The 144,179-nt window shown below is 47.6% G+C and overlaps 4 protein-coding genes across 5 annotated transcripts in view; 1 reads left to right on the top strand and 3 right to left on the bottom strand.

The window, feature by feature from the left end:
• LOC143009595 (AT-rich interactive domain-containing protein 1B-like) overlaps window positions 1-37,331 on the bottom strand; it is a 153,221-nt gene extending 115,890 nt beyond the window's left edge. The window contains exons 1-2 of the mRNA XM_076161633.1: window positions 35,762-37,331; window positions 8,840-9,043 (exon numbers count right to left, since the gene is read on the bottom strand). Coding sequence (XP_076017748.1) covers window positions 8,840-9,043; window positions 35,762-37,036 — 1,479 coding nt within the window. The 5' untranslated portion in view covers window positions 37,037-37,331. The remainder of the gene's footprint in view (window positions 1-8,839; window positions 9,044-35,761) is intronic.
• A 34,122-nt stretch (window positions 37,332-71,453) lies between these two features.
• On the top strand, window positions 71,454-97,074 carry tfb1m (transcription factor B1, mitochondrial). 2 transcript variants are annotated; one of them, XM_076161785.1, is made up of 8 exons: window positions 71,454-71,507; window positions 72,588-72,733; window positions 73,280-73,431; window positions 73,605-73,713; window positions 73,796-73,947; window positions 74,045-74,164; window positions 94,301-94,428; window positions 95,930-97,074. In XM_076161785.1, the coding sequence occupies exons 2-8, from the start codon at window positions 72,601-72,603 to the stop codon at window positions 96,204-96,206; spliced, it is 1,071 nt and encodes a 356-aa protein (XP_076017900.1). In that variant the 5' UTR covers window positions 71,454-71,507; window positions 72,588-72,600; the 3' UTR covers window positions 96,207-97,074. The 2 variants fall into 2 exon arrangements, with proteins under 2 accessions (XP_076017900.1, XP_076017901.1); XM_076161786.1 differs by having other exon boundaries at window positions 71,456-71,498.
• On the bottom strand, window positions 84,456-85,689 carry LOC143009521 (claudin-20). The gene has a single exon (XM_076161524.1). The coding sequence runs from the start codon at window positions 85,687-85,689 to the stop codon at window positions 84,955-84,957; it is 735 nt and encodes a 244-aa protein (XP_076017639.1). The 3' UTR covers window positions 84,456-84,954.
• A 1,787-nt stretch (window positions 97,075-98,861) lies between the features above and the next one.
• tiam2a (TIAM Rac1 associated GEF 2a) lies at window positions 98,862-143,080 on the bottom strand. Its single transcript, XM_076161634.1, has 26 exons — window positions 143,004-143,080; window positions 141,086-142,261; window positions 137,003-137,474; window positions 136,601-136,773; window positions 135,104-135,328; window positions 131,957-132,142; window positions 131,560-131,703; window positions 127,880-127,936; window positions 123,663-123,827; window positions 122,278-122,382; window positions 122,108-122,186; window positions 121,833-121,922; window positions 121,535-121,738; window positions 119,593-119,687; window positions 109,439-109,675; window positions 109,000-109,068; window positions 107,597-107,722; window positions 106,931-107,039; window positions 104,316-104,495; window positions 103,967-104,085; window positions 103,224-103,332; window positions 102,695-102,762; window positions 102,444-102,546; window positions 102,092-102,185; window positions 101,424-101,569; window positions 98,862-101,075 (listed from the first exon to the last, which is right to left on the bottom strand). Exons 2-26 carry the CDS (start codon window positions 142,253-142,255, stop codon window positions 100,375-100,377), a joined length of 5,226 nt encoding a protein of 1,741 aa, XP_076017749.1. The 5' UTR covers window positions 142,256-142,261; window positions 143,004-143,080; the 3' UTR covers window positions 98,862-100,374.
• Window positions 143,081-144,179: the final 1,099 nt, after the last annotated feature.

Genomic DNA, 144,179 nt, shown 5'->3' with positions numbered 1-144,179 from the left:
GGCACACCGTACTCTCATTGTAACATGTCAGCTACGCACTCTTAAGAAACAAAAGGCAGGGGTTATGAAGCCAAAAGAAAATATAAATACACTGGCACAACATTCACGTTCAGTCAACAAAAACCAGGCTGGGGATGAATTTCCGGCTGCTTTCTGCCTGAAACACGTCGCTTCATCTGGTGATCCCAATTCTTTTTTCATAACTGGGTGTTTTTATTACACGATGAACACGCCAGCCTGCCTATGGCTGACTTATCGACCCCGCGATAACATCAACATCTCTCTTATGGCGCAAATGGCGTGTGAAAGCGGGCAGATAGCACCGCTGTCAATTGACGAGACACGGCGCCGCAGCTCCTCTGTATTTTCATCTCGGCGTTCCTCTCTGAAGGCTGTCAGACGTGGCTCTCTGCCCCCTCGCTGTCTCTCTTTAGTTTTCCCTTTTTTCCAATTCTCCGTTTCTGCTCTCGCATCAATCGAAGGAGGGAGAAAAAAAAAAAAGAACAAAACAAAGGGACGGCATGTTGCAGTCGTTTTATTGCCGGGCTGGCACTGCAACTAGCGGAGTGTGTGTGTTGTTCCAGGCAGGGGCCGTAATGGAGACATTTGGAGAGGCAGTGCGGGGCAGGTTAATGCTCTCTGTAATGTGTGTGTGAGAACAGTGATTTATTTTTTATTTTTTTGGTGCGAGGCTCCGGGCCCCGTGCCACTGACTCCAAATGTTTTCCCCCACTAAACTCCTGACCCCAATCTGAGGCCAAGAAAGACAGAACGAAAGGGGAAATTGAGAAAGAGAGAGAGAAAGAGAAAGAAAAGCAAGTGTGATTCATGAAGGGACGGGGGTCAAAAATGGACTGAATAAATGAGCGAGGGAGAGGGCGGGGGGGTTTAGCCTGTGGGCTTTCCCAAAGGGAGGGAAATCTACCTCTGAATAGACTCACTCTTGGCAAGTAGGAACGATTAATAAACTGCATTACAGAGCTTCTCAGGTGTCTAAACTGCACCGTTTCAGCACAAAATACCCCTGAAACATCTCAGGGATCAATCATTTCGCCGCAGGTTCATCTTTCACCACGCACACAGCCACTACAGGCTCCAACTCGCACGGGAGCCGGGCCAATTACGCCCTGAACGAGGGGAGGATTCCAGTCAGAACACGCCCGCCCGCCCGCCTGCCATCGATGGATGAACGTCAAGAGGGAAGGAAGGAGGAAGGTTGAGGTTCTGTCGTACTGTCCCCGCTGAGGCGCCGGACGCTGGAGATCTCGGACGGCGCTGTGTTAAGTGACATTGATAGGATGAATTGACAGGTTCCTTCACCTCCAATGTGGATAGCGGGCGGCATGTTGGAAAGACGGATTATGTGAGGATTATTTGTCTAACTGCCTGTTGGAGTGAATCCTTCATGTCTCTTCTAACAATGGTGATCGCTGTCACATTTGTCGACTCATCTTCTTCTTCTTGAGTCCTCAAAACTGCCCCAAAACCCGACACAGCCAGACAGACAGAGAAACAGACAGATAGACACTTTATTTTATCTGAGTATCACATCATACATTTTTTGTCTACATGTAACTGGGCCAAATCCAGCTTTAAAAACTTGTATTAATCTAAACAAATGCCGCCGAAACCTGGCAACACCTCAATCAGGCCAATTTGTGCCTTCTCAGATCCGCTTCCAAATGTCGACGGCGTTGTCACGTTTTTTCTTCACTTCCCTCCTCCACAAATTAAGTCCCAACGCGGAGACATTGGAACAGACATGACCTGTCTCCAAATCTACCTCTAATCTGGAGGAAAACTAAGATGAATTCTCGGCAAGCCAATTAGAGCAGCGACTAATCCCTGCGTACCTCGGCGAAGAAGTGCAGCATCCTTTTCTCTCTCTCTCTCTCTCTCGCTCCACTTTCATCTCCCTGCTCTTTTATCTCATCAATAGACACATATAGGACGGCGCAGACAAAGAGCGCCGGGCACGGATCTTTCAAAAACACGCCGCCTGTGACGTTTTTACACCGCTTCCTTGCATCCGACACTAAATTGCACTAAATTCCCAACATCGCTTTACCTGCCTGAGTAATAATGATGGAGGTTGCAGATCATAAACCTCACACGAATGCAAGAAATAAGACGCAGAGGAGGAAGAGGAAGAGGAGGCAGTAGCTGGGTTTGCGGTTGAAGCAATCACGACTCAGAGGAGAGAGTGAGTTTGTTACGTTATGTTAAATCTTCTGTATGGACGCCATACATTGATATAATTGATGGCATCAGTTCAACTTGTCAGTGGAGGGGGAGGGGTTTTCTCCCCTTTCAAGTTAATGGCCGTGCAGCATGGTCTCGGCGTGGCGTCTTGATTGGCTGAGAGCCACTCCACAGCAGAGGGGTAATAAAAGTTACAAATGAGAGCAGGCTATTAGAGCCATTGACGTGCGTAGGCCAGCGCGCTAATTAATTGATCCTGAAACTTCATCTATTCTGGAGCCAGAGAGGAACCCTTAATTAATCAGCCTTTCCATATCGTTGTCCTCCTTTTTCCGTCTCGCAACTCTCTCTCTCGCTCTGTTAATGTGGTCTTTAATCGCGAGGTGGAAACACCCGACGTCCAGTGGGTTTGCCGTGCATCTCGGGTCTGGAGATTATGTGTGTGTGTGTGTGTGTGTGTGTGTGTGTGTGTCTGTGTGTGTATCTGCATGTTTGAGACGTCTGCGCTGTTTTAATAGGGGGGGGTAAGGCGAGGCTGGAGTGGTCCCCCATTATAACCCCCTTCCCTCCCTCCCTCCGTCCTCCCCCTCGTCTTCCTCCATCTTTCCTGGCAGAGGGTCTGATTTATTGGGGCTTCCCAGTCATCCGTCAGACCCAACAGCGCTGGCTGCATTAACCCCAAAGACAACCCCAGCACCCGGGGCCCCTAAGTGCTTCCAAGTGGCCCTCACACACCCCCCCATCCACACCCCCACCACTGAGGAGCCCCCCACCCCCACACCCCCTCCCCTCCAGCCCGAGCTCAATCGATGCCGTAAATTACCCATCTAACTCCCTAAAGTCGATGGCCCAGAAGCTGATGTCTGGACAGGCAAGGGGTTTTTACAGCTCTGTTTCAGCGGAGGCTTAAAGGTCCAGTCCGTGCGTTTGAAGCGTATACATTACAGGCAGGAGACGTCTGACACATCAGAAGTGCGATGATGAGTGTTTCTCCGCTGCTAATGGGAAATATGAGCCATTTGCGCCAATCCGTACAATGATTGCCCACGTCAACAAACCATTTACAGCATTAGAGAAACGGCACGATCGCAGCGACAGAAAAGACGCAGAAGAAGAAGATTGTTCCTTTATTCTTTCACTTCCTTGTTTTAGTCGATTCATCTTTTCTTGGAAACACTCCAACCTGCCAAGCCTGAGCAATGATGAAGGCCCGCGTCTCTCACCCGAGTGATCAAGGAATAAACTAATCCGGGTTCCAAATTTAGTTCTGAACTTTTGAACTTTAAACACACACATTCTTCACTTATTCATCAGTTTACGATGTTAACATTCAATTTGTTGTTTGTGGAGCTTTTGAGTGGCAGAGTAAATATGAATCCCGGCATAATTAATCCTGGTGCTTGTGTTTGGCTGCTTGTTTGTTTCTTTTATATTTAGATGATTATTTTCTTTATTTAAAAAAAAAAAGCACTTGACACTTTACAGGCACTGAGGAAACATCTCAGCAGAGTCGCATGAAAATGTGACGCACAAAGTGAACGGAACAAAGCCAAACAGCGACACACACACGCACACACACACACACACAGAAGTGCGCGTCTTGATGCGTCTCGCTTATTAACAGCGAGATTTAACACAGCTGTCGCCCAGATGACCGCGTGTTTTTCTTCCTCTACAAAACGCCGGCGTGTTCTATTCTTCTCACGGCTATATAGACGACGATAAAGATGATGAAGCTGAAGAGGAGAGAGGACCTTGATAGGAGCTAGAAGAGGCGACGTGGGACAAAGGGCTTTTCTGTGTTTGGAGGGGTGTGTGTGTGTGTGTGTGTGTATGGGGGGGTGTATGGAGTGAACAGGCAGCGAGTCAGCCACATTTCCACTTGACTTTAAATGCTTTGGCTTCTATTAAGTTGGCCCAGTGTGTAAGGAACAAACAGCCAACACTAGTAATGGTTTCTGCCTGGCTCGTTGACACATTCACCCCCCCCCCCCCCCCCCTTCCTCCTCCTCCCCCTCTCCTCTCCCCACCACACACACACACACACACACGCTCTCAATCACACACACACTCTTTTCCCTCTCTCCCTTTCATTTCCCAGGAAATCATTTTTTCTCTCCCTCTCTCTCCCTCTCCCGCTCTCTCTCTCTCACCCCCTCCCCTCTTTTCACATCAAACACTAATGTTTCCTTCAAATTCCTTTTCCTCTCTGTCTGCCAACTTTGACATCACAGGAAATTACGCTCTGAATTGGCGGCCTGGTTTTTTTCTCCTTCTTCTTCTTCTTCTTCGCTTTCAACTTCATTCCGCTTCCCTAACAGACGGCTCTCTCGTATGACCCATCGTCCCCGAGACGCCCACCTCCTCTCTGCTTCATCCTCCTCCTCCTCCTCTTTTTGTTTTTGTGTCTTCCGCTGAGATGTTTCATCCGTTACAGACACAGACGTCTCTTTCTCTCTAACACACACGAACTGCATGCAGGCACACACACACATTATAACGTGACACTAAATACATCATGCAACCTCCAGATTCATTTGCTGGAGGAGTGTGTGTGTGTGTGTGTGTGTGTGTTTCCAGACATTAACCTCAGGGTCCTCCAGAGGTGACTCAGCCTGGGTTAAAGGGTCAGTCAGCAGCATATTTAGCCCAGATCTCCACGCTCTACTCCCACTTCTCTCCTCTTCTTCCTCTCTCCTCTTTATGTGGCACAAATCTGATTCACCGTTTTCTGACCCAGTTCTGACCTCAAACGACCCACAAAGCGTTTGGTTGCTGAGATGCTAGTAAACTAACCGCTGTCGCCTTGTTTACATGCACACAGTAGCGCTGGCTGAGGTCTGTTGTTATATGTGACACTAAACCCAAACCCAGAGTTGTTTACATGAGCTGTGTTCATAAGTAGTTCATTTATAATCACGTTTACATGTAGGCTACTCAAGCGTGTCCAATACGCTCGGCTAGCTCCTTCCTCATGCATGTAGCAGCTCAAATCCCTCCATCTGCATTCTGTCCAAACAAAAAAAAACATGTCTACGTTTGAGCGTTGGGGTCCATGTTAATGTTTCATGGTCTCTGTTTCTTCTCAGATCTTTATCAGGAGGAAGGTTTACTCCTCCTGTCTGACGGGTTTAGCTGCTACTGCTGCTACTACAGCTTTGGCTAACTGCTAGCTACCTCACCGGGCAGCTGAAAATAACATTACATTTGGTATTCACACAAAGTCAGAGTTTAATGTTCACGCTGGGAATTGACAAACATCTGGCATCAGAAAAAGCAGCAGCATCAAGTGACAACAGCCATTGTGAGCGTTTATGCCTTTATATGTCCATTTACAGCCTTTTAGCTTTAGAGCTCTGAGCTTAGACTGATTCAGGCCTCAGTCAGGACCACAGCGTGTGTTTACATGATCATATATCGATCAAATGGTCTTGATCGGATCATTGCAGTCAGTATAAACGGAAGAAATTGATGGTATTGATGGAATTTAATGCAGGGGGGAGGGTTTGGAGCGCTTGTTGTTATTGTTGGAGCTTGGATGGCTGCTCACACACACACACAGCAGAACAATGTTCATTTACTGATTTATAATAAATAATCTTACAGGTTTCATAGCTCTATGTATCAAGAAATCCTGACTATCCTTATCATAATTACTGATAATGAAAACCTAGTTACTGTAAGATAATTGGAGTCCTGCCTTAATCATGTTTTAATCTAATTATTAGAGTTAATTTAGACGTTTATCTCGTCCCAATAAATGTATATCAAAGCCGCTGCTATGGTGATACAACACAGCCTCTGTACATATACATCAGGTCTGCACTGCTAAATTTGGAAGGTTGTATTTAATAGGAGGGTAGGGTTTAATTTTAGTCGCATGTAATCATTATGCATAATGTATGTACACCCCCCTCACACACACACACACACTCGCGTTTAGTCCATGGGAAAATCAGAGAGGCAGTTAGACACACACATCTTTGTTGACGTCACGTTGCCTGGCAACATCCCAGCATGCTTGACTGTGACAAGCTGAGGTCTCAGCCCCGGAGCGCAATGCATCATGGGGGATCATGTGTGCCGTTGTTTTACATCACCCAAAATCCCCCCCAACCGCCCCCCCGCCGATGCAGCCACAGCCGAGAGGATGAGCGCGTTCTGTCTGCGCGGCGAGGACAACACACACACCCCCATCCATCTTTGATAACTTATTTATAATCTCACGTTCGGTGGCTGAGGATGATTGAATGTTGTTCCAATGGGATGTAAGAGTCCATTTGTTTCTGGAAAAATGATGTAGAATAGGCCAAACCTTTTTACTCCATTTATGAAAAAGCTGTTAAATTACGGCTCAACACTTGAATAAATTAGGGGTTATGGTGGATATTTTTCGCCGCACACATCTGGAGCACTCAGGGTTTGTTTTCTTTTCACCCCCTCCCCGCTCACACCCGCACAGACCCCTGACCGCTTTTCTGTAGGTGAGACTCATTACGCTCATGTGAGAGTGTGGAATTAAACCTCCTCCTCCGAACTCATTACTGTGAGCTAGATTTCGCCGGCTGCAGACAGGCAGCGCGGTGGTGCTGCGTTTAAAGCCAGAGCCAGATAATTAGAAACTTTAGAAGCGCAGCTCCCATGGCTATAGCCAGAGTGAACAACTAATTCTATTTGAACTAATTACGTTCCATAGCACTACGCTGTGATTGCTACCCCGACAGTGTTCCTCCCCTATGTAATACGCCCGAGGATCTCATCACAAAACACTACCAAGAATATTTTTTTGTGCGTGCATCTGTGTGTCATCATGCATTGGCTTTACGGCCGATGCGTGCCACGTCTTTGCATTTAACTCCCACGCAAAAGCTCCCGACTGTGCGCTTTTTATTATGCAAGAATCCCCCAGCAGTGTCTGGATTTGGGAGCGCGTCGACATCATCAGAGTGCGTCAGAGGCGGTTTGGAGCTGCAGCCTGGGTAATGAAGTCTAAAATTAAGCCTGAGTGTGTTGGGACTGAGACAGAATACATGTTATGGGAAGAAGGTTAGATTACATGTGTGATGTGTGGATGTGTGTGTGTGTGTATGTGTGTGTGTGTGTGTGTGTGTGTGTGTATAAGTGTACATACGCATGAATCCTCACTGCTAGTAGATGTAAACACTTTTGCACTTTATTTTTAGACAGTCTGGGACAGTTTGTCTATCAGTCCATCTGTGCCTCCATTTCTCTCTCTCTCTCTCTTTCTCTCTCTCCCCCTCACCCCATGTGAGAGGTGTCTAAGTCCAGACTGGCGGACCAACGTGCCTAAATATAGCAGGCATTGACAGCAGGGGACACTGTGCCCCCTCCTCCTCTCTCTCTCTCTCCCTCTCCCTCTCTCTCTCTCTCTCTCTCTCTCTCTCTGCACACTGTACTTCACACGTAGAATGAGAGATGAAGTCCACTTCATACCAAAAATATGGGGCACAAATGTCAAATTTGTTCACAAAATTGTGATTGCTGAAATGTGTATTATGATTCTGATTTCAAATGCAATTATTTTACAGCAGTATGTTGGTCGGCCTCGTCAACAAATGATTTAAAACGTATCCAATATTAGGATACTATAACATTTAGGTCAGCGGTGTTAAGGACTGCACGTTCACAACGGCCCCTAACTGCCGACTGTTATTCTTTATGCATAAATATAATGTGAAAAATGTGAAAATGTGTCAATTAAAGCTTGTTCCATGTAGGCAGAGATGTAAACATGTCAACAGTGATTAAACTGATCCTACTACTGTCAAACAATTCATCACCGCAGTGTGTCTCTAATTGGTGTTTACACTGTGAGACACATCTACGACCTTACTCAAGACAAATTCTGGAGCTGATGAGCGTAATGAGCCCAGTATAGCTCGCACCATACCATCATCTGGACCTCCTCACAACGTTACATCACAGCTTCTTCACAAATACTGCAGTATCTCTGTCTTAAACATACACTCCCTTCCAGCTCAAATGGGATTTACTTAAGTCTCAATAAAGCAGACAGAAGCACCATTGTCTCTTACATTGTCTCTAACACAGGCCTATTGTGTTGCACAGCGACTCTGTGACGTGGGTTGGCCGCTCTGTGCCTATATTTGCTACGCAGGGAGCATTCCACTACACACTCATGGACGACACAAAGAGACACACTCACGGAATCACACGAGCAAGTTGGACGAGCGCGCACACACTCGACACAACCAATCAGGCGTACGAGCGCATCATCATCAAACTCACACGCCACACACACACACACACACACACACACGCCACATACAGAGCATCAGAAACGATCAGGGCTCCAGTGGGAGTCTAAGGGGAAGCGGCGTGATGAACGGGAGTGACATCGCCACATGCCAGGGTGTGAGATGTGCTGCCTGGTATTTTAGGCTCTGTCTCAAATTGAACATGCCAAGCCTTCAGGGGGAAATCACTGGAGAATGTTCACCACGAGAAGCAAATGTCCCACCGCAATATCGCTTATGATAGCAGCTACAATATCTGGAACGGCACCACAGAGGGGCCTGACTCATTCGCTGAAGCTCACACACACACACACACGCACATGCAGGGATGTCATAGTCAGTTTGGCGTGTTGACGTACCTGCTGCTGAGGATACTGCATCCCGCCCATTCCCATTTGGCTCCTCCCCTGCATGCTCATTGGGTATCGGTGCGGAGCGGGCGACGTGTATGGCTGGTTGGGCGGGTAAGGTCCGCCCCCTGGCTGCTGCGGGGCGGAGTACGGGTTGTTGGCCATGCCATACAGCTGCGAGCGTTTCATAGCCATGAAGTCCATGGAGCCGACCTGGAGAGGAAACAACACAGGTAGGTTACAGCCAACCTTTACAGCTCAACTCCAAAGGTTATGAACCAATATTCACGAAACTTAGAGGGGATGTCAGTTATGATCCAGGGAAGAACCCATTCAAATGTGGTACTGGTCGGCCTAATGCTGGGGCTGTAAATGGGGTTCAATGAGTCTAAATTCCTCCATAAAGGCCACGCCCATCTGCACCAAAACAGCTTTTGTGCCATTAAGACTTTTATGTATCTCTGCCTACAATTTTTGGTCAGTTGTCCTGTCAGTTCACAAGTAGAAAAAGGTGTTATTTTTGTTTTTTGACATTTCTTACAGTTCGACTATGATTGGCTGCCATATTAGAGGAGGCATGGCTCATTCAACAAAAAGCGCTATAACTCATGAATGAATCAGTCTACTGTAATCAAACTCGGTGGATGTGCGACCTCAATATTTATACCTAAAATGACACATCAATGGATCTGATGTTGGTGGTGTAACAGTTAATTTGAGTAACAGTGGGGCCTCGAGTCAATAACCTGTTAAATATCATCAATGAGAGACAATGTCATAATTAGAGGACTGTTGGGCCTTGGCGGAGGTATACGCTCTAACGAGTGCCCCTCTAGTATTGTTTGTGCATTGTGCCTGTGGTTACAAGGCGTTCCAAATAAATCATCTACCTTGTTGACACCGTATTCCCCCACCATCTGCCTGGCTGGGACTCCTGACAGGAGTCCACTTTGCACAGAAACTCATTTATTTTGCAATTGCACAGCGAGCGGAAGCTTTAAATAAATGTTTACAGGTCATAAATGAAGTACAAATGGAATGAACCACACAATGATGTTTATTGCAAAGCTATCAGGCGCTGGAGAATGGCCAAAATAAAATTATTTAATTAAGGCCTAAAGCTTGTATCATTGTTTTAATGTGTGAAACCATTTCTTAAGTGTTGTAAATGCTGTATAAAAGCAATAGGAAGCAATTGCAATAAAAATAATATGGCCTTGTTCCCGCAACCACAGCCAACCAGTGCCAATAATCACCACAGTGCATCGCTTTCGCTTCCCCGTGTTGTTGCTTCAAGCTGACTGGCAAAGATCAGGTTTAGTTTATTGGATTTCATCTTATTTAGCACAAATTAAAAAACGGGCAGGAACCAAGAGTCTAACTGAGACCTGCGGTGAGAACCAACCACCAGGCATGTTTATGTGGATCAATCACAAAGGGTCTACAGGCCCAAACATCAGGGGTTCCCGACCCAGCCCGAGGAAAAACTCCACAAACATGTGAGGGTGGAATCTCCTCCAAAAGGGTGCAATAAGAAAAGAGAGAAGAACATAGAACTCTGTGTTTGAGTCCCGACCCACTAACAGGATCTCAAGTGCACAAACAAGCCGTCAGTCTCAGCTTATAAAAGTCAGCAGCTGTCAGTCGGTGGCGGTGTTTGATGGATCTTTACACTGATTTGCTGTTATGGGATTCAACCTAAGTACGTACATAAGTTTTCCCAGACCACACCCGGATCATGGTGCTTTTAAAGGATTCCAGTAATATTGACATTGTAACGTTTCCAGGTTTGGAGTTCTATGATGTGCAGTAAACATCTCATAAACGGCTTTTACATCCTTTCATGGCGTCCTACTTTTATTGTTTACTCCCAATCTCATCACATGGACTGTTTATTTTACGTCCCCTTCAATGGCCGCCAGGCGATATTCCTCCTGAAACTCTGCAAAGGTTGCAAGTTTGAATCCCTGGTAAATGGCGCAGGGAGGCGGGGGGGGGGGGGCAGGTAGCTACTTTCCCCGCTGTCACAGAGGGGATCTCATTCCAACAGCACAAGGAGCGTTTATGCCACTCTAAGCATTTCAGAGCCTTTTTAGGGGCTCTTTAAGTTCTCGGTGAGACGGCGGGAAAATTCCGCTACAGTGCGCCGGGCTAATGCTAATCCGTCACCCATAGCAGCGTGTTTGCCTGTCTGGCAGGCAGATAATGTGGACTCCTTCCATCTTCTCTCTCTCTCTCTCTCTCTCTGCCGCTTTCTCCCCTTTTGTCTCCGCCGTGTAGGATCATGTGTGATTTATGACATTTTGCTCCCGCCGTTCTTTACGCGCACATACACACTCTTTCACTTCTTGTCTCTCACCGCAGCCGACGACCCCCAGCTCCACCGCCTCCTCCCCCCCCTTCCCCTCCACCTCCCTCCTCAGTTCCCTCTCCTCTCCCCAACTCAATATCACCTCGTCTAGCGTGGAGGAGAAATTGCCGCTGCCTCATATTGCCGGGCTAATATCCAGAAGACATGTCAGGGGACGGGAGCACTTTATTCAGCGGGTTATGTGCGTGCGGCGACGGCGCCCCAGCCGTAAAGAGGTTTTGTCTGCTGAGGCGTGAGCGAGTGCGGAGTAGTTTGGACTTCTTTCCGCAGAGATCAGAGCATAAGTGTCAAGTGTGTTTGGGTGTGGATGGAGAACGAGAGAGATGAGAGAGAGAGAGAGAGAGAGAGAGAGAGATAGAGAGAGTGCAGAGCGAGAGTCAGTCTATCATCATAGAAGAAAGTTCCCTGGTGAATCTATGTTCAATACTGTGAAAGCCTGGATCCTGGATCTATGCATTGGATCAGGATTCCCAACTAAATTGACTTCCACTATTTGTTTAATCAAATACAAACAAACAAACAAACCAAACAGATGCATGTGTGTCTGTAATTCGATTTTACAATGATATTTATGTCCCAATCTACTGTAATAGCGATCAATATTGGAATACATTTTGATGATTTTGATGTTTTGTTTGCTCTGTCTACAAACTTTTGGCAGGACCACAGTCAATCACAGTCGTGCCAGTGCAAATGAAAGCAGCTCTGAGGGAAAAACAAAATATTAACAAGTTGGACCAAAAGAGTGAAGCATAAATTAAAGCTCTGACTCATCACCAGGCTGTGGTGTAAAGAACGCCTTTTGAAAGAGAAATAATGTGAATTCACGAGCCGCTGACCTGCAGACGATACGCAGCATTTTAGTTTTTTTTGAGAGAAAACCTTGACTCATCGTATAATTCTGATCTTTTTTGTTGCTTCTTATTGCTCAGTAACAAGAACAGGGGAGCCGACAAAGAGGCAGATTGAGAGAGGAAGAGAGCGATCTGATGACTCAATCCAGCACGAGAGCAGGAATAGACCAGGAGCTAAATCTGGACCAGCATCAAAGACGCTCTAGATGTGCTGGAACAGACGGCGACGCGTGACCCCGTTTGGAATGCTCGGACACCCAAACACACACACACACACACACACACACACACACACACACACACAAGCGTGCGCAGGCAAAGCTATGTGACTTCTGATCAAGGCCACTGAACACACACACACACACACACACACACACACACACACACACACACACACACACAGAAGCGTGCAGGTCGACTAATTAGAGCAGCGAAAGGGCGACGACGCGCTCAAGTTTCCCGAAAATCCAGGGCACTGTGCCACCCGTGATGTGGGACACGATCTCCTCTCGCCCCTGGTACTCCTGTTTGCCAAAAAAAAAAATGCTGAGCGTGACACGAGCAATTCCCCTCACACACTCACATACACACACACTCACACACATACAGAGAAATGTCCACTGCCGCACTTTGAAAGGCAGTGGACACAGAAAACGACTTCAGAGTTTTGGGAAATGAAGAGGAGATGGTCGATTAAACACACGCGCACGTGCGCACATACACACACACACACACGTGCACACACACATACACATCTCTCTCCCCCTCTCTCTCTCTCTTACTCTATCACAGGCCGCGTTACCTTTGTGGGGAAATTGTTAAATAAAACTACAGCAGTAAAACATTATACGGAGCGATCAGACGCGCCCGTCCGTCTTCGCCCGTCCGACTTCTCCGTCTCGCCCAAACCGAGCAGCACATCTGCACCTCGTGACACGTACCACTAAATGAGATCTCAGCCACCCGCCCGCCATTTCCCCTCATGCCACCAGGAGAGAAAAACCCCTGACAACAATTCTTGACAAATTGAAACATTCTCTCCCCCACTCTCCTCCCTCCCTCCCCCTCAGAGAAACGGCTGTACTTAAGAAGAAGAAGAAAATTACAACTATGACACGGAGTGAATGACGTTCGTGCCAGCGGGGCCGGTGGATAAAAAACTAGAGGGAATACGCAGAAATTGCTTTTTTTGTGTTTTTCTTCGAATGTGTTTTTCCCACTTTTGTTCATCTGGGCGCCGCTCTATGGAGGAAGGTGGGGGAGGGAGGAAGAGGAGGGAGGGGGAGGGGCCACGGGAGACAATAGTAATTCAACTGCTAAATTTAAAATTCAATTTATGAACTCCTCTCCAGTGCGCCGACTCTCGTGAGCTTCTTCTTCTTCCCTAAAAAAAAAAAAATATTCTTTGCCAAACAAAGCCATTAAAACAGAACATGGATGAAATTACTGTGGGGTGAACGCTGCTAAATTGTTTTATTTTCCGAGCTCAATCGACAACATTTTCATGTGGTGAAAGTGATTTTACTCCTTCTCACTTTAATGTGCCGAGTTGTTAATCAGAATGAGACAAAACGCTCGACACAAAAGGCTCGGAATGCGGATCAGGAGACGCACACTGGGATCAGGCGCACATAAAACAATATTGGTAAATGGTTATTGTTTCAATTCCATTTTGAAAGAGGGAATTATTTTAGAAAATCTTCTGATTTATCAAGCGTGGTGTTTTACACACTCTCACACACACACACAAATACAGGCACAGACACACACACACACACACACACACATCCCTGTTACCGTAGCTACCCCGTCCTTCACACTAGATGGCCAAATCATCACCTGTCTGCTCCAACCCTTCATTCCAGTTATTTACTATCCACACACACACACACTCTCTCTCTCACACACACACAAACGTACCAGTGACAGTTGTGTAACAAGACACACTTTATTGTCAATGGTCCTTTATTTCATCTCTAAGGACCGTTGAGGAGGAACTCTCATTTACTGCGGCGTCGAGTTACTAAAAAAGAAGAACACGAGGAAAAGTTGTGTGGAATCAAACACAACAAAAAATAGAAATCGAACTGCAAATCTTGAAAAACTGCAACATTTATCTACACACTCCTTCTGTATGTGGAGCCCTGCATGTATGTTTGTATGAGCATGTACTGTATGTATAGGATCTGCAGCTAAACATCAGTGTAATATCTGGAGGTCTCTGGAAAAGCCTGGATCATCAGAAACCTTCAGTGTAACACACACACACACACACACACACACACACACACACACACAGATTAGACTGATATTATATTTCAGCAATCACAATGAAATTTAACAAGCTCTGAAATTTGAAACGCTTCAGCAGGAACACGGAGCTCAAATTGAAGGCGTTTTGCTCCACGTGTATGAAACAAGCTCAGCAACCGACGACGGCTTCGGTACGGTTTGAGCTGTAATTGCTTGGAGACGGAGCACGAGTCCGTTCTGCGAGCCTGCACGAAGACGCAGAAGAAGAAGAAATGAAGAGGCGTCGCCGATGGTCACGTCTGGCGGCTGTCTAAAGCATGCGGGGACGCGGCGGCGTGCGTGACGGCCGTGACCTGTGATAAACCTCAGGGGCCGAGCGGGGCACCAGGTGCACCTCCATAATCCATGAAAACACTGATACAGACACAGATTTGACCGTAGTTTTGCCGCTTAAAGCACAGAGGAAGAGGGGTATCCACACACACACACACTCTCTCTGTCTGAGTAGCTGCCAGGCCCTCTCTCTCTCTCTCTCTCTCTCTCTCTCCCTCTATCTCTGCTGAGATCGCCCGGCGTTGCTCTGAGCGGTTGGATGTCTCATATTTCCGCTGAACGCCTTCGGTTGTTCTAACTTGGCAATTTAACAGCACAGTGGTCTTCATACAACCGACGCCATCATAAAAGATGTTCCTTCATATGTTCTTTATGGGCTACAAGGTGCTTTATTGACCGACGGCTACTTCAGAAATTGTTTGAACCCCAAAAGAGCAATTCGGGGAACTATTACACTGCCTTATATCACCTGGTGGTTTAATGCCGGCGACAACAACAGATTTCTCCTATTGGACGGCTAATAGAACCTGCAGAAGCATTTCCAGAGCAATGAAGCAGACGGCGTAAAGTGGCTGTGCGGGCCGGGCGCTCGGCGGCTCAAACGCCTGGATATTAGTTTGATTTAGATCCAATTTATCCCGATGTTTGATCGATACTTTCAGCTTTGCATTGTAATGTGCAAATAAAGGCCAAATTAATATTTCCAGCCCATGGATTTCAGACCCATTTGGCTTCTCAGGTGGTGGGAATTAGCGCCGCGTGAAAATGGAGCGACTTTAAGAAGAAGCATCAGATCTGAAGTGTATGTAAATGAGCCCCGAGACACCTTTTTGGTATTGATTTCCTCCTCTTTTTCCGGAAAGGAGGAGTTCTATCCCTATGTAATGAAACCATTTCAGCCCTGTGTGTGTGTGAGAGTGTGTGTGTGTGTGTTTTGCAGGGAGAAACAAATAAGGATAATTATTGTCAGCAGATCGTCTTTATCCTCCTGTGCTGTGTGCGTCTCTGGAGGAATGACGCGGTGCAGTCGGAGCTCGGCGGTGTGCCGGGACGACGGGGTCGCGTCTCTTTACGTTATTTATACATTACATGGAGGGAACGCGGCATCGAACTGCGGCCCCGGGCCTCCAGAACAAAGCTCCGGGTCCGGGCTTGGAACTGTGAGTGTTTGGGCCTCTACTGTCTCAAACAGGGGACAGAAAAATATATGTATATATATTATAAAAGGATGAAAAGAGAAAAGAGGGGAAAAGAATGAGAGGAGAGCGAGAGGGGGAGGGAGGAAGAGGAGAGCAGAGGAAGAGGAGAGACTGCAGCAGTGGGCGAGTGCAGATCGAGTTCCATATTAATGTGTGCAAATTCCCCCGCTCCTGCTGACTAAGATTAGAAAAATTAATTTCATGGATGCAGAGACAATACTGATGTCATCAAGCGGAGAGGAGAGGAGAGGAGAGGAGGAGGAGGAGAGGAGTTAACTCTTCGCTGCCTGGCTTCCATCATTCCTCATCGCCGCAATCTTTGATGTGTCACTTTGTTTGCATCCTTAAGGAAACGCCGAGCGCCTCACGTTGCTTCAGACGACAAAGAATCCGGCAAATTTGATCTCAAAACTACCATGTGATCCGGCGTCTCAGCGTGCACGTCTTGTTAGCGGAAAAGGTCTCGTGACAAACGACGGCGTGGAGAGTCAAACTGGTGTACGGGGAGCGAGCAGAGCGTCGAGCCAAATTGCCTCTTCGTCCGCCCAGTATGCAGGCCGGCCGGCGCTGAGAGGCGCGAAACGGTTTGAGAGGAGTAAGAAAGAGACGCGAGGACATGACGGCCACAGATGAAGCACACACACACGCGTCTTCACCACACGTGTTTTGGGAATGAAGCTGTGACAGAGGGAAGACAGGTGAGAGGCGGTCGCTACGCCGCCGACTTGTGTTCGGCCCGATGCACATAATTGCTCTCTGCTGCGTCGTTTGCCGGCGTGCCCTCTGCGTTTGACACTTATGTTTACACCACACAACACACACACACACACACAGCGGACAGATCCTCTGTAATACACCCACCCTCCCTTGTGCATCAGCAAAAGTGGGCGAACGCTCGGCTCCTCACGGCAGCACAAAGACGTCATTAAGAAGAGAGAGAGAGAGAGAGAGGGTGGAGAGTGAGAGTGAAGGAGAGAGAGAGAGAGGCTGCTTCATCCGTCTCAAGTGAGATTGGGGTCGTGGGGTCAGCTGAGCCCTTTTCCCTTCGCAGAGACGAGAGAGCCGGAGAAGCGACGGGGACGAAAACAAATCCTCAGCGACAAAAACGAGTCGCGGCCGACACGCCGGAGACACGCCATTAGAGAATGAAAACAAATAAAATGCGAGCGTCTGCGAAACGATGAGGGTGAGTCCAATCTGACTAGAAGACTCTTCTGAGAAACACCAGGATGAAGATTCATGAGACACAACTCATTTGGGCTCAAGAGATGGATCAAAGCAAAGATGATGTTAAAGAAATTCTGGATTCTGAGGAAATTTACATCGGAATTAGGTCACTGATGTCTTAGCATTCTGGAGAGGTTTGGCATTCACTTACCAGGTCCATAGTTCATAGAATGGATCGTTATGGAGGCACCGATTTAGTTAGACAGTGGTCCATTCAAAGGCCTGTGGACCTGTAAGTGCACGCCAAACACCTCCAGAATGGTTGCACTCTATTAAAGAAAACCTTAGCAAGCGGGTTTGAGTGTAAATATCCAGAAAATCGGCACATTCTCGCTTTAAAAGGAGCAGAAAAGCTTCACAAATACCCACAAAAACCCGTTCAGGCTCTGGTTCTAACTAAGAGGTTTATCCTACAGACGTCAATATGGAGTTTTGACTCTTCTTTTCTGGGCCAGAGATCAAAGTTCCTCCTTGGGTTTATCCACACACACACGCCGTTCTGAGTGATTTAATGTTGTTACATGTGTGGAGCACGTGTATTTAAATCAGCAGGCTAACTTTGCTACACACACACACCAGCTCGTGGTTCCCCTTGAAAAACTTCCTCGCTGGGTGGAAAATCCATTGAAAGTCCCTCAGGTAAAGCGTGCGGCGCTACGAATACTCGCTTTGAAACCGATGCAAATTAACCGCTTTCGTGAAAAGCGGAGGCACATCCAGCGCCGCTTGCCTGCCGATTCTTCACAGAAATCTGTTACTGATGTGTGTGTGTGTGTGTGTGTTGGGGGGGGTTGAGACAGGCCTCGCCACATTCCCAGGCTGCTCTTGCATCTGCGTGCGTTCTGTCTGCCGCCGCCTTGCCTGGGACGGAGCAGGGCCGGGCCAAGGGGGAAAAAAAAAAGAGCCCGTTTCATCTCAGGCCCGCGGAGGAACGAGAGGAATGCTGGCGTCTAGAACTTCCCGGAGCTCGCAGACGCCCCATGTAGAGACGCTGTTACGCAACCCAACCAAAGAGAGACGAGGGGCGACAATATCTCCATCAGCCCCCAAAGAGAGAGAGACAGAGACAGAGAGAGAGACAGAGAGACAGAGACAGAGACAGAGAGAGGAAGAGAGAGACCCAGAGTGAGACAGAGTGGCGACAATATCTCCATCAGAAGAGACAGAGAGAAAGACAGACAAAGAGAGAGAGAGAAACAGAGAGAGTGACAGAGAGAGACAGAGAGAGAGAGAGAGCGAGGAAGAGAGACAGAGAGGGAACCGGAGAGAGAGAGAGAGAGAGAGAGAGAGAGAGAGAGAGAGACAGAGACAGAGACAGAGACAGAGAGAGAGAGATCTGGGCGCATTTTCCCCAAATGCCACCATTACACCCCCACTCCCTCCTTCTCCCTCTTCCTCATTGAAGTAAATCAGCACCTTTGCTAATGTGAGGCGGCCGTGGCGGAGAGCCGCCGTCGTAATTACGAGCGAGGTCCCGTATCGCCCAAGTGTGTTTATGAATCAGCGATGGTTATTCATGATATTGTGCTCGGAGTGGGGTGAAAATACATAAGTGAATACTAAGCGAGCAGACCAACAGAAAACGCCGTTAAAGGGTCCTGAGGGGGCTTTCTCTGCCATCCATTAGTCTTCCCTGTAAGGCAAAGCTTAACGAGCTCCTCGGGCTGGGAGGCCGGCCATCGGAAGGCGAGGGAGCGGAGTAAATTACCAAGGCAGAGCGTGGACGGAAGGAAGGAGCCCTCCACCTTTATTTTGTCGGCGCTACAATGAGAGGAATATGTTTTTCATCGAGGAGACGATAAACGGTAAAATGTAGCGTATCTATAAAAAGACGCTCGTCAATCTAGGTCACACCCGTGGCGCCGTTAAAGAGGTCCGCCCCCCCGCGCTAAAAACAAGCAGGATTTACATTCAGGCTGTTTGTCTTGGATCGCGGCCCAGTCCTCCCCGGGTGATGCATCCATATTTCTCCCACATGCGATCCATCACTTTTATAAAAAAAAATAAAAAACAAGAACAATAAACAAATCAGCAGCAGATATCTTGACCTTCCTTCTGTGGGCGGAAATTAGATCCTCATTAATAGTCACCTGAAACAATCTCAACCAAATTGATTTCATTAACGGACTCGGCACGACGCGTCGGGGCCCCGCGTCTGATCGCTCAGCGGGAAATTTACAAAGTTAATTAGAAAAAAATGGATTTTCATTTAAGTCCCCCCCCCCCTCCCCTCACCCACGGCCCCCATTCTGCTTGCATGTCATATGATGCAATGCATGGTGATGATGATGCTGATGGTGGTGGTCATGGTAGCGGCGGCGGCGACGCTCAGTGTGGATTGGAAAGGCGGGCAGCAGGTTTGAGGCTTGAACCCTCTGAGTGGAGTCAGAAAATTTATAGTGGCTTTCAGTGGTAATAGAATAGTGAAGTGTGTGTGTGTGAGACAGGCTGTGTAATAGCATGATTTCCCCCCACCTGAAAAAAACCCACACAACCAACATCTCTTCACCTTCTCACCTCTGCCCAACACACACACACACGCACATACACACACTCCAACACTCCATCACACCATTTTCTGCCGTAGTGCCTGTGAGCCTTCACTCTCTCTCAACCTGCTGTGACAGCTTCCACACATACGTTGCTTCTCCACCTGGGTTAAGAGGCCCTGGAAATAGGCTCCAAACCCGCCCACCCCCCATTACAGCTCCTGCAGGTCGCCCTCTGGGGGGCCCTGGGCGCTCAGAGACCCCCCCCTCCTCCCGCCCCCCCTCCATCTCCTGGGCTCTGACTGGGAATCAATCAGCTAGGTTGGGAACAAGAGGTAGGGGGGGTCGGAGGGGTGGGGGGTGGGAGCTGGATCGATCAGTGAGAGGCTTCAGGCCCGTGGGAGTCCTGATGCATGGCCTGACTACACACACACACACACACACACACACACACACACACACACACACACACACACACACACACACACACACACACACACACACACACACACACACACACACACACACACACACACACACACACACACACACACACACACACCTCTGACTCTCACTCAACTCCAGCATTCACCCCCATTATTGCCGAGCCCCGGGGCAGCTGTGTTTATAATGGACTGACTGTGTGCGGCTATATGAATAACATATGACTGAGTAAACCGAGAGATATTGGCAATTAAAGAGCCTTAATTAGATTGGGATATGACAATGTTTACATACGTCTTCATGTCCACTACCCAACCCTATAGCGGAGTCTATTTCTATTTCGGTTTCCATCCTTTCAAGCTTTTATTTACATTATACCAGCAGCTGATTCTCTCCTTTATGAACCCAGCAGAGAGTAACAGAGTAACCTTATATATCCTGATGTAATCAACCTATTCCACGGTCAGAATAAGAACCTGGACGGCCGGTTGCTTTCCAGGCTGAAGCCTTGACCGCCACGTCTACAGTGAGTTTTTATTAAAGGTCCAGAGATATTACAGGAACAGACATATTTCCCAGGAGACAACAGATCTTTTGGATGCAACAGAGGCATCAGTTCAGACCCCCAACTGTCTGTATGGAAGAGTGTGTGTGTGTGTGAGAGAGCATGGATAGAGTTCTCATGTCCCAGTATATCATTTTAAACTACTGCTTGTGCAAGTAAAGTGACTTTGAATACAAGGGAGTCCACGTCCGTCTTTGTTAGAGCGATGCGTACACACACAGTATGTATATGTATGTATTTTGTGTTTATTTTGGATATGAAATGTGTTTTTTACTCTCTGGAGGATCCCTGGCGCATTAGGTTCAGCTCATTTGTATTTCCTCTCAATTTTTCTGTTTACTTTCTATTACTGGACGCAGTGCCCGAGCCGTCCTCGCTGCCGGGTGACCTTGTTTTCCCGTAATCTACACCGAACAATCTTATCTATATATCAGCGTGCAGCCAGTTGGTGAATGTCTGCGCGAAAGTAAATGGGTTTTTGTGTGTGTAGGTGTGTGTGTGTGTGAGCGTGCGAGAAGAACAGAGAGAGATCAGTGTGTACCATTCTGTGTCCAGATGTGGTGCGGCGTGGACAGGCAGGCAGGCAGGCAGGCAGGCAGGCAGACGCTTGGCCGGCCTTCTGACGGTGCCTGTGTTTCCTTATTGATAAAGGGATCACAGAGACGGAAAAGTCAGACGTGCTCAGCCGGGCGGCGATATCGTCCTCTGTGCCGCGATTTTGGCCCGGCGGAAAGCCAGAGAAGCTGTGAGCCAAAGTTGAGAGCTGTCAGAGCTCAAACAAACCAGAGCTGAAACGGTTTAGAAAGCAGACAGAAAGGATTGAGTCGTCCGTCATTGTGTTTTGTTTCCGACAAGATTTTGACTACGGATGAAAACTTGACGCTCAAAGGTTAATTTCCTCCTAAACCAGGGGATTCTCTAGGGACGGCATCGTTTTCACTCAGTTTATAGGTACCAATTTGGATGTTAATAAGGATTTCGGTAAATTTTATGTTAATAGGCGAAGGTTTAAGGTTTAATGTCAAATTCTGGATCAACATGTGGATACGAATCTGTCTGCTGATTGATCTTTATGACAAATCCTGAATCTGGAGCCTCGCCAAAACCCCAAAACTTCCCCTTAATGTCTCAGCATTTCGGGAATCGAACATTTTTCAAGTCTAGCGAATTTCTAACCAAGTAATAAAGCAGACATGACATCATCACCTTTCCGTGTAAACAGAGGGGAGGGAAAACTATTGTTCGGGCAGGGCGGTTACACCGGTTTGTGCGGAGGTGAAGAGGGAAGATTTTACGCAATTAAACGGCTGAAGTTTGGCCTGCGATCCATCCCGTCATCTCTGGTGAGGTTATGATGAAGAGCAGCGGCTAGACGAACAGACGTCGGGCTTCATTCCTCAATTTTTTTTGGCATACCTGAAGGCATACGAGCAAAATCTGAAACGTCCACGTCTAGATGAATGATATGTGGAGAACTAAACCACGCCAGAGATGTGGGCTATAAATCTAGGATGCCGACGTTATGGTTAAATCCTGCGATCTTTGAGACTCCGCCGTGCGTTCGGACCTCTCTGATCCGCTCCCTCTTCACATAAACACGAGGTATGAATCATTTCCTCTTAATGAATTGTGGAAATGTCGCAAATTTGTTCGTACTCACGCTTGACCGATGAGGCAAATGGAAGAACTGGATGTGTAGTATCAGCTCAAATACCACATGCACCTTTAAATATGAGGCAAATTCAGGGTGATTGGAGTTAAGTACACACATGGGTCGAATCCCTGACCTCTACGCCGCCGTTTCATCCCAGTTACTCCACTATTTCCCGACCTCGCAGACAGCATCTGTTATCCGACGGCGTGTCGTTTCCATCCCTGACCTCGCACCCCGTGCCATCTTTCTTCCCCCCGGGCTCCTGCTAGAGGTATGACGTTTATGGAGGGCAGACCCCCCCGCCCCCCCTCCCACCGGAGCTTTGATCCAGAACGTTCTGTAGTTTCCGTATGCAGGGGTCATCCAGGCGGGGGTGAGGGGGCGGGGCGGGGTAAAGTAAAAGCACATTGAGCTGACCCCAGGGGGGCTTGTTGAAAGCTCCGGAGCCCTGGTACGAACCGGCCCGCAGGATCTGAGGGGTTGGCGTGACTCTGTGTGTGTGTAAGTGTGTGTGTGTGTGTGTGAGAGAGGGAGTGTGTGTTGTACCTACTTCTGCAGGTGTGGAGGAGAAACGGTGCTAATATGCCAGAATTAAGCGCAAAAAAGTGTCGGAAAATAGTGAATCATGGTAAATGAAAGGCCACCCAAAACTCCACCGGGCTATATCGCCTCCTCTGCTCTTCCTCTCTCCTCCCCTCCCTCTCCTCGCTATTGTCGAACTCCTCTGTCGCCCCTGTGCGAATTATTCACGCCAGCAGCCAAACGTATTCGCGCCGTTCTGTTTACTTTATGACTCCGCTTTTATTCCGCTCTTTTCCTCGCGTTTGTTTACAAGAATAAAAGCCCACTCTGACAGAATTATCCTCCCGCACAACAAAAAATAAATCACAGCATTCGCTCTCTCACACACACACACACACACACGCGCGCGCACACACACACACACGCACACACGCACACACACACGCACTCATCATTCACATTCAAAGAGCACAGCTAAATTATAGATGGCCCCTTTCTCCCCAAATATGCATTTCATTAGCATTTCCTTCGCCTGTTGTCTTTTTTCTCCCCCCCTCCCCTTCTGCTCGCCGCCGTGCACCGGCGGACCGCTGATGTGTGCGGCTGTGTGTGTGTGTGTGTGTGTGTGTGTGTATCTGTGTGTGTGACGGTAGAATGGGAACAGACTTGCAGCAAAGCAGGACGCGTCCCCTTTCCCAAGCCTAATTTAGGATTCAATTACAATACTCTTTAAAAAGCGTCGACTTCGCAATTAATTATTTTAAGATTAGCCTGACAGTAATGGGCCTCCCACCGACGCAAGACCGGCCGCCCGCGCCCCACGACCACTCGCTCTCTCTCTCTCTCCCTCCCACCCTCCTTCTCTCTCTCTCTCTCCCTCCATCCCTTCCTCTCTCTCTTCCTCAGCCCAAACATCACTCTGCTGCCTCTCTCTCTCTCTCTTTTCATCCCCTTTCGTTCTCTCCTTCACACTCCACCCCCCCTCGCTCGCCCCGCCGCCTTCTCTCCATCTTCCTCTCACACGATCTCCTGAGGAAACAAGAGATAAATCTTTCTCACCTTCCTCTCCCTCCCTCTGTCCTTCCTTTCTTTTTTTTCACCTCATCTCATCGTCGCGTTACACACTGTGCCCCCCCTCCCCCCCTTCCTCTCTCCTCCCCACCTCCTCCTCCTCCTTCGTTACTTTGCCTTCGTTCTCTGATCTCCTTGGCGGTTGTTGCCGTGCGATTGATATTGCTTCAGTGCGGCGGGCTGCTTCTTTACGAGCCACGAGGGCCTTCTCCCACGTCCTCCCCGTGTCCCCGGGAAACGCTGACGGATGAGCCCTGCGACGACACACGCACACACACACACACACACACACACAAACACTCACGCACACCCGTCTGTCACCGCCACTGCCAGGCGTAAGCGGGAGAAGAAGGAAAAAAACACGACGCCGTCCTCCCCTGCCCGCATTGATTGGAGCCAAGCGAAGCATTTTCTCTCTCCCTCTCTCTCTCTCTCCCTTTGCCTTCCTCTCTGCTCCCCTCACACACACACACACACACACACACACGACAGCTTTTTTTTTCTCACCCCTCTTTCCTCATTTCGGAAATGAATGTCATCATCCATCCCTTCCCGCCGCCCCCCCAGGGCAAACCTCAGCCGAAGCCCCTGATTCTGTTTATTTAAATATTTGATATGTAAGCAGTCATAAAATAAATGTCAGAAGAGGGAAAGGGAATGGATATGTGCCGAGTGGGGAAAGAGGCCATTATGGGTAATGGATTCTGATGTATGCCGCGGCCTTCACCCCCGACTCCCACCCAGCCAAGACACTCTGAAGCAACAGGGGAATAGCTGGAGGCACGGGGGGGGGGGGGGGGGGGGGGTACAGCATATATGTACATACGTGTGTGTGTAAAGACATGCAACAGCTACGCAGGCAACTAAACACACACACACACACACAGTTACAGTTGTTCAACTAGCGACATGGAAAATAGGCCTCTCCCATGCACAATTGACTTCTAATACACTGTACACACCTCACACCGTCCATTTACCAGGCGCTGCAATTTCAGAGGGCCCCTGAAAGCATCACTGTGAAAAACACCCATCAAATATCTCCTCGCCTTTACCAAACGTCTGTTTAGGCGACTTCATGTTGCTTTATCGACGTGCCATGAGTTGCAATGTAGGACAGAAGGTTTGATAGTCAGACACCCCGACTCGGAATTTCGTCGTAAGAAGCTGTGCTCTGATTGGTCTAAACGGAACTCCAGCTTGCTGACTGATATCAGCCCGTCCAATCAGAGCACCTGATGTTGAATTCAAACAACCACTTATATACATTGTTGCATTCCGACACATCCTGTGAATACGTTTCCAACCCAATTTTCATTCCACATATTACGGTATTTACGGTAAACGTACAGCTGACCTACGAGGAGATCAATCGGTAAGTGAACCAACCTAGCTAAAGGTTAAGTTTGCTTTACATATGACATCACTCCTGTTGTGTTTAAAAGTGTTGTGTGCGTAACAACAATGCAAACTGAACTGGTAACGCTTGGGCCGCCGTTAGGGATCGTCATGAAAGTGCAGTTCTCAAAGGAAACGTATAAAATTCTACATACGTTTCAAAAACTTTGTCACTGTGCCAAATCTGTGTGAAATAATGGGTTTTTTGAACAAATACTGCAGCACACACACACGCACACACAAACACCCACCCACAGCCGTCTCTCCCGGAGCGTGTTCATGTGGGCGTCTCACCTAGTGGCACCCCAAGGATTACGCGGCTGTGACAATTTCACCCAGGAAGTGATAAAAGCAGCAGGTAGGTGGGGTAAATAAATCAAGCACACGCATGGAAAAAGAGGAGAAAGCGATGGAGAGAGAGAGAGAGAGAGGGGGAGAGAGGGAGAGGCGACGTGTCGGCGAGAGAACAACCTTGAGTTTCTCCTTGATGGCGAGATGCTAAAATACTGCAGATCAGCACAAAAAAAAAAACCCAATTAAGAACAAAATGCATCTCAAAATGTTGGTTGGTTCATCTCGGCGTGGCATTTCAGGCTCCTTTCATTCTCAGACCTTTGCCTAACAAGCTCCCCCGCCACTGCAAAGGTCTCCTGGAGGGGGAAGTGACATCACCGGGTGTTGCCAACGCTTGACCTCGAACCCTAGAACACTCGAACGTGCCGGACGCCATTGCTGTTCCCACACACACACACATACACACACGCACCATAAACAAGCACTAGCCGTCTTAACCTCTCCCATCCATATATTACATATTCCTATTACATTGATTACACACACACACACACATCTATAACCTCGCCCCCCGTGCACTCATACATGCATTACATTGATCACACCTATGACTCCGCCCCCCCCCACCCCGCTCCCATCATCGGAAAACACACTTTCATTGATTTACACGCACACCTAAACATCACATCTATACCTTTCCATCACAATCAATTCTCGAACACACACACACACACACACACACGCACTTCTGCATTACATATTCCTAAATCTCCTCCACACACACACACACACAGACACACACACACGCCCTCCGCTCCCCTCTGCCCCCTCCAGAGTGCGGGTCAGGGTGCCCTCCAGAGCGATTCGCCCTCGCCGCTGTTAATTACCACTAATTGGCCCCCACTCGTTTTTTTCTCTCCCTCTCTCTCCTTCTCCTCTATAATGGAATCATTCATCTTTACTGCTTAATGAGAAGGCAGTGTAGTCACCAGCCAAGGTCACCCACAAAACTCTGGGCCTGGAAGACTCCGGAACATTTGGGGAAGAGGAGAGACAGAGCAGGAGAGAGAAAGAGAGACGGAGGGATAGTTCACCCTTCGAATTTTGTAAAAACTTTCTGCCTCGCCCCGGCTTTGGGGAGCGTCCAGACGAGTGTGTGACAAGTCGAGAAACGTCTGCAGCCTCCAACAGGAACCACAACACACACACGAGGGGGAATTTCCACAGACAGGCTAATTAAAATACCCGTAACGCTGGCGAAAACAACGCCGAGTGCAATCACGCGCTCAAACCGAGGCCCTAAATATAAAAATCTTGTTTATCAAAATGCAGCCGGAGCCTCCTCGCAGGCTTACACACACATCATTATCAAAACAATCACCCCGACTGTCAGCGCAGACTCCAGGCCCAGCGGGTGAGAGGCCAACGTGTTAGCCGCCTCCACTACCATAAAACATCTAATTAACAGCCACTACTTCACACTGCATACGACTCAACGGCTTCCTTTACATTCTTCTTACAACAGGAAGTGACAGCCAGGAAAACACACTGAGTCAAATTGAAAATGATTGGAAATGATTAACAAAATGTCCGGATGAGGTTTTGAAGTGATGTGTGAAGTACAGGCTGGAGTATTTCAATTTTCTTTTACTTAAATTTGCAGTTAAAGGTGAGATTACAATGGATTACACACATAAACACACACACACACACATACAGAAGACATATTTAAGCCTCATTTGGACAAAGGGCAGCGATGGAATCACTTGCTCAGGTGCAAAGCGACTCTAGAACAATATTGAACATTCAAATCTTGGGTTGCAATACATTATATTGCGTAATAATTGCATACAGTTTAATTCACACTGCAATTGCGATCATTTGAAACGTTTCCAATGCCATTTCAGATTTTAGAGCTCATTCCGAAATAGTTACCGCTCAATTTACTCGTCAGGCTTTTGGAGATGGAGCCTTTAAAAGCCTTTTTGATATTTTTCCAAAATTAAAATGAATTTACATTTATTAATTTACCGCCATTTCATTTCCCATACAGAAGAGTTTATTTAGGATTTTTGCTGCCTCGTGTTGTGTGCGGGCAAAGGCCACCCCTGGCCACCACCTGGGGACAGCATGGATGACATCATTTAATAACCAAATTTAGGAGAAAACACTTTTACTTTTAAGACTTCAGCACATTTTACAGATATTTATTTACTTTTATGTCTAAGACTTTTCCGATGTGGTAGCAGCAGGGTTTGACTCTGCATTCGTCTTTCTCCCACACTCTTCATCGCTGCCAAAGCTAACAAGCTTTCAATCCGCAGAGTTATTACAAGTTTTTACAGTGAACCACAAACTGCTTCACACAGGCGCCCAGGGGCCAGCAGGTCACACCAGACAACAACGCCTGCACATTTCATCGCCGTATGAGCGTCGTAAACCTCCAAATCCGGCCTCGAGTGTCACAGTTTTTTCCTGACGCCGCAAAAGTTAAGCCCGAAAGTGACAAGCGGGCATTTCCCACCTTGCAGCACGGCGGCGGCGGCGTGCAGCTTTCACCTCACGCAGAGCGGTGACAGCGTGAGTCAGTCATGTGCTCCCAATCGGTGTTTATAAATGGGACGGTTGTCTATGGATTATGTTAATGTGGTATTCCGCACTCCCCTCTGGCATGTGTCTGACATTACAGTAACCTTTGCATGTTTAGCCAACAGTAACTATGGATGTTCATTGAGTAGAGAGACACGTGCACACGCAGACACACAGAGCGAGCGTGCACTGCAAACATCTGCTCTGGTGACACTGGTGTATTGACATCCTGTGGAGGAATTAACATCTTAAAGAAATAAGACTAAATAAAGTTCACTTGTTTGGTGGAGATCTAATCCAGTTGATCTGGTTCACACGTGCAGAGGAGCGGCTGGAATGTAGAGCAGGCCATGTTGGAGGAGTGAAATATAGAGAAGAGAAGGAGGCTTTGTTTACAACGCAACCGTTACAACCGGATTTCTGACATAACTCCACCCCAGTGTGTGTGTGTGTGTGTGGGTGTGCGTGTGCGTGTGTGTGTGTGAGCACAATGGATGCGGCGTAGAGATTGATTCCAAAACGGAGTGATAAAATGCATCCAAATGAGGAAGAGTCAACTAGGAGTTACCACGAGAGTCCTGTTGTGACCAGTGTCTATAAATCACAATTATACTCACAGAGAGAGGAGAGAGAGAGAGAGAGAGAGAGAGAGAGAGAGAGAGAGAGAGAGAGAGAGAGAGAGAGAGAGAGAGAGAGAGAGAGAGAGAGAGAGAGAGAAACTGCAATGAATTCCTGGGTTTGGTAGGAAAGGAAAACATTGATGAGAAGGACACGTCACTGTGGTTGTGGATCTGCATAGCTGACCGGTCAACACATAAACACGTGTTTGAGAGCCTGTGTGTATGCCTGTATGAAGGTGTGTGTGCGTGTGTGTGCCTGTATGAAGGTGGGTGTGTGTGCATGTGAGACTAGAAGAGGATAAAAAGATAGGAGTCTGACAGCAGGGGCCAAAGAGACAGACAAAACTCATTAAGAGAACCTCTGTGCGTCGTCCACGTGCTGTCACTTTTCTATTTTGGTCGCGCGGCGCTCGGCGACTTCCTGTTGCCGGTTTAGTTTTATGCCAGCACAGATTAGCATCAACCACACCAAACACAGAGATGAGTGCACAGCGTGGAAAAGCAGAGCTGTGTGTGCAGATGTGACAGATGATGATGATGGTAATGGTGATGATGATGATGATGGTGGTGGTGATGATGATGATGCAATTCTTTTTCTTCACAGGCGGACAAGAACACACACAGATACACTCAAGCGTACTCTGATTCACTTCACACTCTCTTTCACACACACACACACACACACACACACACACACACACAAACAAACACGACATTGTGCAGCAACAAAACATATCTAACTCTAATCTAAATTTTAAAATGCCCAGAATAACTGAATAATACAAAAAGATGTTGCTCTTAAAAAAATACGTAAATACAATATGTGTGTATAATCTTAAATGTAAAAAATATAAAGCAATCAAATTAACAATGGGCCCTAAAATTAGTAAAAAATCTAAGAAGAGTTAACAAATATGAACTGGAAACCGAATGCTGAAGAATTGAAGCCTGAATGTCTGAAAAATGTTTAAATGGTTTCTGCACCTGAAAGAATGGAGAGACAAACAGTGACAGCTACAGCTCAAACCTTTTCAAGCTGCCGATTGTTTATAGACAACCGGTGCAGCCAATTAAGCAGAGACACAGAGCTGAGTCAGTGTGAAGGAGGAAGAAGCCTGAAAACCACATGTGGCACAACTGGCTCTCACACAAAAACTGTAACTGCTACCTGAGAAGGGGTTGTCCTGTGAAGAGGTGCATTATGGGCCACAAAGCTCAGAAAATAACAAAGCAGTTTACTTTAGGTGTGACACACTGTAGTAAATAGTATCTGTTAGCACGTCACGCTGACTCTTTACATTAAATGTTTGGATATCACACACGACGGCACGTTCCTGGAGGGGTGGACCCGTATGTTCACAATTTCCTCTGCTGCCCAGAGAGGAAGAGGAGGAGGAAGAGGAGGAGTGGCAGCAGTCCACAGATCCATTCACTACAGTGTATAAATATTGGATGGGACGTGCTAGCTGTCTAAATACCTCTGAGCTGACAGGAGGTCCCATGGGAGGCCTGAGCCGCAGCTACTGAGAACCAGGGAGGGGAGGGGAAAGGGGGGGGGCTATATTTAGAGGGAAAAGAGGGAAGCGGCGGAAAGGATGCGGCGGCAAACCTGAAAGAAATGGGCGCGAAAGAGACCATCTGTCCAAAAGAAAGAGAGAGAGAACGAAAGAGAGAAAGACAGAGAGAAAGATCCCCCTCCTCTGGGTGAAAGGAGGAGGAGGAAGAGGAAGAGGTCATTTCATTCAGCAGCTCCACGTGGCTAATTAGCATATGTGGAGGTCAGGGGGCGGGGGCGGGTAGGAAGAGGGGGGGGCAGCACCCTCTGCCATGAGACCTGGAGCCCTGCCAGCCACACACACACACGCACAAACTACTACAGAGGAAACCTAATATGTGTGTGTGTTTGAGTGTGAGAGAGAGAGAGAGAGAGAGAGAGAGAGAGAGAGAGAGAGAGAGAGAGAGAGAGAGAGAGAGAGAGAGAGAGAGAGAGGCCACTCGTAAATACTTTTTCTTCGCATCTTTCACAAGGCTGAAGAAAGGCAAATCCAGAGGGAGAGGATTTTAACTATGTTGACATTTGCCAGAGTTCAGATACTGATACTCACACTCTCTCTCTCTCTCTCTCTCTCTCTCCCTCCCTCTCTCCCTCTCTTCTCTCTCTCTGTAGGCCCATTCCTCAGAAGTCAGCAGTCTTCCATGTGACTCATATTTTCCATTTCTGGACCTCTGGCCTTCCTATACACACTCCCTCTCTCTCTCTCCCTCTCTCTCACTCCATCCCTCGCCCTCCCTGCACCAACAAGAAGTCCATAGCTGGCTTGCATCCATCTTTATGCAAATTATGACCTATTGAGTTCAAAAAGATGAATGAAAATCCAATAAAACCTCTCCAACATCACAGGAAAGTTGTGATCCTGCGTTGAATTTCCTCTTGTTAGGGGGATGAAAAAGTTTTGTTGTTGCTTAATCATAAATACTGTGTAAATACTGAGGGGAGTGTGTTTGTGAAACGCTCCCAGAAAATGTCACAAGGCTTAACTTGAAGATTACACACATGTAGTGATTACATCATAATACTGGCAGGTGCATCATTTTGTTTAGGTGCTCAGGGTGTTGTTAGGTAAAGAATAATGAGTTGTGGGGTCTCCTGAGGTTCGCAGGCACAGCATCAACCTGTTAAAACGCCTACAAATCCAAGAATATCACCAGAGCTTTCACTTCTTCAAACTGCACAAGGTCATCATAATTTAAATCCACCCCTGCGGGCAAACAGTGAATGTATGAGAAATTAAACTGAAATGGCTATCAAATAAAATCCAAAAGGTCTTGGACCGCCTCACACACACACAGGAGCGCGCGCCCAGAACTCAACCTCTCCCGTATGGACAATTACCACTCTTGCCCATATTGCTTCGGTTTTGATTTTTCTGCTCCCTCCCGACAACGGCAATTTGGATAAGACAGATCTGAGAAAGAGCTGACACCAAATCAACTCCCACTCAAAGCAATTAAATTCTTTCTTTAGGGCGTCTACACACATCAACCTTTGGCTCAGGGTGTTGTTACCAGCGCACACAGGGGCCAGACATGAATACAACTATTTTATTAGCTGGCTAATTATACATGAGCCCACACCCATTGATGCAACCGGTCAGTTATATTTGTTTTACTCTTTTTTTTTTTTTTTTTAAATCAGAATTAATTGGCATTTTGTGGAAACCGCATGCAGACTTTGGATAACCCCTGCCTGCCAATTACCTACGCAGCCTCTGTGTTTCATCCGAGGAGGATGGAAAACGCTGCACAGGGCCCTTATCGGAAGCAACAGAGCAAATTAAAATTTCAGCCTAGTGTTGCTAATCAGCACTGCAACGCCTGATGTAAACAAAGCAACGTAAACAAACGACTGGCGAGGGGGCAGAGAGTAAGCCATGCAGAGAGGAGGGGAGGTGGGGGGGGGGGGGGGGGGAGAGAGAGAGAGAGAGAGAGAGAGAGAGAGAGAGAGAGAGAGAGAGAGAGAGAGAGAGAGAGAGCACAGGGGCTGAGGCTGGACTGCTTAGTGCTGACGAAGCTGCTTTGGCCTGCTCCCGCCTGTACACACACACACACACACACACACACACACTCAAGGACACAGAGATTCATACCCCAGCAGGAAGAGAAGCCCCCCAAAAACACACACACCTGTGCGTGCCCATTTCCCGATCAGACCCCATAGGCTGTCAAGTCCGACGCAGAACATGAACCATAAATTAAATTCCAGCAGCCACAGTCGGGCCCATCACTATGCACCAGGCTCCCTGAGATAGCCGCATAATACAATGTGACATTGATGCATCGCTCCCATTATAAAGTCTTTGTTCATATCACACTAATAATTCATAAGAGAGAAATGTAAACAGTATGCGGCGCACAGCACAGGGATCATTTCAAGGTAAGCACATTACCCGGGATGGGATTCAATCTACACTTTGATATGTAGAAGTGCAGAGCTTTGATTTCAATTCTAAAAATACAAACCCAAAACAATAAGTACAACAATGATCGTTTAGTAGAAACTGCAGATATCCACTTACTTTTTTATTTTATTAGGTCAGATTTTAAATGACTTTCTGCTGTAATTACCTAAGCCGCCGCGCTCTATTTCCAACTCCCATAATTATCTACTAATTACTTTTATTGTTTTCTCTATGTGTGCTCTGATTAGGAGATAACAGACAGATCCTTGTTACACGCACAAGCTGAGACGGAAAATGCTTCATCATTTGTTACCAAAGCCTCAATCAGACGTGAGGATTTGAACGTACGCCGCCCTCCTGCAGGTACACACTGCACTACATACGGAGTGAAAGACGCTGAGCGGGAACGGCCTGGATTACAGGCGGCTGACGAGCAGACAGAGGGTCACAAACCCAACACTGCAATCTGCTGTCCTTTGATGAAACGGGCCACAGTCGTTTGCAGAACTAGGACAATGGCATTCTGATGAGAGCGGGTCTGACACACACCTTCCAAACACACATTCACCTCTGTACCTCTCCGCATGCTGATGTACACAACACTAACACAGCCACTGACACACACACACACACACACACTATTGGGGTTCTGTCTTCATTTTGGTGAGTGGCCAGACGGGGGTGCGCAGTGTAAATGAGGTGTACTCGTTTCGCTCGCAGTTCGCCCCTGAAGAGAGGCAGTGGTGAGGGAAATTGAATTTGGAGGGGGGGCGGGAGGGGGGGGGGGGGGGGGGCAGTGCCAACAGGTGACAGAGGGGCTCTGACCAAACCACGCTCTGAAGTGAGGCGCAGTCGAATCACCGGGGCCAATTTGGAGGCCGCATTATGCACTGGAAGCACCTCGCCACTCTTGCGCTGGGCCTGTCGGAGCAGAGCCGTGCTGCCGCTCCAAATATGAATTAAACATCCGCAGCACAAACACACTGATGCTGACATTTGTGTAATTCTCTAAAAAATAACAAAATATGCTTTAAATTGCAAGAGTAGACGCTAAATGTATTCTAAGTTGAGGAGTCTGATTTGTTGGAGTATATGGATTTAAGCCAACATGAGGACTGAGAGCTATACTTGACCAAACAAGACAAACCAAACACAACAGAATAGAATGTTGACCTTTACACATTGTGGCATGTGGGAAATATACTGATAGATGATCTTCTCTTTTCTTTCACATCCTATTGTATTTGATTCTACTGCTTTTTTGTTTGGTCTTGTTTATAAAAGAATAGAACTGAAGAGAATGTGTCAATTGTAACTGTAATCTAACAGCTCTTTGTTTATTTTGAATAACTAATCTATACGATTGCCAATCATAACTGTAGCATGGCACATATTTCTAATTGTTGCGATCATATCAGTGGATAATTTCCCTGTGATCAATACTTCAGCAAACCCTCCCACACCAAAGCTTTCATTTCATTTCCCCGGCATCCAACGCAAATTGCCTTTGATTGAAACAGTGCAGGCTAATGAATTGCTTTTGTCTGTAGAAGCTTTGCTCAGCCACGCTGCCCTCCAGCCGTCCAGATGTGCCATCCAGCAGCGCACACAATGCACTGCGCCAAAAACAACCACACATTCGTGACACTTCTGGTAAAACACTGTGCTCTCTTTCCCCTGGCTGTGTGTGTGTGTGTGTGTGTGTGTGTGTGTGTGTGTGTGTGTGTGTGTGCCTGTGTTGTTCACACCAACAGCTTTTTGGCACACAGGGCTCACCCCACAGGTTCAGGGGACACACACAGCTCCCCTGAGTTGATTCCACAGAAACACAACAAAGAATGGCCCCAAAGTTAATGAGCAACACTTGTTCCTTTTCCTCAACTGTTACCAGTGAGGTGCCCTTGAGCAAGGCATTTAACCCCCAAGAGAAGTCTGTGGTTACAGTGATCGGCTCCAGGGATGACTGCAGAGTGTTTCTAGGAGATCACTGATGTCACACACTAAACTGAATAATGCATTCCGCGCTGATGAAAATGGAATATGACTTTAATAAAACCATTCATTCTGTTTGCCTTTCCCTTTCTCTTATTGCAATTTATTGTTTGCATATTCCCATAAAACCACCAGGATCGCCAATGGCGTTCAAACCTTCAATTATGGCTTTGGAAGGCCTCCAAGTCTGGGATATTCCCATCAGACCGGAATGCCGCATCACTCCGCTGCCCCCGGCCAAAGATCCCCGCAAGGAACCTCCCTTCCTTCAGAGCGCAGGCTGCCCAGCGGGGCCACGGGGAGCCAATCAGATGGCAGACTGGGTGTCAACAGAGAGCCAGGAGCACGGAGAGCTTTGAGCCGCTTTACCTCCACTATTCAAATCCTCTGACTGACTGGAGCTGCGTGGGAATCAACCGGGACGCACAGACTCTCTCTGGCTGGCTGCAAAGCGCACGGCCGGGGGGGGAGGGAGGTAGACGGCGTGCCGGCCGCTTTGGACGGCTGCTGGTACCGTTTGATTCTTCTACAGGACACAGTCCGAAATACACGACCCGGTACATGCATTTATCTTAAAGATCTATAGGGATATTTGACTTTACAAGATTGAGCGCCTGGCAGCACAGCGCGTCCTCTAAACAGGGCGGCTGCAACGTGTCTGAGACTACGTCGGCAGAGGAGAGAGATCGATGCGTTCAGGGCGCAGAAATACACTTAGAAATGAAATATATCTCTAAAAACACACGACCGGACTGTGAAAGGCATGGAACTCGAGCATCTCATCAACGGAGCTTATGGAAATAATGATTATGTGCGCCTTAATTCACGAATGTCCTCACTTCCTCCATGAAAACACACTGAAGCATAATAACACATCTCCTTCATTTGTTCACACGTGAGAGCTGCAGACTTAATGGCTTTACTCATCTGCATGAAGTCACCTTGACCAAAATATTGGAGCCACATAATTTCACAGGCACACTTCCAACACACACTTCAGTGACCTACACGCACACACACACACACCTGGCTCACTGCAGCTCAGAGACCACTTGTCATCTACACAGAGGGGGGGTCATAAAGTTTCCCAAACTTACCTGCGTCCTACCGAGGCCTTGCCCTCCGTTGCCAGGGCTCATGGAGTGGGGGTGGCTCCTCTGCTGCCCTCCCCAGCCGTGGGCCGAGGGGGCTCCGTACTGGGGCCCCACGTCTTTCCCCAGGCCCATGCCGGCTTGCTGCTGCGCCGCTGCTGGGCCGCTGTAGTCTTGATAGGCAGCACCGTAACCCCGCATCATCGGACTCGGAGATGTGAGCAGCTGGTTGAGGGTCGGTGTGGCCCCGGAGGGATGCTGCTGCTGCTGCGGCGGCGGCTGCGGGGGCTGCTGCTGCTGGCTCTGTCCCGGGAACCTCTGGAAGCCGCTGGAGGCAGCACCCAGGGGAGACTTGCCGTGGTTTCCTGCTGAGTTGCTTCCCATCATCATGCTCCCTGGTTGCCGGCACCCAGAGGGGCCTATCATCCCGTAGGCCCCGCCGCCGTACCCGGGCCGGTACGCCGGGTACTGGCTGTACTGACTGTTGTGGTAACCTCCTTCATGGGAGTTTTCCATGCTGTTGTGCGCCGAGGAGTGCATGATCCCCACCCCGCCGCTCTGCTGCTGCTGCCCGCCATGTTGCTCATAACAGGGCCTCGGAGTATAATAGTTGTTGTTAAACTCGGAGTTGTTACCTGTTGGCCCTAAGTTGGGGTGCTCGTACCTGGCCGCCATCATCCTCTCCCCGGGTTTACAGGTGAGATCCCCCTCACCTTTCCCCGGCATGTGCTGCTGCGGCTCCCCCAACAGGTTCTCTTTGCCGCCGTGGTGTTGGTGATCCATACCTCGGTCCCCCCGGGGCCCCTGGCCGTTGTTGCTACTTTGGATCTGTCGCTGCTGATGTGGCGCAAATTGGCCGAACTGCGGCGGCGGCGGCTGTTGCTGAGGCGCTTGAGACTGAGGGGGATCTCCGCTCCCCACATATTTCAGCTTATGGTTCGTGATCAAACCCGTTTCCATCGAGGAAGTGGTTGAATTAGTCGACGCCGAGGCGGACGTGAGGTTATTCCCATCCTTATCGTGGCCGTCCGAGGCGTTGTGAGTCGTGGAAGTTGAATGGACCATGTTGAGCTCGTTTCGGCGGTGATGGTCTACATTATTCAGAGTCCCATCTCCGGCTCCCAGCATCGGTCCAGTCCGCTGTACGGTCCCTCCTCCTCCTCCTCCGCCTCCTCCTCCTCCTCCGGATTTCCCCGAATTGAGCTCCGGACCCAAACCGCTGGATAATTTCTTATTTTTGTTATTAGTTCTGGTCGGAGCCGATGCCACTTGCGCAGCCATGGTCACTCCAACATCTCAGCGCGCAGTGACAGCAAAGCCCCGAGCAGCTCCGCGCACAGAAAGAACACAAGCGGGGAGAAAAACACACACACACACGCTGGAGGGAGAAAAATCTAATCAGAGGAAAAGCAAGATTTGTTCTAGCGCTGCTCGTTGCCGCGAAATGGCGCGTCAGTGAGGCTTCATGTTGAAAGTTTCTCTGCCGGGTTTAAACGAAACTTTTCTTCTTCTCCCCTCCACCTCTCCTCCATCCCGGTTCTCGGTAGAATGTTGCAGCGTCTCCCGGAGCCCTTGTGGCCCAGCATGGCATGAGAGAGAGCGGGCTCTACCAGCTTATCCACCTCCAGGGCTCCGGCGAGCCGCACTTGGAAAACCCGGAGTGGATTCACGGGGCTTTACGCGCGCTGCATTTCGATGTTTCAATGTTGTTAGGCGTCACAATTCGGGGTTTTTACAACAAAAACGAGTCGGAAGAATGTATCTACAATGTATCGAAGCGTGGAACATCTTAATGTTAACATGCAGCGAGATTTATTTCATCAACTGCGGCCCCAGACGCTTGGAGGAACGGCGACTCCGGCTTGTTTTCAAACGCGCATATTCGTATTTGACAGAGACAACCAGGACACCCTGCGCCTCTCCAGATGCCAGGGCCGACCTTCCCTCCACCTCAGAGCCGCGGAAGAGACGCCACAGACGCGAAGTTTGCTGAAAAAATTTGGAGTTTCCACGCAGCGATCCAGGTCTGGTTTTCCCTCGCGCCGTCCTCTCTCTCCCCTCTGCTCTAGCCAGTTCTCTGCAGCTCTGACAGGAGTCGGACACGCAACCACAAGCTGTGCGCAATAATGTTGCCGTCGGAATAAGAATGTAATCACACTTTATAGCCGCTATAATGTTGTAATATCCAGACCACAGAGTTCATCCAGCTCGACCCCCAATCACTTCATTTCAGCCTGAAAAGGAATCAAGCCCTCCCTCAAACAAAGAACCACACTGTAGCACTGTAATAAGAAGAGAAAACATAGAAATAACCCAAACTACATAATAGTCCAGAATTATAATAGCGAAGACAAATACTAGGGAATGTGATCAGACCACTATGACATCACTCACAGCGTCTCCATAGGAATGCAACAGTGACATTACAAATATTAAATGCATGACTTATTAGGGTCTTATTTGAGAACAGGGGTACATTCTTTAATTCTGTTCCTTAGATTTGTTATATCAGTCAAACTCCTCTGAAATGATAATAAGAGAGAAATAAAAGAGATTTTTTATTAAAGGTTAAAAAAAAAATCATCTTTTAAATCAACCCCAGGCTGCAGTGTAGGACCACACAAAACCAAAGTCTACAAGATATACAAGCCCATCAGTGGTATTCAAACATGAATGTAAAATAGTGCTTAGTAAAGAAGCCGGGGTGTCTGTTGGGACTTGAATGAGGGTCCGCTTTGATGAGATCAGATGCATTTGATCAACAGAGGGAGCTCCGGATGAAAGAGGAGTGGAAAGGGAGGAGGAGGAGGAGGGGAGGAAGGGAAGGGTGGGTGGGGGGGTGAGAAGAGAAAGATTTGGGGATGAGGGCTGTGCTGAGGATGGCCATGATAATGATGATGACAGCGGCGGCGGCGGCGGTGGGAATAAATACAGCATGATGATGATGATGAAGAAGAGGATGAAGATGATGATGATGCCAAATGTCATCATTGTATTTTTCAAACAGCTACAGAGCTTTAGGTCACACACACACACACAGACACACAGGAAATAACAAGGAGGCACAGTCCTCTCCACTTTCTGCTCTTTATGGTGTCAGATCATTCAGTCCTAAGCCACGTCCACGACAATGGGAAGACCCCTGGTGGAGACACCGCGCAAGTGCAAGTTAGACTTGAAAGCAAATGGAATTGTGAATAAAATGCAACAAGAAACGCGGCTTATACGAGCAGAAACAAAGCTTATACATTAACATATCAGTGCGGGGCGACGCATAGCCGGGTGTTCACAAAGTCATTTTTAATTATTACAATATTGTCACATAAAAAAGCAAAAAAAAGGAAAGAGGCTGGTTAATCTCAGTTTTCCAAATGGAAGCTCGCACATTGGAGACAAATAAAAAAGTGTCATCCCCAGAAACCTTTCCCAGCCGCTCGCCTTTATGAGCCCATATGGCAGCGAATAAAAGCCATCACATTGTTATAGTCCAACTACAAAGTCTCTGTGGTGTTCACCATGGAGCGTGCTCAGGCCAAGCCTTCAGCATCAACACCACCAGATGGCTATTTATCTATAGGACACCCACATCACAATTACATCCTCCATGTGTGTGCACGTGTGTGTGTGTCTGTGTCTGTGTGTGTGTGTGTGTGTGTGTGTGTGTGTGTGTGTGTGTGTGTGTGTGTCTGTGTGTGTGTCTGTGTGTGTGAGACGGAAAATATGTAGGTGACTAAAGGGGAAGTGTCTGCTGTGTGTGTGTGTGTGGGTGTGTGTGTGTGTGTGTGTATGAACGCACACACAGCTTATCTCTGCCTCTTTACATGACCAAGAATCACTACAGCGTGACGTGACAGAGTCAGGATTCATCTCTGCGTATGTGCACTCATTCACGGCCTCGCTCTCCCCTCCTCTCCTCCCGCCGTCGTGCGTGTGATGATTCCGGCTCCCATCATCCGTCCCAGATCAAAGCCTGCGGTCTGATCTTCGTCTACAGCAACACTAAGGCTGACGGTGAGGGGACTTGAGGCATTAGCATATTCTATGATGGCGCCCGGCTTTTCAAGCCGTTGCCTCGGCTGCAGCTCTGGGTGTGCCGCGCTGTGGCTTTGCAACTCTAATTTCCCTCTCTCGCTCATTAAAAAAAGCCCACTGTTCTTCTATTAATCCACAGACACACTGATCTGTTTGAATGGCGCGGGGGGGAAGGAGGAGGTGTGGGGGAGCGGAGCGGAGCGAGGGAGGGAGGTGGAGGAGGGCAATGGCTCAGCGCATTTGCATTTATGTTTAATTTATAACCTTCAGGGGCCCCCTGATGCAGCAAGATTGAAACAATAACTCCAGACAAACACAGAGAAGAGAGGGGGAGGAGCTGCAGCAGGAGAAGGATGGATGGAATTAAAAATATACAGATCCGGGATGGTATGTTCTTGTGTGTGTGTGTGTGTGTGTGTGTGTGTGTGTGTGTGTGTGTGTGTGTGTGTGTGTGTGTGTGTGTGTGTGTGTGTGTGTGTGTGTGTGTGTGTGTGTGTGTGTGTGTGTGTGTGTGTGTGTGTACCCATGAGCATATAATGTGGTGGGGTTTTTTTTGGTAGTATTCATTCTTGCAGCTGTGTTTCTGAAGCACACGCATGCACGCACACACACACACACGCGCACACACACTGGCAGAGAGGCAGAGGTCTCCGTTCCGCGGGGGTATAACATGCCACGGTGAGTGTCTGTCAGAAGGAGAGCTGGAGCCCGCTCAGCACAGTCTGCAGGGATCTCCCCCCAGCAGCACAGCACAGCACAGCACAGCACAGCACGGCAGACAGCAGCAACACATGCCTGGCCAAGCACAGAAAGTGGGTCAGCCCAAAACACACACATGAGCACCAAGAAGACACACACACAGGGAGAGAGAGAGAGAGGGAGAGAGAGAGAGCGCAGGCGGATGCAACCCCAGTGTCACACTGTGAGTGTGCGTTTGAAAGAAGCAGAGCAGGAAGGAGAGAGAGAGGGAGAGGGAGAGGGTAAGAGAGAGAGAGAATGCGTGGCAGGAGCGCAGACAGACGACGGCTTGTGTACGTGAGGGAGAGTGTGGTGGTGTATTTTGCATGAGTGGGCCTTGGGGAGGTTGTGTGTTTAAGAACAGGGGTAGATGGGTAAGGAGGGGGGGGGCAGCTGGAGACAAAAAGCCAGCCAGCCATTGTGAGCACAGCCTATGGAAGTGCATCAAATTGATCCATAGTCTTTTCATTTCAGGCTTGGGTAAATAACAGCATTTGCATTGATCAGTCTGCAAAACCAGGCAACGATAGGCTTGGGAGTGAACGCGTGTGTGTGTGTGTGTGTGTGTGTGTGTGTGTGTGTGTGTGTGTGTGTGTGCTTGTGTGTGTGTGTGTGTGTGCGCGCTGTGGCTGCTAACAAAACACATCTTTTATTCCTTTCTGCTCCTCGTGGAGTCGAGGGCCTCAGCAGAGCCCTACAAACGGCTGTGATGGATAAAAATGTTTTCAACAACACTTGAGAGGAGTGGATGCTATTGTGTCCGCCCGCACGCCCAAACACGGAATCACAGAATTCCCAGGACGCCGCATGCTCTATTTATGTGTTATGAAAAACATGACTCCAAAGAAAAAAAGAGGAAGAGGGGGGGGGGGACGGCTCCGCTCCACTTTCACTGTCAGCTATCATGTGAAGTGTGAAGAGGAGGAGGAGGAAAAGGACGAGAGCGAGACACAGACAGAGAGAGAGGAAGGGAGAGAGAGAGAGGGGAGAGTGATTTTCTTCATCCGCAGATCCTATCCTGATGGTGACAGGGGACTGAGCTCTCCTCTCCCTCCACCCCCTGCCTCTTCCCCTCCTCCCCCCACCCCTCCTCCTCCACCTCCCCCCAACTGATGCCTGTCACTGCCTCCCTCCCTCCCTCTTCTCCTCTCCTCTATCCTCTCCTCTCGTCTCCTCTGCCGTCTCCCCGAGTGGAGGAGTGTGTGAAGTGTCCCCCGAGAGGCACAGACTCAAAGACGGTATTTACAAGATCCACACTGAGCCCACTTTTAACTGCCTGAGAAGAACTTCTGCCGCCGCCTTTGATGTGCCAACCTAATGGGGAAGAGCTCGCCGGCAGTCATCGTACGCGTTAAGCGAGGCAACGCCGGCTAATCCGCTAGCATTGCAAGGTAGAAGTCACGCTGCTTGTGGTAAGCGAACACTTCAAATGCCGTTTAGCTTTGGTTGCATTGCTTCTCTCATATAAATCCCCGTTAGTGAACAAGTGGGGGAAAAAAGGCTTCCAACTTTTACAGAAATTAGTGGAATCAACAAAAAAGTGGAACGGTTCGCTTCCACAATAGAAAGTCTGACGTTTTTGTTACAGGTGTGAGTCTAGGAAAGGAGATTTGATTCAATGACATTTATTTAGGGAACAAATCTCTTCTTTATATACGAAATTCAACTCTAATATTTTTTAAACTTTCCCAAATTTACATAAACGACCAGCGGGACTTAATGATGAACTCTGAGCTGAACATTAAAGACTTGGATCTCGAGCGTCTATCTGATAAACCATTTCAACCAAACGAGTGAAGGAATACGAGTCAATGGCGATCACAGAATATGGAAATTAATTGTTAATACACGTTATAAAGTTTCAACTTGAAGGGAAATAGCGCTGTCATGCGGCGCAGCGTGATCCTGAACAGACTAATTAGGACCAATTAAGCTCTAACAGGAAACTTAAGCAAACTTTTTAAGCCCATAAACACAACTGAACTCAGGCTGTCAATTATAAACATGTAAGTTATCACCACATCATGCACAATAACGCACACAGGAGGATCTAGGGTGGACATGGATCTGGTTTAGGAGCTCCAATAGAGACGCTTATGGTCAATCTAGAGATTAAAGTTTAACTAAATCATCTGTCACACAGTTTCAGGCCCATTTAACAACATTAACACACCAAACACAGGAGCTCAACTGCTGCTGCTCGGCCCAACTTGATTTCCTCTTAAGCAACACACACGCACACACACCGGGAAGGATTTCACAACAAACAGAAGCATTTGGAACGATTTTGAATTAGGCTAATTAGGTTTGTGTTTTTGTTTGTTGTTCAGGAGCCGCGATCAAAGTGATACTTCACCAATTTGTGTCAGCCACTGTAGGAGAAGAGGAGCAGTTTGGAGAAATGTAGCAGCCTATTAATCTCCTAAGGTTGCTGTGCATTAGGGACGGTAATCAAAACAACAGCGTTATGAATAATGAAATGTGTTGATCAGGAGCCAAACAAAACAGAGGATTTGTGTTTTATTATTGGGAGCGCCGGATTTTTCCTCCCCGTTTTCCTGTTTTGCGAGTCTTGAAGAGGGAAGTTTCAATTTCACTGCACGCTGGATCCTCCCTGCTCAGCCTGAGTGGAGGGAGAGAAATCAAAGGGATGTGGACGGCTTGACCCAGGAGCTCCAAGTCTGAGAGCAAGCGGCTGTTTTGATCTTATCTAATATTTATGAATAACTTCCTTGATATTTCCTTAGCTCCGTGAAGCCGTGCGCTTTTACAGCGTTACACAATGATGTCTTAGAGGGGCGATGGCGGAGATCAAACAAGGCCCGGGCTCAGAATACAGAAGCGCTGTAGCCTGGGAGGAAACTCAGCAGCAAGCTATCTAACACTGAGTGATTGAAATACAAGCTTCACTAGGCCGCAGCGTGCAGTGTGGTGCTGTTTGCGTTTGTGTTTCTGTCAAAGGAATACGGCCACGGAAGAGGAAACCTTCAGGGCCACATGCAAGGAGAATTTGGGGCCAGTTTTTAACGTGTAGGAAAGGGATTAAGCCCCTTAAAACTGCATGTTTTGGGTTAACGCTTCATATATTTTGGCTGTTCCTTATGTACGACCGCAAAACTATGGGTTATCATCGCTGCAGGTGAGGAAACTTTGAGTGTGAACTTTGCACCAATCATTGAAGACATAATAACTACTTCACAGGTAATTTACAGTTCAGCCTCATCCTGCATTAAATGGAAGCAGGTCAGCCTAAATCTATTACATAATGTATGAATACTTAAACGATTCACAGCGGTGGTCTCATCATATTCTAGTTATTATTTATCCGTCCAATCGATATTTCACTCATATATTCCCTCAGTCAGGCAGACAGCCTGTGCGGAGATGTAGCAGCACCTTTAAAGCACGCAGCAGCCGATGCTTATTAACGCCACTTAGCTGCAACTCTGCTCACTTACATCATCAGCGTTGGTAAGTGTCGGTGGAATTGTGCCGTTTAGTAAATGTGCTTCCTTTATGTGGAAACACGTGACGCGTCTTTACATCTCAATACGCAAGTTCCCCATGATGGAGACGATGCTACACTCTCCCTCCCCAGCCACCACACAGCACACATCCAAGGATGTTGGGTTCAGTAATGCCCTCAGATGCTTTTCACTATCTCTTCACTAAAGTCAAGTGTTCTCCAACATGTTATTTGCCCAAAGTGGCCCTGTTCCAAGGCTCTATTGTTAGCCTAATGGAGGCGAGACGACACCAAGACTCTAATTATGGACAGCAACGATCAGCCCTGATAATATTGAGAGTAAAGTGGGTAATTTGTGGCTGTTGTGTTGAAGGGTTGAGGGGAGGCAAAGAGAAGGGAGGGGGGAGGAGGGGGGGTAGCAAGGGGGAGTTGTTTTCCTGTGTCATCGCCCCGCCGTCCGTCTCCCTAATCATTCCCCCAGAGCAGAGAGCCAAGATGCATGCACAGCGGGAGAATATTAATGGACTGTGTGACATTATGGTTCCCGCCCATTCAAAAGGAATGTTCTATTATATTACGTGCTATCAACAGGTGATTTCTCACCGCTCACTAGGCGTCGTCTAAGCACACTCCTATTCCATAAAGTGCCTGCAGTGCACAGCTCAAGAGCCCATTTATCTTATTTAATGCAGATATTACACATACAGTCGACCCGCGCTTATAGATCAATGACTTGTTTGTCACCGAGCTCGCCGCTTAGATTTCCTGTTATCTACCTGAAAGCTTGTCCAATAAGAATTGATTGACGATCGAGATTGGGATCGAACGGACATTTACATGCAAAGTCGGCGTGGGCGGAGCAAGAAGTAATGATGCCGGCGCGGCCGTAACCTAATTCCCACCCAAGGCCGAAAGCGACTGTGAAAGGTTGGACAAAGCCTGGCCTTTCGCTAAGTGCGGTCTGAGGTAAACAGTCTGTGACGATCAATACAGCGCCGTGCCAGAACCGGCGAGACAGACACCAAAGCAGCTCAGCGAGTCTGTGCCTATTCTGTCAACACCCAAAATCAAAGCCGCTTCTCCCTTGAGTGATCTGTCCAAACAATTAAATTGGAGGCTCTTTGTGCCATCACACTTAACGCGTCAGACGGAGGAATGAAAGGAGCCTTGTGAGTTGGGAAGGCGCGTGGCATGACGAGCCCCACGGTGGGAACGCCGCGCCACAGGAGTGACGCCGCCGCTCTTCAAATTTTAAATATGTTTTGACATGGAATCAAAAGTTGCTCACTATTAGCAGGGCGAGAAATCCCAGCGTCTGCGTGTGATCACTTGTTAGACCCCAAGGTGAACGAGGCAGGAACACCGACACCTGAATATTCTCTTTACACATTCTTTGACATTCTTCTTTTGGTTTTGTTTTTGGAGATAACGCTTCACAGTGTGACTGACGCTCCGATCTGTCAGCATCTGAGGCTCGGGGAAAGCTCAATGAGGATTCCTGCACGGCAGCGGCAGGTTTTTATCTGGGTCACTTCCTGCCTCCTTGGTGTCCAAAACCTTCATTTGTTGCGCTTCTGTTTCTGATGATGGTAAATGGTAAAATAGAAGATCTGGAAAAAAATACCCTGAACCGGAATAAAAAGGATTCCAGGCCTTGCATCAACCTGCTTCCTTGTTATGTGGATCCAGGCGGCACTGTGATCACATCCCAGCAGGCAGGCTGTGACACACGAGGCTGTCTAACTCCATCCCAACAGTCATGTTTGCTATAACTAGTAGCTAGCACATCCGCTCCTGCTGACTCACTGCTTGCTCCTGCTGACTCACTCGTATCTTCTGCCTGAGAATGTCAATGTTTCCTATTCCACCATATCTTCCTCCTCTAACATCTTTATCAAGACAGAGGTTTACTTCTCTACCCAGAAACATGGCACTTTTCTCTCAAGTTCACTCTCACCTGCCAACTTTTAGCTACAATTACACATCTATGGCTAACTACTGGCTAACTCTCTATGGCTAGCTAAACTTACCAAAACTTAGCAACGGTGGAGTTTTATGAATGTACAGCATCAGAAATTGTAGAAGATTCATGCGTTAACTTGCTTGTTTACACACTAAATAATATGGCTAATATATCTCCTCCATTAGCGGGACTAAGCTTAGCCTGATTAAGGCCTCAGTCAGATGCCGGCTAATATCAAACCATAGCAAATGTAGCTATTGTCTGTCATTATCTGGGTAACGTGCTGGCAGACGTGTGGATGCGGCCTCTGTGTCTAAAGCTGATTGGCTTAATGAAGTTGACCCCGACACTCACTGATTGGATGAGTGGTAGTCAAACAACCAATCCCATCAATCAAACTAGACACCATCTGACATCTTTTTGTCATATGACAATAGTGTTTGAGAATAATAAATTCTCTTTTCACATTAATAAGCTTGAGTGGCTTTAAGCATAATGGGATGCAAGGCTATTTCACAGCTTTCACTGTACTCCACATAATCCTGAAGATGAAATTCCTAATCTTCTACCAAACAGGGGAGATGGTTTTTAAAGCAGGACCCCAATTATGCCCAGCCACAAATTAGCATGTTTAATACTGCAAAATGTTTTAATAAAGAATAAAAGCAAGGCAGCAGAAAACAAAAGGCAGCTGGGTAATAAGATTATCTCTGCCGGGCGGCCAGTGTGCCGTTATTGTAGTTCGCACAAATGGAAGAGATTATGATTCACATTCAAAACAGCCTAATCCGTGAAAGACTCCCGATATGATTACTTTTCATTACGTCTGGTGACTGAGCGAGATGGGTTTATCTCCAATCCCGAGGAGTCTTTAAAGTACAGTTGGACATAAAGGCAGCGAGCCAGCGGGAGATTAGTTTGGATCCATCTGCGATAAGCTCCAGCAGTTTGGCCACGCACACAGATAAACACAAATCTAAAGGCCAGACGATGTCGCCCACATTCAACAGCTATAGATTATCCCCACGGATCAGATGTCTACATTATGTATCATAAGTGTATCACTTTCTAACATCAACATACAAATAAGGCGCTCATTTAAGCCCAGAGATCTTTAGATTGAAAGTTTCCTCCGCAGCCAAAGCCCCCTGTTCCTGCTAAGCGCCATCTTGAACAGCGTTTCAGTGTTCCTGGCCATTGTTGCGGGTGTTCCCTCATCTGTGTCCTATCTCTCCCGGGCCGATTACAGCCTTCTTCATCCCTGACCTCCCCCCTTAGTTCCTAACAAGGTCAAACATTTCCCATTAGGGAGAACCAGGCCTCTCCTTTTGCCAGAGAAGTATCCAAGTCATACATTGTGAAGGTCAGGGGCTGCATAATGAACTGTAAAATGTCAGTTTTATTACTCCCCATTTAAATAGCGGATTTTCCGGCGCCAGGAACAAGGGTGATATTTACCCTTTTTTCCTGAGCGAGCCCGGAGCGAGCGGCCCCTGTTAATCCACTTCGGGGTGTGAAATTGAGTCGTATGTGTGCGGGAATGTGATTTCCTGGTTCCCCGAGATGAGTGAGTTTGCTATTTCATAACCAGGCGACGACCAACTCTTCTTCAGCCAGTAGAGACAAACACGAGGAGGAGAGGAAGAAAAACAAAACCTGTATCGCCTTCCTCCCTTTTCAAGAGTGGCAGATTAATCCACACATCACAGAAACGGGTCGCTAGAAAACAGAAAATGTTGGCAGCCAATCTGAGCGGGAAAACACAGCGAAATAAGATAATAAATGCATGATTGATATTCTACTAATGCCAAAATATATGCCCATTGAAGTGACGGAGCAATTACTAATTATCAGTCTGATTATTCACATGTCCCAGAACATTCACACACCGACAGGAATGTCAACGGCTGCATAAATTAGCTCGAGAATAAAACAGGCGAGGCGACGGGGCTGAGATGACAAAAGGGCATCCAAAGGAGAATGTTAATAATGATTCCTCTAAAACAATTTCCATTAATTTTCAGCCATCTCGCCGGGGAGTAATATCTACATGCCCGAGGCAGGTTTAAATTGCATAGTCTGCTTGAGAAAGGAGGCGAAGACTCCCCAGTGTCCAGCTGCTCTCATCAGAACGCTGAAGACTCGAGGAACGCCCAGGAGACAGCGCCACAATACAGAAGCTAAGCTATTAGCGCAGCATCAAACCGAGAGAGACACCCAGGATATTAATTGTTTTGAATGATGTTTTGTAACAACACACACACCAGTGCTCAAATTCCTCATTCGTTTTTATCATTCCGGAGGTGGGAAACATGGCCAGATTGTTGCCATCCATGCTGTCTGGCGCGCAGCAAACAGACAATGTCAAAGGTAGGACGTGAATAATACGATCATTTCATATTCTGACTCCCTGCCAGGGAATATGTCACTTGGACACCAGGTCACATACCCAGTCAGCGCGTGAAGGCAGAGCTGGGGACGCGGGCTTTTGCCTAGAGGAGAGGGAAGGCAGCCAGCTAATGTCACACACACACACACACACACACACACACACACACACACACACACACACACACACACACACACACACACACACACACACACACACACACACACACACAGAGGCGTCTGGGATTCTCTGCGCCCCCCCCCCCCCCCAGCAAAGTTATTGTGCGGCTGAGCTGGCACCTCACGACCGACGCGAGGCCGGCTCGCTCTGATGACACCGGGCCAGTCTCCTGGGTACGGGGCACACCTGGCAGACTGTCAGCGGGCGCAGGTTTTAAGAGAGGGCAAAGAGGGTACGGGAGGGAGGGGCCGGAGGGAGGGGTGTGTTTAGGTAAGAGACAACGAGGTGGAATAAAAACACCATGGTACTTTGGTGAAACCCGGTCGTATCCAGGCCAACTTACTGTAGAAATAATAAAAAGAGAACAATTAAGGGGATTTCCAGGTTCCCCCAATATAAAGACCATAACCCAGACTCTCCACTGAGTGGCGCAAATGGATGTGAATCGCTGTTTGGGCCCGACTGCAATGATAGAACAAGAAATATGCCGTTATTATGCAGAATTCTCTCACAGTTAATTCATTACCATGTTTCATGTTGCAAACTAACGCCTCATCTTTCTTCGCCACTAAAAGGTCAGTGCTGAGTATTAAATCAATAATCAAATAGTCAAAGGAAATGGCAGTGAAAGCCTGAATTAATACTGATGGAAGCTGCTGACAACACCAGAAAAATAGGAACGCCTGTTTGTCATCTTACATTTATGTTGACATCACGTCCATGAGGCATTCTGAGAGCCGTAGTTAGTGCTGCTGAGTTATTCTGTGAATGTCCTCATAATAGTCAAGAGTCACATTGACTGTATTTTTGTCGCCCAGTATAATGGAGAATACTGAGGAAAGGTTCAGGCTCTCTAACAAGGACAACAGACAAGAAGGCAAATTACACAGAAAACAAAGATGTAATAATAGAGGAGGACGATCTATAACACGAACACTGAGACAGAAAAAGGTAAATCCAACACCCTGCAGTCAGGGAGAAGATGAACATGCAGCAAATATGGGAAGAATATTTTCAGTAATTTCATCATATATGGTGCTTAAAATCAGTTTCATGCCTAAAAATAAGCATTTACTTCAGCCGCTGCAATCTCATTTATGCCCGCAGTACAGTACTGAAGCGTACACACACACACACACACACACACACACACACACACACACACACACACACACACACACACACACACACACACACACACACACACACACACACACACACACACACACACACACACACACACACACACACACACACACACACACACACACACAAAATATGGCATCCAACACACTCGGTCAATGCCACTCTTGATCGATGACACCGAAAGGCTGATATCTAATTTCAAATATAAGACCAGCATCAGATACTGATCTCATCTGACATCAAGTAAGGATGGTGTATATTTTTCTTAACTGCATTTAGGAATACTTGTACAAAACTAAAAATCAGACTAATATAATAACGTCCCTGGTTTATTTCTCTACCATGTTGGATGAGGGCCAGGAGAAGAGGAGGCTGCCCACTGGCCCGTCCAGCAGAGGAGATCACAGGGGGAGAGTGTGTGTGTGTGTGTGTGTGTGTGTGTGTGTGTGTGTGTGTGTGTGTGTGTGTGTGTGTGTGCGCGCTTGAAATGAGTGTTTACGTGCATGTGTGTGTTGATTAATATCAGGAGGGCAGAGAGAGAGAGAGAGGGGGAGGGAGAGAGACAGAGAGAGAGAGAGAGAGAGAGAGAGAGAGAGAGGGAGTGAGAGAGAAAGAGAGAGAGAGAGAGAGAGAGAGAGAGAGAGAGAGAGCAAGAGATAGCAAGAGAGAGAGGGAGGGAGAGAGGGATTGAGAGAGAGAGAGGGAGAGGGAGAGAGAGAGAGAGGGAGAGTTCTTTTCACTGCCGCCCAGGGAGAAGTCTGCTGGCGGAGGGGGTAATGAGGCAGAAAGAGGCTGAGAGGAGAGAGAGGGGAAGGCTGGAGAGGAGACGAGTGGAGGAGGCACAAGGACAGGCCGCCACATCCACTCTCACATATACACACACACACACCCCCCTCACTCAATCTCTCTCTCCTTGCTCCCCCGCCACACGCCAAGCACCATCCTGGCTCCTCTGGATTCTCTTTCAGCAGTGTCACAACCTGACACTCATTCACAGCTTCCTTATGTTTCAATGTGTGTCTCGCTCCAAAAAACACATTTGTGAGCGTGTGTGTGTGTCTGTGTGTGTGTGTGTGCTCGCAGGCGCACAGTCTCAGCCTGGGTGCACTAACACACATCTTTGCACTTGAATGATCTATGCAAGGCCCTTTGCGTTAAGTGTGTTCATTAAGAGCCTCGATTTACACAAGAACTCAAGTAGCACCAAACCTGAGAAAGAGAACGCAGAGGGACCCGGCGTCAGATTCATTAATTTACACATCAAGTGGTGTTGATTAAGTTTCAAAGTTATTAGTGGGAAGCCACCATAAACACGTAGGAGTCATTTAAAATACTGACAAGAAGTCATAGAGAGATCAAATCATATTATGCTGATTTTTAACCTTAATTTAAATATGATAACCCCTGAAAACCTGTTTACATAGTAAACAACAAATAAGATTAACAAGGAATCGATCGTGTTATAAATAAAGTAAAGGATATACGGCACCCAACACCGACCTTTACCACTACATAAACCTGAACCCCAGCCTAAACCTTAACCTGCCTATCATAAGCGACTCGTCCTTAGTAAACTTAGTAAACACACACATTATGATAATACGCTACAGTTATAGAGTCTGACTACACTTTGTGGACAAGTAAGAGATGCAACCAGAAATCAGGAATATTTAAAGATCCTTTCTTCACATTGCAAAGATGGAATATAGCACATCAGTAATCAAGTAAATGTATGTTATGATAGACGATCAACGTAGATGTAAGACACTAATTTGTAAAGATTTCCTATTATCATAATAGTTATGTTTTCTCTTTTGGCCACTTTGTTATTGTTATTCCACTTGTCACCATCACTTTATTATCTTTATTTATTATTAACAGATGACAAGACATTAACAAATGGTCTAAGCTTGCTCAGCCTTGGTGGCAGTATGTGTGTTCTATTCATATTTAATAGTGCTAAAAATCAAATAGTGCCACAAAATAAGATGACAGGAAATTCAAAAAGCAAAAACCTAAACGATGCTTTCCTCCTGATGCTGCTGCAGGTATCACACATAATATGAAAATAACGTCTCAGAGGCCTGTAAATGTCCCCGACTCTCGTAACCGTCACGGCGACGGAGCAGAAAGCCATAAAACAGGCAAAGTTGCAGGAAAAAAAAGGAGGGGGGGGGGGCAGCGTGCAAAGAGGTAAAGGAGAGGCCACGGGGGGGGATTAAGAGCAGACAGGGAGTGTTATGGCGGGGTCGAGGTGTCGGGGGTGAGAGGATTACCCTCTCTATGAATTTTTATTTTTTGAGCGGCAGACGCTTTCTTTATGGAGGATCTGTGGAGAGAGGAAGCATCCAGTCAGACCTACAGGGGAGGAAGAGGAGGAGGAGGAGGAGGAGGAAGAGGAGAGGGGGGCAGGAAATAACATGAGCAATTTCATAAATGGAAGGGAGAGGCTGTGACTTCCTAAATCGTCTGTGAAAGACAGAGGGAGGGAGCGGCGAGGGGGGGATGGATGGAGGGGGGGAGAGAGAGAGAGAGAGAGAGAGAGAGAGAGAGAGAGAGAGAGAGAGAGAGAGAGACGGAGGGAAGTGAGAGGGCGCGTGATGCAAAGTGTGAAAAAAGAGAGGAGAGGAGGGCCGGTGCTTTGTGGTAAATGGATATAACTGGGTGAGGGAGTCGGGGGCAAAGTGAGAGAGAGAGGGGGACTGGGAGAGATAAAGAGAGAGAGAAAGAGAGAGAGATGAAAAGATGAAGAGGGCAGATTTCCCCCCAGCTGAGTGAGCACCTCTATTACCCTTCTGTCTCCCTCCGTGCCTCTCGCTCCCTCTCTCTCTCCTCTCTCCTATCTCTGTGTCCTATCAGCCTCAGTGTGGCATCCTCTCACATCAGATTAGCCGTGGCCCAGCGAGACGGCCAAAACTCTTCTGTCAAAGTTATTTAAAACACATCTGACGTCCGAGGCCGCGCTCCCTCCCGCTTCACCCTCACGCCATCTTGCCTTCGCCCCCCCCTTTGTTCGTCCTTGTCGTGGCACAAACCTCGGGCTGCTCCGCCTCGGGCCGCTCAGCTGGGATACACAACTCCCCGTGGCGTCAAAAGTCACTATCAATCAAACATGAGGGTGCGGGGGAGCACCTAGGTGTGGCAGGAGGCAGGAAGGAAAGGGGGACGGTGGGAGGCTGGCATGAATCACAGAGCGGGGAGAGAGAAGGTGTCAGAGCCAACATGACCTGGATATGCAGCTCAACATTTCCTCTTTGAGCCCAGGTCAGAGAATGAAAGGCTGATTTGAGAATGGACCGCTTCCTTGTCAGCCGCACGAGATCGGTTTACCAAAGAGGAGAAGAGTTTGCTCACTATGTTCTTTTTTGGCGTTTTCGATTCCCTGCTAATCAATACAAACATGTTGGGGAAGGAGAAGAACATCGCAGTCCCAAAGAGCAGGAGAGGGAACCTTGGCTTTATGGAGGCATGACTGTGCATTGACCAGCACGCTCCGACAGCCTCCAGCGAGCGAGAGGAGCCCACAGCGGTGTGAACCGGGGTGTCACAGCTCTATCCCTGGAGGCGTGCGGAGCGGCACAGCCTGGCACGGCCCACTTTCTGACAGCGTCGCCTGTTTGAGCTCTCCAGTCAGGGCCGCCGTGATGAATGGCCTCCACTGCCAGGGAAAGAAAGGAAACGGGGGCCTGGGAGCCCTCGGAGGATCAATACGTACGCACCGCAGGAGCCGCTTCGCATCTTAAAAACCCTGATCCAGCCCCCGTGCCCCCCCCACACTACCGCCGCCTGCTCGCTCGCTGGCTCGGCTGTCTCCTGCATGGCTGACGGACGAGCCTCTGGGAGCAGTGGGCGGGGAGCCGAGGCGTTGGAGGGAGGACTCTGTGTGCAAGCATGTGCGTGCGAGCATGTGTATCTACATGAAGTGTGTCAGCAGGTTTCTTCAGGGGCTGGCATGTCAGCAGACTCAAGGTCGACACACACACTCACACGTACACACACAACTCTGCAAATCCACCCAGTGTTGACGCTCTGAGAGGGGCCGCACTGTGACACGGTAATTCAGAGGTGTCTACGGCGATGGATATCCCGTTAATGAGACCCAAACAATGAGTAGACTAATGAGCTTATAATGGGAATATTGAATGCATGGGAATGGGATTGGGGGCGAGTGTGAGCCAAGAAGGGGGACCGGCTGAATGAGAGCCAACGCACCGGGGCCAGAGGGCGAAAAGCTGGAGACGAATGCAAACTGCAAAGGGGGAGTAAGCAGGGGTGGGGTTGAGGGGGGGCTGACGGGGGGTCGCGCAGTCAGCACCAATCAATACACTGCAACCTACCTTGGCTCGTTGGGCCTGTGATCTACGAGAGGCCGGCACATTCTCCCCAGCATAAATAAAACATGAAAAGGCAACAAATTATCAGGCCAAACGGACGACGGAGATCTATTTACTCTGGATTTTACACTGTATTCTTTTCAGCAGCGGGGGGGGCTTCAACCCCCACACTCTGCCATCCCCCCCCACCCACCGCCCTCCGCATCCAATTCGAGTCCAGACGTGATTCAGATTCTGTTTGCGAGTTAATGAATTAATCAAAGGCCGTCGGGTGGGTTGGCGGGCGGGCGGCGGGGGTGAAGGGAGTGAACGGCAAACTGTGACGGGCTAATAGCAAGGAGAGGAATTACAGTCCAATTGCGCCGGCTTATTCCGTGCCCTAATGCCTGCCGAGCCCCCTTTTCTCGCAGCGAGGCCCGGGCAGCTCCCTCTCTGTGTGATTTGATTCCATTTGGAGAGCCTTATTTTCCTCTTGATCTCACACATTAAGGACCTCGCTATGCACCAGAGCAAGCGGAGGGGAGGGAGGGGGGAGAGGGGGGCGAGGGGGGAGAGCAATGAAATAGATTAGCGGCACAACTGTTGAGAGCGAACGGGTCAATGTTTTAAATCTCTGGCCCTGTCCGGTTAAATGCCCGGCTGTACTTCACACACACACACTCGTGGATGAAGGAGCCCAGTTAGATCATCCTCACTGGTGGAGCCGATCCTACGGTGGTGCAGCCGACTGATGGAGCATCTGCTTGGATTGTTCCGCACTCGCCAATAGACGACAAAGAAAAAGTGAAAATCCGCCTGGATCACAGGGAGAGACGCGGCCGTGTCACATCTCAGCTTAAACCTCGCCCGCCTCCATCAGACATACGGTTGACCTTTACAAGCCGCATGAATCTGTGTCTGAGAGTGTGCGCGCGCGTGTATGTGTGTGTGTGTGTGTGTGTGTGATGCTGAGGTAAGGGGATGGAACTTTACCAGCCGTGCTCGTCTGCCCAGAGCGCAGCCAGCCAATTATCCCTCTTAATTATCTATTGACGAGATGGAATTGATGTTTTTGGAGCGCTGATTGGATAATCAGGAATGTTGGCCACAGTTATTCTCCTTGGCCGGTCTCGCTCATCTGTCCAATCTGGTGTCCTTGTTTCAGTAATCTGTTCGCTCGCACCAACATATTCTCGGCGAACAATAATTCACGGCGACGGGAGATGTTTCGCTTTAGCACCAAACACGAGGCGGCTGGCCGTTTAGCCCGGCAGCTTTTTTTTCTCCCCGGCCGCATTGCAAAGCGTCCCTTGAAAAGCAGAGCGGCGTTTTCAGGAGCATGAATGGCGACCTTTTCCATTCTGTTCCCTTCATTAACCTCCACCTTTATCTGCAGACAGACCGATGCTTCAGGGCTCCATTTCCAAAACAACCCCGTGCCGAACAAAGGAACTTAGCCACATTAATTTCTGCCCCCTCTCTTTCCTTTCACATTCGGCAGCCCATTTTCTTTAAGCCCTCTCGGTGAGCGAGTTGGCACAGGACCAGGCAGGCACGGCGAACAGGAGAGCGTAAGAGTGGAGTGACACTGATTGTGCCTCCTCTAATTAAACCCTGCCTGACCTCGGTGTTGGGACATCATTAGTTCTCCCTCGTAATCATCACACAGCAGCAATTACATTCTGTTTGGCCCCATTTGCATTTCACAAGATTTCCCTGAACAATCAAAGACAGATTGGAAGAAAGGAAGATGCCAAAAACAGCAAGAGAGTCTCCCAAAAAAGAAAAAAAAAAACACAGCTCCATTCAGTTTCACAGCAGTGAGCGGCAGAGGCGGTGATGGAAAAATAACGTGGATCTGTCAAACGCGTGTTGAGGTAAAGTATGTTAAATGCCGCCCAGGATTTTAATATGGAACAACTTAACCATACGCAAGAATGCATTGTAGAAGAACAAGGGGTTGAGGAAATGGGAGTGTAGACGCTTAACTAACAACATTTAGTAAGTTTACATGAATTTTAAACTTAAATTATGGAGATTGTTTTCAGAAAAGACTTGTAGACGATAACACAGTTTGAATTGGCACAAATTGAAGTATTCTTACTCTGAGAAACATAATTGCACAATTATAAACTGATTTATCCTGGCATGTAAATTTCTTAGTCGGAATGTGACTCAAATGGGAAGAATGTTATTATTTCAGTCAATACAGTAGATGTGGCTTAAACACATTTTCTCCTTGCAGTGTTTACAAATTGAGCGCATGGAAATGTAGCGCTACGCTGTCCGTGGTGCTGAACAATGTGGCACTACGGAAAGTACCTAAAGGTGTCATAGGGGCCTATTCCAAGCTTAGACGCTGTAATACAGTGTGTCAAGCAGCTACCAGAGCTCTTGAAGAAATGTTTATGATTCCGAGTCTTGATACCAACACCTGCAGCAGCCTATTTTAAGCCTGCAACTCTGAGCTTTAAAGTCAACAGATGTAATTAGATGCCTCACATTGGGATAATGCTAATCAAGGATCTTCCGAATTCAATCGAATTGGAGATTTCTACATCGCAGAGCAGCAGTGAGTTCATCACAGCGATGCTAACAGAGACACACAGGGAAAGAGAAAAGGGAGTCACTAAAAATAATCGCACTACAGAGCACTCCACTGCGGCAACCGTAAGTCTCCCCACTTGCAGAAAGCACACTACACACACATACCAGCAGAAAAATTGAGCTATCTATGTAAGTACGTACACACTTCAGGGAGAGTGCGCGAGGGCAGATCCTCCATCTGTATTCTGGGTGACAGTAGCGTTGTGCTGGGGTAGCGTTTCTCTCCCCGAGACGCCGTCTGCAGAGAAAGAGCCGTACGTCACGGGCATAAAAGAGAGAGAGGGCCCTTTGAAAGCTGGAACACGGAGCTGGCGTTCCAACAAGCCGAAAGAGACTTTTTCCTACCAGCTCCTCTCGTGCATCTGCTGTTACTAAATCTGACAACAACAGCAGAGTAAGGTCACCGTGTTAAGAAGAGAATTATGCTGGCAAATACCCCAGGGGCCTCACGCTTTCTAGGCTGAAGACAACCGGACGCACTGTACGTTCTCATCTCCATACTGCGGTAAATAGAAACGTTGTCACGACAGTTAAATCAGCTACGCAGAGTGAGAAGTAGCACAGCAGAGGCAGAGAGTGTGAAACGTTCGGCTCGTATTCATGAGCATGCCAGTGCTTAACACGCTAAATGATTAGCATGTGCACTGCTCAGTAACATTAAACCTCCTTACTCCTGATGAAAAGCTAAAAGCTGTTTCACATTTTCTTTATCAACATCTCACATTATCAAGTCTGCCAAGGAGGTTATGTGCTTGCCTCAGTGTGTGTGTGTGTGTGTGTGTGTGTGTGTGTGTGTGTGTGTGTGTGTGTGTGTGTGTGTGTGTGTGTGTGTGTGTGTGTGTGTGTGTGTGTGAGAGAGAGCTAGAGTAGACATTTTGTAGAGAAGCAAGTCGAGTTGATGCAGATTCAAATCATAGTTTTATACTTACAAATGAGTATTTTCAGGCCCTAGACATTCATTCTGACTTCTTGTCCTGCATTAATACAAGGTCACCACACACACGCGCGCGATCAGATGGTCAGAAAAGCATTGCAAACATGCAACAACCTCTATGATCTAGTTAAGATGGTGATTCAGTAAAATATAAACAGATTTAATGGAGCTACAACCTAAACAGATGAAGGTGGAGATTTCATTCATCATGATCAACCTACACTACTTAAATTACTATGGGGAAGTGTTTAAGGTCAACGAGTCTGATTATAAAAGAGAAATGTACAGGAGAAATGTTTGGCCTTGGTTTCTTCTTCTTCTTCTTATCCTCTCCGGTGCGACGCCTTCAACCCTCTTTTCTCTCCTTAACTATTCTCCACTGGAGTGTCTCTAATCTCTGTAAACTCTGCCGAGCGACGCTGCTGTGAGATGCACTCTCAACTCAACAAGATTATCAGGCTGAGATACGTACAGCGAGATGCATTCATTAGTTTATGAGACTGATCTTTCCTTTGGATCATGAAAACAGTGATTCCTTCATACCAACATGGACACCATTGCATACGATTGAATAAGGGATCATTGACCATCATCACAGGTATGAATGCCTGTGTGCTATGAAATACACTTATTAAACAACGGCATAACTCTGATTTGTGACAATGTGAGATCCATATGCACACATCTACAGATTGGGTGTGTGACTCTGCTAAGACGTTGACAGCAGATACAGCCATACAGGCTTTATGTGTGCTAGAGAAACACGCCGTTTCACTGGTGGCTTCTGACAAATCTTTATTCCCAGACAGCAAACAAGAAGAAAACAGCTTTAAATCCATCTTAAGCGTACCAGATTCTGTCTACTTACGCGACTGACAGGAAGCCAGGTTTTCTTTGTTTACACTTGGACTGGGGCGCTTTTCTAGTGTCTGATGGGAGAAGCCCAGGCTCCAGCAAGTCCCATTAGGATCATGGGATACTTGAAAGCCATTCAGGCGGACTGAATTTCGAGATTTTGGCGTGAAGTTTGGGCTTGTGAAAGTCCAGCCTGGACATCGGTACATTTTGTTAAACTGAGTAACAAACAGCCAGGGGCCACATTATTAGAGACGCCTGCACGATCAATCCAATCCAACATAATTCTCTGGCTATAAATCCCGTCTATCTGAACATTATCAGCTTCATAAAGTGAGGATTGACAGCAAGGGTGTTATATTGGATTGTAGAGGCGTACCTAATAAAGTGGCAGCCGATTGTTGGTCTCTTTATGTTACGCAATGGGAATATATCGTAGACAAGCTGCCGGGGTTTCTTATGTAAACTAATTATACTAAAACTGTGCTAAAGAAAAATGAAATAAGCATTTGGAACAGCGGATCACTAAATTCCGTCTTGTTTCTTTATCATTTCACTCGGCCGGTCTAGAGTGAGCCATAGAACGACACCAGCCTCCTTTTAGAAACGGCAATTACCTTCTCAGGAAATGATTCATATTAAAGAACAACACGATAAGAAGTGCTAACAGGTTATTACAGCGTGTCGCGTCGCCGTGGCTCAAAACTTTAAACCTCGTAGCATCAGGAGAGAACAAAGTGCATTCCGGGGGCCGAATTCACATTAAGGCAATTTAAAATATTCCAGACAGTCTAATTTAGGGGTCGGACTTCTATGTAAGTTAATTCGACAAGATTAATTATACAATTAAATCCAAACTCTTCTCAATTATGCGGAGAAATGCTGCCTGCCTGCTCGGGCCGACCCTTCACCTTTGCCGAGGCGAGGTACCTGATAAGCATAATTCCGACGGGGGAGCAGAAGAAATTGCCGCCTATTTTGTTGCCGTGCTCAACTCAGCACATTATTGTTCTTAATTGCCGGCAGACTTCGCAACTCTGCCCTTGACACAGAAAGGCAAAAACGTTATGCCACTCACTCACGCGGCTCCACGCGTACCAGCACTCCATTTGTGATTGACAGGACAATCTATCGAAACAAAAGACTTAATTGTGCGTCAATTGATTCCGTAATTGCAATTGGCAGGCATGCCACTTCAGCTGTATTGATGTACCGTCTGTGATGAGTGAGGAGCTAATGACATAATATGGTGTCAGGGAGGCAGAAGTGTTTGCTTTAATGCCACGGAGGAAAAGTTAGTGAACCATTTGGAAGCTCCGATGTTCATAAAAGTCAAAACAACAGACAAGATTTCTGCAGTTCTATAATCCAATCTCTATTTTAACTTCACTGAAATATTAATTATTGGAAATTTGTATAATTTTTGTCATTTTATACTGGTTTAGTCTTTACTTTTCTTCTTTTTCTGCCTTTTTCTCTCTCCATCTGTCCACAATGTGACTATTCACCCCTGGGGATCAATAAAAGTCGTATCTTATCTTATAATCTGTTTACAGTAAAGCTGCTCTGCCTCCATTTGCATCTCTGCACACTTTGCACTTCATCTCCTTGTTTTCATAAACTGTACAATGTATGGACTTCATTTAAATTAATATTCACATTGGTGCATCGTTTGCTCTGCGTTGTATTGTGCTGTGTGTCATCCAGTGCTTTTATTTTATTTTTAAAGGCTTTCCGCTGCACACTGAACTTCCCCTTGTGGGACAATAAAATAAAATAAAATGTACTATAAATGTTTTTCGTTGACAAACAATTATTAAACATTCAGAGTCTAGATTTTAAAAGAAAGTCAATTTTTGGAGGTAATGACAAAGCTAATTGGAGTCGGGAGCGGACGTGTGCGTCGTGGATTTGTCTTGACAAAGTCTGGTTACTGAGCTATGATGTCATCAAAACAGCTTCAGAGAACTTCAGAGGAAAAAGAGGCGATTTGAACGACAAGCATCAACAAGTCAACTGACAAGAATGTGGGAAGACGAGGAAATGAATCAATGTCGCCACCATCCACACACACACACACACACCACACACACACACACACACACACACACTATCATTTGGTATAACTGTGGGAACTCACAAGACGGAGGAACAACACAGGAAGTCGACTGGCCGGCCTATTTGCATATTTCATGCAATATCGGATTTCAAACCGTCCCGCCAAGGCGCATTTGACCACCAAATGTAAACAAATGCGTCTCGGCTCCCTCCGGATATGATCCAGACAGTGAATGGAATAACTAAAATGTAAACAGGGTCTTTGTTTATAAGTCCACTCTAAGACAAACACCATGAAGGAGACGGTTGCTGTCCTAAAGCCTCTCTGCACATCTCCAGTTTGCAGAAGGCCGACGTTTAATGTTAAACGATCCACTTTGTTCTGTTTGGGAGCCTCGGGGACTCGGGCAGCTCGGCTTCAATGGCTGAATTCAAAACATGGACGAGAAATTTTCCAGGAGAATGCCGGAGCAACAGCTGCCATCACTACGCTTAATGGAAGCAGGATGACGCAACAGGACAATAACACAAACCATGGAAGTGAATCTGCAAGACAGAGGAAAGTGTGCGTTACTAGAATAGTTCTGTAGGGACGAACCATCTTACAATCCCCCTGTTGTTTGATCCAGGTTATTGCTGCAGAAGGTTTTACTAGTTCTGCTGGAGGTTCTGCTTGTTAAGTCAATTAAATGAGTAATACAAGGTTTGGCAGCCTGGACCGTGAGTGATTACAGAGTACGCTCAACAAAAGGACTGAGAGGTACCATTATTTACAAGACGCTACTTCAGGCAGAATGTTTTTATTTGTCAGTGTGAGATTGATGAAGATTAGATCACATTTAATTAGTAATGTGGAAATCCAAGAAATTAAGATAAATTGTAAGTTCTTCTTCTTGCCACTGTAGGCAGATGGATTGCAGAGATTGAGGGCAGAAGAAGTAGACCAGCCGACGTCTTATGATGCTATTGTAGAATTTGATTTACCATTCACAGCCTTTACCTCTGCCGACCCCCAATCACGGTGTCTCCATATGTACGTGGAGACTGTAAGAGCATAAGGGAGGAGGGAGTGCAGGTGGACTCATCCTCCATGACAAGCCGGAGTTCTTCGAGTGAGGGAGGAAAACCACCAGGGACGGCTGTAAAACCTCTTTCAAAGACCTTCAAAATCCCTCTTTCTATCTTTGCAACTCTCTCTCTCTTCCTCTCTCAATCCCTTCCTGTCATTCTTTTACTCACCTCTCTCTCTCCCTCTCACTCTCGCCCCGTCTTTCGGAGGAGAAAAGGAAAAAATGAGGGGAAATGGTCTACTTGACCTTAATCTGCCCAGCAGTGAGTAGCAGAGAGATGACATGCAACCCCAGAGGTAAAGGGCAATTGTTTCTTTTTTCCTCCCTCTTCTGAGAGCCAATTTACGACCCCCAGGGACTTTTTTTCTTTCGAAGACGTGAACTATTTCAGGTTCTGCCACGACGTCTTTCAGTTGCTCAGCTGGAGAGAGGCTAAAACAGCCGGTATACAGTTTCCTTATCCTCAATCATCCCCTAAGCCTAAACCCCCTGAAATGGAAGGTACAGTTTATCACATACATGGAATGCTGCATGCTTGGAATATGTAAAGAACGGAAAATGTCTCCCACATGCTGTGATTACACCAAACACAGAAGCAATAACAGCCCAGGAATGGAGATAGGAAACCAAGTATTACAACTGTTCTGTCTGTGGCCCTCAAGCATAGAGCGTTCTGGTTCTGGAACTGGTTCAGAACCCAGGAAAACCCATGACAACCTCACCAATTTGTCATGGCTTCATTGCAGAACAATACACATTCACTGATGATGTCGTCCTGGTTTCCTACTTCACCTCACCAAGAAACAACAAATTGGGCTCCGACGCGATTTGTCCTTAGTTGAAATGCTCCAAATGGTTCAAAATGATGTTTGGGAGCAAGATCTAAAGGTCAAATTTGCTGGAAATGACAGAAATGAATGAGAAAGGGTATGGAGAAGAAAGGCCTGAATGATGATCAGCATCAAACACCAGCATGACTGAAGCAGCCCGGCTAAGTTCCATAAATTTAAGACGAGGCAAGAAAAGCACTCATCTATTCTCTATCATCTCTATTTACATTACACGCACACATTTCTATTCCAATTTCCACCACCTCAAACTGTTTAGCCCAGGATTTAGCCTCAGTTTCATCCCTCAAGGACTCAAACTTGAATCAAAGGGAGAAGAAGAAGAAGAAGAAGAAGAGGCAGAAGTCTGGTGACGCATTCCTGGAAGAGAAGCGCATCCGTCTCCCAAAGAAGTACAAACAAAAACATTCGTTGGGACTAAAATATTTAAATCAGTTTGTGGAGAGGCAAAACCCCGGCTCAGATTTTCTAATAAAGCCACGAAAGCTCTGACAGATTTGCCAAGCGCTCTCACGGAATAGTCGAGCCGTGATGCATATTTAACAATGTATAAAGGCAGAAAAATTAACCAGGAGACTCGCCCAGCCAACGCAAGGCATGAATTAATAATTTGGAGTGAAGTTATTAAGTTATTTGTTAACAGTAAATATTCTGTATGTGTCCCTGAGAGCATGACTTTTTAATAATTCGGAATTTTTAAACTTTAATGCTCAGCTCCTTTCTGGAAACAATGGCGCTTTGCTGTAATTGATTCCTCCGGCGTGGAGTAATTATAATGGCTGTGTCGAAGTGAAGCCTGATCCACTTGGCCCTGGGTGATAGGAGGGAGAGAGCGAGCGAGAGAGAGAGAGAGAGAGAGAAAGAGAGAGAGACAGAGAGGTGAGAAGGAGAGATTCACGGGTGAGGAGGAGGAGGATAGACAGCGCCGAGTTGCTGGCGTGGATATTCTGTATCTCTTGACAGGCAGCCTGAACTGGAGTCAGCACACGATACACTGGTGGGAATAGCTTCCGACCCCAAGCCATCCATCTTACCATCCTCATATTTTAGGCACTCAAACCCTTCCTACACCCACCATCCATTCTTTCTTCAGATGGTATGGAGCCAGTATGTATATATATATATATATACATGTCACTAGGTAATACAAAGTCCCTTCCTATCCATGTTTTTGGCTCAGTGTGTGTTAGTGAGATAATTAAAAAGGTTAGGGATGGATTTTTGTGAGATTTTGTGGCGAGCCAAGTCGTGGGTCAGGGTGGATGTTGAGGAGGAGCCAGATGATTTGAACATTATTCTTAGGCCATAGACAACCATTCAGACCGCTGGTCCTGCATTAACACTTTGGTTTCCACTAAATGGCAGCTGAGCCAGCCTTCAAACCAAAACACTCACAACCATTGGATCTGGATGTGGTCGTCAGGAAGTCCTTTTCAGATACAAGTGACAATCAACAAATACGCAGCTGTCACAATGGTCCAGTGGAGATTGAGCAGATTCAGTGAAGTACAAACAGGTTCGATGCATCTTCAGAAGCTACAGAGCTCCATGCAGCGCCGTTCAGACATCAATGAAGGATCCATTTCCATTAATATCTCCTAAACTATACATTAGATAGATTGCTCAGGTTACTATGGGGAGGTTGCCATGGTGAAGGAGTGAGATCCAACGTCCACGGAAATGCTGGTTTTAGACGTTACGGCAAATTAGTTTGGCTTTGAGGAGGTTTTGGCTCTCTTGTTGCTCACATATTAGCCTCTCTCGCTGTCTCATTCCCTGAAAGTGACTTGTTGCTGGAGCGTCTCTATGCCAACGGCAGCAGACAGTCGGTCTCAGCAGGGTACTATTTAATCCATCAGGGTTCAGTGTTAATTACTCACACAACCACGGGGCTCTGGAGCGAGGCTGGGTTGAAATATCTTGACACCGCTCTTTAAGAGGAACGATCCAACAATCATGTGCAGATTCTTTGTCTGGGCCCCATTACCGCGACACAGCACAAGACAGACACGGCAGAGTTGAAATGGCCTAAACGCGTCTCGCAAACGCTGGCGCATACGTGCACGCGTCCCGTAAAGTGCAGGACGGAGCGGCGGTAAAAACAAACACACACGGCGCAAATCCCCTCCAGGTGAAGGTGAACGCTGATCCGCGACTGATGGGGTTTCCCACAGGTCAGCGACAAGCACACCGCATCAGGGGGAACCGCCGGGAGAGAAATGCCAATTGTCTCATGGGTAAAGTCTCTATAGGCAATATACAGACGCACTCACACACACACGCACACACACTGAGGGTCCTGTCTGGAGTGGAATAGCAGGGCCTGGTCACAGCTGCTCTCCCCCGCCTCGGGAGGAATTGCTTCCATTTGGCCTGTCACTTCGGCCGGGGCCACTGTGGCTTTTCTCATTTGTCAGAGAACGGGGGCGATCCTCTGGCTCTCATGGCTAATCTGCGGCCGCCGGCAAGAGGAGACACACACACACACACACACGCACACAAATACACACACACCTCTCTCCTCTCGGCTGACTGATGGAGCTTTTGGTTCACACGGGTGTCTTTACTCTTTCCATTCAGGTGGGAAAACAAGAGGAGCAACGACGAAGAGACAGAGAGAAAGGTCAGAAAGCGCAGAGGTCAAGAATGTGACCTCTGACAGAGCTCCATTTGTCCTATTATACACACATTCAGTATATCTGTATAATGTAACAGAAGGCAGGAAATCTGACTTTTGAAGGCCAAAATAAACATGCAAAATGTTTCATTAAATTGCAAAAAGCTACTCAAACAACACCAAGAACAAATTCAGGCACTCTGACATCTAGAGACTTCAGCTTTGTAGAGATGGAGACAAGTCATGAGCCAGTTTTGTTTTAACCTTGTCACGGCAGGTTGGTGAAATAACACATTAAGTTTTGGCTGTAACTGTGAGACAGGTTTACAAATCAGAGACTTTCAACTTCCACCATTATGTAGCCAAGACCATCACACACACACACTGCTGAAACTGCAACAAGAAGAAGAGGAAGAAGTCTCTGTTTGTCCTTCGCCTCCATGCAGGAACGCCAGCGTCTGATGATGGGAAGAGAGGATTCTCGGCGAGGGACATGGACGTCCTTACGAGTGTGAAACCAACGCGGCCGTATTCACAAACAGATGCACGGAGTTCCTCCAGATCAACTTTGCCTGGCTTGATTTTTTATTACAGTACATTGTGAGGTAATTGTACCGTAACAGCCCGAGCAGGCGCTGGCTCGTAACGTTTACAGCACTGAGGGAATGGAGCGGTCCAATTAAAGAGCTGTCACACACACACACACACACACACACACACACACACACACACACACACACACACACACACACACACACACACACACACACACACACACACACACACACACACACACACACACACACACACACACACACACACACACACACACACACACACACACACACACACACACAGCTTTGAGGGAAACGTGGCCAACAAACGCGCTGTGCCAGGGCCGAGATCCTATCATCACAGGCTGCCATCGCTTTGAGCTACAAAACACTTTCAAGCCTTTCTCTCTTGCTCGCTCGTACTCTCTCTCTTTGGTCGCCTTTCCTCTCGCTGCAGTCAACAGGTGACGGTTCTGCTCGATTACAGTCGTCACCGGTATCGATACGTGGCCATCGGCGAATTATGAAAAGGGAAATCTCGTTCCTGTGATTTACAGGCGGATCAGAATCGGTTTGCATCGTCTCATCTTGAGCTTGAAACCACTAAATGGAGTCTTTCCTGATAATAATGTAGAGACAAAAGACGGAATAAAGTCAATTTGAATTGTTTCTTGTCCAACTGTTTCATTAAATTACATTTGTTTGCTTTAAGGCTATTAAAGAGCGGAGAATATTGTTTCTACTTGTTTACATCCCGACTTCAGTGCATCACACGTCCACACGTAAACATGTTGACTTGTTTTTGCGTGTTCTATCCTTCTCACACATTGTGACAGGTGCCGGTGACGAGCTCTCTAATCTCTCCTGCACTTTTCTCTCTTTCTCTTCTATTAAATTGTTGTTTTTTTTCCAAACATCATCATCAATGTTTCTGCTGCAACAAACCATTAACGACCCAGTAACTTCTCCACTCTCCAGTTAAGTTTAACACACACACACACACACACACACACACACACACACACACACACACACACACACACACACACACACACACACACACACACACACACACACACACACACACACACACACACACACACACACACACACACACACACACACACACACACACACACACACACACACACACACACACACACTGATCAAAGCCTCATCTTTAATTTACAAATCACTGCAAAACATATTAGAGAATACATCATTTGACTTGGGTCATAACTTTCTTTAAGTGTTTTTGACAGCCTTAATGTATTCCCAAGTTTAATTATTTCTTAATATTGACATTTCTAATTAAGCAGCATAATTGGAAAGCCTGTGTGCAGTGGCAATCATTCCAGCCGCCGCTGATAAATTAATAAAAAAATTATTAATGAATGCTACCGCTTTTAATTGCTGTGTACCCATATTCATAATTGCTGCAGCATCCTCCTTGAAATGACACGATGACAAATACAAGTGTCATGTCAGCGCTTTGCTTTTTTTCCCCCGCACACCTCAATCAAAGCAAATCCATTTCACCTCAGCATACGAACAGTGCCACAAATTAAACCCCCGTTTCATTTTCCACCTTCATTAATGCATCTCGTTTCCAAGGTTACAATCATTTAGCAACTCCGGAACAAACAATTTTCAGAGGAGCTTTGATATTTCCAGACGAAGACGCCGACGAAACGCTTGCTGGCGTTTCTAATCCTCCCGGCGCCATAGAGTTCCGTTTCAGCGTGTTCATCACAAAACAAAACCTTTTTTTACATATTTGAAGACACTTTTTATTCATATTCTACTCCGGCAGCACAGAATGCTGCACATAATGTAAGATTTGATAACCTTGCCAATGTTGTGCTATTAAGTACGTCCGGTATTTAACACTTCCTATTCAAACGCCAACAGTAGACTTGGCATGAGCGGTGAGAGCACAATGTCATTATGCTCCTCGTGTTTCCTCCTATGGTGTGATGGGAAAACTCCAGACACAATGACCCAATTTGGCTGAGTGGCTGCAGGGGGAGCCAGTGGTGGGCTTGCACCATAAATACAAAGACCCTCTTAGAAGCAATAATATAATTTTATACATGTCGTGAAATGTTTGCAGATGGTGCGCGCGCTGCATTTTCCCTTTCTCTTTTCTCACACATATACAGGGGGGGGGCGGGGGGAGAGACCCTGGAGAGATGCAGGACTGGAGGTGGGGGCAACGATGAGTTCTCAGCCTCGCCTCTTTCGCATGCAAATCATATCTGGCTCCCTCATTAGCATAAATGCATGAGCAACTTTAAATGCTTTTAATTTTCAATCTCGCCAAGCAGAGGAGTAATTTGTCACTGTCAGGATGGGAGACTAAAAGGGGGAGACCAGAGGGAGCCAAGGACTCCACGCTAAATTGGAATCATAGAAAATTTCTGATTTACTAATTGACTGATGTGCAGTTCAATCGAGCCGCCTGGAAGGTGTAAATAATTCTGTGTGTATTCAAATAGGATGGAGAGAGAGAAAGAGAGAGAGAGTGCGAGGTGGATACGGAAAAGCACATTACAGCACGCTTTTCCCCAGGCCACGCTTCTCTCTGGTGATTCTAATTTCCAGCCTTTCACGTTTTCTCGCCGCGTTCTCTCCGAGGGGGAGCAAATTTGCTGTTTTAGTACATAATCACATATAATCAACTGGAAATTAAAACAAAATGTCACGTTTCTCACTTGCCTTTGCGTTGGCACAAAGCGCCGCAGCTCAAAGCCATTCGCCAGCAAATCACAAAAAAACATTGCAGCGGCGGCGGCGGCAGCTTATCACGTAAGCGGTTGTAAGCCATTTCAAATGTTATCTTCATTCTTTCAACATGTTAGATCAATTGACACTGTGCTCTGAAGTCTAAAATACTAATACTTCCTTTTTTTCCCCCCGACAAAGCAGAACTCGCTCGCTAAATTTAGCTGTGGGTGAAAATATGAAGGAAGAAAAGATTAAACAAGCTCCCAATTTGAACAACTAAAACCAATTATACAAACATAATTAGTATTCTTTATGAAAAAGCAAAGACGACTGCAGCACAGGTCCAACACTCCTCATCATCATCATCATCATCACACAGCATAGATGTTGGTCTCCACTACAAGCTGACACAAACATCCTAAAGATTGTCAATGAAGAATGACCTGCGTGTGTGTGTGTGTGTGTGAGCGTGTGTGTGTGTGCATTTGTAAACAAGACAAAACTGAGAAAGGTGCGAACTTGGACGAGGCAACATTCATTAACTTGCAACAGTCCAGACCTCTTATAAAACGTATTTATGCCTTTTATACTGCAGTGTAAGTTGTTGCTTGGGACCGTTTAAGGATTATAATGAATCCTTTCCACACAGCAGATTATTGTGTAGTACCTCTCTGAGCTGCTCCAGGAGTTTGCTCAGGATGAATTCCTCAGCCAAGCACAGTTTTGTAGGTGGTCAGAGTCGTGTGGGCCCATGGTGCCGACGCCTGTCCTCTTCCATCGCATTGTCCTGTAAAGGGGACAAATAAATGACAAACACGTCAACACAAAAGTCCTCTAATAGTGTGTATGAAGTGTGTGTGTGTGCAGTGTTAAAGCTTCATGGGATAAAGTAAGAATACTCAAGCTATCAGTACAAACATGGAGGTAAAGGTGCAGCTTTGGCTCAGACCTCCTCAGCATTGTGCTCATACTGCCCTCCAGTGTTCAGAATGTGAACTTCATGAATAAGACTGGAAGGTACAAGCACAGTGTGTGATGCTTTTCAATTAATGCAAGCGCCCCAATCCAACCCCAACAAACTTCCTTTGTGAAGCCAATTTTCAATTCTGCTGTAATTACTGAGTTGGTGTTGTTGTTGCTGCAGTAGATTAGAGTTAAACTTAATGAACCGGTGCCCCTATTAGGACCAACACCAAACCCAAACAATAACAAAATGGAGTCTGTGTGTGTTGTCTGCAGCTACATCCTCAACATTTGGACCAACACAACCTCAGCAGCATTACTAATACAAAGCTATTGTCTCCATGCACTTTATAATAAATCCCTATGAATCATTTAAGAGCTTGTTTCCACTTTGCTACCTAATTTGCATGAATCCTGAGTTTGATTATTCCAGCCTGGATTTACGTTTACATGACTCCAGTAGCTCTCGTCATATTTACAAGATATGACAGCTGGGAAGTGTGTTCACAGATGTGGAACTGGTTTGACAGTAATTCTCTGCATCTGATTATCTGACTCCAGTGTTCAGCCAATCCAGATCTGGGAGGCACACACACACATACACAGGAGTCCAAAGAGATGCGGGTCTGTCTTTGACTTGCCTGTGACATCGAGCGACGTCCGTAAACATTTCCAAACTTCTGACATGAGCGATCAACAAAGAAGTGACACATTCAGGCAGGTGACATCCAGCGGCCTGCAGGTTCTTCAGCTTGTGACTCAATCCACATGTGACTCTTTCCAATTTATCTTAACTGATTTAAGCCACAAAAGCAGTCATTCTGGCAGATTACAGCCTAATATAAGATGGACTGAACAGGCCCAACAAAACCTTGGAGCATGCTTTGGCAGATGTCCATGACCTTAAAACAAATCACCAAATTCTAGAAGCTTTGGCAAGATAGCAAATATAATCTGTTTACATAATGACATAATGTACTCGAGCAATAGATTCACTAAACATCTACAGTTGTATATAAAATCTTATATACACGTATAATCTCTTGCAGTTAATCATTCAGCCACATGATCCGCCAATAATCAACGCTTACTTGCTTCCTGTAACACCTGACACCTGACTACTTCCTGCCACCTCGCTAAACCACAGCGACATCTGGTGTGCAAACGGACGAATTGCACGTAAATCAAATGAATCAAACAAATGGCTCCTGTGTGCAATTGTGCCGAAGACAATGTTGGAGTGCACACAGCGGGCATACATCATATTAATTAGATGCATAACCTTTCAAAAACACAGAGTCTTAAATAACCAGCTCCCCTGAGTCCTGTAACTCTCCTGATAAATACATTATCGTCATTGTGTGTCCATTATGCGCTGATCAATAGCTCGGTCTCCTCGCTGTGCTTTATAATTGAGTCAAATGTCTATGAGGTGAGTTTACATGAAGCCGGCAGACCACCTTTGAAGCAGCCCCGGCTCTTGTTTCCATAGCAGCAGACTCAGGACCCAGCCCCTCCCCACCTCCCTCTCTTTCGGGTCTGAACCACACTCCCAAGGTCAGACACAGCGGGGCGCGTCACTGCCACTCATCCGGCGGAGTAACCCCGGAGGAGGTGGTGGAGAGGGGGGGCTATTTCCATCTCATGGCTCCCGACACCCGTGACCCAGCGTGGGGCGAGAGCGGAGCCGCCGCCGAGGACGACAAACCGCACAGGGCCACGGGGTTCATCCTCACCAACAGCTGTGCGGCATCCAGCGCCACCGACACACAGATGATGAATCTGTGCCCTGCAGTGGGCTGTGAAGAATTATCCTCAGTATATCCCGGGAAGATAACTCAATTAGCTCATTGTGCAAAACTGAATTCATAATGAAGGTTGAACCAGGTTATGCTTCGGTGCTCGTGCCTTCCTTCCTTTATGTATTAATTCTATTTTTATTTTATATTTAGGCAGAAAACACGCTTATATAATATAAACAACACCACTCACCTTGGGATCATCAGTATACTTTGATGCTTTGATAAATTGCGCATCGTAATATACATATAATAGTGTTCTGTCTTCAATTTCACAGTTAATAAACACGCTACGTAATCGTGAAAATGTCTCCTTCTATTGGTCGTGACGCGTCATTACATCAACAATGACCGTCTGTCCAAGGGCAAAGCTAAGTCCCGCCTTCTTCCATTGTATTGGTTGACGTTACAACTTCTGCAAGCTGATTGGACGCTAGAGCTGTCAGTTAAAGCAGGATTCCGGAAACTGAGGCAGGCATAACCGGTGAGAAACGTGGGTTCACTTTACTACATTTTCAGCTCTTTTACCTTAATCGTATTTCGTTGTAGCGCATTATCTGCGTCATGTCAGTATTCAGAAACAATATTAAATGTTTTACGCATATTCACAGCTCCTTTTACGGCCTCTGCTAACTAAGAAGCTAACGTTGGATAGCTGCAAATGCTAAATTCTCAGTGTCACAGCTCGTTGCAATGTAAATATTACATTTAAGTTTATTTTCCATGTTTAGTTTAACGAATCTGTCTGTCATCCTCAGATCCGAGTCGGTAGTAACTGTGATGTTATAATGAACAGGAGAACGTAATAGGAATTCAGTCCCAATGTTCATTAATGCCAATTGAAAGACTGATTCCTAAGGCTACAGAGGGCACAGTGTAAAGTGTAAAGATTTATGTAATAGTCACTATATTTGCTTTGAAATAATAAGCTCTCTCTCCGTCTCTGGCTTTTGTCGCGTTTGTTTTAGATATTTGTCTTTGAGTGGGAATTGTAGTTTCGCCATGAGGCCACTAGATAGCGCCGGAGATCAGCCTCCGTAATGCTGAAGAATTCAGCCTGAATTCGACTCAGGCAGGAGATTGAAAATCAATTATGTGAAGTGATAACGGAGTAATTAGTATTGATAACAGCTTGCCAGAGTTGACAGGCAAAGATGCACCATCCCCCGTGTGTGTGTGTGTGTGTGTGTGTGTGTGTGTGTGTGTGTGTGTGTGTGTGTGTGTGTGTGTGTGTGTGTGTGTGTGTGTGTGTGTGTGCGCGCACTGTGTCTGTGTAAACCATTAGTGATGCTTATATTAAAGGTTAAAGTTTAAGAAACCGCATCAACTCACAGATTCTCTTCTGTAAAGAAAGCGCCAGAGTGCAAATTTACCCACCTGCAAACACAAATACACTATTTAAAGACACATTGTTACATAATAATGACACCAGTATGATGTTGGTTAGGTATTACTGACATATTGTCCTTACATGTGACCTTTCCAGTCATTTCTGACATTTATATCTCTTAACATCTGAGTTCTGCTGCTGTTGTGGCTGATGATCATCTTTTTTGTGTTTGTGTGTTCCCAGTGTACACTTGACGATGGCCGCCTCAGGGAAACTGTCAGCGTTCCGCCTGCCTCCCTTGCCGACTGTAAGCGAGCTAATAAAGTTGTACAAGTTGACGGCTAAGAAACAGCTGTCCCAGAACTTCCTGTTGGATCTGAGGCTCACAGGTCAGTCTTCCTCCCTCTCTCTCTCTCTCTCTCTATCTGCATTGCACCAATACATACTGGATTCTGTTACTTTGCCTACATTGGGGGACGACCTGGTGGTGTTTTGCATCCTTCGCACTCGTCCTGGCAGCCGTGCTCCCAGGCATCGATACCGACAGGCTTCTCCGTACGCATGAGGTTGAGTAGATCCCCCGCTAATGCGAACAGACCGAGTCGGTTGTTTGCAGCTGGCACGGCGCTTGCACCTTAATATAATTATCAGTGATGCAGTGCAGGTCTATTCCGCTCCTGTGTCCTTGGACAAGGTGAGGGTATTAATCTATCTCAACTTCACGGCACGGACGCAGGCAGGTATTGGAACATCACACGTTATTAATCTCAATTTAGAACCACAGAGACACTGATGATGAGCTTTGATTCTACAATGTTGGGTCATTTGTGTGACGCAGGACGAAAGCAAACTGAGTCTATAATTGACAAACTGAATAGAGAAGTATTAGTGAAACACGTTGTTGGAACTTAGCGGCGTTCGTTTGTCTTTTCCAGATAAAATCGTGCGTCAGGCGGGCAGCTTGAAGGACGCCCACGTGTGCGAGGTGGGTCCTGGTCCCGGGGGTCTGACCCGATCCATCCTGAACGCCGGAGCTGCAAGCCTGCTGGTGGTGGAGAAGGACACACGCTTCATCCCTGGGCTGAAGGTAAACTGAGCCTGGCTGAGTGAACACACCAGGTGATCAAGGTCATGAGGTCGTTCAGCAAATAATGTTCTGTCACCTTCAGGAGGACCTCGTCTGTTTTTAGCAGCGGGGCAACCGCAACTACAAGGAGATACGTCTGATTTAATGTGATATTGTGTCCGTTGTGTCCACAGCTGTTGTCCGAGGCAGCTCCAGAAAAGATGAGTATCGTCCACGGGGACATACTGACCTACAGAATGGACCGAGGATTCTCAACGGACATCGCCAAGCCGTGGGAAGACGGTAAAGAGGACGACGAAACCCTTCAACATCCCTCCAAACTAAATTCTTTGAAACTAAAGCTCTCTGTGCGTCTATCCTATAGATCCGCCAAACCTTCACATCATCGGGAATCTCCCCTTCAGCGTCTCCACCCCTCTAATCATCAAGTGGCTGGAGGACATCGCCAACAGAACCGGACCCTTCGCCTACGGACGCACCCGGCTCACCCTCACCTTCCAGAAAGAAGTGGCGGAGGTGGGCGAGCTCTTGCTTCACCAGTCGACATCCATCGCCGTAGTTTGGTTTCCTCTGCTTACCTAATGGCCGTTTGTTTGTCTCCTCCCCCGTTCAGAGGCTGACGGCCAGCACAGCCAGCAGACAGAGGAGCCGTCTGTCCGTCATGGCTCAGTACCTCTGCAAAGTCCAAAGCTGCTTCTTCATCCCAGGACGGGCCTTCGTCCCCAAACCAAAGGTAGGACTTCACTTCATCTGGCAGAGATAATGGAATAAAGCTTAATATAGCATTCATTAGTCATGGATGGAGACAAACACACTGGTTGGATTCGCACACACACCTCCTCATCTGTCATCGTCCCTCATCACGTCTCCATCACTCCTCCTCCTCCTCCTCCACCTCCTCCTCCTCTTGGCTCTAAGGCTTCATTAGGACCGTGTTGAATCTGTGTTTTCCCCTTGCTGTCTTTGGACTCCTTTTTTTTATTTTTGTGGACTTGTAATGATGCCTGGCGGGGGATTTCAGGCGCGCCGCCTCGTAATGAGGGATTGCTTCTTTTTTAAGACCCAGTTTCTGCCTCTGTGTGTTTTCTCTCAGCACATCTGTGTGCCGGTGGCCAAAGGCAGCCACTTGCTATTATGTAACAGTTTTTTCTTCCATTCCAGGGGTTAAGATGCAGTCCTACAGGGAGCACATTAAAAATGAAAACACCGCTGCCAAATGTAGAATGTTGTTGTCATAGATCTGCTGTTTACATCCAGAGAAGAGAAGCGTTTGTGTCTTTTGATAAGGAGCGCCCTCAGATCCTTTCACAAACCAACTTCCCCTGGATTAAAGGGGGTCGCTGTTAGGTTGATGGACTGACGCTCGCTTGAAGATGTGGCTGCTCCTCTGGAGGCTCGGCGTGGGTAAATATTTAATCTCCCGCGTGGCGTAAAGAGGCGGCAGAGGGAACGGGACCGCGGCTGATTGTTCATTCTCTTAGAAGAGATGGAGCCTGATGATTATTTCATTGCGCTCTTCCACTTTTCTCTACTTTTTTTTTTAACTCAGTGATTTCGCCTGCGTGGCAAAATGGATTTAAATGGATTTCAGCCGCTTGCTTGTTGTGTAGATGTGCGTCACGCGTGCATGTTTGCGCGTGTAAATGTGGGTTAAGTGGAGCCGTGTGCAAGGCGCTGCCCATCAATGAGTGAGCCAGGCGCCGCCGTGCACGCCATCTCGCCATCTCGCCCCACTAAATGTTTTAATGGGCACTTGGACGATTGATATGATTAGGAGAGATGATGGCTGTTTGATGAGCAGACCTCCTGCTGCTGCTGAGTCCTATAATGGACCAGGGAGCATATAGAGCGCCCTGATGCTCTACTCTGTGTCCTGCAGACCCATTTTACTTTTATGTCGTGCAGTATAATGAATAAAATGCTCTGCAGCTCTGTGTTGTTTACCGGGACACACAGGAATAACAACACAGAGCTGCATAATGAAAATGTCCTCCCTGATTGGCTGAGGGGACGGGAGCAGAGGGGCCGGGAGCAGAGGGGCCGGGAGCAGAGGGGCTGAGGTTGTGACACGTAGGGGATCTCTGTTTTGTAACTCGGTTTGTCAGATTGCGTACCGAGATGTAGAAAGTTCACTTGAAGGAGCAGCACAAGTATCAAAGTTGTAATGTTTGCTGTCATGGGCGCTCAGGGTTTTGATATTGTTTGTTTTTTCATTCGCAGGCTGTGTGGTCTCCGTTTAGTGAGTGAAAACAATAGAGACACACACACACACACAAAATGGTTAAACCAACAAAGACACAAACAAACGGTTCTGCTCCCACAGCTAGAATAAGCATCTTATAAATATTATAATTGCTGGAGGCCTCTCTTTGTAGACATAAATTAATTAGAAGAATATGGGAGTTATTACTGTCAAATATTAAGTCTCTCTCTCTCTCTCTCTCTCTCTCTCTCTCTCTCTCTCTCTCAGACGGAATAGGCTCAGCAGTCTAATTTCTGGCATTGTCTTCTTCTCTCTAAAGCATTCTGATCACTAATTACACTAATGCAATTGTGATACAGTTTGAATAAATCCCAGATTTGTTCAGACTATATTGCAATTTCACTTTCATTTCCCCGCACTCGGCTGATCTTTTGCGAGCGAGCGAGCCGGAACACTTTACAGCCCGGTGTTGTATCGATTGTAATCATCTCTAATTGTCCATATTAAAAATTTCTCAGACACAAAAACAGCGAGACACAAATGAAACAACCGACGGGATCCTCTTTCTATAACCACAATAAGAAAATGGGGCCTCTTAAAGGTGAGGGGGGGCGGAGGGGATGTGGATTGATTGGCTGAATGATTTGGACCTATGGGTGATATCCAGTCCAGCCTGATGCGATAACGAGGAGGGAAATGTTGAATCCATTCTACATCAGCAGATGCCGGCGTTCGTATCGACACGCGGCTAGCAGGGGAGCCTCATCCTCACCGGTTAATCTGTCCGTCTTGTTCTTCTTCTTCTCCTCTCACTGCACCTCCTCGCCGTCACGTTGGGGGTGACTGAGATTGTCCTTGAAGGCTCCTGCGAGCTGTGATTGGCTGCTTTGATGTTCCCCTCAGGCTCCTCGCGCCCTCGGTCTGTCCTGCCTCGCATCGCACATGCTTCCCGTCCCTTATTAGACACACACACACACACACACACACACACACACACACACACACACACACACACACACACACACACACACACACACACACACACACACAAATTGAGTGATCTTCGAATTGCCTCCGCCGCTCACAGCTACTCAAACACATCTCAAAGAAGAGTTTTCAGGTGTGGTCTCAGTCGGTTTTAGATCTCTCCTCTCGTCTGACAGCATTTATTAATTGCGTTCCCAGAGTCTGAGCTCTCATAAATTACCTCCCATCTCTCTCTGTTGTCTCACCGTGAAGGAGAGCGAAGGATCTTCTCACATTATCCTATGTTTATTTATAGAATATGCCGTTTTCTGCTTAAGGTCACCTGAACAGAACGGGTAAAGAGGTAAAAGGTGCAGTGCTGCGCTACTCAAAGACCAGGATTGAGAACCAGCCCGCTAACCCCAAGAATCCAATCGGCTGTTAAACCGTAGGAGTTATGGCCCTCGTCTTTCCAATTTACATTGAGGTCAGAGGTCAAGGACTTCCAGAGTGTACCATCTAGGAACCTGCAGCTCCTACTTGGATGTCCAGTGATTCATATCCGTCTTAGCCGCCTCTTTACATAGGAAAGAGCTGATCTGCATGGAGTGGAGTGTGTGTGTGTGTGTGTGTGTGTGTGTGTGTGTGTGTGTGTGTGTGTGTGTGTGTGTGTGTGTGTGTGTGTGTGTGTGTGTGTGTGTGTGTGTGTGTGTGTGTGTGTGTGTGTGTGTGTGTGTTGACTGGCTCATCTCTCTTCCCCCTCCTCCCCCGCCTCTCTTGCTTCCTGGCAGAACGCGATTAAAATCAACTTCTGTCTGTCACAGCCAGGTCTATAAGTCGCTCAATAGATGCTCCATCACGAGCCGACCGCAGGCTCTTTCCTAGAGCGCTTCGCATTTTGCGTAGATATTAACCACGATCTTGTTTCTAAGAAATAATGAGGACGCGCGGGTACAGAATGACCAGGGGAGAAGGAGTGAACAAAGGAGAAATAAATGGAAAAGAAGAAAGACGGAGCCGCAGGGGGGAGGGGAGGCAATAAATAAAAGGGAAGAGGGGGATCGGGTGTGATTGAAGAAGAAACGGTACATAAAATGGATATGATACATGAAATGGAATGAAAGATGGGAAAGGATATGAACACGGCAGAGGCTCGTTCACGAGCCGAGAGGTAAAGGAGCGCCCCGAGACAGATTCATGACAGAGATCGATCTGAGAGGAGAGTGAGGCGTACCTCCGGCAGATGGCTGTCTGGGTGTCGTCAGGTCTCTCTGAGTAATGGCTGCATCAGGCGTCGCCCGGCAGCCCGAGCTGGAGCTCGCAGGAGCAGAGCCCTACAGATGTTTGTCTTGTACCCGAGCATCCACCAAGAACCACGGGCCAGACGAGCGAGCAAAAATTAAATCTGTTCACGCTGCATTGAGCATCGATGGTGGCCGGCGTCTGTCAGGGAGAGTTTAGACAACAAACAGTAAAACTCAATCAGCCACAATTTGTTGTTATAGAATACGCTGCAGAAATACTGATCTACATAACTTTAAACATTGCTTTACACAAATTTCAGGTTATTTATTTGAAACGGCAGAAATAATTGATATTTCCCCTTGAAGTAGCTTCAATGTAGTGAGCCTCTTTTTATCGTAGCTGGCAGTGTAGCTAACTACTTCATTAAGAGAGTAGCCTGGCCACAAGTCATCAGTAGCTTGTAGCTGGAGAAGTAGCTTCCCCACTGCTATTTTTAACAAGTGATTTTTCATACCTTTTTGGTTTCTTTACAGCTGAACTCTCAGCCGTTGTTTGAATTCTTTCCTTTTGAATTTGCGGGGCCATATCAGTGACCCACCTTAGTCCGGTATAAAACACTACCAGGCACCATGATGGATAACTTCTCTGTGACCTGAAGTGGCCCGGCTCTCCCCTCAAGAGTAACAGCGAAGATCTATTCAGGAGGGCTCCACTGCTTCTCACCTCCTGCCACACACACACACACTCCAAAGGCACACAGTTTATATCGGCCAATTCCCATCTCGTAAACGGGGTCAAACTTTGTATCAGGAGTAAAGGGAAAGTTATTTCAATGACTGGTGCCGGCACGTTAAATGTGTGAAGGCTTGGTCTCAATACATCAGACCCAAGGTAAAGGAAGCTAAAAATACTCTCCTCCCTTCTTCCCTTAAACAAAATGCAGAGGTTGGCAGAGTTTGCGTCTCAAAATCTCTGGAGATCTTCTGCTCCTCCTAACGAGAAACGGTGCCAAGTTCTCTTTGAGTCAGCGCACGGAGTTCAGCAGATTCAGCTTTGTTTGCCGCGCACGCCGAGGAAATATGCAGGTGTTTAGAAAAATAATGGCGCAAACATGGCCCCATCCCAAGAAAAGGAGGTCAACCTCAAAAAAAGTGAATCGCTAGCGGTGCTAAATGAAGGCAGAAAATAAAACCTGGGGTAACTTTAGCAGGAGGCATCAATCTATAAGCTATTAACTTAAATGGATATTGTGAAGGCTCCAATTTAAACCTCACGCACTGTGATTTTATGACTTCATTTCAGCGTTTTACTAAGGAGGGGGAAGCTGAGGGTAGATTCAGCAATCGCTCTGATGAGGTTTTGTGTAGGTCATGGGTCAAAGCATATAAATGGTGGGGAAAAGGAAAATAGGGGCGAAAAGATGATGTTGCAATAGCTGTTTTTGTTTTACAATCGCAGGCACGTCAGGCATCATCAGGCACGTTATATAAGATGATTGTTGCAGGGAATGATAACAACCATTCCCAACTGCATCCAGCCTTTGTGTCCGTACGTGAAAATACAGCAGACAAAAAACCAGGCTGATACTGTTTGAGTTCTAAACCCGATCTGGTCGCACGCAACGAGTTTCAGCCTGATCAGATTTGTCGTCTGCCTGCCGTTTGTACACGCGGTGTCTAGGGGGTCTGGATGTCTGATTAATTGCCCTCATTTTCATGAAACGATCCAGCCGGTGAAGCAATCGCATTGATTTCTTGCATGTCGCAAATTTTGATGGGCCCACTGCTCCAGTGTGAACAGCTCCAAGGTCCGACCCTCCCCACCATCTTTCAACGCAAGACACAGCAAGCCAGGAACAACATGACCAACCTGTCTGAGATCTCAGCATGTACAGTACAAACACTGACTGACGAGTGTAATCAAAGAAAGAGACCAAAACAACAGACCCGCGCTGAGCCTTAAGCAGAAATGACAATAGTCAAATCTGGCTGCGATGATCTGATCTGGCTTATCAATCAGACTGTACAACGTTGGGATAGAAACGAGTACACCGTCTGCAAAGCCTTTTGGTTTCCGTACCAATGAGTTGGTTCAAACGGAATTCAAAACCCTGCTAACGATCAAATAAGCACCTTTTTTAAACAAGGTTTGTGTTCACACATGTTCAGACTCCCTCCCCCCGTCCTGGCTCGCTGCATCCTGCCACGCGTCTCACGCCCGGTGCTAGAAAGCTGAAATATTAGAGGGCCTCCTTTGAACTGTCAGGAGTGCATTGTTTTCTTACAAGCGGCTCTTTTGTCATCTCCATAGCCTTATACTGCCTCTCTCAGCAGTTTACAGCCCAGCCAAGGTTGTTACTATCATTCCATAGCCTCAGCGAGCACCCGGGACCAGGGGGGTAGAGAGAGAGAGAGAGAGAGAGAGAGAGAGAGACAGGCTCCAACAAAGGAAGGTCATGCTCGGTGTTGATGGCAGCTTTACATCTCCAGTATGAACCATTGGCAGGATAGCACCTGTCCAAAACAAAGAACCTCAGATTAATTATGGTGACAAACTAGAACGATTAGTGGGCTGGATGTAGTCTTAGCATTGTTGACTGCTAATGGAGTTTTGACGACCGTTAGCATGACGGTTCCTTAACTCGGTCTCATATCCGTCTCTCTCTCTTTGTGCCTGCCAGGCTCCAGTGTAGTTTTCTTCCACCTACTCATTCTGTCATACCTGGTCTTTTGGAAAGGTTAGGTGTAGCTTGAAAAATGTCACGAGAAATATCCCGGGAGTTTGACGTGCTGGAGAAGTTCGGGTTCAAGGAAAGGCCTGAAACGCGGTTAACCCCTGCCTGGAATGGAGAAGGTTTAAAAGCTCTCACCTCCCTTCGTCTTAAAGCCCACATTTCCAGATCTGTCATAGCATCAGCGTAGGGTGAAGGCCTTTGAAGGAGAATGTAGGTTAAATACACAGAGGAACAGATCTTATTAGCGTTTCCCCCCTGAGAGGAATGATTATTTGATCTGCACTCATGTTGCATAACCAAGAGGAGTGGGAGAATGTGTGAGAGAGGGAGAGAGAGAGTGAGGATCTGTGAATAATCCATGTTTGTTTCAAGAGAGCACATTTTCCCTCGGCCTTGTAGACCGTGAGCCAATCAGCTGCAATGAGAGTCCAGATCCTCTTGGAAACAGGGACCGTTTTAACAAGCGACCCATCTGGAGTGGAAAGACCGCAGATATTAATGCATTAATGTTAATTAATACTGCACAGTCCTCAAAATGAGTTGTTTTGAAGCAAGTTCTACCACGTTTGTTTCTTGAAAAGATCAAGGCGAAATGATGAGGCGTTTTTTAAAGACGCTGGTGCAGAAGTTGTTGTTTTTAGCTTTTCTGTCGTGTTTGTGTGTCTTGGCATTCTGCTCGTTTATCCCAAGCTGGTACCAGAAAGCCTGAGATGATTAAATGGAAAAAGGACAGGAAATTACTAAATGTATCCTCACGTTATAGACGATTCTTGTTACTGATACATTTAATTTGCCTTGTTTGGCTCTTTTGTGAAAGTCAGAACCCTCTTGTTCTCTCGTATGCCTTCTTTGTTCTGCATTACTTATTCTACAGGGTTAAGCTCAAGTTGGCAGCTATGCTCATTGCACACATTCATGTTGTCGCTACGCTATGACTTTGCATTAGCCACTTCAGCCGCTTCTTGTCAAGTGCAAATCCTTTTGAAATCACATTTGCACATTGTGTTTTCCGTCTCTGTTTGGTTGGAAAAAGCTCCCTCTCAGATCAAACCTGGGCACGGCGTGTGAACAGCCTTACCGCCTGCTCTCAGCACAGCGTGTGCCGTCCCAACAATCTGTACATTTGGCAGCGAGACGAATATCAGACACACACCACACACGCTCACCACGTAGACATGTTGCTTTCACAAAATAGTTTTATTGGTAAAAAATAGAACTACTCGCACAAGCACATTGAGACAACGGTATCAGAACTTGTGAACTGTTCATCATCACAGATATGCTCTGGCAAAGTAAAAAGTGCTAAAGCATCCACAAAAATAAGCTGCAGTTATCAAAACGATAAATCCTTGTTTTGTTTTTAACGCGGCGGGAGAGTTGCGTCTCTTTTGGGCGTGAAGGACCGAGACACTTTGCACTCTTGGCTGTTTACAAGCGAATGAAATTGCGTGCTGATAATCAAGCTGCACAGCCACAGAAAAGAGAAATCTCCAGCTACTAGTTCCCTACTCAATCACATCGGGCAGAAATAGTTCCCTTTCGGCCCGGAGTGCCAGTAATGTTATGTTACTTGAACCGGTCCGTAGAATACTGCTGTCCAAACAAAGTAACACGAGCAAAAGGTGCATTTTGAGTCGTCTTCTTATAAAGAAGATATGGTATGAACATGCTACTGTGTTTAACATTGAGACAATCTGTGGGAAACAAGGTCCCTCAGTATAAACATAACATCCCAGATACTTGTGCACAGCAGTCGCAGACCCAACAGTGAAGCAGGATTCCTGAAACGAACACAAACGCCACGCGCACGCACGTGACTTCCCTTTGAACCACGCGCAGCCTAAATGCCTAGTGAAGCGGTGCTGTGCTTTGGGAAATAAGGAATAAAGAGGATTTAAAATAACCCTCGGTACGCTGCGCCCCAACTGTACACAAGCATCCGGTTGACTTGCGACTTCAGTCTGGCAGAACAAATCACAAATCCATAAAACATCCGCTAATGTGTAATTCATGTACAAACAAGGCAATAAAAAAATAAACGGAAACAACTCCAGATAGTATTAAAATGTGTCACCGTGAGTTGATTTGGCACATTCTCAAAAACACATCGTGTGTCGGTATTAGTTGATGACATGGCACATTCTTTACTTTGTTTATTGCATTGGTTATGGTGCCTGGGCAGTGAGTTACTGTCAGGAGGCCAAGTGCTGCTAGGCCAAGATGGTCAGTCAGGGTGGGGTACAAAAAAAAAAGTCTGCCAGGGACCAGCAGCAGCGGCGGCGCCCGCAGAGATGCCCCCTGGCGTGCCGGCAGCAGCCTGCAGGTGGCGATCTGGGCTCAGCCATCTGCTCTCCTCTAGGGAGCTCTGGCATGTTTGTGAGCGAGAGAGCGAGAGAGAGAGAGGGAGGGAGAGAGAGAAGGTGCAGATCTATACATAACTGACACCAGCCTCTCAGCCATTTCTAGATGAAAACAACATAACTCTGACCTCCCCTCACCCCGCAGGAATGCCACGGTGAGAAAGTGTAACCTTACTACACACATACCAGAAGGTGGGACTGTTTAGTGTGTGTCCATCCTTGTAGCGTGCAGCAGTGTTTTCTTGCGATCACGAGCAGTACGAGCGTATAGAGACGCGTGTTTGAACGGTGGCATATTTAAGTGCCTGCAGTTTCGGCGGCGAGGCCTCCCGCAGGTGCAGCGTGGCAGCACACACACACACGCACACGCACACTGCTGACACGCTTAGAAAATAAGTCGCATATGGAGAATGACTCAAACACTTTCATAGCTGCCTGACACACACAGCGAGGCAGCCAGCCGTGACTCCAGAACCCCTCTCTCTCTCTCTCTCTCTCTCTCTTTGGCTCTGTCTTTTTCCCTCCTCTGCCTCTGTTTGTGCCTCCCTGCCTCTGCGCCATTAAACATCTGTTCCACCCCGTGAGACCGGTGGCGCTGCGTCGCCACTACAGCTCCGAATTTCCCCTCAAACCTCCATGCGGGTAACGGCGGGGATGCGGCCTCATGTCGCCGCCGAATAAACAAAAGCGATTAGCATGATGAAGGCTGGTTGAACCCACCGAGAGGGCGAGAGACGTCCAATCGCTAGCCGACGCGTAGGACGGGGACGCGGACAATTAGTATATTTTGGTTTTGTGTTCCGTTTCCATGGCAGTGTGGAGTAGGGAGGGAGGCGAGAGTGAAAGCACATGCAGAAAGCCAGCGTGTCTGAATGTTTAGCATATGAGAGAGAGGGAGAGAGAGGGTGAGGGTGCGTGGGCGTGTGTGTTTCTGTGTGTGTTTGTGTGTGTGCGCGCTGGTGTTTGTGGATGTGGCTGTGCTGTCCGTGCAGCGTGCGTGTCACATCTGTATCAAAAGTGCTTGTGGCGAACGGGCGGCTCGCCTCTCTAACAGACGGCGGCCGCTGCTGCTGCTTTTGTCCGTACGGAAAGGAGAGATCGGCGTAGGAGAGAGTCGCACTGTGCTTGGCTATCGGTTTCCCTTCATCTCTCTCCTACTACCACCTGGCAGAGAGGGAGAAGCAGGCGTCTTGTTTGTCTGCGTCTCCGTCTCGTCTCTCTCTCTCTCTCTGCTCCTCCTGACAGGCTCTTTTCTCTCTCGTCTTTTTTTTTTACAGCAGGGTTAATGTTTCTACAGCTTTTCAGGCACAGGCATTGTGTGGCCACGTCTCAGTCGTCTACCAGGCGATGGGCTGTACGTATTCATACACAGACAGGCTCCACACGGCATGCTTCAGAGGCAAAATAAAACATCATCCTAGAAGCTAAGAAAAATATGACCATTTATTATAGTACGTCCACACAGCATTCTTGTGGATCAGTCTATGAAAAACTACAATGGCTTTGCTATTAAAGAGCTTCCACCTACTGTTCCAGGCATCATATTGCCGATTTTGTCGAATGGGAGGGAACCAAACGATTGTAAATAGCAGCTAAATGATTGCTTTTTTTTTTTTTTCCCTTTCAATTCAAACCTTTGGTGAGGAAAAAAAGAATCTACATGGAAGGCTTCCTTATTTGCTTAATCCATCCCGGGGGAACTCTTTGCTGTGATTGACTGATGAAGGATGTCTGCAATTGGTTAGCGGCGTCCTTCGATTCTGCAGCACCAGATCCCGGCTCCTTACACATTCACACCGTCTGCTCCAAGGCGCCGCTTCGGAAATACCTCCGCTGCTTGTGCTTGCAGAGCAGAATAAAGAGAGGACGAGGAAACGGGAGAGGGGAAAAATGAATTCAAAGTCGGCGCTCTCCTCTCATTTTTCTCTCCACCTCCATCTGGAGTGTGTAGCATTAGTCGTGATGTTTCCCCCTCAGGCTCGTCTCCCTCAGCCGTAGAGCACAGAGCTGCTTTATTACACATAGTCCTGCAGGCTGTAGCCGGTCTTATTGTCTAATGGGGAGAGAGAGCAGTACTGGTGCTGGAGCTCCTGCTGCTGCTGCTGTTGGAGCAGCTGTTGCTGCTGCTGCTGCAGCAGCAATTTGTCAGGGGGAGGCAGCAAGACCAAGTCATGAGGGCCGTGTCTCTTTCCTGAGCAGGACATACAGAAGATGGACCCTCCCACAAAGAGGAAGCCCGCCGAAACAAACGCCACATACACGGCACCCCCGGGCTCAAACTTATTGCTCTCGGGCACGCTGGAGTCCAAGAAGTTGGTGATGACCTCGTTGGTAAACCAGGAAGCGGGCACCAGACACAGAAAGCCTGCAGCCACAAAGCAGCCACCACTTGCGATCGCGGCGTGCCTTTTTGAACGCCGTCCGCCTCCCCAACGGGTGCATTTTAGTCCCAGGGAAGCGAGGCAGAGGCCCATAGCAGCCAACACGCAGCACAGCACCATGGTGGTGCGGGCAGTCTGCAAGTACGCAGGCAGGGACAGGACCGAGTACTTCAGGGTGCAGCTGAACATGCCCGTGCTGTACCAGGTGCAGTCCATCCACAGTCCCTGCATCTGGGAGATGGCCGTGATGATGTTGGAGCCCACGTCTGCGCTCACCTTCCAGTTGGGCAGCAGAGTGGCCACCATGGCTCCCATGATGCCCAGAAGTGCCAGGACAAATCCAAATATCTGCATGCCCGTGGACGCCATGCTCCTTTTATAGTCGATTCCACCGCCGCCGTAGCCGTCGTCGTCCTCGCCAGGCAGCATTCACCCAGCGTCAGCCAGGCACGTCGACCCCGCTGCCCAGCCTCCTCTTCTCTCCCCTCCCTCTGTAGGAGACCAGCTGCCAGTCAAATCCCAGTTTGTCAGCTCTTCAGCTGCAGCTCCACTGGACTGGAGGAGAAGAGAGACGAGAAAAGGAGAAAATGAATTGAGTGCGTCTCTCCTCTCGTTCCCTCTCCCCTTCCCCGCTCTCATTCACACCACATACACACACACACACACACACAAGCGCAGACTTTTCTTTGCGGGAAACAAAGGACAGCCAAGCCTGAACAATAAGAGCCGGCTCCGGGTCTGCCTTTAGGTAACGAGCACGCTGGTACATGTTTGCATTTTCTATTTACTGCCTTCCCCTATGCCTCTGCCGAGCCCCATAGAGCCCCACAGAGCGCCATAGAGCCTCACAGAGCTGTTACTGGAGAGGGAGAAATGAGTTTATGGTATTTGCAAAGCTCAATGCTATGTAGACTTAAAGCTGCAGTGCCTCACTTCACTCATACACACATCCTGCCACTTTGGTCCTGTGTTGTAAACTGATCTTATAGTTCATATTAGACATTATTAGACCAATCACAGGCTCTGATGCAGCTCAGTCATTATTAAAGAATAGTCAGAATAAAACTTTCTGCGTCCATACTGGTTGTTTATTATGCAGTCGGACTTGGTGGTAAATGTTTCTGCGTTGTGTTTTATAATCTTAAACAAATCCCCCCGGGTCGTAGAGCTCCGTGTTGTTGTTGTTTAACGCCGCTCTGGCAGAGGCGCAGATAGAGTGGAAATGTTCGCTTACCCGCGCTGGTGCAGAGCTGTCGGCGAGGCGTCACGTTGTTTCGCAGCGGCTCCTGTAAACACACACAGCGAGACACACACTGAAAGACGGCAGGGCGATGTGGGGGCGAGGAGGAAGAGGAGGATTCGGAGGATTCGGGCCGGACCGCGGATCCATTCAGTCCATCCATTTGCTTAGCAACAGCGTGCGAGAGGAGAGAGGAGAGGACATCCCGGCTCCGTGGACCACACAGAGACCCGAGGCTCCGAATGAGCCGAGCGACCGCGATCTCTCCCTCTCTTCCTCTCCCTCTCTCCCTCTCCCTCTCTCTCCCCCCACCTCTCTCTCTTTCTCTCTCTCTTCCCCCACCTCTCTCTCCCTCGCTACGTCGGGAACACACACACAGTTCCAAATCATCTGTATTAAACTGTCGTTCTTCGTCAACGGCCGCCATTCATTCTGAAAAAGTGACGACGTTGCGCTTTTCAATCTTTCGTACTCGTTTTGTTCGATCCCGACACCTGACAGTCACCTGTCTCTCTTATTCCACTGATACATTATGATAATCGGCGCTTAATAGCTTGTAAATAAACAACCAAACTCTGTTCATCACAGAATAGGACGGTTATAAAATGACGTTTTTAATCAGAACGATTCCATTATTCACCTTTTCATGATGTTTCATGATGTCATTATGGTTCGGATGGCATCATTGATGATGTCATGAACAACTCTGACATCATTCAGGTTCCGTTCATGTTTGGAGGCGATGGGAGAAATGTTGCTCTCAGAACTCAACACAAAAACACAGAAGCGTCCAATTATAGTAGAAACAAAGATAAGAACGATGGAGCCTGGAGACCTTTTTTCAATTGAATCATTAAATTGCACAGCGCTTTCCAATACATTTTCAAATTGGAAATGTAGTGAATAATGGACAGAAGAGGATTAGGGACAAGATTAAACAAACGTCACAATTCTGACTCTTCTCTGAAGTGATGTCTTTATCTGTTTGTTTACTCTCTAATCCTCTTCTGTGGAGCCGAGTTCACATGGACGTCCTCACAATGTCACAATTATGCAACTCTCCAAAATTGTGTTTAGTCACGACTTTGCCGAGCGCGCCCACAAAACACAAAACAAGCAAACAGTCTGTGCTTCTTATTTTGACTTTATTTTATATTTTATATTTCCACAAATGCTAATTCTCAGGTAGAAGGTCACTAAACTCTCAGCTGTAAGCAGAGACAGGCAGTGATCTTCTCTCCTCACTCTTTGTCCCCCAATGACAAAAACTCTTCTGAAATTAAAATGGAATCCCTCCACAGTAATGCCAGTATTGAGCTGCTCTGTACCCACAATGCACTGCAGCTGCTGTCAAACCATAGCAAAGTGCCAAGATGCAAAGTCCAGATAAGATTTTCCAAACAATCCCACAATTGTACAGCTGGGACCGGTAATCCAATCAGGACCGAAGTAAAACAGTTGCACTAAGCTGTTTAGACTCCCGTCCTCTGAGGGGGGGGGGCGTGTGTGTTTACGCGACGCTCCACAGGGCAGAGGAGCATGTGGACCCCACCAGGCCCAAACTGACCCTCCCTCCCCGGGGCTTCATCTTCATCAGGCATCAGTCAGCAGGAGACTAAACTCGCAGCTGCTACCCTTCTTTAACTCGTCTTCCTCTCCTCCCCTCTGTAGAGGACGGGAACAGGGGGAGGGAGTGGCTAGGACGGCCTTGATTCACGAATGACAAAGAGGACAAAACGAGAGGAGGAGGGGGGGTACGGGGGGGCGGGGGGGTTGGAATAAGACAGGACTAATAGACGTGATACCCTTGAAAACGCAGATGTCTGTTATCATTATTTTGCTGCATGGGCAAATCAGAAAAACAGCCGGCTGTGGGGAAATTACTTTGCCAATCCTCCTACCTGCAGTATCATGAGCTGCCATTGGTCCCTGTGATTTGAGGCCATTAGATGTAGAAAGGTTGGTGGCAATTGATTTGTTTAGCTATTGATCTGTTTGTTTAATATGGACCAACGCCGCCGCCGCCGCCGCCACCATCCCCCATTGTTTTTACCTCCACGCAACCCCTAAGAGACCCTTTGTTCAAATGAGATCTGGACACAACACACACGAGGGGGGGTGTTTTTTTTCCTTACCTGGGGTTCGGCGTCCGCGTCGACCCTCACCACTACATCCTCGTGGCTCCTCTAAGGGCTGTGGCGAGACGACGACACATTATTTGCCATTTTTCTGCAGACACAGTAGAGTATGGCGTGTGTAACCTGTCTCCTTGTAACTGATGAGATCCTAAGTGCTGATGCTGGTGGTGCTCTGTGGGGAATAAGACAGATAAATAAATAAATAGATCAGAGAGGGAGGAGAGCGCAGCAAAATGCAGTTAACGTACAGTACACAGTATACGTGATGAGTGCAGATGTGTGAAGATATTGCAGCCTGTTATAAACTCGGTCCACCCTTTTATTTGAGTTCCCTGTACCCTTTCCTGTTGCAGCGCTTCGAGGCGTAGCAGGACCCCCAGCCTTCCCCTCTCTCTCTCTCTCTCTCTCTCCCTCTCTCCCCCCTGTGCCCTCACCAGGGAGGCTTTTATTGTGCAATTTGCATTTCTCCCCTTTTTTTTTTTTATAAGCTTCCCCTGCGTAATTGGTTTTCGTGCTCATCGTCTTGCTAAGGTGGTTTGTTCACAGTGAACGGCCACAGCGACCCGAGTGGCATGAGATAGTGACGGTGTCCCTGTCGATGTAATCTCATGGTGTTGCGGCCCCCCAGCCCCCCCCCCCCCGTCCATCTTCAGCCTGCATAATAAGAGGTGTAAACCAGTTTGAGGACAAACACTTGTGACATGTTGTGAAATTGCTGGTGTTGGCTCGGTTTAAAGGGCTCTTATTATTCCCTCATTAGGACCGACCCCCTGCCTGAAAACATGACATTTATGAGTTTTTAAATATTCCTGCAGATCTTCTTCTGTGTCTTTTCATGTATAATTTGGGGCAAATGTTTTATTGTAGCTAAACGATCTCCATGTAAGGGGACAGTGACTAGAATGTTGCAATGGGGACGAATTCAATAATGTCCTCAATCACATCATGACAGTGTGTGTGACCCCATCATGACTGTGCAGCTGAAAATGTCAAAATGAACATCTATTTAATCTATTTCCGAAAAAACAGCATTGTCTTTCAAACGCACCTTTGTCAACAGTGTGGCACAAAGCGTTCTGTTTGACCTGAAAACAAAGCCTGTCAGGGATTTCCCAACATACGTTTCATAACCATTACGTTCAGTCCTTCCCCAACCCCACTGACCCTGGAGCATTTTTAAATCTGTCCCCCAAACAACAGACAAAACAGCGGCTGTCTGCATCTCCAGCCCGTACTCTCTTCATTGGAGTTGTAGTCATGGTCGTCCTTTGCGAGCGCCGGAAGAATCCAAGCGAACGGGAGGTATGCTAGCTGAGCAGCCTCCACATTCTATCTGATGAAGGTCAGATTGAAGCCGTGAACTATAAATAACTGATTATCTCATCCTAACAAGCGTCGCAACCGTTCTCTACATTCCACCGGTGTTTGAAAATGTCCTCCCAAAAAACTGTGATCCTCTATTTAAACTGCGAGCGCCGCCACAGAGAGCACAAAGCCCCTGCAGCGACATCAGCCCAGTATCCACCCCGCTGCCGTCTCCTCTCAGAGGCCGTGTCTCTCTGCGCTGATGTAATGCAAGTTGTCTTCTCAAGGTATTGTCATGATTAATGCAGCTCTTCCTCCTTGTAGGATCTTAGCAGGCTTTTCTCTCTTTCTCTCTCTCTTGTATTCCCCAGCCTCCACCCCCCCCTCGCTATTTCTCTGAAAACCTGCCATTATGTAACCGAGAGCGTCGGCCGCTCAGGTGGTGTCGGAGCCGGGCACCCCGGGGCCCCGGCCCTCTCATCTTGGTTACGCTCAGAGGGACATGACAAAGTACCGCTCACACGCCATCGGGGCCGGAGCTCGCAAGACAAGAAAAATCAGAGGTGGGAAAGGAGATCTGGAGAAGCTCAGGGCAGAGCCGGGCTAATAGAGTTCCCAGTTGCGTTTTGAGAAGGTCAAACACATGAAACGGGGCGAGGGACATGTATATTAATAAGGACGTATGGCCGTCGCGCTCAAGTGGGTCAGACTAGGTCAGAATATGAGCTGTGGATAAAAGCAGATCTGTGTTATTTTGCCCTTTTCAGGTCCGTCAGGCGAGTAAAGCGTGTATACGTTTGCATTTCCTGTAGGACTCTATAGGGTGTGTGATACGCTGTGAAGGTTGTTGAGTATCCCGTATGTTAGAGGAGGAGCAGGTTCAAAGTCTATGTAAATGTTTGATGTCTTGTGTTTTTCCAACCAAATTAGTCGGAACTGAGAGAGCTGGAGTTGGAATGTTGATGAGTTTCAGTATAGTTCCTTATGTAACAATCTCATTTGCGGGCCAAAGTCATATTGCAATAATTGCCAGTAATGCTTGACTTGTTTTTGTTCCTTTTGTTTAATTGCAAAAGCCTGAAGAAATAACGAGATTCACACCGTCGCCAGCCTTTGTCTGTCTTTCATGTACGATTGCTGAGGGATGGAAGTCTGAGCGAGGGGGTCGATACGTCCGTCTGCAGCTGTTTGAGGGGGACCCGGAGGAGGGGTGGGGCCTGGGGGGGTCAGGGTGCAGGCGTGCCCCGTATCACCTGAAGTGGAGGGGCCCAGGTGACGGCGGGTGATTTAAGATGGAGTTCCCTTGCTTGTTGGGGTTATCAGGGGGAGAATGAACGGCCGGGAGTGGGATATACGACTGCAGTGCCACCGAGTGAAGCCGTGTAGCAAGGCCGTCCATAAATCATAGCGGGAAAATGACTCGGACAAGTTGATGGCTGGAATGCCGCTGCCTGTATAGTCCCAATATCGACTTTTCCCCTTCGCTCCTCTCTTAAATCACCAAGTGCAGAATATAAATGGCCTAATTATTCCAGCAGGGAGCGAAATTAAAGGCAATCCCCTTTTTTTATTGCTCCTTCCCGAACAGATGGCGGTCTGATCTCGCACTGACGGGAGATTCGGCATTCCCGCATAAGAATCCCGGACCGAAATCTCTTACTGTTAACATGACAGGTGTTGGATGGGTTCTCATTATACGAGCCGAGTGTTCCAAGCCCATTAATGCAGCCACAGCCCTTAACACCTGCCTGCGGTTTCCCTTTGTAGTCCGCTGGCGTCGTCTGAATTAACAGGCCGGAGTGCGTTAAAGGCAGAGGATACTGGATTATACAGGATGTTATCATTATTATAGCATAACAAAGTTCTGTTTAGGGATTTGGAAGACACATTTAGCTAAAGGTCCATCTTTGTACTGAAGGAGAAGAAGAAGAATGGATCCATAGGCGTCCAAACAAAGGCCAGATATCTCCAAAATGATACAACTCCGCCTCTACACATGATCATCACACACCTGGGCTATAGTGGGAGTGACAATCATCTGTACATTACATGCTTACTGCACACACGTGTCACATCTTCTCTCCTCGGTGTCGGGACGTCTCATGCAGACCCTGACCCAGGAGGAGTGTGTCGCCCGCTCTGCATTATTCCCGCCTGCAGGGCTGCCGGAGAGAAACTATCTCTACAGCCCGCCGCTCCACTGCGCGCCACTGCGGCAGGGAAGCTCGGCAGCATCCAGGCGTCTCCGGGCTCGGCGGGGGGATCTATAGATCTTTCATATAGATAAGGAGGAACTGCGGTGCTGTTTACAAGCGCTGCCCAAAACACCATGGCCGTGGCAGAGATAACAGTAAACAGCTCGTCTGAAAGCTTTTGCTCATCCTTTCCACCACTTTAGTCTCCGTCTCTCTCTCTCTCTCTCCCCCCTCTCCCCCTCAATTATCTGCGCCAGCCCCCCAAGAAAAACAAAAGGCAGCAGCTGTGAAAGCAGGTGAGTCACACGTTCTCCACTCAGAGATGCAGGAGCCGATCCACATGGCACGCCGTCTCAGCAGGGGGGCTGTTGTTCTAAATGACATGTCTTTTTTTATTTCACCTGTTCTGATGCGTTTGTGTGAGTGAGCAGGGAGCTGAGAGTCGTGTTTGTTTATCTCACATAAATGTCATGATTTACATATTAAAGACAACATGCTCTCTCACACTCTGTACTCACCAGCACACTTTATGTTCTTACATATACCGGTTTCACATTCTCCTCCGTGTTGATGGACAAGTGAGCTACAACCGGCATCGCTACTGTTGCTCCTTTGAGAGCCGCTGTCAGAGTAGTGAGCCTGTCAGAGAGCGGCGCCTCTCGGTTCGCCCTCAGCGGGGGGAAGTAAAAGCTTTCGCCCAACTGTGGACAGACAGACAGGCGATGTCGCCGCTCTGCTGCCTCGTGTCTGTTGGTCTGAGTATCTCTCCGATCGCTGTAGCTCCTTAAGTTACAACGAGCAGAACCAAAAAGCTGTCAAGTGACACGGAGAGAAAGATGATGCCTGTTTGCTGCAGAGATCCAGAGCGAATAGAAAAGGTCGTCCTTGAATGTGTTTGTGTGATTGTATCGTGGCCTTCAGGCGATCTCTCGCAGAAGAACAGGCGGTGGTGAGAGAGGAGACTGTATGGATCTATGCGGCTGTGCAGGAGAGAGAGAGATCTGAGAGGTTCTGAGTGAGAGAGCAGAGTCTGGCACAACGGCTACCACAGTTTGTCATGTCAGCTTAGGGCTGACGGAGGAAGGATCAGGAGGCGGCAGCTCATGAAGAACTGGAGCCAAGACTCCCACCGTGGCTGCTTAGTCCTCCACGTCCTCCTCCTCCAACACCACCGAGCTCCGGTTCTGCCAGGACGACTCAATTCCACAGAACCGTTTCATTTGTCCCCGCTTGTACCCGGTCACGTCTTTGTCCCGACTGTGATTAAGACGTAAACAGAATCATCGGCGCTCAGCTGTTCTCTGATGTGTTGCCTGCGTGCGGAGGTGGCGTATGCTGATGAAGACCTTTATTATACCTGAATAAGTCTCTTTACAATCACACAATCTAGACCTGTCACTGTGATTAAGCACACTACGCCTGCTACAATGTGCTGAGCTTTACAAAGCCTCACACGCCGTCCACAACTTTATATATAAAAGGTACAGGAGAGCCATCGGTAAACGTCGGCGTCGCAGCTGCGTCGGCCGAGTCTACGTGAAACAACGCGCCGGCCTGATGCGATCCAGTGCTGAAGCTATCGGCTGTGTGGGTTTGAAGTTCTGCGGCTCAGGCAGACAAAGAGGTTCTGGAGGGAGAGGAAGAGGAAGAGGAAGAGGGGCCGGAGTGAGTCACACTCATCGGTATTTTAAAAAAGTCGATGGCGATGCAGCGACCGGCACAGAGACAAAAAAAGAGAGTCGAAGCACAGTTTCTCTGGTCCATCGCACAGGTGTTACTGTGGCAACCAGAACCGGCTCGTCGGCCACTCGTGCTGAGTCATCTCATTCTCTTGCTTTTCTTTGATCCCACCGTGTTTATCCCTCTCCTTCTCCCTCCGTCCATCTCTCCATCACTCTGCATTTGTCAGGCTGTCCTTCCTCACAGCATCTCTCCTCCTCTCCTCCTCTCCTCCTCTCCTCACTTACTCTCTTGCTTTTACCTTCTCATCCTTTTTTCTCCTAATTCCCACAAACCCACTCTCTCTTACAATCTAGTTTTAAGGACTGTGCTAACCCCATGCTGCTGTGTGTGTGTGTGTGTGTGTGTGTGTTTACGTGCAGGTGGACGTGGGAGTTGTTCACTTCACCCCTCTGGTCCAACCCCAGATCCAGCAGCCCTTCAAGCTGGTGGAGAAAGTCGTCAGGAACGTTTTCCAGTTCCGCAGGAAGCGGTGCCATAAAGGAATCGAGTAAGGACCATTATGTAACTTCATATTGCTTGTTAGACCCCTCTCTCTCTCTCTCTCTCTCTCCCTCCCTCTCTTTGTATGTTGTCTCGTCCTCGCCTCCCAGTCTCTCTCTCTTCCCATTTTCCTCTTGTACAGTCTGACAGCCGTGTCTTCATCTTGTCATTTATCACAATGCTCTCCTCTTTCTTTCCTTCCAACCTTGAGACGACGGCCGACAAACGCAGACATTTGTTAGCGTCTCACCACCAAAGCCTGAACATGGGAGCTCTGTTCAAAACCACTACCAGCAAACCCACACGCCCACACGCGTGTGCACACTGCCCGTCGCCCCCGTGCCTGTTAGCTGGAGTTCCTTTGTTTTGCGGGCCTACGTACACTTACTGAGTGAAAGAGAGCGGCAATTATGACTCATTGAGGTGGCATATTTTATATAACTGCAGTGGGCTGGTTGGTGGCAGCGGCTCCAGAGTGAGAGGAGACGAAGCTCCTAAAAAGCTGCAGAGTGCGTGGAAGTGACTGCCGCTCGGTAAGCAGCAGTGACAAACTTCACCCAGGCTCGGGAATGAGCCGCAAAAACAAAGGGACGCCTCTGTGTTCCTCAGTGTCGAGTGTTTAACTGTTCAAGAACCAAAGTACAAGGAAAGGCAGGGTGCTTTGTTCCACATCTTCAGGCATCTTCTGCCTTCAGACTGACTCAACTCTGGGTCTATGCTCAATTGGCTGCACCTGTTGTTTATAAACAATGGGCGGCTTCAAAGGATTTGAGCTTTAGCTGTCACTCAAACTGCTTCATTCATTCATTCATTCATCCAGGTACAGAAACCATTCAGACATTTTTCAGCGATTCAGGCTTCATTCTTTCAGGCCATTTTCAGCCTTTTCACATATTTCACAGGCTTCTGAGTTTAAAATGCTTCAAGTTAACAGCCATTCACTATTACATTCGTTCGATTTCCTTCAGGCTCTTCATACTTCTTCATTCATCCAGCTGTAGTTCCATAAAGGCTACAATGAGATTCAACAATCTAGAATACTAGAATCAGTCCCTGGTGTGGACGTGTGTCACCATAGTAACACAGTCTGAGGTCAGCTGTAGGACTCACTGATGCAAACTTATGAAGAAGATGATTCTCTTGGAAGTCCAGTTAGTCTAAAGTTGTGGTCAACATGTGTGTGAGCTCTGTACCTGGGAGCAGACGATGCTAGATGATTCTTTTCTCTCCGTGTTGGCATGTTGGCGTCCCACAGCTGCACACAGCGAACGTGGCAGAGGAGCATTAACTATTCATGAGCGTTTTCAGCTCTGTGTGATTTCAATTAACTTACCCAGATTTGAAATAATTGCTGCGGGATCATTACTTCCTGTTTGAACTTTACAACGCCATTAAACTTGCATGATCATTAAGATATCAAAGCAGCAACCTGAGCGCTACAACGCTCCTTATCACCTCTGCTCTCAACTCCTCTCACTCTGGCTTTCTTTTTCTCTATCCACGTCCAGAATGTTGTTCCCCGAGGCGCGCCGTGCTGAGCTGACGGAGGAGATGATGTGCGAGGCGGACGTGGACCCGTGTCTACGCCCCACCAAGCTCACCTTGCCCCAGTTCAGGGCGCTGGCGGACGCCTACGCTCGTCTCTGCTCGGTCGAACCCAGCCTGCGCCACTACGAGTTCAGAGAGGAGCTCAGGCTGAAACACCACAGCAGGCGAACAAACACGCCGACCGACGTCTTGGCGGACACACGGCCGCGCCCCCTCCCGCCCAGAGAAACACGCTAATGGCCTCTGTTAGCACACGGAGACAACAGACTGCTCTTAGCCGTGACATTTCCACCTGGCACCCGCATGCATTTTTAAAACACTTTCTCCCTGCACCCAGGAAGCGTCGTGCATACAGAACACACAACCCAGCGACTGAGGCGGGCAGCACAGCGGACACAATGGCGGTGGGTTTGTTGGACCGTCTATTAAAGTCCAGTCAAAGCAACGAGAGCTGGAGCGGAGCCCGGTTTGGTGTCTTTGTGAAGATTGAAGAACGTACGTTACTTAGTTACCTGTAGTAACTCTTCAGGGCCTCGGGGGTTTGTTGCGTGCGTACACATAATGCTCTTCTGTCTGCCCGAGTCCTGATTCTTAACCTCCCATCCAACTCGTGTAACATTTTGTCCCGCAGGACCCTAAAAGAGACGTCAGAGAATGTTTTCAGGGGGGCGACTCGGAGAATTGGAACAGCACGTTAGCGTTTCTATCCAGGCCGTTATTCCTCTGCAGCGTAGTGCTTATTCACCGGGGAGGCAGAGTTGAAAGGAGGAAGGAAAGTGTGAGGAATTTGTCAGTTCCAAAAAAAAAAAAAAGTGTCAAATGGAGAGGAGTCAATGGTTTATATTAAAATGAAACTGCAAAAACAATCTGCTGTCTCTGTTTGCTTGCTTATGTTTGACTGATGTTCAACTTAGTTTCACCTCACGCACGCCTACACTAACAACTTTGGAGAAATGAGTCTGAAGTTTGTGCTTATCTTTAATTTCAGCATTTTCTGTTCATCTTGTAACGGATGATCAATCACAGCAGGTTAATGACTCCCATAATTCAAAAACTGTTGCAGAGAGGTGATGTCACCCGTTGACATCCGAACACATCGATTTAAGAACTAACCGAATCTAAATATGAATGAATAAATATACCTTTAACAGTTCCAAAGGAAATTCTGTATGGGTTGGTCTTCAGATGTTTTCTTCTTCATCTCGTGAAGGAGCATCTTATCTCTCTTCTTGATGCTGCTGGTTGATTGACGCTTTCTCTATGTGCCTTGATGCCTTCTGAACGACGCAGCTTCCTTTCTTTCAAACTGTTGAAACAAGATTTCACCTCGTACCTTCCAAGAAGTTGACATCATTTTCCCAAGAATGTCAGCTCAGCCATGAATGAATGACAAATCCAATGTGAGTGAATACAAAAAAATCATTTCAATGACTCACACATACTAAATGCAGTGTAAAATTCGTCAAATTCAGATTTCTTGAAAGGATTTCCACATTAAATCTGAATCACTGATAGGCAGTAATGTAGCTACATACATGCATTGCACAGAATAAGTGAACATGACAGCCATTTAAGGCTTCGTATCCAATAAACCAGTGTTAGATGTTCATATCTTCCTCCTCCTAACGCAGGAACAGATTATCAGCAGCAGAACATAGCGGGGCTGCCAGTGTGGCAGATGGTGCGTCGAGGTTGACTTGCCAGGGGGGAGAACTCGCTCATATTGGATGCATGGTAGGTGTTAATCTGCACGCACAATCAGGATTTCATCAGATCTATATTTATGATGGCAGATCATCATACGTGGGCCGCCGTGCTGCCAGCTGTAAGTCCGGGACTGCGTGTTTCTCCATTCTGGACTAATCATGTTTGTAGTGGACGTGCAGGTAAAGCACACGCGTGACTGATTACATGAATGACTGTGTTTCCATTGCGTTGCATTAAGGTTTGTCAGGGAGCAGTGTGAGCGATCCAGCCGCTACACCAGGACCCTGGCACTGGCACGCCTAAATGGAATGCGGCCATTATTAATTACAACTGTGCTGGTAATTGTGAGGTTAAGGTGTTCGGACTCACGCAGAGGGAAGGACATTGGTAGGTGTTTGGAGTGAAGACGCCGCTCGTGCATGGATAAGGTTGATGACCCCCAGCAGCAGCAGCCTGTAAAGATTTAGTTCCTCGTAATGTCACCACTGCCGCACTGTTTGAGCCACCGCAGCCGCCTGTCATCACACACTAACCCGAGTAATCACCTGTCCTGACAGATACAGCCCAAGTGATTTGTCACAGATTCTGATGCGCCGTTGTCTGCATCCTCCGTTAGCGTGCAAACAGTACAAGCGTGTCATGCTCAGCTATTACCTCTGCGTTTGTCATCTATTGAAATAATCCGGTGTGGCCCAGTGTGAAATCTTGTTCGGTGCTAAATCCTAGATAAATGTGTCCCTCAGTGTTTAATCTGCCTTTGTGTCCTGCACTGCATTGGTCAGGTCAGGAGGCTTTACAAATGGAAGGAGCTGAAAAACAGACAAACGGTTATCCTAGAGACTTAAATCTTTTCTTTAGACGCTTTCTGACATCTTCAAAATACCAAATCCTTCGAAATTGCCAGCGTATCACTTTAAAGTGTAGCCTATAGTCGATTCATATTCATGTATGTATCAAACCCAAGCAGTGCTTTAAGGCTTCTTCCTTTCCATCTCATGCTCCTGTGCCCCACTTCTGTCAGATAATTATGTACTGCATTCTGTGACAGCTAATCAGGGACTGGTGTCAAGTTTAGCCCTGGGACAGAACCTGACGTCTTCACAGCCCTGCTTTACCTGCCAACACGACACAAAGAATGTGTATCATCCAGCCAACACACTTTGAAGAGGAAGTTGAAAGCCACCGTCACAGATAAAACTTTTATTTATAAAACAATTCCATAAGAACCGGGCATTCACATTCATTGGTACACTAGCATTAAAGGCATGTTAGGCTGAGGGCTGAAGGTAAAGAATGTAGTGGTGGTGGTTTGCTTCTTATTGTACCTCAAAGTCGACTTTACACGACGGCTAAATCAATGTTTTACAAAAATATCAGCTGCTTTTATTGCTAATTCCTGCCTGGTTTCTCACCTGTACGGTGTCAAGTATGTAGAACAGAAGGTTTGGATTTAGAAAAGATCATAGTGTGTGTGTATGTGTGTGTATATCTATACATACACACACACATGCATACACATAGGAAACATACAGACATAAATACAAATGTTTTAAATGTTATTGCAGTTTAAATCGTTGACCCAAGCAGCCGTATCTAACCTGTACACTCCAATGTACATACCAGAAATTACAATCCTCAGTTAGACGACCAAGCTTCCTGTACACTACATTTAAAATAATGTGTCGCCGTATTGCATCTTTTTTTCTTTTACAAAAATGGCCAAATCATCTGCAAAAAAGAAAGTTTCAAGGCTTCACCCAAAACGTTACTTTGCTAAGATATACAGAATCAAAACCTATTAATAAATAAAACAGCTTTAATAACAATCAAAACCTGTACAAATATAGGCAAACAGTGTACTTTAGTGCACAAAATACAGCAAAAAAAAAAGGCCTGGTTGTGATGGAGCTTCTTTCCTGTTCACTTGTCCTTTTAACAGGAAGTGTGACTCGACGGGCAGCGCTCTGTGTGTGTGGGACCTACAAGTCTGTGATGTCCTCCACTTAGTGCCTCCTTTTCCTTTCCTGCTGAGTGTTTTATCCAACAGGAAGTGGGACCCACTGCATTTGGCCTGAGCACATTGGATCTCTTTAGGCTTTACCTGCAAAGTGGGCTCTTATTCGCTCCGATCCCCTGAACCGGCCGACTTATCTGGCCAAGGACGTTCTGTGCATTAAGTGACAGAAAAGGTCAGAAACTTCCTGAAATCACTTTGAGCTGGGAGAGAGGCACCAAGGGGAGAATGTCACCAGGGTAGATTGTAGGCATCAGTGCTTGTGGCCATCATTATTGGGACAGCCACGTCTCATCCTGATCATTTGCAGGTGCCTGGCTTAACGTGAGCTTCCAAGTTTCAAGGCACAGGTTCACAACCACTCTGTAGAGCCTGAAGCAAGACACCACACAGGCTGCCTTTCCACCTCAACAGTTCTGGTTCTGGACACCAGTTCCATTCAGCATCTGTGGCACCGCGGTACTACTACTTCTACATGCCCACCGCAAGTCCAACTGTTTTGTTGTTCAGGTTGTTCGGGCACTTTGCAGGTCCTGAACCAATGTATTCTTGGTTGGAAAGGCTAAGAATGGTTTAAAAATTCACAAACAAGAACGGAACCAGTTCAGTGTTGGTTCCACTTGGGCAGTTGCTGGTCCACCTTGTGGTCCAGGTATGTCATCAGTCTCCCATCCCTGCCTTACCCTAGGAGGGCGGGGAGTTGTCAGAGTCTGTGGTTGGGTCGTAGAAGCAGTCTTCATTGACCACTGATGTCAGACTCTGGACACTGAACTCTCTCTCCAGCAGTGTGTTGATGTCCACCATCCCTGATGCAGCTGTGTCCTCCTGGCTGTCCAGTGATCTGCTGTGCTCCTTCATGTTCAGTAGAGCTCCCTGGCTCCTCCTGAAGCTGCTGCTGCTGCTGCTTTTTCTACTAACAGAACTGTTATCAAACTGGTTTTGAATCACTTTCTTCTGACTCTCTGGGGTGACGTCCATTCCCTCTGGCTGGACACGAGGAGCCAGAGCACATTCTGAGGAAGCCTCCTCTGAGAGTTTGAGTTGGTAGAGCTGAGTCTCGATGGCGCTGGTGGGGGAGCCGCTTCCTCTGCTGTCTCTCCTTCCCCCTTTCTCACAAAAGCCATCGTCATCCTCGTCGCTTAAAATATCTGACTCTTTGACAGAGGAGGGCTGCGACTTGGTGCCAGACGCTTTGGACCAGCAGCTCTGTTTGACAGGAAGGACGTGAGAGTCTGAAGCGGTGCGGGGGGGAGGGGCCACAGACGAGCTCTGGGTTCCACTGCTCAGGCTTCCCTCATCTGAGTCCTGCCCGGATTTGGGGTTCCCACCATGGATGGTGAGGTCGCCAAGAGGCTGCTTACTCAACCAGGAAGCCCTGGAGGAACCTGGTAATGAAGGTGGGGAGGAAGGTCAGAGAAAGGCCGCTCTTATCTGAGCAGAACACACGGACCTGCCAGCATTTCACAGCCTAAAAACTAAGAAACCATAATCTGTACACTTGTTGCTTCATTTTCAAAGCCCCGTCAGCTAAAAGGCTACATTCCAATTATCAACAACCCCTCCTATTCCTTATGTGGGTGTGTTTTCATAAGAAATGTTCCCAGGATAAAGCGCCTGTTACTGGAAGCAGAAATGTCAAGTGGTACTCACAGACCTTTAAGAGGAAAAAGTAGCCTTTTCTGTAAATCATATAGGAATGTAGTGAACATGCGTGTGGCCGGATGAACGCTCACCGATCCTGGCTGAGGAGGGCAGGGTGCAGAGCAAGGGGACCAGACGATCCTTAGAGCTCCTCTCCTCACTCCTTACATTCCTCTTGATGTGTTCCCTGAGGATGGAGCGGATCACCTTGATGATGCTGACCTTGCTCTCCAGCACGCTGAGGAAGAGGAACACATCTTATCCTGAGCACAGGGTTTGTTTATCTGTGTTTACTCACATCCTGAACACAAGATTAGGATGGGTGAGAGGGCTCCAGGCTTCACTCTCACCAAGTAGACAGGTACCCAGTTACAAAAGAGGAAGAACTAAATGCTCCATAGGCTGAAATGTTATTGAGGAATCGTTTTATGACTAAATTTCCCAGAATAGACATTTTATGAATACTTGGAACACATGGAAAAGTTCAAAATCACAACCAGTAACTAAGAGAAAATAGCAGATTCCTGAAGATGTGTCTAGCTTTTATTGCTGCATGCTTTGGTTGTACTTTCTCAGCGTTCTATCATGCATCAGCTCAGATAAACAGTGACTTGATTGCGATGTATTTCAAGTTGGATCAGCACCAAACATTTAACTATTGGTTCAAGGTTGGATCTGAAGAAAACCCCCTTCGTTTCTAATTAGGTTAAATACGACAGAGAAAGGTCATGATTGTGGAATCCTTCTTGTAATCTCTGACCTGCTGCACAGCTGGAACACAGTCTCTGGCCTCCCTTCCACTTCAGACCTGGTATGAATCAGCTCCCAGATGCAGCTGCTCTCCGTGCCTGTTCCTGAGAGAGCAGCGAAATTAAGGAGAGGCTTTTAATCACGCTGTCCAAATATGGTTTATGGTTTCAGGACGAGATAAGGGGGGAGGGAGGCGGCAGAAGAGAAATGCCAGAAGGGGTGTGTGTGTGTGTGTGGGCAAGGAGAATGAGCATAGATGTGTGTGTGGAGAGAGTGTAGAGGCAGGAGAAAAGGATTTTAACGGCTGTACTTCCAGTGATTTAATAGGGAGAGTGAAATGTGCGGTGCTGACGGCTCCGTACCTGCGGTGTTTCCCAGTCTGACCTGCAGCGCCGAGAGCGGAATGAGCCAGCGGAACTTGAAGGGGTCCGAGTCTCCGTTAGAGAGGGACATGCGAGGGTTGGCCTGGGGATGGAATGGAAGAAAAAAGGACGGGAGGAGAGAGAGAGAGAGAGAGATAAGGAGAGAGAGAGAGAGACAAGGCCAGATTTTAAACCAAAGACACCATCAGAGGCACATGAGAGTAAATGACTTAAACGCACATAATCCTTACCATTTTCTTCTTCAGCTTGTTGTTCCCTTGTTCTTCCCGGTAGACCAATATCACCGCTTTCTTGAACACTGGTGAGAGAGAGAGAGCGGGAGAGAGAGAGAGGGAGAGAGAGAACACATCAGCATCTTAGTTTAGACTGTAAATGCCTCCTGGGGAAATGCATCTGAAGGAATGCGGCCCACAGAAGCGTTTAAGATGCCAGCTCGACGCCTATAAGCATACATCAGAGCTATAGAGCCAGGGATATTGAAATTCAGTGCTAGTGCAGACAATCCTGCGTGACTCCAGTGGAAGGCTCTGTGCATTTTGGTTTGCAGTGATTAAAAATTGACTGAAAAGCAAAAGCATGAAAAATTAACCCCATCACAAAAACTATGGTGGTTTGAGCCCAAAGCCTTTGAGATGACACGTGTGTGTAGATCGTGATGGCGGTGTTCGCAACGCAAAGGGGTTGCCAAAAAAAACCTATAGGACCTTGGGGGACTCATTTTCCCAGAATGCAGCAGCGGCAGCAGTGTGCAAAACTCACCAAACACGGTCATTTCAGGATGCTTTCTCATGCGGCCCAGAGACGGATGGGGGTTGAGCCAGACCACTGAGGAATGCATGAGAAACTCTCCCATAGAGATCTCTGTGACCTGAATGACACAAGAGACAGAGACTGAGCCACGCTTTTAAAAACAGAGAGAGAGAGAGAGAGAGAGAGAGAGAGAGAGAGAGAGGACGGTTGAGACAGAGCGACAAGCCCAGACGTTTGACTTGGAACATTCAGCTGCATGAGATACATACCAAGTGTCCACGTCTAAGAATCTATACAACAAACAAACTGCTGCTCTTAAACTCAGGTGGAGGATAAAAGTCGTCTGCTCTGCTTGAGGTCAATCTGACGACGAGGGTTTGGAATATTTATGTTCGCCAATGAAATATTCCATCAAGTTGTAAATGTATTCTTTCCCCAGAGGGCCCACAGAAGACGATGTTGAACCTTCGTGACTTGACGGTTGACGGTTGATCAACTGTACAAGTACAGTAAGTGCGGATAAATGCTCTGTTGCTAGGGCAACCTGATTTCTTTCCATTATTGCCCCTGTCAATGAGGTTGTGTTTGCCTCGGCTTGTGTGTGTGTGTGTGTGTGTGTGTGTGTGTGAGAGAGCAAGATAACTCAAAAGCTTTATGGAATTTTATGGACTGTGAGGCCGAGGAACATTATAGCACAGAGCTCCAGATCATTTTAAACATTATTTTAACCATTCAGCCATGAGTCCGCCCACCTCTTTGTCGTGTCCTATCTGCTCGGCAACAAGCTGATCAAACACAGAGCCGTAGTCCTCGTAGATCTTCTGCATCTCGTTGATGTGGCTGGCCACCTTTTCCATGGCCTTCAGGGCCTCTGCAGGGGCGGAGAACAAGGGGTTAACGTGATAATCCCTCATTCTGCTTTTGCCTTTCTTTACCTATCGCCCTTGCATTATATATAAACATAGATATGGTCCCTAGGCCTTTCAGTTAATGTACTCAGGCAGTATAGCGTGACAGTATAACAGTGAAGTGACAAGTGTGAACACAGCTGATATATATAGAGCATCCTCGCTGTGTGTATGTGTGTGTATTTCCTCGTACCGGTGAGGTGGTAGTGCTCCTCGCTGTCCGTGTCGGTGAGGGAGACCAGCTCCCTGAGCAGCAGAGGGTACTTGAGCACCCTCTGAACCGGTTTGATCAGGTAGGATCCCAGGGTGGACGAGTGTTGCTTGGTGGGATTCTTCGCGTCCAGGAATTGCTTGAAGGCCCGATCGGTCTTGGCTGAAAGCACAATACACACACACTCAGGATTATTGAGTGTTTCAGCAGTTTTGGATGATTCTGCTCCCACTGGATTGGTGTTGAGTGTAGAGAGAGAATTTGGAAAGATTTTGTTGTAATCGTTCTAATCGGGAAAAGAACTATTGGTGATTTATGATTCCACAGTAAATAATAAACAATAAAACATTTTCATTTTCTCCTTCTGCTTGTGTATTATCATCATTTATTTACAGTTTTAAGCTAAATCTTTCAGGCACTTTTAAAATCTCCTACAAATCTTTCATCTTTCACCACAGGCCCTAATCCTGAGTGTGAGGTTGAGTGTAAGTGTCAACATCTGATAATGACACCGCCTGTTGGGCTGATTTGTTTAGGCCAAAGCCAGCCGTGCTCTATAATGAAGCAGGTATAATAATTAATCAGTCTTCTCTAAAGATGATGACATTCTCACTGAGCTGTATGCGTACAGAGGGGGGGGACGGGGACGTTTAACTATTAATTATGGCACAGACAGGCAGCCGCATCCACACCTCCCAGAGTAATTGGCAGGCAATTAACAAGTCGACAAATAAACAGAGAACCTCAGAGAACCCCGGGGCATGATGGGAAGGGGAAAAGGGTAAGGGGGGCGACGAGGATGGCGTAGATTGGCGTTTGATTGCTTAAAGGGTTGAAAAACACCCACAGATCTCTTGTCTGTGTCCTTGGATGAGCCGATTGTGACCAGGCTGCTGTGTGTTCCAACGCCACACTGTGCCAAGTGTCTATGTGGGTGTGTGTGTGTGCAGCATTTATCTTTTGAAGTCACCTTGCTGTTACATGTGCTGTGTGTAGTCATAATGGTCTCTTGTATTTCCCCCCCCCCCTGCCATTTAGAGCTTTGTGTTTCTGTAAGGACAGTGTTTGTGCACCTGGCGTCAGCGTGGGTTTAAACCCTGGTATCTTCACCATCGCTGAGTCATCTGGAGCCACTGTGCTGGCTCAGAGTGAAGCCAGTGTGAATCATCAATATTTCCTTCTGCCAGATGCCAACATCTCGCTGCTTTATTTAAGGGTTGGAGCTCTATTCCCTCACATACTGATTGAAGCAATATCGTGCAATATCGTCCCGGCAATTTCCTTTCATTGTTTTCCCCGACTAACAAGATCATTTTCTCAAGATCTATAGAAATTAAATGTTATTTTCTCCAGTTTTTCCTCCAGATCCTGGAGGAAACTGCACACATTTACTGCAGTGAGGCATAAATCTGCTTTAGCCTCATCCTCACAGTGAGACGGTTGAACACTTTAGTTGGTATCTTCATCACTGCAGTCGCAAGAGGGTAGGAAAGGTAGGCATGGCGATCATAAACTTTCTATATGTTAAACGGCACATTCTTAGATCAACGTATGCTTCACACACTTAATTCACTTAAGCGTGATGCAGGCTCGATGACGTTCTCGTGTCCAATCCAATTTAATATCCATCCCGCTCATACTTCGAGGAATATCCCACGCAATTCTGGTAATGGGGCAGATTTAAGTGGCACACGGGGGCAATTTACATGCCCGGACCCCCCCCCTGCGCCCCCCTTGTTGGCAACCTTCTTACAATTCCCTCTTTCTGGGCAGCGTTCCCAAGTAGTGCCAGTGAAGCCGCTGTCTTTGTGGTCATAAATCAACCTTAAAAATTCTAGTCTGTCTGCGCTGAGGGAGATGCAGAGAGTTATTAGACCGCCCCGGTTATCACTTCTGCATTTTATGGACAAGGTTATGGAAAGACCACAAATTACTGCTTGCCTGTATTTGTTTTATGATCACCTTTTTGCAAATGGGGATATTTAAAAAAAAAAAAAGAGTCAACTGAAAATAGGATTTAAGTCAAGGAATCCTTAAATGTTTCACTTGAATATTAATTCGACAATTTAGTCTCAGGCGGCTCTAATCATGCAACCATTGCATCAGTATGAAGGCTTAAGATGTGGTTGCACTGATTTTAAAAGATTGGATCAGAAAAGAGTAAGGATGAAGTCACGATTCTGTTCTGACATATAAAACTCCACTTCTTCCAGTTCTTTGGTGTTTTCTCTGCCCTGCAGCTTCAATCAGTTGGGTAAAGACACTATGTTTTTATTTGGATTATATTGCTGCAAGTTATTGAGCACTTTGCAATGCAGTGTGCTTCACCGTGAACATTACATCATGCAAGGGCATAAAGGATGATGTATCAGGATATGGGTTGAAAAGAGAGAGAGGGGGATAATAATAGTGTGTGTTTCTACAGCTTGCAGTTGTACACTTAAACAGGAGGATTGCAGTAAATAGGAATCATTGCATCTTTTGCTTTCTGTATGTTTCTGAAATATTTCTTCTCTCACATATACTACAGTGTATACCAGCTTTGAGTCTCTGTGTATGTCATGTACTCTATACGTGTGTGTGGGTGTTCACAGTACCTCTTTCCAGGACCTTCTGGACCTTGATGTGGTTTGCACAGAAGCCGCTGTAGAGTTTGAAGTGGTCGGCATAGTAGAGGAACGACCCCCCGAGAGAGAACAGCAGTTTCTGTAAACGCAGAGGGAGGGACGGATGTGAGAGAAACAGCAAAGGAAGGAAACACGGTTGGAAGGAGCCGCGACACAGAAAAGCAATTGGCGGCGAGATGAAAAGAAAGAGTGAGAGAGTGTGAACATGTGAAGCCGTGACCCCGCCACTCTCATCCTTCTCTGGGGAGACGATTCATTCCAACGCCCCCTCGCCTCCGTCCCGTCCCTCGCCCTCACCTCTCGATTACGCAAGTTTTCAGCAGCTAGCCGTCCAGCGGGGCGAACCGCTGCCTGGATCAATAGACCCCACACCTCGTCATGTCAAGCCTATAAATCAACCCGCTGCGCTCCCATCACACTGCCTCAATTATTAATAAGAACCTCAAGATCTGAAAGCTGTCCGCTGGAATGGCAGCTAAAGTCAACCGGCTCCACGACGCCTTTCAGGGCCAGGACGTGTAATCTTAGATTTACGGCATCAAATTAGCTTTTTGAAGTCGGATTTTGCAACCTTAGATAACGGATCGATGACGCGTCGTGTTACCCGAGTGTGTTGCTGCTGCGTCCACGTCTCACCTTGAACTGTGCGGGGGTCTCTAGGGTGCTGAAATTGGGCGAGTAGGCGATCTGCTCCTCCAGCGTCTGCAGGAAGACCCTCTGGAAGTCCAGCATCTCGGGCAGACTGCCAAAGAGACTCTCCATCTGATGGGGGGAGGAGGAGGAGGGAGAGAAAAGGGAGGTAAGGAAATGGATGAGGGGAAATATGAGAAACGGGAGCGAAGGAACACGGGTGTGTATTTGTGTGAGTGCGTGTGAAAGAACGATTCATAACACAGTCAGAGGCGACCTGGAGTGTAATAAAACCTCCTCGGATGGCTCCATCTCTGACAAAGGCATTTAGGGACAAGCTGGGACTCTGCAGGAGATGCAGCACACACAGAAAGCTGCATCGGCTACGTCTAACACACACACACACACACCAAAGGTCAACGGTTCCGGCGCTTCCCATCATTAAAAGCCACTACAAGGCCGGCGTACCCTTGACCGCTTAGCGTCTGAACACGTCGCAGCGGCCCGTAATGGCCTTTTAATGTGGCCTAGTGCTCAGCGGCCTATCGACTGGTCTGTCTTTAGAGACGCGTCCTGTGTTTGAGGTCGCAGAGAGCTGAGAGACGCCGCGCTCGGGGGTCATTAGCATTCTGCAGCTACGGCCGTGTGCTGCCACAGAACAGGCGCCGGGAAAAGCCTAATCTAAGATGTTTTTACTGGGAAAATTCATTCCACTTTGTGTGCTCTTAATGAAAACAGTGCACTTAAATCGATGGACATTAGTAGTTTGTGGGTTTAAGTGGAGAGGTGCGTTCCTCTAAAAGGGGAAGGCTGGTGAGACCGAGGGAAGGATTACAGTTGCTTGTTTCCTTTAAAATGATGTAATGCACCAACGGATCTGTTCGTATTATAAATGTTATGATATCTATGAACTTCTTCCAGTACCAACACTTAAATGAATCCCAGAAATGTTGTGAATTGTCGTTAAATCCTGAAACTTTAACATTAAATATGTCCAGCTGAGCCCATTGGACTTCTATGGCGCAGACAGAGAAGCTAAGTCTGGCTTTAGAAACACAATAGTTGTTGACTTGTTGTCACTTGGGTTGAACCATGGTTTCTGGTCATTTGGCTAGAGGCTTTGCATAGAGATTTAACAATAAAATGTCTGCAGCGTTTGCCTCTAACCTTTATTTACACGTCCCAGTGGAGCTTGATGGAGCCTAGAAGGTCAACGTAGGGGAATGCTAATTTGTCCTTCGGCCAGTCACACAGGTAATGAGGAAGAGATGGCCTAACAGAGTCCATTGACTTCACCTCTGGGCAGTTAACAATCGATGAATTCCTATCCTATAAAGGCCCCAACGCCTCCCACAACACACACCTCCACCTCTCCTACACACACGTCAAACACACACACACTCACGTACCTCGTCAAGCGTGAGGAAGGTTTCCTCCTGCAGGGGCTTCAGGTAGATCTCGAACAGACAGGCCAGGTCCTGCACAGACACACACACACGCAGACAGTCAGAGGTGAGTGACAGCGACACTAAACACGACCTGCTCGTCCTTCAAGAACGCCTTCATCATCAGCTTCCTTGTCCTTCCTCATTCGTCCTTCCGTCTTCTCCCCTTCCACCCAACCCAACCCCACTTCTTTCACATGGCTGTAGCTCCTCTTGGTATCAGTGGGGATGTTCTCATTAGGTTGATTTATGAGCTTCCTCTTCCTCCTCTTCCCTAGCTACCTCAAGCCGATGGCACACTAATGGATACATGTGAAAAAGCCTTCATCCCCCCAACCCTACGAATCAATGGCCGGTATAAGCAGAAGGGGTGAACAAAGGACAAACAGCCTCGCCATCTCACCTTCACGTAGGACTTCTCTGTGTCCACCAGCTCCTGGATGACCTTGCGCAGCCTCTCGGTGGCGCTCATGTGCTTGGGGCAAGGCCTGGCCGAGGTCGCCTCCCCCTTGGGCGGACCGGACGCCAGCTCCGGCCCTCGCTTCGCCGGGGGTTCGTTGGTTTCCTCCATCAGACCGCCGGGACCCGAGGCCGCCCCCTCCTGGAAGGACTGGTAGAGTGTGCAGACTGTGTCTACGCTCTGCAGGGGGCGACAAAGATGAGCAAAGCGGGATTTAACATAGGATGTGACAGGTCAGGCATAGCTTTGTTTTGTTTTGTAAGCTTGTGGTTGTGTAACTGTAGGTTGAGGTACATAACCCTGCACACATTAACCTCAACAAGAACCCCAAAATACATATCCTGTTAGGATTTGAAGGTTTTCTCGACTCGCCAGACGTCACAAGGATCCCGTTGAGGCTTTTACTCGCCAGTTAAACCATCAATTTACTTGGAATAATGTATATAATTCTCCCACCAGACTTAATTATGATACTTTATTTTCTAAATAGGCACTAATGCGTCTTCACGTCACATTATTCCTATAAGACTTGACTTGTCTGGAGTTCCCTGTGGTGCCCGTGTATCCACTGGGAGTTTGGATTAAAGCGAGTAGATGGGGGCGGGGCTGCTATAGCTCACTAACAACGTCTTATTTTGCTGCTCAATCACAGCTGCATCATTTCCTCCGCCGTGCCTCCCTCCCTGTTATGTCGCGGAGGTGTTTAACGTAAACCTCGCTTCATGTTGGACCGCGTTGCCTCAGGTAAGGAAATGAACATCAGCCGCAGGCGACGCACAGGCAGGGGATTTGCCTGTGGCGGGCAGGATTTTCTCACCTAACAACGGCGGCAGAAAATGAGCCATTATAAGACTTTCTGTTCTACTCCCTGGGACATTAAGAAGAAGAAGAAGGAGAAGGAGATGAGAGGGAGAAACGGCGTCTTTACATACATCCCTGTTTCTTTAAAACTTAAAATATTCCAGCTCTACAGATCATCCTCTGCACTGCATCGCTTATGGTGATTTCTGCATTAAAAATAGCGCGGTGCTGACCCGTCGCTATGCAGCACTGTAATCTGTGGCCGGTCACTGCAATCAGAGCCGTCTGATTAAGTGCCTGTAATAGCAGGTTCTGATCTGCTGCACAGCAACACAGCAGCACTGTGGGACAGCCACCATGCCAGGCAAAACAGCTGCTCAGCACAATCTGCCTGCCTGTGCGTGTGTGTGTGTGTGTGCGTGCGTGTGTGTGTGTGTGCTGGTATTTAAAATACAGCATGAGCCAGCACTATGCCGGAGCTCAACACTACAGTTTGCACAGCATCACACTCAGATCAATGCAGCCTTCATTCAAACGCTGTTATCCCTCCTCTTCGGCACAGATGTGTCACCGCTTGTCACACACACACACACACGACGACCCACACAAGGTATTCTGCCTTTAAATGTTTAATTTAAAGGCAGATTACAAATTCAAATGTTCCGTCCAAAACTCTTTGTATTCGATCCTTTTAAATCTTTGTCTCTCTGCGTCCATACACACACACACACATGCATAACACACTTCCTGGGTGAGAGGTTGTCTGAGTCATTCAGCTCTGATGCTAGTATGGACTGTACCAACACCTCCTACATACACATACACACACACACTCCCCAAGAACCAACACATAATCAGGGCCTCCATTAATAAGCCTGCAACTCATCAGCTAGCTCATTATGGCGCGGCGACTCCAGAGACGGCCCAACCCGCCATACAATATAGGCTATGAGTGTGTGTGTGTGTGTGTGTGTGTGTGTGTGTGTGTGTGTGTGTGTGTGTGTGTGTGTGTGTGTGTGTGTGTGTGTGTGTGTGTGTGTGTGCGCGTGTGTGTGTGTGTGAGTGACAGTTTGAGCCCATGTACTCCTGAGCTACCTCACCTTGGAGTAATCCACCGCCTACAGCAGTGCTCCACTCCAGGTCCCCTCATAATTATCAGCCCACATTCACAGAGCTCAAAGTCTCCCTCTGCACAGGAGGAGGGACAGATGTTCTGAGGTGCGACTCGCACACAAACACACACACACACTCTGTAAATATACATAGCTGTCCATGTAAACACACACTGACTGGTCTCAAAAATAACCTGATGTTCCACTCAAAGACAACATCCTGTCTAATCGATGCGTTCCCCAACAAATCAACTGAAATTATCTTATTGGCTCAGACTTTGTGGCCCGGCTGGTGTTTGATTGAAAGAACTGCTTGTGACATCGTGGGGCGAAGAAGGCGACCGTAAGCCACTGGAGTGTTTAACCGCTTGAGTAAATCTCTTACAGTCACATAATCCAGGTCTGATCACAGAGACGCAGCGCCGCTCTGTGCACACTTTGATGTGATCATGGTGTGTTCACAAGGCCTTAATCAAATTAGCATCAAAGTTGTAAACACACAGAACAGCCACCGACATGTTTACACAGATCGTTAGAGAGAGATCACGGAATGCCCAGCCAAACACACACACACACACACACACAGGTCCAGTCAGTGCTCATTCACTGATACTCGCTCTCTGGAAACTCCATATTGCGGCAGGCGGGCGGGCATGGGGGGGGGGGGAGATTGTCTGCACGAAGCGCAGAGGTTGAAGGATATCAGAGCGACATATTCATCAAGAGGCGCGCTGGTGCCTGCAGACGGAGCCGCCGCAGCCTTCAGGAGACTGATAACGGTAATATCAGCCGTTTACTTCAGCTACAGGCATCCGGAGGGTCGACTGGGTCTGGAGAAACGCGAGTGTGTGCCCAGTAGCACACAGCGCCGCTTGAGTGCTAAGTTAATTCTCTTCACACCCACACGGTGGAAGGATATGGGCTGGTGTTCGTTCACACACACACACACACACACACACACACACACACACACACACACACACACACACACACACACACACACACACACACACACACACACACACACACACACACACACACACACACACACACACACACACACACACACACACACACACACACACACACACGAGAAAGGGAACTGTGTACGCTTGATTGCAAGCTCGGTAAAGTGTGTGTGTGTGTGCGCACTCAAACATCCCCCTGCTGCCAACAGAGAACACACACACACACACACACGCTTTCCTCTATCACGCTGCTCCATAACTAAGTAACATTTCATCAACAGCTAAATGGCAGACACCTGCATGAGAGCGTGACAAGACGAGGTGGGAAGAGAGAGAGCGAGGGAGAGACAGAGAGAGAGAGAGAGAGACAGACAGACAGACAGACAGACAGACAGACAGACAGACAGACAGACAGACAGACAAAGAGAGAGAGAGAGAGAGAGAGAGACAGACAAATAGAGAGTGACAGAGAGAGAGAGACAGAGAGAGAGACAGAGACAGAGAGAGACAGAGACAGAGAGAGAGAGAGAGAGAGAGAGAGAGAGAGAGAGAGAGACAGAGACAGAGAGAGAGAGAGAGAGAGAGAGAGCGAGAGAGAGAGAGAGAGAGAGAGACAGAGACAGATCTACACGATAATGTCGTGACTCAGGGATTGCGACCGGCTTCACGAGAAATCCCACCGCCGCGGCCCGACAGCTCGCCTAAATTACCAATTAAGAGGCGGGAGGAGAAGCTCTGGATCGTCGGGCGAGACGAGTGGATCTGACAGCGCCGCTCTCAAGTCCTATTCAGGTTTAGCCGCCGACAGCTGAAGGCCTGTGGTCCATTTAAGGAAGAAGGCTTTACATTAAAGAACACGTCCCTTCAGGTTTGTTATGGAGGGAAAAAGATGAACTGGGAAATAAAACGGTTTGTTTTTGTAATAATTCCTTTGAGGTTCTTCTGGTGTTTCTCTTCGTCTTGGTCTGGACTGGCTGAACATTAAGACGTCAGAGTGAAGGCTTTCTGTGCCAAAATTGTCCAATTCTTTCCGAGTTTTTCACAAAGGCCATCCAGCTGCTCATTTTCTGCATTTAAACTAGGTCACTGGGGTCCAATCTAAGGCCTGGGGGACTGGGAAGTGAACACCAAATATCTCCAGAATGATCCAACCTACAAAACACAATGACACTGACCTAGTTTGAGCCCAAGTGCCCCGAAAACCATTTAACTGTAAAATCACAGGCGTGTTGGACCAACACGTCAACCTACTCACGCTCAGAAGCGGCGACACTTGACCTACAAATGGCCGTCGACGCTCTCTCCCCCGCCAAGGCCTTTTAACCCCAAAAACCGACACATTAAAATAACTGCAGTTGTAGACGTTCTCCCCCTGATCTGCTGCTCACCATGAAGAGTAGCTTGTAGAGCAGCCGCCATGCCGCCCTGGCATGACGCCGTGTCCTCCGGGCGAGAGAGCGGCCCTTCCTATGCAGCCTGGCTCCTCTGGATGCCGACATGGCCGCTCTACAAAAGGCCACGCAGCCGCTCCACTGTCCTGTATTCAATCGTCTTCCTTCATCCTCCTCTGTGCTTCATCTGATGGTGGTATATTCCCTTCCTCTACTTCTCTCTCTCTCTCTCCTCCTTCCCTTCCTTCTTGTTAGTGACCACCACTGCTCTAAGTAAGGCTACTCAGGTCCTCACCCAAGCCTCATCAGGTCATCGATCCAGTGCCCTGCTGTTCTGTGAGCGTACGCAGAGGGAAAGTGCTGGCCACTGGTTTGTTCTGCTAATCTGCATATCAATCACCAGTGGATGGAGCAAACAGAGGGGATTTCTTCCCTTGGCGACTCTGTCCTCTCTCTTCGCCTGCCTCTTTTCATCAACACTGGATGTTCTTCTCTCTACCTCCCTGCCCTGCTCTCCATCTTACTTCCTTACTCTGTCGTCCGTCGTCTCCTTGTATTTCCTTCCCCTCGGTGTGAGTTGAGAGATGAGCGAGTCCACATCAGTGTCCAGTCTCTCAATAGCAGCGGGACAATGCAGAGAGTTCTGGCGTGTTACCTCTACAAAAACAGGAATGGCTGACTCTAAAAGTGTTGCTCTGGGCAGGAATGTAAACTATGGTCCTAACAAAACAACAACATGTCCCTCACTGCAGGGGGCAACGTGCAGAACAGAGGACGACTTTTAACTCTAACCTAGTGTTTGTTCTCCAACCAGAGAAAATTAATCAATTACTAAAGTTCATTCTCCAGTTATTTATTTAAAAGGAGGAAATATGAACCCTGAGAGGCCTCGAGGTGTGTGAGATGGGGAGGTACTTCCTCTGGGTAAGGACAGTGACTCTCCTTCTCCTTCTTATTGTTACCAATTTCCCACAGCTACAGTTGGCAGGCTAAACTAGGAGAACATTTAAATCAGGGTTTTTGAGTTCTATACATATATTTATCTTCACGAGCTGCACTGATTGGTGTAATAATATGCATTCATTATGCAGCTTGAAAGAGGATTTACACCCCCCACTACGGCACACACACACACACAAACACACAGAAGAGTCGTGAGCTTGCCAAGTACATAAAGCATGCCACCAAGTCTCATTTGAGTTATATTCCAATACTTGTTTTCCAAGTGGCGAGTGTAAACACTCACAATAAACACTAAACATGATCTCCATCTCCCTGCAACGCTCCAATGGAGTCATTATGTGCAGAGCTCAGGCTGCTTTGCAGATGAAACACTGCTTGAATCAAAGGGGATGCAGCTCGCTTAGCCGCCGTGAGGGCCGATCTATGCCCAAGTAAACAAACAAACAAACATGGAGAGAGAGAGAGGAAGAGAGAGACAGACAGAGTGGATAAAGGAGAGAAAGAAGATGATATACAGGCTGATCCCTGGGGCGAGCTTTGCCCATTCCTCATACAAAAAAGCCTTGTCATGCCACTTAGAGAGAGAAAGAGAGAGAGAGAGACAGAGACAGAGAGAGAAGGGGGGGGGGGGGGGGGGGAGAGAGAGAGAGAGAGAGACAGAGAGACAGAGAGACAGAAGGTCCAGTGGCCGTTAGGAAGGCCAGTGATTCATTTGCTGTGTTAGTGGGCTATAGTGCCACGATGCCATCTTCTCTTCAAAGCTCCATAAAGGAAGACGCATGCTCATAAATCAAACGGAGCGGAGGGGAGGGGAGGGAGAAAGAAGAAGGAAGAGAAAAGTGTAGGGCTGCTCCCGTCTCGCTCCACTCCTGCCCATTTATGCCTTTTATTATTCACCCTAAACAAATTTTATTCCACCAAATCTCAGAGGACTGCGGGGGAAAAGTGTGTTTTAATGACGACGGCGGCTCCAGATTAAAGAGGCTGTTTCCCCGACTCCTCCGGGCTTTTCACTGCAAGACCGCCCGAACAAAGCCGAGGAAACACCTTCACTATAGGCTGCTCTCACTTTGGAAGAAGCCAGCCTGAAGCTACACGAAAGCGAGCGAGAGGTAAGACAGAAACACTTGTTGCCTTCATTAATTGCGTCCACTACGACGGAATAACTCACAGGAAACCCAGCGCTGCCTGAGCCCAATGATTCAATAGCAACACGAGCACCCCGGCCTTTCCTCGCCATCCGACTGTCGAAGATGACATGAAACCAACAGATAACAGCAACCCACCGGCGCCCCAGGGTGACCGTTTTGCTGGGAATACGCCAGGAATACCCATTAAGGCAGAATTGATTGCATTGCTTTGACTAGCGGTTGCTAATAAAGCACACGCTGCTGAGCTGAGATAGGGCTGAAGGTCCGGGCAGATAACACAGTGGCCCCCTGACATCACTGTGAACTGCAGAGGAGGGGAGGAACGGGCAGAGGGAGGTGACTGCAGCGGAAAGTTAAAAAAAACAACACGATACAAACAAGAAAGCACATCGAAGACCACAAACATTTCTCTCCAACATGCCGTAAACACCAGCATCTCTTAACCTTAACAACATGACTCCTTGACCTTGACAACATCCTCATTACATGACTGATCTTGATTGTCTTCATTAGTCGAAGAGGCTTTAACAGAAATCAATAATTCAACTGTGGTGGTGACATCAGAATGGTTGTCTATGGCTTAAAAATGAAGTATAAAAATGTAACTTTACCACTTGGTGAAGGTAAATAAGCTAAACAATTGTGCCAATATCACAAATCTCACATACTACTGGCACAATAATCAAGCTCTAAGGCTGGTCGCCCGTGGTTACCGGTGGTTTGTTCCCTCTGCAGATCAAGCAGCCTGCCAGGTTCCAGACCAGACGGACCATCTTGTCTCTAAGGAGCCGTCCCAGGCCCAGCAGTGCCGAGCTCAGGAACAGGTCCTTCTCTTCGCGCTCGTGACCCCGCGACCACAACCAGGGCGCGGCCAGGAGCGAACACAGAGTGCGGGACGGCGAACGAAAAAACATCTCCATTAAGGTCCCTCAATCTTCATCTCTTTTAGGGTTTTACCTCCCTGTCTTACACTTCAAGTTGTTTACAGCCGTACAGTTTAGCGCCAAACTCCGCGGGCAGAAGTAATGCCAGATTATTAGGCTGCTTGAGGCCAGATGGACGATGGGCTTAATCATAACACACACACACACACACACACACACACACACACACACACACACACACACACACACACACACACACACACACACACACACACACACACACACACACACACACACACACACACACACACACACACACACACAAAGGGGGATTCTCTTTAGATTTGCGAGGGCGTGGTTCGTAGCTCCAGGCAACGCTGTATGGTGTTTGACTGATCATACTGTCTAACATCCGCGGGCGTCTACTACATCGTTTGAAGTTTTTAAAACCCGCCGAGAAGCCAGACTGAATAATTAAACTCTCTCATATTCACACAATCTGAAAAGTGCATGAATATCATCTCAGAAACGGGGAACACAGACGCACACATACTCACACACACACACACGCAACCAGCCACAAACATAAAGGAAGCCGGCGGCATTCCAATCAAGTAGAGCGAAGCCGTATCTGTTTGCAGACGCAGAGAGAGACAGAAGGGATCAGAGCTCTGCTAAGTCCGTCTGTCTAAATGCTCTTATTTACAGCTCTGGTCTGGACAAACGCAAAGAGGCTTAATTAACCTGCAGACCACAAACGCACCACTGATATCTATTGATTTGTGTTGGCTTTGCAAAAATGTAAACAACGACATCGCATCAGACAACATTAAAGGTGATATACAGGAAGTAGTATAATTAATGTTTAGCCGACTGCTCTTAGTAGACCATGATGTCATTGTGAACACACCTTCGTCTGAACTGAATATAACTTGGCGTATACTGACGCTGCCTCTGTGACTTGCCTCTGTTAGCGTTGCGTTGCTAATCTAAACCGCCTCTGGCATGTTGAATCAATTCAGTTTGCGTCCAGGCCTCCCGGGATTCATCCAGGACCAATTCGCTCGACTTCGCCAATCGATTGCCTAAGCTCATAATTGCAGCGTAACGTCGCCCCCGACAAACCGCTGCGCCGCCCCGACGCCAAACATATCACCGGGTAAACAACAGGAAATCGCATTTGGCTTCCTGATGAGGTAAACGACACTCAACTCTGCCTAGTAAGCATTTCCTTCAAACACACACACACACACACACTCTCTCTCTTGTGTAATAAGCGCAAATTGGAATTCAACGGACCAATTAATCAAAGGTAGTCGGTCTGGCGAAGCGCCCGATTACAAGGTGTGACAAGAGGCCTGAAATTAGTCTTCCCTTCAATCAATCTCAATTGACTTTCAGGAGGCCACGTGTGTGTGTGCGTGCATCTTTTTCGCCGAAGACGTGGCTGATTTTCTACCCGGTGACTCGATTTGTCCACCAACCGCCGCCACTGCCGCCCCAGAGAACAACGTGACGGCAGAGCAGTGATTGAATCCAGGCACCAATCTAAATTTACCAACAGCTAAAGCGTGTCAGTATCTGCGTCTTCTCCATCTTCTTTCTCATTCCCTCTTCAGCACGTATTCAATAGCACACACACACACACGCACGCACACTCGTAACCCTCCCGCCCTCTCTCTCTCTCACACAATCTTCCATTCAGTCCCCGTTCCCCCTGTAAAAAAAGGCGAGCGTGAGCCTTGAGCCGTGGCGTAGCAGTGGTGCAGTGCAGATCTCAGCGCCGTGGGACTGACTCATGTCGCCGGGCAAACAATGAGAGAGAGAAGAATGGGGGAGAGAGAGAGAGGGAGAGAGCAAGAGAGAGACAGAGAGGGAGAGAAAAAGAGAGAGGCGGCTCGTCCTCTCTAATCCACCTCCTCCCTGCTGACCTGGGGTCAAACACTCGCCGCCGACTTCTGACACGGGCCAATTACAATAAAGCCTCGTCAATTATCGATCGGCACTGATTCGCTGAGAAAACAACCAAAACATCACATCCTCCTTTTGTCTTCTCACCCACAGGGGCATGAATGTCATCAGTGAGGGTCTGAAGCAATGAGCCCTGACGTGAATGCATCATGAGGGCGTTAATATGCACGCAGGTACTCAGATTTACAAAAACTCTCACGTCCCCGGCTGTATCAACATCGTTAACACGTTGGCTTTTCACGATGACCACACACACTCATTACTGCTCCCAATAAGCATAAATCAGCACGGGTGAGATTTATGCCTCGACGCCGTGGCTGTATAACACGAGATGGATCGGCCATAAATCACGCGCAGTGTTCATAAAGCCAGCTCGCAAAAACAACAGAGTCCTCCCTCCTGTGAGGATGAAGTCAATCACAGCCCGGCACAGGAACACAAAGATGTCCGCCTGTCGCATTCTGTTCACTGGAGGAGCTGCTTTAGGTCTTAATGTTGTGACAGAGATGTGTGTGTGTGTGTGTGTGTGTGTGTGTGTGTGTGTAGGAGGCGGTCAGAGTGTGAGCCTCTTCTTTTTAGCCTGTGTGACAGTAATAAGCTGTGTTTATACCAGTGGCTATGGTGGGGCAGACTAATTATGGTAATACTAAGGATTGGTGCCAGTCTGGATTCTGACAGCTCCACAGCTGCACCACACACACCCATGCACGCACACACATTCACGATTATGGAAGTAAACATACACAGATTTGGAAGCAAAGAGGCGTGCAAGAGAAACGCCATTCAAGCTACGACTCAGACATACAAGTGCTCCAGTGCTCGTTTCTACAGACACGCACACACACACACATCCTACCTTGCTGTGCTGCACAGGCCTGTGTGTGCAGTGGGAGTGACCATTCTCCAGCCCAGTGCCCACAGACACCCCGCCGTCGGCTACAGTGCACACATCTGGAGGAAGAGAGAGAGGGAGGGAGGGGGGAGAGAGAGGAAGAGGGAGACAAAATTAGATTCAGAATCTGTGTGTGTCTGTGTGTGTGTGTTATACCACTTCACCCTCCTTTAAACCAGAGCACATAAACAATGCAGGCTCCGTCCATCACAGGCGCCGAGCGGTCGCAGCTTAAACAAGTCACCCCACCATCTAAAAAAAGGAAATGGAATGCGACCGAGAGAGAAATGCATGCCTGAACGTCTGCATCTATAGAACACATATGTCAAAACTCATCCTCGTGATTTGTCTCTTTAATTCCAAGGCCTTTGCAACAGGTGTGTGTAAACCAGGTCAGTGTGAGGTCAGGAGAGGAAGAGGAAACATCACGTCTTCATCATCATCATCATCGGAGTGTCACAGAGACGACAATCACACTACAATTCTTTCTAATGTGACACGTGAATCCGTGTGAATCAAACTAAAGTGACGGGAGGCTCTGCTCCAGGAACGCTACCACAGAATCATGGGTGTGATTGGTCTCAGGCATGTGTGTGTGTGTGTGTGTGTGTGTGTGTGTGTGTGTGTGTGTGTGTGTGTGTGTGTGTGTGTGTGTGTGTGTGTGTGTGTGTGTGTGTGTGTGTGTGTGTGTGTGTGTGTGTTAATGTGTTAATTCCCCTCTGACTGCGTTCCTCTGCCTGCCTACCTGTCTGGGATCATCTGCCCTCTAGAGGCAGAGAGGAGAACTACAGGCACATAGATGAATTTAACTGCCCCAATGTTTTACATTAGCTGAAGTTATTTGCAGATTTTTGGTATGTGAGAGCAATTTAAGTCATTGGTTTATGGCGGCAAAAGCAAAAGAACGACTGCATCATAGAAACATTGAGACGTTGACTTCTCTTACCTTTAAAGCATCAAACTTGAAAATGTTTCTCTTTATCAGCTGTGATCAAAAGAAGCCGACAGGATACTGGACGTCCGTAACGATATCAAGCTTTTAAGACTTCCCGGCTTTTCCTCTCCACACACACATATACCCACACACACACACACACACACCCACACCAGGGGCACACGGCTGCATGACTTCAACTGAAGCTTCCGACAGAGTTCTTATACTCTGAGCGCAGGAAACAGGGGTTTATTTTGAGGAAGTAGAGACCTCAACTTGACGGGAAGCTAGACGGACGTTTGGTGGTGCAGGTAGCAAAACTGTTGTTCCTCACAGCAAACAAGACAACATGGAGGATATTGAAATGACGACTTATAATGAGACTGAAGAATGATTTGTAAGATAGGTTCGATGAAACATTTGAACTAAGATCTGTGAATGCTGCATTTTGTATCAACGGGTGACGGCCTCCTGGTCGGCACAGAGGCTGGAGCTCGTCTCACTGCAGCACTAAACAGGCTGCTGACAGGCGACTGACAGAGAAGACGAGGAGCCCAGAGAGCAACACCACCATGGGTGTGCCAAGATGTGACACTTCACAAGAGCTAAAATATCTCTCCTTCCCTCTGTCTCTCACTCTCTCTCACTCTCTCTCTCAGTCTCTCTCTCTCTCCGTCTACCTCTCTTGCTCGCTCTCTGCCTGTCTCAACATCTGTCACACCCAAGGGCCCGAGTGTCGTTTACAAACGGACTCTGCAAGGTATCAGTGTCAAGCATGATTTCAGTTTCACTTTTCATTATGCAAACATCTCCAGCCTGTTATCCATACTGAGGAACCGGGGTACAGTGTGTGTGTGTGTGTGTGTGTGTGTGTGTGTGTGTGTGTGTGTGTGTGTGTGTGTGTGTGTGTGTGTGTGTGTGAGTGTGTGAGTGTGTGTGAGAGAGAGAGAGAGTGTGAGTACTTCTAAGCACCTGAGGAGGATTTGGCTCGATGGTGTTTGTTGTGTCTGGTAGGCGAGGCCGACGTGTCAAAGGTCACCCCTGACAGCAGGAGGTCGTCCCTCCTCAGGCTCAGTTGGAGGTTTTCCTCAGCAAACAGCGTCTGGATCAGCGCCAGGTCCAGACCGGACACACATCGGCCGTTCAGCACCAGGATCTCATCGCTTGGACGCAAACCTGGAAAGATCCCGGCACAAGTAAGGTTACTGCTGATTCCAGTGTGATCGGCGTTTGGTTCCTAAGGCGAGGAGAGTAAGCGAGCGGTCGGTACCTTCGCTGAACGCCAAGCCGTCGGGGAGAACCTCACTGACGAAGATCCTGCTGTTCTTCTGACTGTCTATGTGGCCCGTGATGGCAAAGCCTGTACGGCGGGAGAGAGAGGCAGAGAGAGAGAAAGAGATCAAAGACAGAGACGTAAACAGAGACTGAGAGTTAGAGTTGATGAGCAGAGACGGAGGGATTAGAAGGAGGATCACAGGACGCACGTTTAAATTACAGACGCAGCGAGGCCCAAAGCGGGCAGCGTCTGCTTCTGCTCTGACTCACCAAAATCTCCTGTGCTGCTCGGCCTCCTCATGTGCAGCGTGAACACGTTCAGGGGAACCACCTCCAACTGCTCGTTTACCTGCACAGTGACACCAAACACACACAGTTAGACTAAAAAGACTCAATATATGATTAATAAGATTGTTTGATACTATGTTTGCCCCCCTCACCATGTCGCCGAGGAGCTCCATGGGCGCCACGTATCGGACCACCGCGTCCTGTCCCGCTCGCCCGTGCGGCCGGAGGCAGTGCAGGCGGGGGTCCAGATGCTTCACCTGTTTACACAATAAGCCTCGTGTTCATCACACACAATCACTCTGACAGATGGCCGACGTGCGAGTCATCATCCACCGAGTTCACACTTAGGGATGAGATGTTAAAAAACACTGCCTGAGGGATTACAGTGTGTGTTTGTGTGTGTGTGTGTGTTATCTGTCCATCTGCTGTCAGGAGCGGGCGTGGTCAGACAGAGGACAGGCGAGAAGCAGCAGAAGAAGAAGAATGAACTGCAGCACTCAGCAAGACAATGGAGTAATGTTGCAATGTCATGGAAAAGTATGAATTTACAATTACAAAGGAATGAGGTGCTGAACAATCCTGATGTCTTTGAAGGCACCACATGTATGAAAAGGGCGAAATGTGACCAAAACTATGAACATTATTTATTTTATCATTTCATTTTCTGAATTACTTTGAAATAGTTGAAGATGTTGTGAGTATTTAAAATAACTCTGATATCTCTGAGTTCAGAGGACGAGGCTGAGATAGAAGCTTTGAAGGAAATCTGGATGTTTGCGTCATTCCTTTTGACCGGGGAATTTAAGCAAGTTCTTGAAACTCTACAGACGCCCTTTAATGTTACTTTGAAGCTTGTTTGAAGTTCACAGCTGAAAGTGAGCGATTTCTCAGAATCTAGAGAGATACAGAGAAATTCAGCATCATCTTGGAGTTGCTAAAGGTCTTGCGGGTTTTTTCAAAGTGCAACTAAAAATGCATTTCCTGAAGAAAATGCACTGTCATTGCAACTACAGAAAGGTTTCTCCGAATGCTGGAGAAGAAGTGCCTGAAAGATCGAAGCCTGAAGCGATGAAAAATGTGGAATGATTGAAGAAGTGACAAGCAGTTTGAGTGACAGCTACAGCTCAAATCCTTTGAATCTGCTGTTTGTTTACTAACAACAGGTGCAGCCAATTAAGCAGAGGCACAGTGCTGAGTCAGCATGAAGGCAGAAGATGCCTGGAAACCACATGAGGAACAACTGCCTCTTACACATAAACTGTAACTGCTATCTGAGAACGGGTTAGACTGTGAGATCCGTTACAGTTTAACAAATTACAGGGGACAACAATTCTTACATTTCTATGTATGTATTGTTTGTGAATTGTCAAATTTGGTGTGTCACAGTGAACTCTTTCAGGTTTGCTGAAGTAGTTGAAGGCCACAAAAACATGTATGACTGATGATGTTCCTCTTAAATCATGAATTGCAGGATTGTGTACAAAAACATGAGATAATGATGGAAAACTACATGACATCATTGCGTTTCCCTCCTGACCTTGCAAGCGGCGTGGAGGAGGTCTGCTGCCGTCTGGTCTCCTCTGACAGGAACTTGGACCGCCAGGCCGTCGGGCATGAAGACGCAGGTGAGGCCGTCGATGCCGTCCCACACCCCACCCTCAGGGGGCGACATGGAGTAGATGCTGGTCAGGACATCCAGCCTCTGGAAGGGAGAAGGGGAGGGTGAGTGAAGAGAGAGAGAGAGAGTTTGAGTAACAGCACACAGATCAATACAGCTCCATTAGAGTAAATGCGGCGCTTGGCTGTGGATCAAGCAGCAGAGCAAAGCTGTCATACGATTAACTTTTCAAAAATTCATTTGACAACACGGACAACATTTGCTGCACGTAATGGTCTTCGTAATGATCGTGTTCACTCGAGGACATGTCGGGCGTCCACTGGTCGGTCCAGACGTGGAGGTTATATGCACATGATCTCAGAGCTGCACACACACACCCACACAAGTTTGGACTCGGCTGATTTATTGAAGCGGGCAAATTTAAGAGGAGAAAGAGTTTTTTTTATGTGGACGGCATTAAAGTTGAGGTCTGAGTCGGCCATTAATGCTGAGATTAGCCGGCCGCCGGGCCTCACAGGCAGCCATTAGAGGCTTCTGGTTACGACTCTGTGTCTCTGGAGGGAGAGCGGCGCTGTTGCATTGTGGGGGTTTGGGGGAGAGGCCAAAGAACCACAAGTGCTGCATCAAAGCCCTGCATGCTGGGGGAAAACGCTCAATCACGTCAAAGGCACCAAACCTCAGCGGCCAGAGTGAACAGTGACTCAGCACTTTGGAAGAAAATGATGTTTGTGAGTAAAGTCTGTGTAATCATCACCTTCTTCCATAAGTAAGAAGAGCTGCAATCCATCAGAAGAGGAAGGAGAGAAATGAGGAATTAAAAATAGGTCTAACAAATTGATTAATCATGAGAAGATAGATAAATAAAACACTAATTGCTTTTCCAAAGGCTTCTGGGATCATTTAACACTTCACACACACACACACACACACACACACACACAAGACGACGACAAAGCAGCGTTCTATCCAGCGTCGCTCAAGTAAACACGGCACACGGACAAACATTCGCCTCATGTTCCACCAACACGTCGCCCCACAGACCAGCTTTAAGGGAAACGGCGGCCAAAATAAAGGCCACCAATGTTCTCGCCAAAACATTTCCCTTAAAACATTTTATTGCTTTATTGGAGGGACACAAAGCGGCGCTTCAGTACCTGGGTACGCCCATGCCTTCACGGGTGTGAGGTCATGTTTACAAACGATGGGGGGAGGGGAGGAGAAAACAAGCCGCCATGACGACCGGCGTGAATAACCGTCACCAGCAAACGCGGCGTGACTGGAAAACTAAAGCTACGGTTGCCTGCGACGATCCGGCCGGCGGCTTGACTCGACACTGTACGTTCATTCATGGTCGCAGAGGGTTGCAGAGGGCCCACGGTTGCCTGGTCAACGCTCCGCGAGAGGCTGCCAAGACTCTGGTCCAGGCACGCGCTGGCCTTCAACACGTCCTCTGTGCGGCGCTGAGAGCTATTTAGGTTTGCATTCTGCCAAATCAGTCCAAACCAGATACTCCTCAGTCTTTCCTCCTGAGGGTGGAGATGGTTTCCACCCTGGAGTTTCTAAAGACGGAGTGTGGAGTAACCGCTGTACGAAAACACCCTTTCTGTTCCGCTTAGCAACTGGAGTATGTAGACGAATACACAGAAGCTAGCCGAGGCTCATTTCACCCCATTTTCCTCCTTTAGGTCTATTAAAGGAGCATTACTCTGCATTTCCTTTAAGACTCCACCCAAGGTTCCTCTTTTTGGACACGATGACACATTTCAAACAAGAGCACCTACTCTTAACACATACACACACGCGTGGCAACAGGACACGGGGGCTGACCCAGACTGCAGAGCTGAAGCGTGTGTGTGTGTCGTGCGATGAGGGGTAGCGGAGGGTGGCGACACAGAGAGAAGGATCACTGTAGGGAGACGGAGAGCGGTACGGTGACAGTAAAACAATATGAGGGAGAGAGGGAGAGAGCCTGTGAGTAAGAGTGAGAGTGAGAGTGAGAGTGAGAGAAGGAACTCAGGCTTTTGTTGCCATATTTACATAATTTATCTGTTTCAACATAAACACAAAGTGAACAGACGAGCGGCCTGCTGAGACCGATAGGAGGCGACGACTGTGCAGGAAACAATGTGAACCAAAATGAACGCATGAACAAACACAGAGGAAGCAGGAACACACACACAGACACACAAACACACACACACACACACTCCATCACTTGACTTCACTCCAAAGGATTAGAGGAAGATGATTACTTCATAGAGAAATTCGGCGGATTTAAGACACCCAAGTAGGACAACAGAGTCACAGAGTGCGGAGTCATCAGCACCAAGACGATGAACTGCAGGTGTTGACAAAAATCAATACAACTGTGCCAACCTCTCTCTCTCTCTCTCTCTCTCTCTCTCTCTCTCTCTCTCTCTCTCTCTCTCTCTCTCTCTCTCTCTCTCTCTCTCTCTCTCTCTCTCTCTCTCTCTCTCTCTCTCTCTCTCTCTCTCTCTCTCTCTCTCTCTCTCTCTCTCTCTCTCTCTCTCTCTCTCTCTCTCTCTCTCTCTCTCTCTCTCTCTCTCTCTCTCTCTCTCTCTGTGTCTGTCTCTCCATCTCCCTCCCCTCTCTCTCTCTCCCTCCCTCCTTCTGTCTCTCTCTTAATCCACTAAATCAAGACGGATCACAGAGACGAGCCACTTTTCTTCACGCGCCCCAAATCCCAGAAAGATCGAAGCGCGGCGGCCGTCACGCTCTGCGCCACTCAAAGCTCCGGCCCCACTGTGAACGCCATGATTGTCTCCATCCAAACCACTTCCTGCGTCAGGCTCCTCAATGAAGGGAATGTTCACAGTAGCCACATGAACCAGCGTCTCATCATGTGAATCATCACATGCGGTGGAACAGGGGCCTTCCTCACACTCACACTGCTCCGTCTCAAAGCCTCCATTATGCTTATTTGTCAGAGCCGCACTTCATCCGTTTGGTCACACTGGGAAAAACGTGGACGCCTCAGGGATGTCAGCTTTGGGGGGAAACGCCACGTTGGACAGCACGTTACTGTGAGTGTCATTTTCAGACGCTCCCTTACAGACAGCAGCTGTTTAAAGTAGATTTCTGCCTAAATTCTGCAACGACATTTGCTTTTGTCAAGTTAAAGCTAAGGATAGAAGGCTGAATATGGCGTGATGTCGCTTAATACGCTGCTTGAAGGTCTGAAGCGTGCGGCTCATTTGCATAAAGCTCAGACTGACGCTGAGGTCATGTCGGGGTTTATTTATTTATCTTTATTCAATAAACTTCACGCTCCTTCCTCATGCTGCTGAGGCTTTTCCTTTCCTTTCTCTCTTTCTTTCATCTTCTATCTTTTGAAGTATGCCGTACATTCTGCCGCCGCCGCTGCTGATGATGATGAAGAAGAAGAACTGCCCACTGTAAACCCCAGGAGGCCCTCGCTGCCCCGCTGCCAATGAGAGAAATATAAAAGCTAAGCGATGAAGACAATGAGCGCCCAGGCAGCACACGGTGCCTGTAACTACCCGGTCACCTCTTAATGATGTCATTCTGCTGTCTGGACCAACAGATGGACAGAATTCGCACTAATGATCATTTAACACTTTAACACACACACTGGCACATACACTCACACTTTTAATCAACGCTTCTCATTAACTCTGCTGTGTTGCGGATGAAGAGTCTATGGATGAAGATCACTGCTTAGATACCATTTCTACACGTTTTACAAACACCTGCAGTTAAACATGAAAGGCAGCTCTGCTTTGATCCTGGACCAACCAGAACACACAGAAAAGCAGAGGGACACACACACACACACACACACACACACACACACACACACACACACACACACACACACACACACACACACACACACACACACACACACACACACACACACACACACACACACACACACACACACACACACACACACACACACACACACACACACACACACACACACACACACACACACACACACTTTGATCATAACACACCTAGTGTATGCTTACACAGGCCTAACTGAACATTCACGACTTTGTAGCTGTATATACACATACACACGTGTCATAGATTGGGGCTTGAAACACACATACACACACTTATAAAATGACTGAAATGCTCCGACTCACCTCGCTGCTCCTGGGTGGGAGGGTGTACCCTTGACCCCCAGTGTCGCTCTCAAAGATCTGAAACAGACAGACAGACAGACAGGCACCACACTGTTTGAGTCATGAACGATTAAACACAATATCACAAACAAACACACAGACACACACACACACACGCTGCTATTATGCAGTTAATTAAAAACTACGCGGGGTGAGTCGATCTCTTTGATACTGTTTATAAACAAGGTCTGCCTGCGTCCTTTGAAGGTGTGATAGTGGAAACATGCTGTGTGTGTGTGTGTGTGTGTGTGTGTGTGTTCATGTGTGAACAGAGTTTTTTTTTATGTGTGGCAGACAGATCAAAGAGCCAATACGGTCACGGGTGAGAGGAGGATAAGAGCTCCACCTCTCTGTCAGCACATCCACCCTCTCTCCCTCTCTCTCTCCCCCCCCCCCTCTCTCTCTCACCCTTCTCTCTCTCTCTGAGGTGATGGAGGTGTCTGGCCGAGCTGGAGCAGATCCATGATACAGTGTTGATGCAGAGCCATTTGTTATCTGCAGCTGTGAGTCTCTGATTTTTGCTCAGACGCTGCGTTTATCCACTGTGGCTGCAGCTCTTTGTCAGCGGGCGAGAGAGGCAACAGAACCTGAGCCGGACAGCCTCGCTAAGATTGTAACCTTCGTTCAGCCTGATGGTGGCGCTGTTATAACCAATTTGACATTGTTTACCATTTATAACTTTTCCACTCTAAAGGCCATCCATTCATACAGGCCACGCCCCTTTGGGTCTGACTAGCTTTACCACCATTTCTAGTCGCTTTTGCATCTCCTCCTATAATTGTTCCTCTGCTCCTTTGGATCATCTGCATTGATCCATGTAGGCCACGCCCACTTGACTAAAGCAGGTTTCTTTCCTAGTCATTTCTTCTAAAACAGTTCTTCAGTTGTTTGGTCCAAGATGGAAAAAAAGTTGGTAAGTAGACTTGCGGTTGTTTACATTGTTTACAGGCTGTCTGCAGAAACCTTTTAGTAATGATTACCTCATCATTTAGGTGCATAGTGCTCCCCTCTCCCTCTACCCATACAGTTGTTGTAAATGTAGAAGCACTCAGGCAGAAACATTAATCAATTAGACCACAATAAAAACACAAATGTAGTTTCTCTCTGAATGCATTTCTAGTTAAATTTAACATGAGGGGAAAAGCTCATGAAGCTGTGGATTGTGACATCATCATCACCTCCCCCCCCCCCTACACCTTTTACAACAAGGAAACCTGGCTCCCGTTATGGCAGTGGGAACCCTCGTCTGACCTTTGATCCGCGGTAAATCTCCCTCATACACAGAAGTACATTTATAAAAGCAGCTGTAAATAGTGCTGCTTCGCTGTAAACTCACTAATTTTAGAACGCTTTAGTAACTCTCCCACAAATCCTCGGGACCTTGCTGGCCTACTTCCCACAGCCGAGCAGCTCCTCACTGTATACACACACACATACACACAGCTCGGGTAAGATGAGCGAGAGGAGAGAACGAGCGGGGGGGAAGGAGATGGGGGGGCGAGCGTGACTTTGGGGCAAGGTTGTTTGAGCGCGGCGTCGCAGCAGTAAATGGGATTTCGGTTTAGTCAACACAGATGAGTCAGTATGGAAACTGTGGCAGAAGCACTGCTGGCTTACACACTGATGTTTACGCCGTGAGGAACAGGAGGTTTGAGAGATGAAGAAAGGGAGGAGGAGGAGGAGAAGACGAGAGAATTAAGGAACAATATGAGGAGGGGGATAAAAGCAGAGAAATGAAAGAAGATCTGGTGAAAATCCCTCTTCAGTAAACACACGTCATCATCTATATGAGGCCACAACTGAATTCCTCAACACACACGGATAATAAAACTGAAACCTTAACGAAAAGTAATGCTCCAATCAGGGCCCAATGAATTTCCATGACCTAAACTTCAGACCATATTTGGTTAATGGCGACGAAACATAATGCTCACACAACATAAAGGACACACACAAATCGACCTAATCCTGCAAGAGAGCTTCGTCTTCTTTGTGAATTCTGTAAAGACATCCAAGGATTCCTTGATGGTTGCCCTAGAGAAGACCTGAGACTGTGTTACTATGGTGACATGCATCAACACCAGGGTTTGATCTTGGCCCTCTAATCTTGTTTCTCATCCAATTATAAAACACCATCTGAATCAAGCATAATTCCATGACTTTTCCAGGTTTGTTAAAGCAAAATCTCTTGGAATTCCATGACTGTGTGAACTCTAACGTCTAATCTCCCACGGCTACAAAGACGACAAAGAAAATACCAGATGTCCTAGGAAAACCCATCTCTATGAAGCAATTACCAGCCATTTACTGTTCCCTATTAGCCCCGATGTGAAAACGAGACCAGGGCAACAGTTAAAAAGCGTCCCTACGAGAAGACCAACCTGGGGGGAAAACAACACAAAGAGAGGCTGCTTGATATTTAGCATCTTTACACCGACCATCTGCTGGCGTCTGCTGGGCTGAGGGGAAGAGTGAGGAATGCTATCTACCACATATGGCTTTTAATAATTCATGTCTGTGCTGTAGCGCCACTTCGGCCTTCTGCGCTGTGAAAACCTAACCGGGCCTCGTTAGGGATCTCCAGCTGGAGCTCTTGGGGGAAAAAAATTAAAATGAAATAAGAACATACAGACGTGTTGTTGCTGAAGAACGAGCGCAGACGGACAATTGTGCAAATTTCACACGGGCTGGAGTGAAGATAGAGGGGGGACATTTTGTCAGAATTCGAGATTCAGCTCTCAAACGCATCACCGTGGAGATGGGCTGTAATGGAAACCATATTCTGCTCCTTCTTACTCGCTATACTGTCATCAAATGAGACATATAAAAGACACGGGGGGGGGGGGGGGGCGAACCATGAGTTGAATAAGTGTTTCCCGCGGTGATTCCCAAAATAGACCACCAAGACTAGAGAATTCTCCAGGGCCGCACCTTCAGGGTACAAAGTGGTAGATTCCTACATCGATAAATCCTGCATGAGTCTAATTACTAACCTGAGCCTGTTAAGACCCCCCCCTTTACTGCACCTGGGTATGGAATGCCCCCCTGCGTTTATGTGTTTATGTTTATGGGAGGTTTATAGTCAAATTTAATAGGAGTGGGGGAGGGTTATGTGTTTCTAATTAATGAAATCTCCGTAGGGGGAGAATAAATCTGGTGAAAGGGTTTGGATGATTACAACCACCTATGAGAATCTGTCTTATTTTACAGATAGCAGAGTTAGAGAGAGAGATAGAGTGCATCACTTTAGCATGTTTGTTGGTTCTTATAAATAAATATCCTGGAAATGTAATGATGGTGTAACCAAACTGTTCCTGGACTGTGTGAAATTGAGTCATGAGATCATTACAGACATCCAGCCTCCTGTCGACCACTAAATAAGATGACTGATCCTCTGAAGCTGCGTTAAGGAGGTGATAATCTAAATCACATAAAGCAGTTTCATTAGTTTGGATTTTAATTGAAATATTTTATGATCCAAGCACTGCTGTCACACTTTTGACGCCAACAAGATCAGAAATCAGAGGAAAATAGCGATATAAATTTAAAAGTAAGAGTTTAATATGAAACTGCTGACCACAGATTAAAACAGTTGTCCTGAACACTACACCTTTATTCAATTATTGTGTGTCTGTGTGTACCTGTGGCGCAGAGGGCCTCTTGTCCCGCCCTCTCTTGGTGAGGTTGTCCAGGCCTTTTAGCGAGGAGAAAAGGCCTCTCTTCTGCTGCCTGTAAGTCAGGGACACTGAACGCCTTCTGAGCGTGGCCTCGTCTCTGGAACAGATCTGAACAAACATACACACACCATCAGGAGTGGAACCATTACACCCAATTGAATCATGGCGTCTAATCAGACATCTAGGTTTACTTTCCAACCAGCACTGAATATGAGTGAGAGGTTGGAATGACCGCAAGACTTTCAAGGTTGCTGTTAGGGATCAAGAAAATTGAAAGTGAAGCATCTCACACACAGTAGAGGAAAACATCTAATGAGTTCAATCCTTCAATTATCCATCCACTGTTCTGCCCTTTCCTCACCAGTGCATGGAAGGAGGAGACAGAGAAGATCCCCAGGCGGCCCAGGCTGGTCTTGGTGGGTCGGCTGGCGATGGCTAGCAGGCTCTTTGGGTTGGGCAGCTCTCCACCCTGCAGACTGGCCAGGTAGCAGCGCATCCTGAAGAGATCCATGTTGAATCTCTCAAGGTTCTGCTCCCACTGCTGAATCTGGAGGAAGAGGAAGGACATTAGTTTGGTAGATCAGAGACCGTCGGGTTCTGGTTTTGTTTGGGTTTGGAACAATCAATCCCATTCCATGCCATATGATCCATGACCCAAACAAAGCACTCTGCAGATGTCCTTGGTGTTAGATGTGCAACAGTGGTGGAGGGAAGAAGAGGTTAAAGGAGGGAGTGGAGGGGGGGCGGGGGGATCCAGGGTCAGTCGAGTGCTTTCCATCATGCCGCAATTGCTTACAGATGTTGTTTGGCGGGTGAGGGGCAGAAATTAGTGGAGGGTTGATAGTGAGGAGTGACTTCATATGCAGGAGAGGAGTTTGGTGTGTGTGCAAACTTAATGCACACACTAATGTACTTTCAGAGAGGGGAGTGACGTTGCACAGACCACCCCGTTAACCCCCTCCCAACTCCTTCACATATATAAAAAGTACACACAAATTACAGCCGCCTGCGCCCCTTCCCTGTTCTCACTGTGTAAGTTATGAGAAAACGCCTGTTTTGCCGGCTGGAGACAGGATTTAATGAGAACACTCAAGTTAAACAACCCTCTATAACAACTGACTTTAATAGGTCTCGTCTGCGAGTTCATTTACAATAACGCACCCTATGGTGTCCTCCCATTATGTCTCACTCACGCTGATGGCATTCTTTAGGCTGAGGAACGACCTCATGACTTGTTAACCTCGGACCTTTCAAACATGTCACACAAAGAACGAGCACAGACATCACCGCGGTACCACTCGCTGCTACGTGCTAAATGTAACGCGCAGACGCAGCTTTGAGTCAATTTCAGACAGTGAAAAGGTGAAAGACACTGCGACAGAGGCGACATTGTAGATCCTACGTGCTAAATCAGGTTCTCTTCTCCACCTTCAGACATTTTACTAGTTGTCACTACTTGCTGATGTGGCCAAGTTGTCCGACTCCAGGTCTACAGCCTGATGAGAGACTATTATCGTCTCCACACTGAGATCATGAAACTTTCTAGAGCTATGTTGGAGGCAATCTATAATAGCAAACACGTATTCCTCTTTTTTCTTGGTTACTTTCAGCGAGGCCCTTTGTGTCAGCTCTATTTCTGGGCAGGTTTGCTTGTTACTATTCTTAACATGAACCCTGTAACCTAGCACATAAATCCTGTGATGCTAACAGAGCACATGTTTGATCCTGCTATTCTGGGGTTGTTATACAGTATCTGTCAGAGTGTTCTTGACAAATTGTGAAATCATTCTAGCCGGTAGTTTGAGGAGACATTACGTGGAAACGGAAGCGTTACTGATGAAATTAGATAAGCTTCTTCCTCAAAAGCAAAGACAGACCATGTCTAACTACTGCATAAGATCCTAGAATGCTTCTGCTTTAAAAAAGACATCTGGATTACTTGTCAGCAGACGTTTAAAAATAATCCTGTGCGTGAAATCCGATTTAATGAACCAGGTTGAATCACTGATGAGCAATTGTTTCAGATTCAGGTACAAGCAGCATATTTGAGACAATCGTCTGACATTGCTGAGAAGAAACGATGCGTTCAGGCTCATCTGGCCTCTGTGCACAACTTATTTGCTTCCATTTCAGAGTCTGGACAGAAACAGATCCTCTTCTTTTCTTATTCCCCCTCTTTAACATCTGTCCCCGGCCCCCCTAATGCATAATAAGTCTTTCAATGCAACTTGATCGCAGTGTGTGAGTGTGTGTCAAAATGGGCAAGGGCAGACTTCAAAAAGGAGCCTACTGGCACTGATTCCAGCAGACATGGACGAGGGAGGGGGTGGGGGCACATCAAAGTAGTGCCCTGTTGGTAGCAGACAACCCCCCCCGCCCCCCGCCCCCCATCATCTGCCTCGAGGCGCCTGTATCAGAGTTTTGTCCCATACCCCCCTGACCCTATCATTGACTCCAAACCAAACCAAACCAATCTGTCTCTTTGTCTGATCTGAGGTGGCATTCTGGGTAATTGGAAACAGATACAAGCACATGGTCGGCAAGACTAGCAGACATCTGTGACATCTCCATCGGTCATTACTGGCGGTGACGTGCCCATCTAGGACTTACTCAGTGTCTCCGCTCAGTGCGGTCAAAGCTTGGCCAACTATGAGACCAAAATGAGGAATTGTCCACCTGAGTCACAGATATGACAAAGGACCATAATTTCCTACATTCCACAAGAAACAGACTCGGCTCCTGGCTTCTGGCTGGTTTACAGGCTTTTATAGTAGTCTGTAATCTCTTGTATGTAGGCTACAGCACAGCGCTGGGTGCCCGAGTTCCTCCCACAGGCTGCATGAAGGAGGAGGGAGGGGATAATGCAAGTTGAGAAGCCATTACCAGGGAACATCTGCAATCACAATCTGATGCTCTGGGAGCCTGATGCTCCCCTGAGGCCCCCAGAGATGCGTTTGGGGACTGATGCGTTTAGGGTAATTCTACCACCCACAGACAAAAATGAGGCTCAGGCATGTCACCGCAGTCAAGAGAAATCTGGAAAATTAAGTAGGGCACGCTATGTGAATGTTACATACAGGACGTGTATGTGGAATGACAGTATAGAGTCCTGAATCAAAACCGGGCAATGGAAAGATCAAAGAGAGCTTTAGGACCTAAATGTTGGGTTCAGTGATTTAGCTAAGAGTCTGGAAACTAGAGCAAGTGAAAATATTTCACCTCACACAACAGAGCAGAGACAATGAAGGGGCGTTTGACTTGACCCAGCAGTTCCTCAACTATTGTAGACTGGAGCAAAAAAAAAGATCAATAACTACAGTGTGTGATAGGAACTCTGGACTCTACACTCTAAGACGATCCAGAAGTTGTCTATCCGTGTTGTCCTGTTTGGGTGATTTGGTGTAAAACCCAACAAAAGTTTAACTAAGGTCTCTCTGGTGTTAAGATTTACCATGTGACACCTTTACTATCACCACTATCACCATCAATCTCCTCACACCCCACTTACCTGGTTCTCAATAGCTTTGCGGTTCTTGGGGTCGCTGACCACGGTCATCTGCAGCTCAGCCATCTTCTTCATCTTCCCATCCATATCGATCTTCTGTAGGAGGCCGCGGACTTGGCTCCGCAGCAGACGCACCGTATCCTCCTTCCCTTGGCGCTTGGCCAGCAGCGAGGCGCTGGCAGAGTGGATGGCGGTCACCCAGTTCTCCAGGTCCGTCTGGTTGCTGGCCTGGAACGGACAGAAGACAGGGACCATGAGGTTCAATTTGGCCAAGTAGCGACCGCCGTATTTCAGTTCTGCACGTAACGGCCAAGCCCGGATTCAGCGATCACGGGTAGGATAAATCTCCCCGGGGTTGCCGACGCGCTGCCTTTGTATTATTCTGTCATACATCACATTAAGATCACCGGGTGTCAGGCCAGGCCTTGTTCGATCAATAGAAGAAAACTGGATTAAAATTGCCTCTATGGGAAAGGTTGGTTATGAACTGCTGCTGGAAAAAAAACAGACACACGTTTCCCTCATCAATAAGATATTCCATGATTCACTACGTCCTTATAAAGTGATTTACTCTGAAGCAGCACATTAGTTGGGATATCAGATCAGCCTCTTTTAGATTAACAATGACTCATGCCTGATAAGACGATGTGAAGAGAAAGTGAAGGGATGAAGGGCTGCCCAGGCTGTCTTCAGTATCCTCTCCCAGAGCCTCTGGGGGGGATGTCAGCTCTACATCATGGTATTTTATTAAATATAGGTCTGGACACTACAACTGGGACGTCACATTGTGATCTCTGGGTAGCTCGTAATCTGGAGCAGAGCAGAACGAAGGCTGGGCCCGGGTTTAACAGTGAAATAGGTCAGTAAGCACAATGGGCAAAATATGAGACCAGAGCTGGAATGTTTTGGCTTTACTTCTTGCGGTTGGTTGGAGGTCAGAATTGGTCAATTTAATGTTGGAATGATGGAAAGTGTGCGTCTGGTATCACTTATAAACCACAATCAGCTATTGCAACTGTGCACTGGGGGAACATGCGTCTACTGTATTTGTTCTCTTTAAATTCTCTTGACAATGTGCCGATTACTGTTCCAACTCAGCCTGGACACGCTGACACACACATACACACACCGCCGAAATACGTAGATGAGCCATGTTGTGCCAAATTAGCAGCTTCTGTTCTTCATTTGGCGTTGGATGTTACAGAGTTTTGCACAACGCCAAAAAAACAACAATGTGGCAATATGTTCAGAAAGCTAAAAAAAGCCACGCAAGCACTGGAAGGAAAACAAGGACAATCTGTGTCTCCCTGCTTCAATGAACATTCTGAGTGTGTGAGACAGAGAGAAGAAGGGAAAGTGATGTGGGAAAATTCTCACAGAACATCTGCCACTCGTTACATTAAGTTTATATGTTCATTATTTGCCTCCCAGTTCAGATAAATGTCTTATTTGATCACAAACCATGTACAACAGCAACATGTCACGTTCGGTTTGCTGTACCTGGAAGAGGTAGACATCTCCGTAGGAGTTGCTGAGGCAGAAGACGTTCTCCTTCTTGGGGTGTTCAGGGACGGCCTGAACGATGCTGTCCTCAGCCAGGAGAGCGTAGCGAGGAGACAGCTCCTGCTCCGGAGAACCTCTCCCATAGGTCTCGTAGAACAGCAGAGTACATCCTACAAAGAAAGAGGAAGAATGAATACACATGTACACATGAATAAGGCTTTATACATAGAACTTGCTTGTTCTGTGTTGACTTTGAGAAGCCAAAACATGTGAAAGAAATGAGGTGCTTTCAAAAGTCTCCTTAAAATCATACTACAGAACTAATACTGAAATTTGACACCAATTTGATATATGGATGTGCTTTGGCAGTCAGCGCATCTTTAGTAGAAAGGTACTGACCTTTCAGGGTCACCCAGAACTGTTTCCACTTGCGACGGGTCACCAGTGCCAGTTTCCTGTCCTTGTGCAGGGTGATGAGGGGTTTGAAAGAGAGCCAACCAGCCCGTCTGACCACGCCCTGTTCCTTCTCAAACAGCAGGTCCAGCTGCTCCAGGGAGCCCTCGGCTGACTCGCTGCTGCTCTCTCCCTCTTCTGTGCCTGTGGACGGCTCCCTTCGATCGCCAGCCCCGCCCGCCCCACCGCCTCCGCCACTTCCCTGGCCGATGCCCATCTCCAGCTCCCTCATGAAGTTCTCATAAATGTTCTGGCGGAGGGCGTCGCTGGTTGTTTGGTGGATAGCGCCGGACGACTGGGCCCTGGAGGCTCCTGGGAACCAGAGGAGGCTGGAGACCTGCGAGGGCGAGCTGGTGTCTGCAGTCAGGCCATCGACCCCGCTGTCAAAGGCGTCGCTCAGGTCCTTGTACCGTGTCTCCTAAGGTGGCACACAAGAGGGGAGAGAAAGATGAGAGGTGAGGACTGCCAACAGAGAATGTGAGTTACAGATGAGAACCATGTGGAAACCATGACACAAGCGGAGAAGAGACCAGCCAATGGACTGATTAGATCCCCGCTTCTACTGCAGTGAAACCAAATGCTGCATTCTTTTGTTGGCATGAAATCCTGCAGATACCTGGATCACGATGGCATGTGGATAGGACTCAATCCAGAAGAAAGGGAAGGATCAAAGAAAGGGTCAAGGGAGAAGAGGGGGAACGGAGGCAGGGAGGAGTGCCGGGGGGCCAGATGTGATCCTATGACCTCACAGAGAGAATCTAAACAGAGTCCAGACTACATTTGTTGAGAATGTGCTCCTGGATGGGGCTAATATCAGCCACTAACAGAGGTAACTCCAAATTGATTAATATATTAAATCCATCACTCCGGATTAGAACAAACACAAATAAATGTTCTTAGATCTTAGAAGCAACATTTATTTGTTTCCCGTCGTTGTTTAAGAGGCTGCCAGTTTCTTTCAGCATCAAAGATTTGCAGCTGCCGCATCAAAACAACAGGCAACAGCCAAATCCACACACAGGCAATAATTACCCATTATTCCATTTCACTAGCAGTCCGCTGAGGCTTAGAGAATGGGTCAGGTTCAACAATAGTTTGTCACTTGAAGAATGTGATTCTATTCTTAACACATGGTGATTTCTACACAAATGGGGCACAGCTTTACTAGAGCGTATCATCGCAAACTCATGTAGCTAACTTACGCAAAATCCCATTGAAGTCATCTACATATAAATTGCAGACCCCCCTCCCAACATACCGGGACCAGAATCAAGCTGCTATTTTCAGGACAGCCCGAGGCGTTGAATGCAGAATTCAAGGAGAAACTTTTTAAAAAATGTAGTCAAACCACTCAAGCCTCCTCCAAACTCAGCACCGCGGTCTTGAAATCCTTCGCTCGGCGGAGAAAGTGGGACAGATTTCCCGCGACGGCACCTGGGAGGTTTGGACCCCTCCAGGCTCAGACAATTTCACGTCATTTGAGGTTTGCTGTGGCTTCCCAATTCCCCAAATGAACACTTGATGGAATTGCACTCTTTCATGCTTAATGTCTGCCTACCTGCACTTCACTAGATTGCAACATCGATTCTTCCCCTGGCAACAGAGTGGAGTGCTCTCCACACGCAGACACACACCGCCGCCATGCTGGTGCTCCATCACCGTTTTTGTTTGCTCTGCGTCTCACTTAGTTCCACCCATTTCTGCAACATCCTGATTTCCATCCTATTTGTAATATTTGTTCTCTTAGCGTTACAGATTTTCCTTAATTGTAACCAAAAGATGGGTGTCGTCTCATGTGTTCTCACCCCATCTTCCAGCTGCTTCACATTAGAAGCAGGTTCTCCGTCTTTAGCTCTAAGGTCACGGTGTCACCTTTAAAAAACAGCCCTGGAGCACAGGTGGAGGTGCTCTTGATTTTGTTGTGATCGGGGCCGACGCAATCCAGTCTCCACTAAGTGAGACAGACTTCAGGCGTCATCACTGAGTTTTTAAATGACCTTAAATTGCCCCAATTAAATTAAATCCACGTTCAAATGAAATTCACACCCTACAATATTCACAGTTTGTTTTAATTCTATAAAAGAAAGCTTTTAACTCTAAATATAGACCTGAAGTCAGCGTCAGAGTTATCTTTGCTGAGGGTTTGGGTTTTACATTTAATTTTCCTCGTGTCGCCTTCTCACATTTCATTATCAGTGGAACATATTACGCTTGTTGTTAGTTTGACTCATATTTGTGGTGTAACATAATAGCTGGTTAATACTGTAAAAAGTTGAACGAACAAAAAACAAACCAAAAAACAAAGCCAGACGTCGTAAACACAAAGCTTTGTTCCCACTTAGGCAAAGGCTGAACTCATGAATATAACTAGAAATGATTCTGAAAAATGGAGCCTCAACCTTCAGGTTTTAAAAATCTAAAATCTGCCCCTGGAAAACCAGTAAAGCACCAACATGTGGCCGCAGATCAGCAAAGACTGTGTGGTGAGAGGGTTTGAGGAGGGCGTTAATAACATAACGTTAAAGCCAGAAGCTCACTGCACACAATCTCAATATAACAATATACATTAATCAACTAAAGACAGAGCACCTGTAATAATCTGTGTGTGCCAGCAACCTAACAGGTTCTTCCTCTGGTAATCTGAATACAATGACAATACAATGTTGTTTTCTGTCTTTTGTTTGCCATCAGTCAGAACCAACCAACTTAACACTAATCCCCATTATGGGTTCGCTAAGGCCCGCGGGGAGAGCCCAGAAAATCTGCGCCACACAACCCTAAGTCATTCATCGGCATCGGGGGAGGGGAGAGGAGAATCTGGGGTTTAGTTTCACTCTAGCAGAGCCTTTCAAAGGCTTACAGCGATTCCCTCGCCGCTGCCCAAACAGTCTTCTTTAAACTTTTACAAGGCAGCGCCGCATTAATTAATGCAGGAACAACTGATTTCAAGCCTCAAACACAGAGGCAGCTTAGTTCAAACAAACGTCCTGTATGGTAAATGAAATCCGTTCAGACTATGAACAAAGTTCTGATGTTTTGTTCATGAGCTTGTCTAATGAACGCGTGGAGGCAACCCGCAGACAAGCTGTGGTTATTTCCAACCTCGCCTCTGACCTGAGCCAGTATCACTTTACGGCAGGGACAAGGTGTGTGTATCAGCCATATGCTCTGTGTCTCACATGTAAACATATACTGCAACATCATACTTCATTTCTTAGATTCTATCCTAAAACTAGACCACAAACCACAACAAAAGAATGAATGAAACTAAAGTCTGGCACGATAATATTTACATGCAACACGTACATTCAAAGTCGAATCACATGTGGTCGTCGTCATTTACAGCCATTCTACATCTAACAGACCTGCAAATCCATCCACATGCAGTAATACGTTCAGAGGTACCCACCCAGAGACAATCATCGTAACACCTGCACATCAGCTCTCGCCTCCTCCTGCTCAAAGGACCGTCCATGTCTCACTCTGCATTACAAACTGCGTCTCATCCCCGTCCCGTCCCAGCCAAAATAAAAACAACACAAGACCGAGCATGGGCTGGCTGACAAATTTCATTATGCGTCGCGTCGCCGCGCCCTCTTCTCCGACAGCTGGTGTTGTGGCACTAAGGACCAGAGGACGGCGGTCGGTTTCCTGTCCTTGCCAAGCTGACCGCTGTGGCTCAAAAAGACCTCGCCAGGCAAGAGTCGGCTAGTGAAGTCCTCTCATGCCGACTGAGCCGGCTGCCCCCGAGGCGAGGAGAGAGGGAGGAAAACGACAAACTTATCTGCTGTCAGGGCCGCCCGGGAAAAAACAAAGACGACAATAAATCTACTGTGCACTTGTACAAGAAGGGCTGACGTGACAACACCGCATCAGTACAACCAGACCCAGCAGATAAGATCCCTGTGTGACCCCTGAGAAACAGAGAGCGTATAAAAACATAACTCGACATGCAGAAATCCCTGAATCTATCACGAACACAGAGGAGACAAAAGTGGCTCTCAGCGTGACATCGCCATCAAAACATACCTGAGACTTCCTCTTCTTGCGGCTGAGGCTCCCCGTCCAGTCGCTGAGGCGCCTGATGCGGTTCTTGATGGAATCTTTCTTGCCAAACTCTGGTCCAGACTGCTCCTCCTGCTGGTTTTGCTCCGAGTACTGGTCCGGGCCCTCGTTCATAGTGGGGGCTTTGGGCCGGCGACAGGGCAGCGTGTACGATGAATACTGCCGCATCTCAGAACATTCCTCGACTACAGGCACATCCATGACCGATGCAAAAGAAGCTCTGTGTCCTCTGTGGCTGGACGGAGGTGCCTGGAACTGGGCGGTCAGGTCCTTGGCTGTAGGAAAGGTAGCAGCCATTGTAGGATCACTGTAGAGATCTGCTATGGACACTGGGGCGGACTGTTCAGTCAAAGAGTCAATTTGCCGGGTGGGAGAGGACACTGATGTCTGGCCAGCAGGGCAGGTTTGCTCCGGTTCACAAAGCTCTGTGCCGGGTCCCCAGGGCGAGTCGTACCAGGAGCCATCAGAGCTCAGCGAGCTCCCCTTGCTGGTCCTGGCCGTGGTGGAGGTTGAGGCTGGTGGTGGACCGTTATGGTGACCGTCGGGCCGGCTACCGCTTGAGCCAGGTAGGCTGGGGGTGGAGTTGGACTCCAGGTTGGGGGAGAACTTGAGGAGCTGCACAGGCCCAGAAGCTTCATCCAGGAGGAGCGCTCCACCCGAAGTGTTGGTGAACTCCACCCTGAGGCTGCCGTCTTTCTTGATCACCACCCTGGGGCTACTCTGTTCTTCCAAAACTTCATGCTCATCCCTGTGTCCATTCACGACGTGTCCGTTACCTTCAGCACCATATGGATTATCGTCATAGTCATCGGAGATATGACGTTTCCGTATACCACATCCGGGAGGGCGTTGCCAGCGGTGCTGACTCGGACTACCCTGCACCGCCTTGGAGACATAGTCGTAGTGCCTTGCGGAGTAGGGCTGTCTGCTTTTGGGAGGGGACAGGCAGCCACGCCCCACACACCTGGACTTATACCCCGAACCTACGGGGGCGTTCTTCCACCACGACTGGGGCGACATGGTCTCTTCTTTGGTTGCGCGGAGCTTCAGCGAGTATGGCTTCTGTTTCCCGGGGAAGACGAAGCTGGTGCCCTTGGGTCCCTGGATGCTGTACTGGCTCTCTGAGTTTCCCATCGCTGCCTGGAAAATATAAAATAGGAAACGACATTATGTCACGGGTAAACTCATGGTACACTGGCTGCTTCACAGTACAGCACAGCATGACATGACTCAACATCTTGTCAGTAACATAAAACGGTCTTATTACTCGTAAATATAAACGGAGACACTCCCACAGTCGAAAACCATAAGCACATTGTCGCTTTACTTCCTGTGTGTGTGTGTGTGTGTGTGTGTGTGTGTGTCCTGAGTCAGACAGCAGCAGGCCTTCATATCTTCCTTATACGTTTCGATGAAGTAAGTGCGTCACATCTGGCCGTTAACCTGTCCAGTCGAGCCGGCGTTCATTTCAATTTTACCGCATTTTCTTCATTGTTTTGCACAGAGGATGAACCGGCTTTAGACTGTCACAGCAGTTATGTGTGACGGGACTAAAGACAGTGCAGAAATCATTCCCAGACAGTTACATTAGTGATGGCTGAGCCGTGACCGCTCGGACATTTCATTACAGGTTCATGCTTCGGCCACACTGTGTCTCTTTGCCTTCTGTGTAGCGATTACATAAACACCTTTAACGCCTTCAATTATTTAATGATGTGGAGTTCAAAACAAGATTTTCGCACAACATAGATCTCTGGGAGTAAATCCAGGTCTAAACGTACGCGAACATGCAAAAACTACAGACAAATTTCAATGGGATTAACAGAAAAAACTAAGATTTACATATTTAAATGTGCTTTGTCTAGCTCTCGGTTCAACTCACCTGTCTGAAACCGTGGTCTTATATGGGAGCTGCTATGTGCGTGGATGTCTGCGCCTCATTTCTCGGCGTGCCTTCATCTGAAACACAGAGAGAGAGAGAAAGAGAGGTGGACTTAGTGCTCAGTCTCGTACCACAGCTCTGTAATTTACCTCCAAGTTTGATAACAGGTGTGAAACTTCAACAGAAGCCCTGATCCTCTGAGTGTGGGAGGGGCCAATGTCAGGCAAGTACACATTACAACCGCTTTACATTGAGATGAACAACAGAAATTAGACCCCACGGAAAGATATACGTACACAAAAACATTCCAAAAAGCTGCGGACAGCATCTGACATTCCCAGTACGGCATGATCCCATACACAGCAACATACTTCAGCACAGCGCCACCCTGACATTATGACTATTTTAAAATGTTTTGACCCCGCCCCTCCACGTCTAACGCTCCTCCGCCGGCCCTCCAAACTAAACATTACTCGCATTTTTCCGACTCACCCGCAAGTTACATGACGTCGCCTTTGATCGGGGATGGGAAACTTATTTCGAAAGCCGGCTTCAGTTTGCCCGTGTGTTTATTTTTAAAACATGGAATTCCAGCACGCTTCTTTTTTCATTCGCTGCCACCAAATTTGTCCGGGGGAGGGGTGAAGGGAGCGGGAGGGGGGCAGGTTTCCAAAAGCAGAAACGGCCGAGGAGCTTTTTCGCTTTTCTTTCCTGGAACATCGAAGCATCCTCTAAGTGTGACTCTGCTGCGAGCACGCGCACGTGTGTGTGTGTGTGTAATATAACCCACTTACATGTATGGAACTCAAACTCCAAAGCCGTACATCACACGTACAGCATGTGTAAGGTTACGGTGCTTACAGCCCACCGTGACAAGCCCTGACCTTTGGGATTTAAAGATCTGCGGCATTAAGGGGTCGTCACTCCTCATGCACCTCAACTGTGAGGGGAGATTAAGTCGTTTTGGCTGACGGAGAGAAAACCGACGACTAAGTCCAGGAATTTTGTCCAAAGGAACTTCCTAAGGCATTATGAGGCCCTTACAGAGGTACAGTGTGAGCAGACTCTATGATGGTGGTCGCGGTATTCAACCAACACCAACAGTTACGCCATTGTCACGTTCAGTCTTGCAGGAGGCCAAATCAGCAGCGTTCCCGGAGCTTATCGGCACCTGAC

This window comes from Genypterus blacodes, unplaced genomic scaffold, assembly GCF_046128005.1.
Source record: "Genypterus blacodes isolate CSIRO-AG114 ecotype Tasmania unplaced genomic scaffold, CSIRO-AGI_Gbla_v1 ptg000112l_1, whole genome shotgun sequence".
NCBI lineage: Eukaryota > Metazoa > Chordata > Actinopteri > Ophidiiformes > Ophidiidae > Genypterus > Genypterus blacodes.
The sequence above is the reverse complement of the archived record's forward strand: the minus strand, read 5'-3'. Positions and strand labels throughout refer to the sequence as shown.

Bases quoted from the DNA above. Each gene is read 5' to 3' on its own strand.
- LOC143009521 (XM_076161524.1), bottom strand. From the start codon at position 85,689: ATGGCGTCCACGGGCATGCAGATATTTGGATTTGTCCTGGCACTTCTG.
- tiam2a (XM_076161634.1), bottom strand. From the start codon at position 142,255: ATGGGAAACTCAGAGAGCCAGTACAGCATCCAGGGACCCAAGGGCACC. The intron at 121,739-121,832 runs GTACCGACCGCT...GGATCTTTCCAG, and splicing joins CGGCTTGGCGTTCAGCGAAG to GTTTGCGTCCAAGCGATGAG. The intron at 102,547-102,694 runs GTAAGGATTATG...TTCCATCCCCAG, and splicing joins ACAAGCTGAAGAAGAAAATG to GCCAACCCTCGCATGTCCCT.
- tfb1m (XM_076161785.1), top strand. From the start codon at position 72,601: ATGGCCGCCTCAGGGAAACTGTCAGCGTTCCGCCTGCCTCCCTTGCCG. The intron at 73,714-73,795 runs GTAAAGAGGACG...TCTATCCTATAG, and splicing joins CGCCAAGCCGTGGGAAGACG to ATCCGCCAAACCTTCACATC. The intron at 74,165-94,300 runs GTAGGACTTCAC...GTTTACGTGCAG, and splicing joins CCTTCGTCCCCAAACCAAAG to GTGGACGTGGGAGTTGTTCA.